Source organism: Drosophila guanche, unplaced genomic scaffold, assembly GCF_900245975.1.
Source record: "Drosophila guanche unplaced genomic scaffold, DGUA_6, whole genome shotgun sequence".
In the NCBI taxonomy this organism is placed as follows: domain Eukaryota; kingdom Metazoa; phylum Arthropoda; class Insecta; order Diptera; family Drosophilidae; genus Drosophila; species Drosophila guanche.
Window position 1 is genome coordinate 3039296 of NW_022995755.1, and position 141373 is coordinate 3180668.

The window sequence follows — 141373 nt, forward strand, 5'->3', positions numbered from 1 at the left end:
CATTTCAATGCACTTTATGGAAAAAAAAGGGTTCTTGAGGCAACTATTAGAACAAAAAAATTTTATTTTAGTGTATTTTAAATTAGAATATTGCGAATTAAATTTGGCAAAGGGGTTTTCTTGCTTCATTGAAGCATTTTTTACTTCTACCATCTACTCAAAGTTCCCTAGTCTGTTGCAGTACTAAAAGGACATACTCCTCTTTGGGTGAGTGTATAAATCGGGCAAGGAATATCCTCAAGTAGAAGCAATCGAGCTATAACTGGAAGCTCCACACAAAACTTTTGCAATTGCACTTTGGCCAACGAAATCGGGCCAAATGATGTGCAATTTCTAGCTGGCTATCCATGGATGTGTGTGTGTGTGTGTGTGTGTGCTCCTTAGTGCGGGCGGGTCGAGGACATTGCCCCAAAATGTATGCAATATAAATAGAATTGAAGCCAAGTTCATAAATGTGTTTGTCGTCTGCTGTCCATGCCCATGCCCATGCCCATGCCATTCCTTTGCTAAGTTTATGAAGCTCTTCTGCTCCCTGTGTGACATTCATTAAGTACAAATAGGAGAGGAAGTTCCACCCTCTGTGGCTGGTTGTGTTACTTAGTCTTCCCTGATTGATTATGTGACTGAATTTTGGGGCAGTCTTAAGGCTGGAGGCTTAAAGAGACTCGCGAGAACAAATTAAATAATCATTTCTCCATTTGCAATTGCTTTAAGGCGAAACTCCAACAATTTGCACAAAAAAAAACTTTATTTACGATCTAGTGTGTGCCTGTGTGCCTGTGTGTGTCCATTGGCCGCCCCATTAGTTTGCTTCCTTCCTTCCTGTCACACACTCCCCGTTTTGGCCATTAACTGGACATCCATTGAATGGACGACTTCCCCCACCACCCTGCCGACCAACTTTACAAATGATAAATGTGGGTGGAACATCCAGCAAGTGGTCTTTGAGCGACAATCAATGGGATTTGGAGTTGTCATCGCCAGTCTAGGCCACGCCCCCCGCCCCACATGCATTCGCCTTTTGCCCATAAACTTTTAAAGGCGAAAAAAAGAGGAGAAGGGAAATTATAATTTTATTATCTTTCGAAAAAGTTATCAAAACGATAGAACCCATAAAACGTTTGGTCCATTGCTGCAAGATATATTTTTAGCTGTGAGCTACTTTTGCATAATCATCTTCCCCAACAGGATATACCATAGCCATACCATACCATGCCATAGCCTTTCTTGCGGCTTTTGTCTTACTTTTATTGCCTTTTGGTTTGGTCAACTCCACAAGAGAACTGCGGTGAGACGTAGTTTGGTTGATTTTATGGCTTATGGCTTATTTCTTATGATTATTGCATATTTATTGCGAACCAGGCTCTGGACTGGACTACGTTCTGGCTTCTTGCTTCGGTGTCTGACGACGGACGGGTGTCGCTTTTTTATGGGCCTCCCCCCCGCCGGACACATGAGATAATTTCTCAATAAAAAATTTAAAATTTTGTATCCGTCTCACACACACACACACACCAGAAACCAGTTTAAATTCGCGATGCCTTGATTGCAGTTAAAGTATTTATAAATATCGCACAATTACGACTATAGAAAGCACACAAAAAACGAGGACAAACATTGATATTTATGTATATGTTTATAAAGAACAGCCGAGAGCGGCACACGAACATATTAATAAGTTTTATAAATAACTCTGTGCTTTTATAAACCAGTCGAAACGTTTAGGAATCGACAATAGAACACCTAGTAATGAATCACCCAAAGGCGGGTTGCTCTAGCATTACTAGTAAGCGAAAAACAGGTGTTCAAAGAGCCTAACGACAGGTGCACTGGCTATAATAAACATCAGATATTTAAATTATGATTTATGATCAATAACTTGAAAACTGTAGAAAATGCTTGCTCTGGCTTCCACACCTTTGAAATATTTATTGCTGAATATACCCCTTTACTCCTTCGAGTAGTGAGTATCAAAAGTCATCAGTTCTTAAGACCAGAATGTGTGGCATACTCGTAAAATTCTGCCACTCAAAATTGCGATACTTTTTTTTTGCTGCGTCTGTCCCCATAAAACCGAAAAAATGCGCAACATTTTCATAGCTTATGGGCTGGGGATCAGGGCTCGGGGATCGGGGATCGGGATCGGCCAGACATTCGGCGGTAATGCCAGACAGCGATACGAGTATGCTTCATCACCACCTCCCCCTGCTACTTGCCACTTTACACTGGCATTCCGGGGCTGTGTTCGTGCACAAATCGTAAAAGTCTAAGCAGAACATAAATTTTACAATACATATATTGTAGATACATCATGCATTTTACAACCCGAAGGGAGGCAGGCAAGTGATGCCTCCGAGACAGTGCGCTGGTGGTGTTAATTAGCACAACAAATTCCGTCGTGGGGCAGGCTGTAAAAACACACACCACAACACTAACCTCACACAATGCAAAACCGCGTGCAAGTACAGCATAATTAATAGCCTCCCGCCACAATTACGATCTAGACAGACCCCAAACGAGGGGCGTCACATTCTATGCCCGAATGAATGATGTTTTTGGGATCTCCTCCTCTGATTTGGCGTTACATTGACGAAGTCACGTCCACATCTCAGGATTTTTTCAAGTAATATCTGAACTATTTGGGTTGCTAGCACATAAATCATTCAGGAATGTAGGGGCATAAAAAGATAATTTGGGCTATGATATTTCAGAAATGTGAGAGCTAATTACTCGAGATCTTTTAAATTTTTAAGCATTATTTAATTGGTACATCAATATAATTGGTATTCTTACTTAATTATGTGAGTTACCTAATTACTATAAACACCAATGTTTAGGGCTATATAGAACGATTACACATGCTGATAAGTCAAGCTCTTTTCAATCACTATTAGAATCCCTCTAAATGTCAAGTAATTATTACCGCACAAAAGCTATAAGATCGCTTTCAAGTATCCGCGATGATATGTGGACATATAACACACCGATTGCGAAAGAGATCCCTTTATTAATCAAAGAAAGTCTCGTATCTCGTATCTCAGAATCTCAGCTTGCAAAGCTGTAAACGAAAATTCGGTTATAAAACTAATTACAAGGGCTAATTGCAGCAAATACTTGGAATGTTCGGTAAGCAATGACATAACACTCCATGGCTCATAAAAAATGTTAACTAATATTTGTATAAACAAAAACAAGTGCAACTGAGTAAAAAGAAAACAAAAAGAAGGCGCGTCCGGTTCCGAGTAGACAGAGTAACGCGAAAAGGGGGGCGTGTTCTCTCGCAGCCGAGTGATTGAATCCGAGTAGAACTTATTACGCAGTGGAGAGAATTGGTTGCATGCAAGTAATAGAGATACTCAAACATACGAACAGAAATGGTATCACGAGTGGGCAGAGAGGCCACTCTGTCGTGAGTGGCAAGGGGGCCCGGCGCAAGGTTAATGCTTATTTATAATCGAATAATATGTAAATGTTAGACTTCTAATGATCTCGTTCTTGTTCTCTCATTCTTGTTCTCGTTTCTTTGATTGAATTTTGATTCCATTCCAGGTTTTGCACGATTCAGACAAAAAAAAATCATATGGAAACTTATATTCGATTTTATTGCTATTTTATGGCGCACCACATTTGTTTACGTTTTTGGTGTATTGTTTTTGCATTCAAATGCACTTTAAACCAAATGAAATGCGCCGCAAAATAGCATATACTCGTACACACCCGGCGTATACTTAATGTTCGGTTAACGAGCGTGAAAATATGGGTGAAAAACACTAATCAAGAGAGAGAGAGAGAGAGAGAGAGCGGAAGAGATAGAGTGCTAGAGCGGGAAGGTGAAACGGTGCACCCTCTCAAGTGGCACATTGATTGCCACCACACGCTTAACAATTTCTATCGTAACTTGTTCTCCCTATCCCTTAATGAATGCCCATTGTTTACTCTATTTTGTATGCCTTTATTATACATATATTTACATCGTATTTGAAGAGCTTACGAACGACCCCCTGCAAATTGTTGAACTGCATTTGTGCACTGGCCAAGTGAGTGACAAACAGGCCGCGGCACAAGCTGAATAATGCGCATTTTGCAGGAACTTTGCAAACTTGAATCTACACGTGCATTTCTGGGCGCTGTGGAGGGGTATGGATGATTGCAGGCAAGGCCATTGATAAGTCCATTGATAGCCGACTAGAATGAGAGCCAAGGTTATGCAAGTGCTAGGTACACCAAGTTTATATGGTATTACATGGAATTTGGGAAAGCCTCTCTGCAAGATAACAGGCATTTTGTCAACATTCTTGTTGTATGTTTTTATTACAAAATGTCTTTCGCTGATTTATTTTTTAAAAATAAGTCTTCCTTGGGATTCCTTTGGAATTTTTCCTTTTAAATAATTCATGGCCTAAATGCCCTAAATTGCATCATCTTTCACTCTTCATTTGCGTTTCCCTCAACTTAATTCCCTCAACTTTTCTCCTTACCAATTTGTCTCAAAATTTTACTCAATCTTGTTTCTTTTTTTGATTTCTTGATGAGCAAAAGTTGTAACTTATTAATATTTCAAACATCCTTCAACACCATCTGATATTTTAGCCTCCACTGCTCTGCATTCCTCACCTATCCCGCACTTTGCCACAAAAATCAGGAAATAAATTCCTATATTTGTGATGCCACCTAAGAAGGCATCCATAAATTACACAAAAAAAAAGCCTGAATAAAAACCATGAAAATGTTGCGGGGCCTCCACAAGAATATTTATAACACGTTGCGGGTCGCTGCCAATTAAAAGATCAAAAAAAAAAACCACAAAAAAAGAAACACAAAAATAAATTGATAAAAGGAGCAGCAGAGGAAAGGAGAAGGGAAATACTTGGCACCGGTTCAATGGCCAAAACGCAGCAGAGAAGGTGGATGGAATGGGATGGATGGGTGGCTGGATGGAAGATGATGAAGACAGGCCAAAACGTGGTGGCCTGGCCACGAGCCACCATTCCACCATACAGAAGAGAAAGAAGCCTTCGAAATACATTCCTCTACTGACGCCACCACCGAGTGGGAAAAAAGTTTAAAATTCCTCAAATGTCATTTGAGTGTTTCGCTCGTTTCGTTCTTTATTATGACGACGAGTACTCCTCGTATGATGATGACCATTCGAAGAGGAAGTACCTTACGCTTAGAAATGCACAGAGGACGGGGGTCAAAAAGGAAGCAAGTGTCAGGTAGAACAGGCAACGTGTTGCATAAATTAGCCATCGTGGGGTCTATAAACATTTTTAAAAGGAATGTCCAGAGACTGGCTGAAACTCTTCCTTTCAATATGCGAAGAAAACGATCTATAAATAGATACCAGAGGATGTATCTGTATGGAAAGAAAATACGAGTGCAGCTGTGTCTGCGTGCTTAGTTCTTTGGAAGTGCTTGCAGAAGATACTAAATATATATTCGCATTCTTCGGTTTTACTTGAAAACTCTGCAACAATTGCAGTTTTGCTTTTCCCAGAAACTCTCTCTGTCCCCCATTTAAGGCGAAGACCAGTTCTACGACGCGGAAATACTCCTAATATTAGTACGAAATTCTTTATCAATTTTTCGATTGTTATTTCCCGCAACGCAGCCCATAAACTCATAATCAAAAACAAAAACAGAAACCCAATGCGGGGACATCTACGGGCAAGCGTCTGGGCCAATTTTAATACTTCCGTGAAACCCTCGAAGACAAACAACCGAAACAATTATAAACGATCATCAACGCATATTAATATAAATAATGAAAATAGTAATTCACAGACCCAAAAATAAAACCCAAACGGGGAAAAAAAGAGCTCCAAAACAATTCTCTGGAAGCGCGCTGTCTGGGCAGAAAAGTTTCGGTTGGGGTATCGGGTTTTTCGGGGGCTACGTCTTCGATTTCGTATTGTCAGCACATTCTTCAAATCTTTTTTTTTTTGGTCAGTCGTACGAGCATTTTTATCACTCGAGGTGCCAAAAGCAAGAGAACGAACCCTCTCGTTCGGGCAATGAAATATCAGCAAAAATGAGTTGCTAAAGAAAACAATCACGTGAATGACGCACTGCAGTCAGCGAAGAAATATGAGTCGATCGAATGATTTTTATGAACGGAAGGAACCCTTGGGGGTTCAGTAGACGAAGAGTTGAATAACACCATGGAAGGCAGAGTAACACGTGATCGATGGTTAATACAGACTGTTGTATGTGTGAAGTTACTTGAAGTTACTTTGCTCTATAAATTAAGATAAAAGACACCCGCAGACCAAGGGACGTTGCTGCATGATTTGCGACACGTATAACCAAAAGGAGAGGAAGTGTACATACAAAAAAATCTAAGCTCCAAAAGCAAAAGACATATGACATTCAGTTCTCCCAAACCAAAAAAAAAACCCCCCATAAAAGTATCTATCAATACACATTTTTGTGATGGACATCCTCTAATTCTTAAATCCACAAACAAAATATACGAAAAGATGGCAGATTGTGCAGGATGTCAATGAACTTATGGCACTTATTGATAACATTGCAAAAAGTATCTATAGTATTAACACACACACACACGCAGACTCTTATAGCTATGTAAGCGAATGTTATCAGTGAAAATAAACCACAAAAAAACCATGAACACGAAGATGTACAACCGAACATGTAGACAGAAATCAAATGATTTTTTTCAGATTTGTGTACAATTTCTAGTTGGAAACAAATATTTAGTTATGGTGGAGTAATCAGGTCATGGGCTTAATATTATTCTGCTAAAGCCCTGATTAAAACTAGCTTCTAATCTTCTTTCTTTCTCTAATCATAATCCTATCACAATATATGGAATAAAACGACTTTGGGAGCAATCTAATATCAAAATGGTTGGCGTACATGAAATGGAATGGGTTTAGAATTGCAATCTATAAAACTTGTATCTACGATTATCTACAAACTGATAGCAAAGACGATTAAGCATCATAAAGCTCCTATCCCACATATCGATTACGTTAATTGACCAACGATAAACCGATAAAACACAATCTACCAGACAAGTGGCTACCATTCCACAATTGCAACTCTGATCCCAATTGAACTGTTTGACGATACTATCATTTTGAATCAAATGAATATGCAAGTGCTAAGGCCTTGAACTATGAAGTGGCCATAAGAGGGTAAGGGTCAAAGTTGAGTGGCTAGCAGGGGCACTGGCACTGCGAACCGGTCTCTGAGTATGAATGAAAAAAATAGTTTATGTTTACTTCGTTCTAGTGTGCCTGCGAGTGAATGTTTTGAATGCATAATAAGTGTTCACTCTACACATGAATGTAAACAAAAGATGCAAGAAACCCAAAGAAAAGAGTAAAATAAGCAATACGTGTAGAAGTCCACAAAAATCAGATGTGCGGAGTAATATATTAGCGAAAAGGAGAGTGAAAGTGTATCGTACAGAGACAGAGCAAAAGTCAAATATGGAATCATTTTTGGACAAAAGGAGATGCATACAACAAGTGGAAATTACATAATATCACCCGTAAATTCAGCAAAAAAAAAAAAACTCAAAGGGAAATAATAAAAATGAAAACAGAGCTACAAACAATATGTAAAGCAAACAAAGACTTTACTGTATTTTACTCTATCCCTCTCTTTTTTCCATTCTCCATTGCTCTTTTCTCCTTTAGACTTTGGCCATGAACTTGACCGTTTGGTACAACGAAATGCGAATGAAATTGTTATTTGAAAGCCAAAAGAGCAAGCTATTATGAGAGTGTATTAAAATACAATAGTACAAAGCAGAAAGCTCTAAAAAAAAAAGAGAAGAAAAACGAGTAAGAAACTGGAAGTGGAAGTGGAAGTGGAAGAGGTAAAAGATAAAACTGAAGACCTGGAAGGCCGCTTAAGTGGAGTAAATGCTGTAATAAAGTGTCCAGAGAAAGTGGAAAAGCCACTTTTTTGGTACTCTAAATATAAGGCAGCGAAATATGAGAGTAACAGATGGAATACAGGTTGAAATCTCATCAAAACTTAAAAAAAACTCATCAAATTGTATGGAAAATACTTTCTTTTTCAATACAAATCCACATCTTTGGCAGAAAAACCGTAGGAAATTCAGAGGAAACTCCTTAATAGATGTCAAATTCTTACCTTCCAGCCGGCACTGCTATTCGAATCGCCTTTATCCTTAAAGTATGGCACATTCTGGACCATCCACTCGTAGATCTGACTGAGAGTCAATCGCTTGTCGGTGGCGGAGCCAATGGCATGCGTGATGAGATCCGCATAGGAAAGATTTCCCCATGCATTGCGACGCGATGAATTCTTTTTGGCTGCATTCGCATTCTGTATAGCCTGCTGTGAGTCTTTAGGAGTAGAAAGAGAAACGTTACACACAGGTACGGAAGACACAGAATACACAGATGCATACCTCCTGCTGCCAATTGCTGATTGCTGGCCTTTGTACTGTCCAATTCGTCAGCCGGCTCCACAAAGTTCTCGGGCCGTGGACAGGGCCATGTGTTGGATCTGGCACGTGTCTGAGGCTCAAAGCCTACATCGCCGGGCAGGTCGCCCACTACTCCGCCCAGCTGGTCCATAGCCAGGCCATTGTCGGTGTGGGACAACGTTGGCCAGTCCTGCGCGAAGCCGTCCATCATGGGGTGGTACCACTGTTCGTTGTGGAGTTGCAGCTTTGCAGCTTTTCAAGCACTCCCAAAAAAAAGACTACGCACACACGCGCAAGGTTTTCGATTCAAGATCTGTTTTTGTTCACTGGAAAGAATAGAAGAAAGAGAAGTGCTTAGATTTAACCTTGAATTTGTGTGTAGTCATTGTATCAATCGTTCTTCATGTAATACTTCATCTTTATGCAACATTATTCTGTGATCGTTTTATCATTTCATTGGGCAATTACATTCTGATTGTTTCCGTGCGGAAAAACGATTACAAAATGATCTCGAGTGCTACCAAATCGTTAAGGTAAGTAATTGACGTTTTGGGTTTTGCCTAGATTTTAAAAAAGTTGAATCTTAATGTGGGATATTCTAATTTACCGGTAACAGCAATGAAAGAAAGAGAGCGACCTTCGAGACTTACGGCTATAATTCATGACAAGGAAATCTATCATGATTAATCGAATCAATATATGTTTTTGGACAAGAAATATGATAGAGAGAACAGTAAATAATGTTAACTCTATTGAATGCAACGACAATTGATAGCCACAAGAATACACTTTTAAAGAGAGTTGTTATGGAGAGAACTAGAGTTAAATGTTAAGAGAGCGTCTTATCAGCAAACACACAAAAGGCACGGAAGAGAGAAGAAACAGCGGGCAAACGGCAATGAGCGATACGATGCGATGATAATGTAGGTTATGATCTTGTTCTCAAAATGCCACAGATATTTTCTATGCATGAATTTCAATATATTCGTACACAAGTACCGAGTGCGTTGTTGTTGTTGTATGCTTTGTTTGAGGCTAGAATGTGGAATGGAAATCAATTAATTTTAATAAAATCTATGAATGCCTTTGAATGACTAAATTTAGCACACACAACCGAATGGAACGGAACGAAGGAGAACGGAGAATAGAAACGATTTCAATTAGTCTCAAAGTCTGGCGACAACTGACAGTTATCAATGTCCGAGCGTATAATTGTTGAATATGTATGTATTTTTCGGTGGGTAATCAAAATAAAAGTAGAAACATGGCTCTCTCTCTCTATCATACTCTCTCTCTCTCTCTCTATGTATATAGTATGTCTGTATGATCTGAAGAGACAATCTGTAGGTGTATGTATGTATATGTACACATTCTCGTAAAAGGTCTATTGACACTGTCTGGAATGGGTGGGCAGACCGGGAGACTGCTGATAAGTTATTGAAGCTTGACGAGCATCGTACGGAACCTTGATAGGGCATGGGGATTCTGTCTGTTGCAATTTTAACCTAAATAAAGTAATACAAATGAAAGGAAGACCATAGCATATTTTGCATTATCAAAAAAGATTAGCTTCAACTAAAAGGTAGCTGCTCTTTACAATTAGACATCATATAACGGTCAAACCTTAGGCGAAAGCTTTGCTCTTACAAACCATTATTATTCCCTTTAAACCGTTCAAACCTAAACCTCTTCTGGCTCTAGCTCTAGCTCAAGTTGTGCTCTTTAAGCAGAAAAGCTCAATGTATTAAAAGAGCACGCACGCACGCACTGCTCTCTTCCACTTTCGCCTCTCTCTCTCTTCGTTGTGATAATGTAAACAAATTGAAAAGTGTGTGTAAAGGCGCGTAACTCAATTAAACACACACACAGGCACTCAATTATACCTCTCTGTATGCGTAAATTCGCATTTTTTATTTCAGTGAACGGCAACACATACATATAAAGAGGGGCAGAGAGGTATGTAGATGTAGAAGTAGGAACGACTAGAGAGCAATAGAAAGAGACGGACAGACGGGCGGTGGGGCCAAAGCATTTGCCTTGAGAATACGGAAGTTCATTCATTCGGGATTTTTTCTTTTACCTAAAAATCATTTGTGGCGGGCGGCCTACCTGAACATCGCGACGCATCAACGAACGATTTTTGTTCTGGGAAATCATCGCTGGCTCGGCTTGGGCCTTAAACTTTAGCATTTGGCGAAAACACATAAAACACTCAGAGTTAAGCCCGTTTCTACATGTATTATCTACATACAGATATGTACTTGTGCTTGTGTGCGTATTTAAATAACGTAATTTTTTAGATAAGGTCGCACGATGTTGTTTTTGTCATTATATAATACCTTTCTGGCGAAAGGTTTATGGCCGCAAATAATGGGGCCCGCCAGGAAAAAAAAACTAAGCAGCAAACCGAATGGGAAACAGAGAAATAAAGAAACATTCCAACAACCTGACCTAAGCCACTACAAACTACAGCTACAACACTACGCAAGTAAAAGCCACAAAAATCAAAGCAGAAATATATTGAGAGGCTGTCAAAAATAGAGATAGAGAGAGAAAGCACATCATAAAACAGCAAAAACAATGATCGAATGGCATATACTCTCTACGCAAAGTTCCAGAGAGTGAGAACGAAAGACGAATAGCCTTTTTGAGCATTGTTTCGGTTCTCGCTTTCGGCACACACGCACCTTCGTGTACCTTCGGGGGGTCGTGTATTTGGATCGCTTTCTCTATGCTTTTTGTTATCACGTTCTCTTAGTGTTTATGCATGGCATAGAAGCTCGTCATAAAAACAACGGAATGCTATTCTTTCCGCGTAAATACATTCCACATGGATTTGAAAATAAGATTTACATATTGATGGGAACATTAAAACCGTTTATACCCTTTTGCTTTAACCGGTAGCAAGTGCGTCGCAGAGTGCGTTTTCCCCATCCAAAAATAACCCATTTGGGGGAGTGTACAGTTCTAATTGCTGCCAACTAATTCAAGTAAATTAAGATGAGCATTTTCTCTTTGCATTTTTGGTCTGTTAAATATAATCTACGAGACGAGTAAATTGTATTTTCGGCCAAGCACAAATTGCGTCGCAAAGACGTCCCTCAAATGCGAATGCTAATACATTGAATAATATGCAATAAGCGTTGATAATATTGTAGAACGTCATTATATGAAACAACACAAAGCCGAATAACAATAACATCAAAACAAAATGTAAGCAAAACAAAGTTTCTTTCGTCTCAGATGGAAAATAGTGGATTGGGGAAGTGGATTTGATTTGCTTTTTGCCGGTGGCCTATGGAATGATGTGAGTAGGGGCGGCACAGGTCTTAAAATCCAATTAAGAGATAGATAAAGATTAAGATTAAGAGATGGAGTTTTCCATACCCTGTTGATTACATCAGGCATCAGGATTAAAGGCAATACATTAAAGGCTGACGCATATTTGCGTAGGTGTTTTCCCATGATCCAATCATAAGAAGATCAATAGCAAGCACCTCTCGAAAAAGCATGTGTGAGATTATGTTAATGATTGCTAATCCATAAACTTATAAACAACCGCTGGGCAGACAGCCATAACCTACTCCGTAAAACGCATATACCATATGTAATCTCTCAAAGATGTTCAGCATCAGATGATTCAGAATAAAAATGTTTGTTTTCCATCCCCCCGCGTGGGTGTGGGTTGAAGAAATTAGCCTTGAAAATAGTCTCATACTAAATACTTATGATCATATGTATTCCTTTTGGTATATTACAAAACATTTGTACGAAAAATGTTATGGGGAAATGTACAAGTATTTGGGGGCAAAGTATTTCAATGTCACGGGCAGCAAAATGTAGGCAAATATCATTTGACAAGCGCCCCATTAGGGAAATGACTCGGGGTTGTCTCTTTTGGTTTTCACATGTCTAGGGAGGTGTGGCAATTGTTATGGTAAATGGGGCACGCAACAAGTTGAAAATTTCTACAACCAATGTATCTCTGTATAGGTGGTAGTACATAATAGATAAAACGGAAGGTAAAAACAGATCTTAAATAATAAAAAAAAAGCCTACAAAAGCAAACTAAATAAAGATGGCAATAATAAAAAAGATATAATGAAAATAAAAACAGAATCCGAATGAGAATGAGAACAAAAGGTACAAAAGAAAAGAAAACGAAAATAAATATAAGACGAAACGAATTGAGGCGAAAGAAAAGAAAAACAACAGAGCAACAAAGAACAAAACAAAAATAAACTGAACACTTGTTACGTAATTCCTTTAATAGTTCTCTCTTTTTGCTCTTCTCTCTTCTGCCTCTCCCACGAACTTTTCTCATTGGTTCCGTTTGATTACCCCACATATATTCTATATGTATTGGTTTCATCCATTTCTCAGGGGAACAGAAATGTGCCGCTATCAGCGCCTACAGTTCTACCAAAAAAAATCTCTTGCCTTTGAGAACATCTGCTCTGGAGACCCGCGAATTGCCCTCTCCGGAGATCAAATGATAAGCCATAAAGTCGTTGGAATCAGGGGCGTAGACAACACATTAAGGGAGTGTTAATGGGGGGGGGGGGGGGGGGGGGAGGTATTATAATCATAATCAATAGAAAGTAGGTCACACAATAATTTCCAGCTAGAAATAGACTTCGAATTAAAAAACACAGCCTAAATCTAGACTAATCCACTGATGCATTTGGAATGTGTTAGAATTATAAAAGGAGAACAAAAAACGATGTTCCTAAAAAATGTAGTGCCCCAAGCAATTATAAGGAAATTTGGAAATGTGTTCATTGGGTTGGTAAAACATATATAAATAATATAATTCTTCCAACAAATGGTGACCCTGAAAAATATTGCCAATGAGCCAGAGCTTGAGGTTAGTTCCACAAAATGACGGACTCTTTTTTCTGACTTATTTAATGTATTATACATAGCATTATATATCCATTTACATGGCAAATCTAACGAAGGAATCAATACTGTAAGGTCACTCACGCGACCCCGCCACAATGGCAGGCCCTGAAGCACATGATGGACCTGACCCTCCCTTGACAGCGCCGCCACTGCTGGCTGCTGCTGTCACTCTGCTTATCATTTTAAGGGGAAACCGAAAGATCACGAACCGGGATCACAAAACTATCTGCCAGATGCGATGCTCTGCCCCTCAAAACCATGTGATTATTTTCGTAGGCATTGGAAACTCTTACTTTACTCGTATGCCTGTCCCCGTACCCAGTCCTCACCTCACCACACATAATACCAGGTTCAGCAATGTGGAAGTAAAAGAGATCTACTCGCCAGCAGCAGCAGCAGCAGCAGCCGCGGCAGCCGTAACCCGTCAAACAGGATTATAAAGCAAAGTAAGTCAACTCTCGAGAGGTCTCCCCAGCCAAAAACTAAAAAAAAGCAAAAGAAAAAAAAATAAAAAGAAACCTAAAACAGAGAAAATAAAGAGCAAAGACTGACAGCTGGTCGATCGGACAGCAGCGGCATCGAAGATACAATACACAGCAACAACTGGTATGGTCTGCACTGATCTGGTCTGGTCGGCCCTCTGCCTAATGAGCCGACGACAACGACATCAATCCCCAGCCCAAGCCCAAGCGCAAAGCCCAAAGCCCAAACCCAAGCACCTCGTGACCCTACAATGTGGGGGATCATAATGATGATCATTATAATGATGATGATAATGATGGCGATGACGAGGCCACATCGAAGTCACTTGTCCGCTATGCTCTCCTCGTCTGTGCGCCTCTGTATATTGCATGTGTGTGTGTGCGGTTTGTCACCCTCCATAAAGCCGGAACGACCTTTGGTTTTTAAGTATTTTAATTATATTCCGAGCAAAAGCTAACCTGCTGATAAAGAACTTGCTTGAAATTGGAATGCATTCTTACACCTTTTTTTGTTGTTGAGAAAATCATATAAAAGACTGGTTTTAAGAGCTTTAAGTTTGAATGAATTTTGAAGTATTTTAAGTGGGTTACAAAGGAATTTAGAGCTTCATCGATTTCTCGAGGAATAAAGACAATCAAAGAGGTTTTCCACTTCATTTTTCGATGGATTTCATGTGTATACTACCGTTGCAATCATTTTTCAAACGATAATCCTTCAATATCTCTGTCTTGCTGTACTCCATTCGCTGTGTGTTTCGAGAGCAGGAGCGAGACAGAGACAGTGCAAGATAAAAGTAAAGATAAATCGGAATATCAGCAGCAATAATGCACATCATATTTTTATGCACATTGTAACTGTTGCTATGGTACGCTTCTTGCCCTCTGTGTCTCGTTTTGTGGTTTGCGCTTATCTCAAATGTTTGTCCCTGTCGCTCGCTCTCTCTCTCGCTTGCTCCTATCTCTGTCCGAAGCTTTACGGCTTTAACCCCTTGACAATCCCAAAACCTAAACCTTGGACAACAAATCTCTTCAGGCGACACTTTCATTCTGTGTCTGTGTATTCTACGGGTGGTTTCTTCTACAATTTTATTGTTTTGTGCATTCTTCGTAGTAGGAAGCGAAGGGGAAAACACGTGTAGAAGGGAAGGAGGGAAATGCTTTCCATAATTTTCTCATTACTTTTCATTCCAGCAGGCAGGCAGTACTCTCCTCTACAGCGACAAGTGCCTGCATTTCCATTGCATTCTGGTTTTTTCTACGATGTTAATATTTAATAATTTATTAAGTCAATTATCGCGGAAGCTTATTCAAATAAAAGCTTATTGAAAGTGCAGTTAGCTAACCGCCCAGAGTCTCTGGCCCCTTTATTTCCCTCTATCTCTCCCGTTCTTCCACCGAACACACACACGTGGAGGCTTGGGAGAGAAACACGCGCTAGGAAAGAGAGCGCTTCAAGGGAGAACGGAGAGCGGGGAGCACGTGTGTGTGCGGCGGCACAAAGGCAATGTGCAATAGTTCACAGTCACCGAAGGAGGAATGCAGCGGCTGCAACAGCAACATCAACAGCAGCAGCAGCGAATGCAAATGTAGGAAGTAGGCAAAAGAGCGCGTGCAATGTTTGTAGAATTCATTAAAATAATTAAAAGAGCAAAACGATTCCGAAACTCAGCAGTCGATCGACGGATTGATGTGTTTGACGGATGGATGGATGGAAAACTTGTGATGTGATCATCCCGCCTTTCCAGTTAATAATATTAATTGATGATGATTTTGAGATAGATTCCGTGGCGCATCTGGTACATGTCGTTATATTGTGGGTTGTACGGATCGGTGGTTATTTCACGCATTTGAGGATAAACTTTAATTAGCTTTGGACTGATTTTGTATTTATTTTCATTGCAAAGTTAAGTGATGCAGAAATGGAGCAAAATTATTTTGGCTTCCAAATTGGAATTTCTAATTTCTAACGTTTAGGTTTCACTCTTCCTTCTATATTCTCGTAAATAGTTCTCCCTACTTTCTTTCATCGCCAACTTTCTCCCATATCCCAATTAAAAAATTGTTCAACAAACTTTAGCACATTTTCTAAACCTTATCAGTGCGGCACGTTCCACCGTTGTGGCCAGCAAACACTCAAGATATGATAACACCCACACAGATCCACTGTGGGCCATCAGCTTCTGTACCTTGGCACCTCAACCGCAGAGATAGATAAAAAAACCTTATCACAAAGAACTCTTTTTGACAGCCAAACTGAGTGGCGTATTCAACCCATTTATTAAAATTAAACCTAATCACATTTCAATGTCAATAATGTGTTCAAAATGTGGTTTAAAAATACAGAAACATGCGAGTATTTACTCGTACTCGTAGCAAAGGAATCGAATCGAAAATCCGGTGGAAATCAGGAGAAATACAAACAGCAAGAGCAAACTCTTATGTACAAGCGACACACGACACTCGGGGCTCTGGGGGGGCTTGAGGGTTTCAGTGTGCTATCAGTGGATGGTGTGTGGCGCTGAATGTTATATTTTTAGAGGCATTATCAGCAATGCTCTAATTAAGATCTCCCCACCAATACCCGCAGGTTCCCCACCCTAAACACTCGACAGTCGAATAAAAGTAACACAGAAACCAAACCAATAAAACACCGCACGAATGCCACAAAATATAAATCGAGCTTGACTTTTCTTTTCATTATTCAAATAAAAGTCACTTTCTTATTGATCTTGATCAAAAACATTTGATTGCATTTAAAAATATTACTGGAAATATTTCTTTGGAGAAAAATTACCGCTAAGCTCATGGGAAATTGGTACGCAACCCTATGGATTGTTTGGAAATTTAAATTTTAAAATGTTCCCCAAGAGTCCCAAAATGGTACAAATTCTTTGAAACAAACTTACTTTAAAAGCTTTTCTTGTATCAATTCTTATTTAAATGTAAAAATACACTTAATTTAATTACAGAGATCTTTCAGATAACTGAGCTCTGTGTAGAATCGTTATTATTGATCTAGTTATAGTTTCAGTTATTTACCGCCAAAAATGTGCCAAATGGCTGTGGAAATTGTTCAGCAAACTGTTGCTCCTTGTTGACTGCGGTATACTTTATAGATATTAGATGTGATAGCTGCTAACGATGTTGATTTATTTATGTTTTTTAGTTTTTGTTAATTGGCACTGTTTTATTTTGTATTTTTGCACTTTTAAAGGGGATTTTATGGGTATATCTCGTTATAGTTGATGATGGTTGTTGTTTTGAGCAAAACTTGTGCTTTCTTTACTTTTTATATAGAATATTATCAGATTTCTACACGTTTTTGATAAGCATAACTTTTTGCTCGGTTTGGGGTTTTTGGGTGTTTTGTTGGGCGGCGGTTTTTGCTTAAGCTGTGTTTACAAAAATATTTAAAAATTAGAATGAAATTCAAGAGAAATAAATGAAAACAACACAAGAGAGCAGCCAAAACACACAATCAAAAAGCACAACAAAGAAGAGAAAAGCACACACACACGCGAAACGATAAGAGAGAGGCTGAAAGAGAAGCACTCTCTGTGTGGATCACGATCACGTCACGTCATCAATTCATGCCAATTGGACGCACACACACATTCTCGCACACATACAACCGTTTAATTGGAATTCGTATGAGAATTCAATGAAAACCGAAAATGTTTAAAGTTCAAATGGGGGGAATAATACAACAAATTTTTAATATAAACACGTTTCAGGTTTACTCCAATTTGCGCACACACACAACCCTACCACCGCCTAAATGGTGTGTGTGTTGAAATTTCAACTGTGTTCCACCAAAGCAAAAAAATATAAAAATCGCATATACCCCGCCATGCGTTTATATAGAAAATACAACAACGTGACTTCTTCGAGACGAAGATCATCCAAGCATCTTGCTTCGTATATACGCCATTTCTCTCTCTCTCTCTCTCTTCCTCACTCCCTCGTTTCTCTTTTGCTTTTATTTCGCTTTACGCTACGCTTTACGGAAAGCGTTCTTTTTACGCTTTAGTTTTTTCGAATTCGGTTTTTATTTTGGTGGGGACACTTTTTCTTTCTTTCACATGTTTTTGGTTGCACACAAAATTCTTTCACTTGTTTCTATTTTCATTTTTGCAAAACGCGTGATCGATCGCTGCTTTTGTGGGGAGGGGGGACACGGTGGGAACTTTGGGTTAAGTAGTGTTTAAATTAACGACCTCGTGGCTTTTAACCGCGCAAGACTACTTCGTTAACGCGCTGCTGCTTCTAGTTGGAAAGTTGGATGCCGACTGTGAACACTGATTCGTCGTTTCAGTCGTTCAATCGTTCATTCGCTTCGTGGCGCAAAAAAGGCGGTCGTTCTGGTGTGTGTGTGTGTGTGTGTGTGCTTGTATTACGTCGTTCGTATAGGAAACGAGGCAAAGCAACAATCGGAAAAGAGCGAGAGAGCGAACAAGCTTTGCTCTCCGCTGTTGGCCGTTCAAGTTCCACATGCTGCTCCAACTTACGTTCCACTGGCACACACAAAAACCGCCTTTTATTTTATTTTTGCCGCTTACTCTTCACGTTTTTTATACAAACGCACACACATGCTAATGTACATGTACACTTATGTGTATATGTGGTGGATATCAAGAAATAAAAGCCATAGTTTACCTATTTAATACATTTGGAATTTAAATTTGATGCCTTTTACACATTATTCAACTAAGGCTGATCAGAGAGTGGCGATTGTCACAGGGGGGCCTATCTAATAGAGGTTGTCGGGCGGGTTTGTGTGGTGTGTGTGTGGATTGTGGATGGGTCAGTGATTGGGTGGGTTGCTTCGTTGGGTGGTTTCGCGTTTGGCATTGCTGATAAGACAACGTAGGCAGCCAGCCGTTATCTCACAACTTCTCTTTATCGCTCTCTCGAGAACACTATCTATAGTGTGCTCTTAGAGCCATTCTCTTCCACTCACTCTTGGCCTCTCTCTCTCTCTTGCACATTCGTTGACTGTCTCGTGATGGAAAATTTCCCGAAATTGCATTCCACTGATAATGCCAGCGCTGCACATTTGTGCAGTTGTCTATATAAGAGGGGATTGCTTATATGAACATACATATATAAAAATGTACATAAATACATATGTAAAATGAATATTTCGTTGATATTTAACAAATTTCCATATACAATTCCGTCCAACCATACTCTCGAATAAACAATATGATACCCAAATATCTATTATGAAAATTAATCTGTGTCAGAGCGTGTGCGTGCCATCAACCTTTCTTTTTTTGGGAACAAGTATTTTTTCCAACAACTGCTCATCTTTCCACCCCCCTCTCCACATCTATGCAGAGTACCAGTTTAAGCCTATTCGCCTAATCCCACCGGCTCACTTGCCCCATGTGAGTGTTTATTGGTGTTTTTTTAATGTGCCTGCCACATAAATTCCGCAACATTACACGGCTAATGAAGTCTAGACGCTGTGGCCGCGGATCCACCACTTTATGGATCGTCTATGGATCGTCGCTGCCCAGTCCAGCGATGAGTCGCCCAGACGTGGTTCAGGTGGATTAGAGACGATTACAAAGTGGACTGCAAATCCAACGCGAAATATGGGAAGCGTTTATGGAAAATTATGGGAAACTGTTGGGGGATTTAATTCGAAAGTGGACCAAAAAACAGACAGAAACACAACCCTAAAATTATATCTTTTAACGAACATTAACTAGACCTTTGGAACATTTCAAAGTCATGCAGTCTGAGGTGCTGCTCAAGCAAAACAAGAAAGTTTTTTCTAAGCCCTAGGGATTTGCATATACTACCCTACCAAACGATAAAGATAAACTCAGATATAGTTATCTCTTGCCAGGTTATAAAGGTTAAGCTTGGTACCACCTTGGTATAGGTAAGTTTCATGGGGGGATAACAGTACATAACAATGCTCAAGACAACGTCTAAAATCGAAATGAATGCCTGTCCCAACTTATTAGAACCAATCGAACAGTGTCTCAATGAACAACCGCCCACTCACATCGCGCCATACACAAGAAATTCCATTCAGATTACACAAACGTCTCAGACATCAATATACTGGACCCCACCACCAAAACCCCTTCAATACTTGACCATAATTTCTGCCATAAACATTAAAGAGAGGCTTCTGTTTTTGGGCCGACGACGAGATACCCTTTATGGTGGATGGGTTGAAGTTTACTTTTCTTTAGCAATAAAAGAGTTCAAAAGTCAAAGAATAAAAAAAAAAGTAAATACTATTATTCTTTATAACGTTTGGCATCGACAACTTTTCTTTCTGGCAGAATCATACACGAATTTAATCCACTATAATCTTGAGATAGTGGATATAAATATTTTTCGAGTATATAAAGCTTTTCATTTGCGTTGGCGCGTGGCGAATTGCAAACTGTCGTCGCCCGTTGGCGGGATACACACTGGACTGGCCCTCCATTCCCCCTTCCCAGTCTGTGTCTCGTAATCACTGCCAAATTTGACAAACTGGACACGCAAGGCATTAGCTTGAGTTTCAAATTGGGCGCCAAAAAACGCCAAGCGAGTGGAGCTTTCAGTCGAAAGTGTGATGTGACGATGCCAGCCAGTGACGTACTCTCTCAGCCACAACCATCGCATTTCTCTTATTGCGCTTGCGCGAAGCTTTTAAGCCGCGAGAAAAAAAGGCGAAAAAGAGCAATCGACGACGTAGTATCGTAGCAATTGACATTAGAAAGATGTTGGAGCCCCCGAGCCCGAACCTAAACGATCCAAAACGAGTGAAACCGAAGCACACAACAGAGTAGACTGGCCTTCAAAAAATTATAATTTCTGTTTTAATGTCTCGACTCGACAGTGTGTTGGTATGCGGCATGTGGGGGGTGGGGCTGGCGTCTCTAGTTGGTGCTAAGTATTGCTGGTGGTCTGATGTTTGGGGCTCCAGTTTGGCCCGCTACGCCTCGCCCGATGTTTGTTTATAGGTTCCGTTCCTGTGTGTGTGTCTTTTATGGAAGTTTGAATATTGTTAGTAACAATTTGTTAGCTCAACAATTTATGGAGAGCATTGTGTGTGTTTTTGCAATGAGAACACGCTTTTTTTTTGGTTCATAATTGATAGCGAAATGGCCGTTAAGCGATGAACAGTGAAAGATTTTTAGCAATAAAATCTTCGAAAAGAAAAAGAAAATCAAAATCTTTTGATTTTCATTCCACTTTCATTCTTTCCGCTTCTTAACATTCTACTGCGAATAATTCCCTATAATCCACTTGATCAACCGTATCTGAAACGGTATTTTTCTGTGCTATTGGAAGGAACACAAGTTCTTGTGACGTTGGAGGCAAGATGATGTCGAATGTTGATGAGCTCCAATCAGGAATTTCAAAAATATATACACACATATAAATATGTGTACATGCATTCAAACAGATGTACACTGGAATGTAAGTGTATGGTTTTATATGTTTATAGTCAGATTGTCAAAAGCGAGCCCCCTGATGTGGCCACACGGAATGCTTCAGACCAAAGGCGTAGTCAGGAAGTCTCTTTAGGGGAAGTATTAAAAAAAAACAGACGGAAAGATGAAGATGATCAAAAGAAAGTAATATAATAACGAAAATTTAACAGAAAATCTAGTAAATTTCTGACGACGAACGCACTCCCGAACTCCACTCAAAGCTTTAAGTTATTCGTAATCACTGTATATCCCCCTTGTGGTACGCTCCTCTCTTGACTCTTGCACACACACTTACATATACACAACACAGATCTCAACACATGGGCATGGGGCACTCACATCGTAGTACTCTTGCATTGGACGCTATTTTCAATAACTGTACCGGTAGCGTGTGGCATTACAAATGCAAAAAAAAAGAAGAAAAAATATATCGCGTAAGCGTTATCTCTAATTTATTGAGATTAAGGCAAACTGATTAATTTAACGACGTAATTGATGCAGTCGCAAAGCGCACGATTCGACCATATCACAGAACTGACGCAACACACACAGACACACACAGATGCACAGATGGTGTTGTACCTGCCAACGGCCCCAATCTCCTCCGGAGAATGGAACGGAGAATATTCCTGATAGAAGTGCGACTTAGATTGGCCGCTCCAGTGACGGGGGAAACTGTGTTGTTGAAAAGTGACTGCTGGCTGTCGATCGGTTTGGGGCGGTTTCTGCGCGGATCGTATCGTATCGGGCCCGTTTAATATGCAAATAAATATGTTGGGGCAGCGAGAGTGGCGCATATGTAAATTTGATGAAGCACTTCCTGAAGTCGAGCCGATCCAAGATATTCACAAGATACAAGAGCGCGATCCACACACTACACGAACAGCGCCCACACGCTTAGCATCCACATTGTAGCCCGCCATTCATTTCGACGGCGACCACGTGGTCGGTTCTCGCCGCCGACTCTCAAGTTCAGGCGAAGCACATAGACAAAGCGCGGAGCGCAATAAATAGGCAAAAACGCGAAAGAGAAACAGCAAACGAAAACAGAAAGAGGAGCAAAGCGTAATAGCATACCACAAAAGAGCGCAAGCAACTAGCAACTATTGTTTACACTGAACGAAAAGAGAGCGACAAATAGGTTCACGCTCCCTCTGTTCAGTTATCGATCCGATCAAAAATTCACTCCGAAATTTATCACATTTTTCGATTCCTCTTTTGGGAAAATCTCTGTCAGTGTAGCATTGCCCTGAGAAATAATTGAGGAAAACCACATGGTACGCGAAAATATTTCGAAGCGTCGACAGCACAAACCAGTTGCCGGCAGGGACGAGACAGAGACAGCGAAAGCAGAGCAAACACAGAGGAAAAATCGGAAACAAATAGAAAACAAATTGGCAAAAAAAGTATACAAAATCAATGACCGGCTCGAACAGCAACACAAAGAATGATCGACTGTAGTCTAAATTCTAATTTAAATTATTTTGCGGATCTCAATTGCTACAATTTTCTCTGCGTTCAAGCTTCAGTAAGAGCCCAGTAATGTAAACAAAACTAAGATTGTCGTTGCAGGGGGTCATGGGGAAGTGAGGCAAAAATTCCAAAGCACTAACTGAAACCAGAGCAAATTTGAGGCCAGGCAAAGGTAGAAATACAAAAAGCCGAAACAGAAACAGAATTAAAAACCTAACCTTACCTAATGTGGGCTATGAAGTGGCACGCAACACACTCACATTTACATGCTCTCTTCTCTCTTTGCTGACACACCCGCCCCCTCACCAACAAACATACCATTCACTAATACTCACGCAGCGGCAGTATGTACGCGAAAACGTGGTACGCGGGCAGCGACGTCAGCGTCGCTCATATTGCGTCGTTCACAAATTCTTACAGTAAAAAAAAATTGGGAATTAAGATGAGGAACGGGGCAAAATGATGAAGAAGGGGGCTGAAAGAGCAGACGAGATGAATGTGGCGAGTGGAGAGGGAAACGTTTTTTTAGATATTGTTTTGGCAAATAAAACGATTTTAGTTTGTGGGAGAGAATTAGCGGATGCTTAGAAATTAAATACCCTACGAAAGATTAAACAGACTGAAGCGTTCAGAGTGACCTCTGTGATTCGATAGTATGTAGGGCCTTTTTTAAGGAGCAACCGAAATAAATAACAAACATACTAATTTCTAACAAAATATCCTTCCCTTCCCCACTGATCTTGCACTTAACTGGCACCGCCACCACTAAGCACAACACAATCCAAAATTCCCTCTCCCTTGGCCACTTGTTGGCTTCTACTACAGCTGTACTTACGTTCCACAAAACGTTCTCTCTCTTTCACCACCACAAACGCACACGCACTCGCTCTCTTCGCGGATAAACTTTCTCTCGTCGAATGATGTCCTTCGTGAACGTCGATTTCTTACGACAAACTTTTCGCAGCCTTCGGTTCGATTGCTCGACTTGATTTTTCACCCAGTCCAAACCCCCCACCCACTGTTCAAACACAGGCTGACTCGCTCGCACCAGAGCGGGATGGCACTTGTGGAAGGACTCGCCTACAGGCAGGTAACGTTAACACGTACCGGAATGCCTGGTCCTTTTCTTGTGACACACTTTCATTGCCGTGCATTCGTGACCCGTTCCACCTGTGGACACTTAACGCCTTGGTTAATATCCCCGCTACCGCACCAAGTGGGTGTGGCCGGGTCGTAGACAGGAGTCTGCGCAAGAGGTCCTCGCCTCCAATAGGTTGGTCCTTAGCTAGTTGTCCGTTTAATTGCCGACTGGCTGCGGGTCCTTGACGAGCCTCCTGGTTGGATGGGAGCAGCCTAGGGAGCGTAGCGTCTCGCACTGCTGTGTGCTGCCCATCCTGTCGCAGGACTCCACCGACGGTTCCTATTGTTCCATCGTTGTCCGTCGGCTATTCGAATGCTCCTTTGATTTGTTTGCCGTCGGGCTTTGTTTGGTGGTTGTTAGGGCTTTCAGCTCTCTCTCCCGCGTCCTTGGATGTAGCTAAATATGTGGCAGGAGACAGGGAGAGAAAGAGCGAGAGAGTGGGATATGGGGGAGGGGAGTGTAAGTGGGTGACAAATGGTAATGGTCCATTACCATATTGTACGCATACATTACACGTGTATATCATAAAAAGGTGCTTACATATTCACATCCATGGGTACACACATTTATCCGTACACATGTTTTATCCGGATTCACCACAGTCCTTGGAGGAATACGAGCAACTCCTCTTCCTTCAGCGTTTCGTCTTTAATTACTTTTGTTATTCAATGGAGACACACAATGATACCCTTACAATGATGTAATGATATGGTTTGGGCGCTGCCATATCAACAAGTTGCCAGCCCCTTACCCCTGACGCCCTATTTTTACCATTCTACTACTGGTCATCCTTATCATTATCATGGTCCACTTCATGCATCCATTAGGAAAATTATGCTCACGAGTATTCGTCCTCGTACTCACACTCGTGTGTGTTTCCCTCAACATTTGACCCACTTAAGTGATTATAAAACCTCTTAATTAAACACTTTGTTCTGCGGTCTCCACGTCTATCCCAGAACTTCCTTTTTCCTTCTCAAAGTTGGTGTTTTTGTGGCCTGTGTTTCAGTCTTCGTGGTGGGTATCATATGTACTATTATTTGCTTTGTGTTATTTATGGAACATCTGTAAGGGGGCTTGTCACTACCCAAGGAACTTTTAGAAGGAAAGAAAACGATGAAGGGAAATCTTATTACTTACATTACTTATTGAAATCAAAGTAAAGAGTAGATTGCTTGAGAGGATTCATCTGTAATCTAACAAACTTCGTAGTACTTAGAATCCTTACGGCTAAGATTGATATCCGACTACCAAAAAGTAATGGCAATTATCAATCAGGGACAATATTCTTATGCTTGGAGATACATTTGTATCCTAATACTCCTGCTATTCAGTAATGAGTAGCTTCGTGTTGCGAAATGCATATTTACATACCCATTTAGAAACATATGTAAGTGGGTCAGAGGGCATGAAAACGATGTCATCGCAAGCGAAGGAGGAGGTTGGTTGAATGCGAAGTGGGTGTACAATGGGTGCCCAGCCTCTTACGTACAAGTGTACGAGTATATAGATATGATACGAGTGTATTTCAGGCTGCTTATCGTTGTTATCAATATGACTTCTTATCACTTGAGCAGGTCGAACAGTTGGGCCTGCTTATGATGGCTTTTATTTGTGGTTACAGTTGAACAAATGAACAGAAGAATGAACAACAGAAGATTCTCACATGAAAGATAGCTGGAATTTTCGTCAAGAACATTTACCCTTTCTTTAAATTGAATAAACTTGTTCTGCTTCTGAGGCTTCACTGTGCAAACAATTTTTGTTTGCACTTTTGATGGCTACATTGAACTTCTGCTCGAAGTTTTGCCATGAATTTTGCTGCCATTGAAAAATTCTTTGTTTCGCTCATTTGCATGATTATCACTGAGAGAGAGATATATACATATGCATGTACATATATGAATGTATGTATGGATGTATGCACTAATAGAGAGTGGGATCAATGATAGACACTGTGGGGGAAGCAATTTTTGGGGCAAGGGGCAAGAATTTGCTTAAGCTTTCGTGTGCACTTGTGTCGGCCTTGCTGATTGCAATTCCACTTCTACGGTATGTGCATATACATACATACATATGTATGTACATCTATACATATTTCTACATATTCCTTTTTCCTTCTCATTTGCTTGTTGCCGGGCAATATGAAAATGCAATTGCAATTGCAATTGCAAACTGCAATTCCTACTCCATAAAGCATGCGGAAATATGAATTGTTTCTTGGGTTTGAGCCTCCAGACTCTCCTCCTTTGTTCCAATTATAGATGCGAGTTGACTTTATAAGACTGTATCTCTCAAGTATGTATGTACATATGTATACTTATAATTATATGTGCCGGTTTGTGTCTGGCGCTTGACTGATATCAGACCGAGGGAGTAGCCACCGTCTGGCGGAATTTCTGAATTGAATTATTCTGATTTCTGCTGCGGCTACTGCTGCTGCCTCGGAGGTACGGAGTAGTAGGTCCAAGCAGCTGATTGCAAGTTCTTGGATGGCAGGCTCAGCCGGAGCATAAATCATTTCATGAATGAAGTTGAATGCACTGGCAACAAGTTGAGGCGACGCGATATCCAACAGTCGGGAAGGCATTCTGAAATTCCTGTCATATCGGAGTAAGCGATATTTATGTGTGTGAACAAGAGTGGGAAGAAAAGAAACATTTTTTGAGATAGTGCTTCGGGGTATACATTAAAGGAATGAAGGAAATATTTCATAATTTATGAGACTTCCATTCCAGAGAGCAACGCTAAACCTGTGGCAAGTATAAATAGATTTACGAATCATTTTGGTAAACATTAAAATAAGTAAATTTGCATTGATTTTATATCATTGATTTTTGATTTATCTTTGAAATCGGGTATACAATTTGTGTATAATAAGTTAAGGTATTGGGTAGAAAGAGTTGCTGACAAATTGTTACAGCAACTAATAAAAATAAAACATATTGTTCCCACATTTTTTCAGCTTTCCTTTAATGACCATCATTAGATCATACCTTCAGGTTCTTTGGAGCCGCTAGAACCCTTTGTAATATGCTAATCTTCTTAGTTTTTTTAGGGTTCCACATCGCTTGTAACATGTTGGGCATTAAGGAAGACATTTATATTGATTAGTTGATTCATAAATTGAAACTATTCATTCCATAATCATAAATTATGCAGCTTTATTCTGTATAATCAAGCGATTAAAATGTAAAACATTTGCATATCAAATGATGATGCCCAGAACTGGGGTCGGTCAAACAGCGGGGGAGTTGTTATAGAATGGAATTGGGGAGGGGATGGGAAATGCGATTGCCCTTTTGCCAAGATTTTGCCAACACAGCTGTCGATGGCTCCAGCAGTGGCTCCAGCGACCTAAAGCCCAGGAACAATTGCCAAGGCAACCAATAGCCACTAAAAGGCTTAGATAATCCATTAGTGCCCCAAAAGGCCAGGCCAAAAGGTATAAAAAGGGCAACAGCCAACAGATTTGCATGTGCCGCAACGAAAAGGAAATGCTCTTTTATAGGAATAGGTTTTTGCTCTCAAGTTCGATTAAAGGCATGAATAAATATATGGTTAATGTTATTTGAAACGTTTAATGAGGTAATCATGTATCAATTTGGATCATGGAATGCATTTTATGATAAAACAATAGCAATGAGGAATTGAAGTATGGTTTCGGGGATCCTTGGGGGAGCCTTAAAGCAATTTTTGAATCTTAGAGTGATTAGTGATTCAGCCAGATATTCATCAGTTCAATACTTTTTCTACAGTGATCTACTACCAACAATCCTTTGAATATCGTAGAACATTAAATACGATTTTTCTTTTATGCCACAAATTCCTAAAACTTGTCACAGAATCTCCGCAGAATCTTCCTTATTCGTCTTTCTGTCAAAGAAGTTCTTCCGCTTTGAAGCAAACTTTGGGTTAAACCCATTCCATCCTCACTTGAAAAGAGTATGCCAAAGAGGAGACAAAAACGTGTCTACATTGCCAGGACGACGACGACGACGACGACGAGAATGTCGAGTAACCCCAAACCCACCTCAATCCCACCCGCTATATCCTGTGCGTGCGGGTGCGTCTGTCTGAGTGTAAGTGTTCATATCTGTGTGTGTGTGTGTGCATGGATGCTCTGGTCGACACAGCAATTTGTACAAGTCAAACCCGTTGGCGCCAAAAGTCTACGGTGCTGCCAATGGCAAAAGGAAAAACCCGAAAACGAAAGATGAAAATCGGCTTAAAAAAGGCGTCCAACCAGCATTGGGCCAAAGAGTGCCAAAGGTGCTGTATGGAGCAGCTCCCCTACACCCCTCTCAATGCCCCTAGAGAGGATAATTTATAACCCGACAAACTTTGCGTACAAAAGTTTTCCTCCCTTTACTACTTTTTTTGTTGTTGTGCTGCGTTGCGATGAAAAGTTTTCCACGTTGCGCGGCGTTGGCGATTTTTAATTCTTGCGCTAAATTGTTTAAAAATGTTCGAGAAGAATTCTGCAAAGCACGGAACTGTGACACCACGCCAGCCCAACCCCAACCTCCTTACACAGGGACGCTTTCTGTCCACCCACTATTGGCTAAGGGATAACTAACAAAAAAGTTTGTGGCATGTTGACCACTTTGTCGTCGGCCTTTGGCTAGTTTTTTCTCGATATCCTGTAGCCTAAGGGGTGTCCGGGTGTGCTGTTTTTGTGAGGATGCATGTGACGGGCAGGGCAGATTTTATAAGTTGGCCTAACAGCTGTCCATCAGCTTGAATTTACATCTAGAACTTGGATGCAAAAAGATGCCATGAAGCGAATTTTCCTTTTATTGAAAGATTGATAAATACTTATTCTAAGACATATTTTTCTATACATTCCATTCATATCTCTCATTTTACACTTACCACACCAAAAATTAACACAATTAAGCAGTATCCTCCAGGCTTAACAACCTCTGGCCGCCTACCCACTCACTGGATTCCTCACTTTGTGAAATTTCCGCTTCAGTGTCGAAGCAATTTGTATTAGAAAACTTTGCTAGAATCGAAAGAGATAGCGACTAACTGTAAGAGAGATAGAAGAGAGGGCAAGAGCGCTTCAAAAGAATTTCAGAGTGCACAAAGTATCTGAAGGCAATAAATTCTTGGTAACGAACATTTTTACCAACTCTGATTTATGCTCAATTAGCAGCCTGGCCCACCCCTTTTCAGCACCCATTGAATGCTACTGCAATTGCAGATGCAGATGCAGATATACAGATACAGATACGTATCCATAAACCTGACAACGCCTTCACACAACATTCATCAAAATTCTTTTGGTGCTTTTGCTGGTTTGACTTTTATGAGATTCCCCCCATGCTCATGCCCATGCCACGGCCTCTGGCTCTGGTTCCTGCGGTCGTAAAACCATTTAAGTTTCTGCCGCCAACGCCTTGGTGGATTTTATGCACGGTTAACCCGATATCTGCCGGGAGTGTGGGGTTTGTGTCTGATCGTAAAACTATACAAGCGCCTGCCCCCTACCACGAAGCGTCATAAAGGCGTCAAAGTCAATTTCTGGTATCCTTCCTTTTGGACCCTTTCATATGCTCTTCGCCTCTTCACGCAATATTTTTTATGACTTAATACGATTTAACAAAGTTTCGCTGTGGGGCAGGAGGCTGAAGAATTTCGTACAGACGAGTATATTATGGGGAAAGATAACTTTTAGAGTTTGCCGCTCGTAAAAATTAATTTAAATTGATTTCTCTGATGAGTCCGAGGCGTGGTTTGGGGCCCGTAATCAGAGCCTGTGGTTCAAGGAACTGGTTAGGGTACTCCATAAATGCAGTGTCGTGTCACGCGATTAGCAATGTGATAATCTGGCCATTAAAATCTTAGATGCAAAGCACTTGATAGAGAACTTGATTGGGTAGTAGGGAGAGATCTTTGGTTTAGACTTTCGGAGAGACTTTCGACGGGAATCAAACTGAAAACTAAAAGATTTCTTCTTAAGCAGCGTGATTGATGAAAAGTTATTACAGTGCTACCATCTTCCATAAGCATTAACATCTTCATTATTGTACGTACCACATGCCACATTAAGATTCTCTCAATTATTTCACTCAATTGCCAGCACTAATTGCATTCTGCGCGAGGTGGAGATGACTTCCATGCTGCCCGATCTCTTATGGCCATAGTTGGCACCTAATTTATTCATTATCTAACCATAAATTATATAAGATCTAGGCAAGCGCAGCTGTTGGAAAGGGGTAGGGAAGGCTGGAAACCAGTTATCATCAACCGAACAGAACAATGGCCAGAGCTTTGTCCCAGTTCTAAAATTAGATAGCAAAATTTCCGCTCATAACTCTCATTCGCACAAAGGCATACAGAAACAGACATTGAACAGCGTGAAGAGCGAAGAGAGATGGAAGAAAGTTTAAGCGGTGCTAGCAGAGAAGTTTAGGCCTAGAGAAGAACGACCAAAAGATTCTCAGAGAGAAAGTGACGAGGTGGCCGAGAGGTTAAGGCGTTGGACTGCTAATCCAATGTGCTCTGCACGCGTGGGTTCGAATCCCATCCTCGTCGATAATCGTTTTTTATTTCATTCTCAACTATTTTTCTTTTACTTTTTAAAAGCTTAACCTATAAGACTTCAGATATGCTTACACTATAGCTAAGTATTTTCTGAAAATTTAATAAAACAATATTTCATATTGGCTCTTTTTAGGGTTTTATTTTTTCATGAGATTCTACAAGATTTTGGTGGATTGATTAGTCAAACATAAATCGTTAAAGTTGACGAGTTATCAAGGAATTCTGCCATGAATATATTTGAAGAATAATCTGTGCAATGCAAATTTTACAATTTCATTTAAATTCATATTTAATATAAATTAAAGCTTTACGCACAAACTTTCCTGATTTCTTTCTACAATTTCTACAAATTCTTAAATTGTTTCACCTGCACTTTTGGCAGCCTTTGTCTCTAGGCAACATTTTTTTCTTCCCTTTTTTTGTGCATTTTTCTGGCCGGAGTCATATATCAATATATATATTTGGCTGCCTGATGTGCGGCTTGGCAGCGGCATAGCCAACGATATGAGCATGAATACGAGTCATCTCCCCAGACATCCAGCTTAACCCAATTGGCCATAAAGCCAAGAGGCAAGTGGCAAAAGCCAGAGCCGCCTGCCACAAAATTCAGGAGCAGCCACACTTTGCCTTGATGAAAGTGGCGCGCGGCTAAAGGAATGGCAACCAAATGTTTCCACAATTGCTGGCCCGCTACTCCACCCAACCCATTCTTCTCCAGTCCACACTTGTGGCCAAAAATCACAAAAAATCCAGCAGAGAGGAAGAGCTGGAAATGGATGGAAAGCCAAGGGAAATGAATTGGATTGAATTGGAATTGTAGGCGATAAAAATAAATCTTTGCGAGTGCGCAACGCGGCGCCGTCAACAGCTGACGTCCTGCAGGATGACAAGAGCGGGGGGTAGCGGAGATTTACTGTGTAGGATGTGTGTGGGTTGGGTGTTCTTTGGTAATGATGAAATTGAAAAGTTATATGTGCAATGGTTGCCCCCCCCAAAGAGCTCTCCAAGCATTGCCATACGTCATACACTGAGCAGTTTTGCTTTTTGCAATTTTTTGCATTGCTAGGGTTATGATATTGTTGGCTTAGATTAGGGGTGGAAAGACGAACTCCCCCTCTCTATACACGCCACATCAAGTCAACTCTGTTCGAGTCACTTCAATATGCAAATGTTGCTCAATCGAGCTTGTCTCTCATTTTTATGCCCCAACCAGCAAGCAGCAGTACAACACAGCACCCCCAGCCCCAGTGCCACTTTAAAGTCTTTCTGGACAGGACCTCATCAAACATTTGGGCCAACAAATATATTCCTCAACTTTCCCATAGTCGGTCATCAAATTTGATGCGTTTTCTATCGCTGGCCATTCTGCAGCAGCGCGGGGGCTTCATAAAACGAATGGCGAAACACACACAAACTTTACGATATGAACAGAACAAATTTTTCATTGAGAAGGAGAGGCCATGATGCCATAAATGGTTTCGGGCTGCTGTCCGCCAAAGTGTCGCTTTGACGATGATGATTCGGGCACATTTTTGGGTGGCAGAATGTCCTGCTTATTCCTCTACTTCTGATGATGATGATGATGAAGGTTGTATTGAAATATCTTGTGTATTGGATTATGCTTAGTGTGGATTGTTTATGGCATGAAACATACTCGCATATGAGGTTTTATTTGGACACTAATGGGTTAACGAAAGGGTTGGAAACTCGCTAGAAATCGTTTAACTTTTGTAGGCTGTCAATTGTTTAGATGATAGATCAGTGCTCTTATACTTTAGCGCATTACTTTTAAAAGAGATATCTGCATGAAATGTCATATGGCATGAAGTGCCATAAATCCATCAAATTTCATGACAATCTTTAATATATTTTCTTATTTGCAGAAACTTTTAGCTTCCCCTGCGTTTCAACAATTTGAAACTCACTTCCCTGCACTGTTTCAGCTTTAATTCACATTGAAACTTCACCTGACTTTGCCTCTGCACCTGCCTCAAGGTCGCTTCAGCCAACAAACAAACAAAAAACCTACCAAATGTAAGGCCATCGCAGACATGGTCTTACATGGGCTTACCACCCACGCAACACACAAAAGAGCCGGCCAGGGGTAGGGTAAAGGTTTGACCGGGTCTCTGGACAACCCATCGAGCGGGTCGGAGTCGGAACGTCCGAGAGCTGATTGAATAATCGCACCATTGCCGCCCTGCCGCTCCATCTCATGTGGGGAGGACCGTGGAACAAATCGTGTCTAATAGACTGATTAATATACAAGATTTCCAGTTTGGCTCAAGTCAAGTCGAGCAGAGCCCGATGGCTCTCAATGCCCTGCCCAGCTCTATGCCCCTTGGCCGCATGCCTCCATGCCCCGTGTGCCCATCTCTTGGCCACATGTAACACGATTCGTGTGGATTAACTCTGCTTCAAATTGATTGATTGTTAAAATGATGTATAGACATTTGAACGTTTTTTTTCCACTGCTCGTTTTTGCCTTCTCGCCTTTGGCTGCTCTCCTCTCTTTCCACTCCCCACCTCCCTGTCTAGCACCCTCTGCATCCAATATTTCGAGCGTCTGGCAGACCTCACTTCTAATTAGTAACACTCTCAGGCGAAAAATTAATATTTGAAGATTATTTTCTCTCTCTCTCTCTCTCTCTTTCTATATATTTTTTTTGTATCTTAGCAAACTTCTTTTGGTTTGGCAAAAATTGTGAGCACATCAAATTGATGGAACGTAACGAATGAACAAGTTTCGGGAGGGTTGGGGATGAATGAGCCATTAGAACGAAACAACCCTTTGGTTTAATGGGAATAAGTAGCACTATTCATAAAAATTATAATAATGTGATATATTAGTCGGATGTCCGGTTGTGTTCATTGATTTACACACTCCCAAGATACCCTAGAAATAGGGAAGGATGAGTGCTGCAGAGAAACAGATAGAGAGAGCAAGGGAGAGGTGGTGAGCTCCATTTAGAAACATTAAACATTACTTCACTGCTAAGCCACACTGGAAGAGGCCGAGCAAGGGAAACAGCATGAGCAATTCATTGCGAAAATCACTGAAAAATGAATCAAATAAACAAAAATGTAACAATGTAAGCAAACCCTTTTTTATTGCACAATAATTTCGTAAAAATCTCTATCCCCAAAGCGAGGTATCCAGCTAGTCGACACTCCTCAACTCAAAAGCTGCCTCCACCAGACAAAGGAAAACTGTTCCGCTGAAAAGTATTGCACTGCTATTTATATTTTATTATCCTTAGCACACATCCCACACTTTTTTTCCAGAGATATATGGGATGTACATTTAGTTCCAACTCTGCCTCACCCTCAACCCCAGTGTCGCCTTCTCTTTCCCACTTGGTACACCTTAAGTGCGCTGTGTGGCATCCGTAGTTTGGTTATAAAAAAGAAATATTACACATTATGCCAAATTGGCGGAGACTGTCAGGCGACAATAATAACGTTTAAACTTAAATGCATGACACAATGGCAGACAGTTTTAGTGTTTGACGGTCTTATAAAGTCTACAAAAGTACTACGCACTGTAAACGTACACCCTCACAGGGCACCCAACCCCACCCCTACCAGCGGATTCGCAAGGGTTATGGTGGTATCACCCATTGATAAGCAGAGCCTGGGATATGTTTATGCACTCTGGCTGCCTCACTCGCAAAACTTCCTCAAAAGCTTATCGCAACTTTTGCTCCAGAGTTTCTGCATACATGGCTTTTGGTGGTTTTTAGCTGGAGTTTGCTTAACGGTGAAATGTGGCAAGTGGCAAAGGGGTAGGGGCTGGGGTACAGAGATCGAAAAGAAATGTGCAAAATAACAGTGAAAAACTTATTGAATGACTTCGGGACAAAGTGGCAACGTAGCTGCATTAAGAGTTGCTTTAGTGGGAGATGAAACAGTGTTGGGCCAGTGTTGGTAAATGTTCGGATTTTCTGGCCATAAATTCAGAAGTTTATGGACAGAGCCATAGACATTAAACCAACTCTGCTGGAAGCATTGCTGATCGACATTGACATTGACATTTACGCTTTACAGCGTTTACAAATTTGTATTATTCCACTTAGAAGTTTTCTTTTGACGTTTGACAACACTTTATGGTGTTGGAAAATTATTTATAGATCATCTTACATGTGGCAACACTGATTTTCGTTGAAAGATGATTTCAAGTGAGTGCAAAACTTTTGTTGAGTGTCCTTTGAGCATTCGCTACAGTAAGGTGAAAACCTCTTAAGATTAACCAATAAAATTACAAATAATATCACTGAAAAACAAGGTCACATAATCATCAGATATGACCACAATTTATTTGATAAAAAATACATCATTTACTTCCTCCCACAACGAAATGTAATTTGTCCCAAAGAAAAAACACAATCTTCTCTCTCCTACTCGAGCCATATATCATTTATGTTTGCCTGTTCACCATTCATAATACCCTCCAGCCACACAACCTTTTGGTAGGCGCTCAATTGTCTACCTAGAGAGTAAGTACCTCTATATCAAGCAGGTCCTGCCCCAAGCCAACCACTCCTAATCTCTTGGAAAAGTAGGTAACTTATGTAAATGTTAAACAGACACTAAAAATGAAACAAGAGCAACCAAAAAAGAATCCGACCTACAGCCCCACACAGCCAAAAACGTATTAAGACCCCAAATCTAAGCAAAGGAATATTAGAAGGCAAAAACCAAAGGAAAGCACGAGCAGAACCCAGGAAAAACTCAGTGAATCGAAAGGTATAAAGGATGTTTGGAGTCGTTTCGTCTAACGACACTAATAAAATATTGAACAGGCCATCGATAACCGAAAGGAGTTTGCTGCGGACGTCAACGAACCTTGGTGAGGGGCGGCAGCAGGAGTCCTGGGTATCCTGGGGAAGGAGAAACGCTTACGTAGATGGCAAAGATGACGATTAAAACAAATTTCCACGACAACCTGGCGCCGTTTAGCCAACGGAAGGAAGCGAAATTGTTAAACGCAAAAGTTGCAAAATGTCAGGAATACATTATGGGGCATGTGGGGAGCAGGAGCTGGAGCAGGAGGCAAACGGAAGCAAAGACTTTACGAGACTCACACACGGACAGAGAGACACTCGAGGAGTGTTTGCACCTTGCTACCATAGAAAAGATCTAAGGGGCTATAGGAGGAGATGAAGGAGCCAAGTTGGCAAGTTGCAGACAAGTTTTAAATGAATGAGCATCGGCTTCCGTTCGATGCGTTCGTAGCTGGCCAATGCCCAGAGCCTGGGATATCCCACATAGATGTACATCTCAGGGTTACAGATGTGTGTGTCCATCCTGTGAAGCATGACAATGGCCAAAAGGATGCTTGCTCGAGTGGCGACCACTTGCCAATTGCGATTATGGTTTATGTTCGGACCCCCCGATAAAGGTCGTCAATGGGTCGCCGCTGGGACACCACACACCATCGACGAATCCCTTTTCGAGGAGCAAGTTTTCCCACTTCGATATCAGTTACTGTTGGAACTTTTTGCTGACCATTCGAGCGCCTTCAATGGCTCAATTATCCTCCACTCTGTCTGTCAGTCTCTCTCTCTCTCTCTGTCGTTGGACAATTTGCGAAGGATAACTCCTCGTGGCGTCACTCAAGCGCACACATACATAAATATACACATAAACACAGTAGATTTGAGCCGAGATTCCGAGTGTTATTAGCGTAATTGAGTTTGCCAGCCAATTATCCATGCAATGGGCCGAAAAGTTGGAACCAAATTTAAAGATTTCCGCACTTTGAGTGCGCACCCTTTTCCGGGTGGGCGTTGGTTTTGTCCTTGAATTGAAATGTTAATGCAATTTCTCGCTCACTGCGGCCGGAGGAGAAATGTGCAACAGTTCTTGAAAATTGCATTTTCTTAATTTATTTGCTATGCAAATTTATTTATTGACTGACGCACCGAATGTCCAGCGTATGGCACAGGCAATGGCATGGCCAGCCATGGCATCACGTTGCAACATGGATATGCAACACACACCGACAGAGAGAGAGGCAGGCAGACAGACAGTCGATTGCATTCTTCATAAAGGGAAATCCCCCAACAACGGCTGGCAAGGGAAAGAGCGATGTGTCATTGAGCGCAAAGGCTGTGTTGTACTTTGGAGGGTGGTCCCGTCATCAGACAATGTAGCCTTTGCATCCTTGGCTTTATTTGGGTTTTGAAATTAGAAACCCAAATCTGGTAATCAATGTGAATGTGTGTGAGTGTTCGATATAAGCCAATCAATGGAAATAATGCATTTTGTGTATGAAGAATGTATGGGAAATGCAGTAAGAAGTCAAGTTAAAGATCAGAGTAATTAAGAGGAAAAAGAACTGGCAAACGGATCACTCCCTCTTTGATCTTTACGGAGTTATAAAGCTTCCTAAGAAGAACTCTCTGAGTTTGTCTAATGGTTGGCCTCACAAGTCCTACAAATATGATTTGTAAACCAATTACATATCAACTTTCATTCTCTTAGAATTGAAGGTTCCAAATTATTGCATAATCCTTCTGTAACATTTGTGCCTCTTGTCATGTCCCATCTTTTTCGCAGACTTTAAGGCACACAAAAAAGTCTCCTCACCCACACTGTCCAACAAATTGGAGGAAAAACAATACAGAACCTAACTGTAAAACAGGAAGTGTAACCACAAAAAAGGGCAACAACCCCCTACCCTACCCCTACCGCAACGAGCAAAAGACAATGCAAGTCAAATTACGTCACGCGACCGAAAAATTGTTCGCCCCATCCCTCTCTCACTCCAAAGCTCACTCCAAGCTCATTCCTGGGTTTCAAGTGCTCTCTACCTTCCCATTCCCCTCGCTCAGCAGCAACTTCTTCTCACACCACTACTTCTGCTCTTACTCGCATCAAGTATTCTCTTCACTCATCACCCCACACTACTTCACCCATCGTTCTTCCTCCTTCTCTCTCTCTCTCTCTGCTGTCCCTGAAAAAAAATTTACTGTGTGAATTTTGGGCTGCAATCCGCACGTGTATGTATGTACATGCGCACCCAAAAGGAAGAAAGAGAGAGAGAGAGAGACAGCGAGAGTGTGGCGAAAGGATATGTGGCATTGGCAACCACAATGCCAACCGAAATTGCCAACTTAATTTATGTTCGACGCTAATTAGCGCCATAATTTAATTTCCAATTGGAAAAACGAAGAGAGCCAAAAAAACGTTGAAGGGTTTTTCCCTGGCAGAAAGGGGCTGACTAAAGCCACTGGGCTTGAAGTGCGAATCGAGAACTGGGCTAGCAATGCAATAGGTACGCAAAAAAAAACATAGAGCCAAATTGGCCACAGCGTGCCTGTTGCTCTCAATTGGAAATACAGTTATCAGATGCACTCTTTACTACAAAAAACACACACAAAAACGGCACTGCACTTGCGGTAAACACAATTTTCGGCTCTCTCTGTCTTGATAGGCTGGAACGGGGTATGACTATTAAAGCATGCATTTTGCGTACAAGCCTGAAATACTTTCAGCATTAACTTGGGAATTATTTTACTATAATAGGAATTACTTGACTATTCTGTCTGTCGGCTAGACTCCACTACTTCTTAACCATTTCCCCCCATTGTCCATTAAGTAGTTCCTCGTATAGTTATCGTGTTTCAAATAAGGGTATCTTTTAGTCGCTATGTATAATCAAAAAGAGCGTTCTGGTGTTCCATGCGCACTGCATGCAAAATGTTGAAATTCGTAGCTGTCAAAATAAGCTCGAATTAAATGCAGCGCACATATGGAGTGTGCCCCAAAAAACACACGACATACACCCCAAAATACATACGCACCCCTCCCTGCACACAAAGCAGCGCCATAGTCCCCCGCTACACGCCACGAAAGCGCTGCCCCCACTGACAAATGATGTTGACCGCCCATGGTCATGGATGCTAATTAATCTTGATTTTCAACGGAACCCCAGGCGAAGGAGTGCAAGCAAGGAGAGAGAGAAGGATAGGAAGAGGGGTAGAGTGAGAGGTTGAGTTAGAGATAGAGCTGGCGAGAACGCTAGGAGTGTATATCCTTACGTCAAAGTGACAATTAAATTAATCATGATGGCAAACGATTATGTCAACAGGACACACTGACACAGACCACCCGCTGTGAAGGCGGAATTGAGGGTCAGTTCAGGATGTACGCGTGCATATGGTAGTCACTGTGTAAGTACGTACACATACGGGGAAAGGAAACCCTCGGCCGGTGCAAGAATCTAATTATATCCGACATCAAACTTATAATTAACATTTTGACCGCAGCACAACATTTTGCAAAAAGCTAAAAAGAAACTGCAGAAAAAGTGGAGAAAAGTAGCAGGAGAAATGGGCAGAAGGCAACAAACACGCTCACACACACACACACACACACTCCACCCGAAGGCATGTGCAAGAGACATTTTTAATTAGTTTTGCGGTTGACACACAAACTAAATTTCAAATTTAAAGAAATTTAAACTTATAGAATAATGCCACAAAATAATATTAAATTTAAAGAGTTTTTCATTGGAATTCAATTAGCATTCTCTTAAATCTGAGAAATTTTCAAGTACTTTTGGTGTTTTCCATCAATCTTTAATGAAACCAAATGCAAAATTCAAATTAAATTTAAAAAAAATTACAATTACACATTTTGATTACTCATCCCTCTCGCCGACTAAATTAGAGTGAATAAAACTTGAACAATGACCATATTTCTTGGAGTTTTATTGCTTTTACTATTCATTTGGATTGTGATTAAGGAACCCTAATATCAAATACAATTTCAAATTCACGCGCCTAAGTACTCCACACAAATTGGCAGTACTCAATGAACCAGCAGTTGGCGAACTTTGAACATAGTTCTTAGCAGTGCTACCAGACCAGGTATGTGGCAACGCCTACGATTTAGACAGGTGCCGCCGCGAGCACTTCATCCCTGTGTAGTTTTCAAGTCGCAAATGGGTAGTTACCATGTAAAATCAAAGCCATTTTTGTTGACTTTTTTTACATAAAACTAATTTTCTCAGCCACAGAGCAGAAAGAAATGTATTAAAATGTCAAAAATTATAGCAAATTAATTTATTTGTCCAATAAAATTATAAAGACAGTGTTGTGAGCTCCAGCTAGCCAGCAATACTTAATCGAATATCAAAATCGAGTAATATCAAAAACAAAACAAATAGCACACATAGTGTAAACGTTTTTTACAGTCAAGTAGTGTGGTACATACATTGGTGGCAGCACGAGGCGGCTCGAGCAGCGTTAATAAAAAAAAGTAAATTTTAAATAAATTTCTAAATAAACCAAAACCAGACAATAGACAACATGACGGAAGCCGAACAGGAGGTGGAGGTGAATGGCACCGAGGCGGACGATGAGGCGCAGGACGAGCTGGACCCAAAACAAAAGAAACAAACGCGTCATGACGACGGCGCCGCGGATCTGGAACGTGTTACGGACTATGCGGAGGAAAAGGAGATCTCTGCAGCAAATATATCCAGTGTGCGTATAACCAGGTGTATATCGTATGCCCAGAGAATCAATCTAAAGGTTTCTTTGATCTGCAGGCGGTGGCACAGTTTGGCAATCAGCGCAACAAAGAGAACGAGCTGCGTGTCGCCAAGGAAAAGGAGCTGCAATTGGTCCAAGTGAAAAAGGAAGACATCGAACTGATTGTACGTATACAGCCGTCCGCCTGGACACAGTTTGGAGTGTGCGTGTGCTCAATTATCTTCTCTTGCAGATGAACGAGCTGCTGGTTAGCAAAGCGCATGCCGAGAAGGTTCTACGGGAGCAGAGAGGCGATGTTGTGGCCGCCCTGGAGGCCATCATCAGCAATTGACGGTGCTACTGGAGTCCGAACCATCTGTGTACCATCTTTTACTTAGCATAACATTGCTTTATTTGTACATTTATAAACCTCTTAGTGAAGAAACAAACGTAAACAAACAATGATTTATAGTTGATTTTTTTTGCTCGTGGTAATGCTTGGATTGGGTGGGGGGAAATCCAGTTGAATTTAAGCACACAAACATAAATATGACATTCAAATGAGTCCCCGCAGTCGTACAACAGCACTCTCTGGCAATATAAACACTTTTTATAATGATTTAGTTGACATTTTATTCAGAGTATCCCACAACACTGAACCCAATGAACGACGATCGATAGGATGCGTGTCCTTAAGAAAAAACCAGTTTACAATTTGTCTATCCAATATGTTCTTTTTTGCATGTATTGTATGTATCATTTGCATTATGTCTAAATATCCGAAATCTAAATAATGAAAAAAGCACACATATCCATGGATTTCAGCCTCCCACTTATAGATACTCGTACTCGTAGATACGTGATGTGACTTAATGGCAGTTGCGTTCGCTTCGCTTCGCTTTGCTTTGCTTTCAAACATGCCGCAGAGGGGGGTGGAGGTGGCTAAATGGTATTGCACTATAATTTATATATTCAACTGCTGGAGGACAACATCTTCTACCATGAACTCTTCCAGTTTTTACCTTCAAGCCATGTAAAAGCTCTATTTGATTGGTCGAGGATGGTAAGGAAAGGAAAGGTGTTTCAGTACACATATAAAAATGATAACAATCAAATGATAAAACAATGAAATTCATTTATAACAACTATAAGCAATGGGTGTGTATGTGGGGGGAGGTGTGGAAAAGTGGGTATACAAACTACAACCAAGGGAAATGGCTTTTGAAAAGGGAAATTTCGTGTAGCATCAACGTTTAACTAGATTATGTGATTAAATACTTTTGCAGATTCTCGCACGAAGGCGTATTGATATTCTGCGCCTTGCGATACAGGTCCCGATCGCCAAACGTACGCGCCTTGGCCAACATAGAGTCACCTGTAAAGGACCAAACATTAGCCATGAGTTCATGGGCAAGTGCCGCCTTGTACTCACGATAATTGCGTTCACGACTGCAAGAGTGCTTGAGATGATTGACAAAGTCCTCCTCAACGGACTCCTCCAGTCGTGCCACTGAGCCCTGATACTCTGAATAGAAATTCTCCTTGACATAGTAAGGAACCTTTAGGCCGTTCGTCTCACGCTTCACCGAGTATTTACTTGGGTAGAAAATGTAGTAAAGATTAGCAAATGTCCATAAGATATAGGATTAGGAGGAGGACCCTCTGGGGTACTTACTGCGAGGGCGTCAAGCTGTACATAGGATCAGAGATAAAGAAGGACGACATCATGGACAGGCCAATGAGCAGCAAGATGGGCAACAAATTAATCAAAGCCGATGAATTATTTCCCTGTAAACACAAACAATTAGACTCTAGATAAGCGGCTGCCTTCCCCATGGCTGGGTTCAAAGGTCACGTCACGTCACGCCACGCCACATACCTCTCGATCCTCACGTTGCTGCCTTTGACGACGTTGCTGGCGCATGTACACATTCTGTTGGGGGAAACCGCCATTGAAGAACATATTGAACAGCTCCTCGGCACTGATGTCGGCCTGGAAGCCGCGCGAGTATCCATATTCATTGTAGTACTGTCCATGTCCATGGTTTCCGCCTCCATTATTATGACTATGTCCACTGCCTGTCTCGTTGATGCCATAAAGATCATAATTCTTGCGTTTCTCCGCATCGGTCAGGACGCCAGCAGCATTGCCGAGTGCCTTGAAGGCCTCCACGGCGCCAGGAGCCTTGTTCTTGTCGGGATGCAATTGTAGGGCCAACTTTTTATAGGCCTTCTTGATCTCCGAATCCGTGGCGGTCTTACTGACGGCCAATACCTCGTAGTAGTCTTTGCATCTGTGCAAAAGGGAATTATGGAAATTAGTACAGAGGCAAATGGCAAAGGGTTTTCGTGGTGGACAAACTTTTTGATCTTGCGCACAGCCTCTAGCTGATCGTTGGAGTAGTCGGGAGCGGTGTTACGCGAATCCGAATTGGTGCGCTTTCTGGGTCCACTGTCCTTCTCATCGGCGGCAGCCGCTGGTCGAGATTTGCCATTGCTGCCGCTGCCAGGTGTGCTCTTCACCCTAGCCAATAGCTCTAAAAAAAGAATATCGATTTAGAATCTATGGGAATATGGAAATAACTACACTGCTTACTCTTTGCATTCTCCGTGGGATAGAGTTTCTCTGCCTTGAGTAGAAACTTTTCTGCCTTGTCGGTTTTGCCCTCGGCCAGGGATTGCACTGCGAGGTCGATGCAGCGCTGTGCTTCGTCTTTGTTGCCCTCCATGTTGGTTGCTGGATGTTGCCTCTTGAACAGGTGATGACTTTATTGGATACTACGTGGTGTTCGACGCGCTGTTTCGTCAGTAAATACTGACTTATCACTGTGTGCGTAGGGCAGCCCGTATGTGTGTATATATATTATATATTTCCGGACTACACACACTTTACACTCATCTGACAGGGCCTGCTACTGGTGATCTACTATCAGTTTAGGCGCTGCTTTATTGTTACTTGCAGCTGCAACTAATATTGCCTATTTACTTCAGGTCTTGCACTAGAATTTAATTGATTTTTACTAGGACAGGATAAATTTTTCACTAGGGCTGCATGAACATTGATGACAGTATCGATACAAGCCGATTCTTTCAGAATTGTGCGATAGATCGACTCTTACGACTATCGTTTCAGAGAAAATTAAGGAATTTTAGATCTAGAAAATGTACTTTAAATGGAAATGGACAAATAATTTGCTAACCAAAAACCCTCAACCAGAGAATCAATTTAAAAAATCAATAAAATTATTTTATATGTTTGCGATACATCGATGGTTGAAACCATTCGATGGTGAAATCATCGGCGGAGCGAACATCGATGGTTTTGCAGCCCTACCCACGAGCACGAATGCGCTGATTCGGCCTTAATTCCGTCATATTTATTTAGTAATATAAAGTAATAGAAAAAGGCAAATGCAATGCTGCATTCGATGAGCTAGCCAAACGGGCTCCAATTACAAGTGAAGTGCAATAAAATTAATTAACGGCAACCAGGCGGTCCCTGCCCCGTGTGCCCCCTATTCACACCGCGTACGCTCTTGTGTGTTCTCTGTGTGTGTGCGTGTGCGTGCGTGTGTGTGGTGTTTGGCCTGGAAAAAGTGAAAGAAGCAATAATTTTTTTCGGCCATATTGTGTGTTGTCATTGCTCGGGTAAAAGTGCATTTTGAATGCAGATGCAACTGTCACACACAGCAAAATATAATACTCGAAATACCCCGATATATCCATTGAGTAAATAGTGTTTGTGTGCGCCCGCCGACTTATGTAAATCGTGGGAAGAATAATACTATTTACATTCACAAAGAGGTGCGTATTTTCTTTGTGTGTGTGTGTGCATGATGGGTGGGGGGTTTGGTTTACTATTTGATTTATTATTAACTCTAAGAAATTAAAACTAGACGGAGACATTTGTGGGGCGGTTACTTTTTGCGGGATATACAGACGGGAACTCCGCCTTTGGCCATCAGGGGTATGCCATATACACCGAACTCGATCTCCCGCTTCTCCTTGCGCATCTCCAGGTTGAAATTTGAGAGCACCTTGGCCACTGCAAGCTTAACATTGACTTTGCCCATGCGAAGACCTACAAAGGAACACAAAATCGCATTAGAATCGTTACAGAAAAGAGGATCTATCAATCAATCTCTTACCAATGCAATGACGCGGACCCTCGCCAAAGGGCAAATAGGCCGCTGGATTAAAGTTCTTATTCTCATCCAAATACCTCTCTGGCTGGTATGCCAATGGATCTGTGAAGTACTCAGCATCGCGATGCATTCCAATCAGGGAAATAATAATGGGTGTGCCCTTTTTGATGACCATTTTGCTATCGGGCACTGTATATTCCTGTGTGCAGACACGATTCAGCAGTGGCAGAGCAGGATATTTGCGTGCAGTCTCTGTAAAGGGAACACAATAATAAAAACACTTTTCCATGCGAAGAACAAACTCTCCCTGCCAAAACTTACCCATTACGCACAGATCCAGATACTTCATGTCCTGTATGGCATCGTAGGTTAGCTTTCCATCGTGCTTCTCCAGCGCACTCCTCACATCCTCCACGGCCTTTGCCATCACCTCTGGATTCTGGGTCAGCTCGTAGATGGTAAATGCCGCCGTTGAGGCTGTCGTCTCATAGCCAGCCACATAGAAAATAAACAGCTGTCCGGCAATATAATCTTTGGAAATGGATTTCAGTCCCTTGCTGTTATTCTCCGCCGACCACATGCCATCATCGCTGCTAATCTGTCCAGTGTTTCGGAGCTGCAACAACAGTTGCAACAGATCGCGTCGCACGATATTTTTCTCCTCCCTAAGATCCACAGTGCGATGGGAGAGTTCTCTCAAGCGTTCAGGTCCCTCCTGAGTCCAACCCAAGCGTACAAAAATCTTCTCCAATCTATAAATGAAAGATTCATGTAATTGAGGAGTTATGTAATTTGCTCAGTTGAGGACTTACCCTGGATACAGGAAGGATGTGGTGCCGCGTAGAATATCCTCAAAACTATTCTGATTGATGGTTTTTGTGATGGCCAGAAATTCGTTGTTGGGATCAGCAAAACTATCCACATCCAGGCCAAAGATTGTCGATGCAATGATATCCACAGCATAACTAAAGGGTTAACAAAGTGCAATTAGATGTAAAAACTATTGGAAAAGGTTTGGAACTCACGTTAACATCAAGGACTTTAGTTCAACCTCCTGGCTACCCTCTTGTGGCAATGTGTTATTCAAATGTGCCACCATCTTATCGCCAATTGCCTCAGCAGTCGGGAACATGGCCTTCAATTTTCCCGATGTAAACGAGGGCGTTAGCTTGGCCCTCAAATTTTTCCAGCTACTGCCTTCCAAGGCAAATATACTGGCCGACATGGGATCGTTCTTCTCATCCACATAGATGCCACGATCATGGAAGCTGGCAAAATCCTTGACCAAAATATTATTCACCAGCTTGGCATCCCTCACCAGCAAGGCAGGACGCAGCGTCAGATACATGCCCATCACGGGCTCCTTTGTGGCAGTGTACATGTCATAGATGGCCATTCCAAAGGATCGTTTGCCCCTCCGCACGGAATCCAAGGCGCCAAAAGGTATGGTGACACCCGCCGAGGGGAAACCCTGGCGATCCCAGTAGCTGAATGTCCATTTGAGGTACACATAAAGCAGTGTGACGGCCGCAACCAGCAAAACTATTCCAATCATTGTCGGACAACAGATTCTCTACGTTTCTCTATGGAAATGATGTTGCTCTCTCGAGTGCTCAAACGATTCTAAACTGCTAGATTCCACTGACGATTTATAGTCTTTGGAACGCGTTTCGTGCTCAGCATTTCACCATTTGTACTTACAGAAAGATTGTGTTATCTCTTCAAATTACACACATATAATCCTAGCGGCTTGGCGAACTGGGAGCAGTATTCCCTGCGGGTATTCGGCTTCATCAGTGTGACACTGCGATTTTCATTAGTTGTGAAAGAAAACAAACAATTTTTCTATCGACAGTCAGGTACAAGTACTGCGACTGACGACGCGCCAATAATGATAATGATATAGAAGCCGGCACTTTAATTGTATAAATAATTATATATTATACACAACAACTTTTAATGTGGGTTCTAATTGTTTGTGCTGAGTGCAAATGCAGCCAAGGGAATACAAATGCAATCTCATTATTATTTATCAATTGGGTTGCTAGTTTTTAGTGCGTAAATAATTTTATAGAATGTTTAGGAGATTCTCAGGAATAGAAAGTCATCGTTTAATAACAAATTTCCTATAATTTCCGTTAATCTATAAAGACGTTCATTGAAATACAGTTAATAATAAAATGTTTCTTTATCAACTTGGAAGTATTACCTACCTTAAGGTATTTGCAGACCCTTCATAATTCTTGGAAAATGTTTGAGATAAAACATTAACGTTAGATTAACGCCAGCTGGGATAATCACAAGAAAAACATAGATACAAAAACCATAAACTCAAATCAGGCCAAAAAGGGATATATTATCTGGGCAAAACATAATCCCCAAAAACCTAAGCAGGTTGTTTACTCGATTCAATTTCTTTGTTAATAAACCTTAAACAGGAATTTGTACGCTTATTTTGTTAGACAAAATTTCATGAAATCTAAACGTATAAAAACCGGTTTCCAAGATGCTAATTAAGAGAATCAATTGAAGATTCTATGCCATACGGAAAGGCAGGCACGTTTTGCACCCATATTTAACCAATAAACGAGTAAGCAAAGATGTGTTTGTTCTATAAACTACGTTTACATAGACCAAGCTATATGAATCTATGGAATCCAAAGAGTATAACGACTCGAAACAACGCTTAGGTCATCAAGTTGATAGGTTACATTGTATTCATGTAAAACAACAGCCACAAAAAAAACCTCTATAAAACTATCATAACTCGAATAAATGCCCTCGAAGCGTAACAATTTTTAAGACACAAATTGATGCAGAGAGACTTTTGTTTAATCAAAATGAATTTATAAAACTCTCAGCTTCCAAGCAAATATATTTATTAAAATACAACGCTCATACATGTGAGTCAGTCATAATTAAACACATACATTATAAACAGATCTGTAACATTTTAGTGTAGAAATTACTTAAGAAGTACACAAAAAATAATTAACTATGTACTCTGCTTCGAATAATACTGAAACAAATCTGAGTGCTTTTTTTATTGGTATTAAAAAATTTTGTGTTTCAGATAATAGTCGTATGATCATTAGTAAACTTTGCTAAACGTATTCTTTACGATAAGCAAAAATTAACCAACATTTTTGACAAGAAAACTCTAAGAAATTGATAAAGTTTGGGTTTGATATACTTCTGCCTAGGAAGTATAAACAAATTGATAAAAGTTTCTTCTTGGGGTGTTACCTATGCATAATAAATTGACCTAGGCTTAAGTGGTGTTTTTTGATGGTTTCCCTTCTTTTATAGGTGGGTGTTTCTGTGTAGATCCCACAACTCTTTGAAACCAAAAACTTTCCGCTTGCCGTTTTGTTGACTTTCGACGTTTATTTGATGGGGCATGCATGTGTGGAATAGGAAGCGCAATTGATGGAAGAAGGGGGCTGGAGAGGGCTTCTTTCTGTCTGTCGTTAAGGTTGTTCACTTGAGAACTTTTGTGCGCCGTCAGAGGTACTCTCGTACTCGCGTTTGTTGTTGCTGTTCAGTGGAATGGATGGCAACGACACTGTCATGACGTTTGGGCATGGGCATGGACTCGCAAGACGTTGAACCGATACCCCATGTATTTTTGTATATATCTTTTTTTTTTAAAACGAGTTCGAGTTTGTTTTGAACAAAATATGTTTTTATTACAGTCGTCTCTCCTCGCAGCTAAGCTGGAATTATTGAGGGACGCTAATAGCTCCTAAAATATCACAAAATAAGGTGAGTTTTTTGTCTGTCGTTATATCTATATATCATTTCATACAAATCATAATAATTAAATATTAATCAGCGTTCCTCTTGTTATTGGACTTTAATCAGGCATTAAATGATATCCATTGAACTTTTTGTTGCCCGCAAAAGCATTAGCTCTCCCTTCCTCTTTTTGCCAGTTCCACTCTCTCTCTGCTATTGTTTTGCCTCTTGATAAGCTTCTGTTGTGTCGGGTGTTCTCTTGCAAAAAATAGCCTTGATAAGGGCCTTGAACAGCCGCCATCAAACATCTCTCTCAAGCCGCTTCGCTCTCTAAAAATGCTGCCCACCAAAAAGCTTGCTCTCAGTACAAAAGCTCTTTCTCTGCGCGCAAAGTCAAAACCCAAAGAAAGACAATCAAATGCAAAATCAGAAGACGAAAGCTTTTCAGTGCTTTTTTTCTCTCCCGCTGAACGCAAAAATGAGCTCTATCGCTCTCGCGGCACATTGAGAATTGAGAATGTTTTCTTGGTCGGGCGGGTGAATCAAAAATTGTACGGCAAGCTAAAACAGCTGGTGTGCTTTTTTCGTGTCGTCCGCGACTCCGTACCACACAAAACCCCCCATACATTTACGTCGTCGGCCTAGTGTGTGTTGCTAACTAATTTTCCATAAAAAACCTATTCGAAACGGTAATGAGTACTCCAAAAGGTACACAGAATTATTAGCGTGACCCCCTAGGCGCGTGTGTCTCTCTCCGCAGAGTGTGACTTTAATTGTAGTGGATATTACTTGGGGAAAATGTGTATTAAATCTTGAAGACAAAAAGTGTGCGATAAAAAAGAGCTTTAACCGGAGGTTTAACCCACAAAAACAACGACAGCCAGCTTCCTCGAATCTAACGCCCTTCAAAATCGTTTAAGCCACAAAACCAACCAGAGACCAGTTTCTCCATACACATATCATAACTTTAGTTAGCAGTCGGCTTTTTACTCACGGATTTTCTTATAAAATCAACCCGGTAAATGCTCTCTCTCCCTCCCTATCTATCTAGCCTCCCATTCTCCCTCTCCTGTTCTCTGTCTATCTTTCTGGTTATATCTGTTTCTGCATTTTTCACTCTATCGCGCTTTCTGGTCGTCGCTGACGCAAATCACATGTTCATGTGGTCGTTCGAATTTGATTAAATTTATACACAATTAATTTTTGTTTGCCCAGTATATGAGAGCTTTTGCTTTTAGCGTTGCCAGACATCGCGTTCACATAGCATTGACATTCTACAAAGGCAGAAAGAGACCGCATCAACGAAAGAGAGAGGGCGAAGAGCGGCGGCAAGCGCTACACATGTTTTGTGAAAAAGCTCTCCCATCCACATCCATGCAATTAAAAACATGTGCTGTGTCCACTCTGTCTGTCCACTATTTTTGTTTATTGTTTATAAATGAGAGAGGCTACTCTCTCTCTTGCTGGTTTTGTTTCCCTCTCTTTCACACTGCACTGGAGGTCAGTCTCTGCCGCAGCAAAACACCCACAGCAAATGCCGGCGTTGCGCTGTCAACTGCGCGAGTTTTTAGCTTTGCTAAAAGCTTATTTTGTGTGTGTGTTTTTTTCTTATTTTCTTGTGTGCTGTATGTGTGTATATAGAAGTCCATATGTGTGCGTACGTGTGGAAACGAGTGATATAGGAAGAACCTTGTATTTATACATACAATATGCTCGTGAGGCTATGGAATGGAATGGCATTTAGTAGGTTGTAGTTTTTGTTGTTGCTGCTCTACAGCTCTTGTTGTAGTTTCTCAATTCCGTTAAAGCTGCTGTCCCACCGCCCTTCCCCCTGCTCTCCGCCGATATTCGCTTTCTGTTATCACAGAGTTTATTTCTTTGGGGTGTCTGTACATGACATTTTAAATCATCTTAGAACTTCGTTTCAAGTGCTTCATAAACGATGTTTTAGATGCATCAAAGCGTATCTCGTGGATATTTCGTAGTAAAAGGTTTCATTTTGGAACCAGTTATAACAAACTTCTACGTTCTACTGCTTATTGTAGCCTTTTCATGGTCAAGCAAGCCAAATTGCTGATTGAAACGTTTTAAAATCAATTCCTCAACTTTTATTGGATTGGATAAAAACACCGTTTATAGTGGTATCGACACAACTGCTTGCCTAACGGCTTCGTTTATTGGTCTTATTCCGTTTACTGATTAAAGCAGTGGATGTTGTCAAACTGCTTTCCCAGATTCTTGCTGATACTTCCTTCTAATTGGAAAACTGCTTCTCTTGAACGAATGGTAAACAACTGCTTGTTACATAAACATATCCCACATTCAAGCAGTAGAAGAAATCAAGCCGTTCCCTCAATTCCATTTAAAATGTTTTCCCAATTATTTTCCTACAAGATTCAGCTGCTTCCTCCTCCCTCCCCTTCTTCTAGTTCTGATTCTACTTCTTTGCGTCTTGGGCGTCAATGCTGACCTCCAAAGCTTTTTTTTTGCACTGATTTATTTTGCCGGCTCGCAGCAGCTGCGGAAGCGCCACCAGATTTCTACTTTTGCATCATCTGTGCCGTTCCTCTTGTACTTCTTTGCTCCTCTTTAGTTCCTCTTTTGCTTTTCTCTTTTTTTATTTTTCTGTTTTTCATTCTTGTGTTTTCTTTTTATTGATTTCATTAACTATTTAGCCCCGAATGCTGTGGATTCTTTTTTAATGCCGGGCCATGTGCAAATGTCTAGAAAGAGATGCAGGCAGGGGTTCACACAGCGTGTACGAGAGAGGTCTAGACTGAAGGAGAGAGCGAGATGGAGCTTAAAGCACTCTTTGTTTAATTTTTGCTTATCAGAAAACAAAAAAAAAAACAAAATAATTCTGCTTCTGCTGATAACTGGAATCGTTTTTGGTGCTGTGTGTGTTCCAGTATCTTTTGTTGTTGTTGCTTCGTGAATTTATTTTTATTTTGATTTGGCATTGAACATTGTACGCTCGGTTTTTTCACCCTTCCTCTTTGATGTATGAGTGCCGTGCATGATAATGTGCGTTGGTGTTGGTTATACCCTCAAAGAGGAGGGTATTATGGGACAGTTTTGCTTATAAATATGGCCTTGTCCACATGTCAGCGTGATCGTTTGTTTGTTCTCAATCATAGAAGTCTGTCATTTTGAAGATAACTCAATGAAATTTTGGACATATTCTTATTACGTGAATAGGTAGGGCATATCAGAAATACAGTAATATTTGTTTAATTAAACTCCGAAAAATTAGGTTCCAAATCTATTCTAGTAAAAAACCATTCTCCCAAAATAGTCCAATGAAACTTTGAAAAATCGAAATTTTCACAACCCTATCGTATATCTTTCCCGAATATAATGTTTGTGTAAGGGTATCCGAAGCTTCGACCTTCGCAGACAGCCTTTCATTGACTTTTTGATTATTTCGCGTTCAAATATCACGTATTTTAAAGGGGAGTACGTACGAGTAAGGAACCTGGTCATTATATGGTCACACACGTACGCTTCACAATTGAAATGTGATAAAATTTATGTGATTTTCTTCTTGTTCTTTGGATTCTTTATGTTTCTCTGGGGGAAGTAATTTTACCCCTCATTTCCCAACTGATTTATTTCGTTGTTGTTGTCGTTGATGCTGGAATACCATTATAATCAAAACTAATTTCTTTGTTTAGGCATAAAATGCAAAGAACTTGAAAAGATTCTCTAAATAAATGTCAAAAAACTTTAAAAATTTATAAAACAACATTTTGTGCAAACAACCAATAAATATCAAAGCCAAAAAGTTTTGATCTGTGATTTTGTGTGCGAAAATTGTTTGTGGAAAAAGCAATCAAAGTGGATACGCTGGCGCTACCTCACGGAGGGCTTTCTCATGTTAGAATGGCCTTAGCCAGGTAAGAACCAGTCTCTTAACATGTCTAATTTGCATTGGGAATATTCATTCAATCTTTGATATTTTAAGGACGGTGTGTTTTCAGATAAGATTTTTGTTTTATAAGCGCTTATCACATCGAAGATAATGCAAATCTTTAGTAATGATATTGCAATAAAAAAAATAAAATAAAACGTGATGTGCTGCGAGTATATTTAGATGCAGTATATGTATCTATGACACATCTAAGAAAACCAGCAGTAACCTCTAAAAGATCACAGATATCATTTAGCTCTAGTTTGTTATAATCCTCCAATATTTCCTCTACATCCAATGTAAAATCGAACATAAAGTTTGATGATCTTGGGACAGACATCAATTAGTTTTTTTGCTGCCCCGGCCCCCACGCGTCATGCCAAAAGCAACAACAACAGTCAATGTCGTCATTAAAAGTGATTACCGTTAAGCTATGAAAATATACAACGATAGGAATCGGTTGAGGTTGCGACGTCGTCGGGGTGAAAACAATCAAATGAGTGCAACATTTGATGCATGCATGTATCCGTGTGTGCGTGTCTGTGTGTGTGCACATTAAATTTCAGGGGCAATGCCGTGCCTAGATGTAATTACCGTTATACTCAAGTGCAAAAAGTGCATATGGGAGATAAATATCGGTTGACCCCCTGCTACCCCCGCTCTCACTCTCTGGCCCATCAAATGATTGTCGTTTTCATTAAAGTAAAATGAAATTTAAAAGCAAAAGAAAAGCAGAGAAAACGATTAAGAAAGAGTAAGGTACGGATACCCTGGAAGAGGCGATGATGTTAAGCATGGTTCATTCGTTCAGGTTTCGATTAACATATTTGCATCGATCAGATATGGGATACACAATAATCAGATTATTGCTTTACTGGTTTGCTAAAATTCAAAATACCTCTTTCTGTATAGGGTATCAATAACTTATTGCAATTGGCGTAATTGTAATTACAAACTTTTTGCCGCAAGCCTTTAATGATAGCAGGGAGATGTGGAAACAACAGGGAAGTGCTAATGGAGAGAGAGCGGGAATTGACTGAAGGGACAGCAGGTCAAATGGAGAGAGGCAATGTGTGGGTGAGAGGAGTACAAAGAGTGGAGATTAATAGAAAGGTAGAGTGTGATGGATACAGACGTTGGGTGAAGGTAGAGAGTGGAGAATGGTGTGGATTTTTTGTTGTTGTAGTGTTGACCCCTCTGCTGCTGCTGATGTTGCGCTTCACTTTCACAGATTTCGAAAATGTCTTTTGCATTGAAACTCGATTTCAACTATTTGTAGAGAGAAAGTAGACTCCGCACGATATTCACACTTCACTCAAAATGAAGATCAACGGACAATGCTCTCCACCTTCTCGAAGATATTGTTCTGCCGCTTAAAGACAGGTGTCTGCTGATAAGTAAGCATTCTAACCTTCCCTTGCAGAATGAGATCAATGAGAGCACTCTCATACTTGCGCATGCCTCACCTCGTTTTAATACACTTTGGGCATGCAGGCAAAGCCTCGTGCTAATTCATTTTAATTCGTTTGACCGAAGGTGAATCGCCGAGCGACGAATGTAACAGAGAGGGAGCGCGCGTGTATGTAAGTGGGGGGAAAATAGCGATGGCTTTGAACTATGAGCTTGTTGGGCCTGAGAGAGGGGAGATGTGAGCGAAGGGCTTGGCGTACACATGTGCACATTTTTGCGACAGTAATCTGCAGCAATGTTATGTGTTGTTGTTGTTTCTTTTTCTTCTCTCTTGCTCTTTATTTTGCTTTGTGCATGAGCACGTTATATTAAAAAGGAGGTAAGATAGTCTTGCTCTTTGGGTGGCCTAATCTCACGTGTCTCAATATAGGCGAAAGAGAGCAAGAGCAGGCCCCCACCTCTCTTTCCTCACTGCCGCCTCACCCCTGATGTGTTTGTATGAGGAAGTGTAGGCAAGCAATTTTTTTCTATTTTATGCGAAGGTGTTTTCATTTCCACTTTGTTCCGCCGTCGCCTGCCGCCTTTGTTGCTGTTGTTGCCAAGGCATTTGTAATTACAATTACACGTATGTATGTTCGCTGTGCGTGTGTGTGTGTATGCTTATTTGTTGTAATCATGGGTTACAACAGCATTTTGCTATTGTAAAATGTACAAAATACGACGTACGAGCAAATGCTGCTGCGGCTGCTGTTTCAATTTGTGCCTGCAATAAGGTCGCGTCCGTCGTTTTGCTCTATGATTTTTTGCGTAATTATAGTTGATAAAATATTTTCAATGCTAACAAAAACCTTTTTGTAAAAGCCATGACAAGAGGTCATGTGGCTGATGTTACTGGCGGGGGAGGTCGTAACGGAAAAATTGGATTGTTATCACAGATACGGAAATGAAAGCTTAATGAAAAGTACAGTTGCTTGGGATATAAACCCTCTTTTCCCCATTGTGATCATTGGCTCTAGTTGAAATTTGAGTCACTTTTTTCGGCAAGGTTTCCTTCACCAGAGCCAAAAATTTTCTTAACAACACTCACACAAATCCCCTTCAAATATATTTATGATATCCCAATATCAGTTTTTGACACCTGCCATATGCCGGCCTCTCTCTGGCATCAAGGTTCTTTGACACCAAACGATGGATGTCCCTGCTGTCAGTTAGTGGAACCTGTTGAAGAGAGAAAGCGGGAGAGAGACGGAGCTTTTAAGGTCTCTCTCCCATTGTCATAGTCCCACAGAGTGGGTGGAGTGGTGCGGGATTGAATATGGAAATCAATATGGTCAATAAGAGTGATGGTTTTCCTCCTAATAAACCAATCCATAAATTCTACACGAGTGTAATGAATGGGGGTGGGGATGTGGTGCCTGCGTACCGTGTAAGACCCTCAAACCTTGTCATTTTGACGTTGATAGGTAGATAAAGGGGAATAATGGGGGGATTGGAGGGTGAGTGTCCACACTGTGATAGAGGTAAGGTTAGAGAACATACAACCCAAAAAACAGCAGAAACATACTCGTTCTATATTTATATCGATGACATGATTTTATTTCAATGTTCATGCCACACAAAACTCACGATTCCCGCACTCGATAACAATGACACACAATTCACGAGTGTGTGTTGCCACACAGACGTTTGTGTGTGTGGGGGGTAGGTGGAGGTTGCCAACCACCCGCAATGGAATACAACTACAATCATTGACCCTCAGTCGATGTCCATGCCTTCCAATCTGTCCCCTCTGATATGCGTGTGTGGGGCGTGAAATTTATTGATTCAAAATATGTCAAATGTACGGCTCTCTGGCCTAATTGCTGTGGCACACCAAGGGAACTATTTTGTGTGGATTGAGTGCTGGGGTTGAGTAGAAATCCTTCTGAAGTGGGTACGGATTAGGGACGGGCTTTTGAGAGAGTCTTTGGAGGTTCTCACTCGTAGTTTAGAAGAATATGAAAAATATGGAAAACAATTTTGTAACGATCCTCATTAACTATTTATCCTAGTGAAAGAATCTTAAGAAATCGCAAAGTCTCAAAGATATATTTCTCCTTACTAAATCCAAAATCACGAAAGCTCATATGGTCTTTCATCACTTTTCCAATTCCACCATTACAAATCACTCTCTCAATCCTAATCTCAATTACCGTTAATCACGTTTTCCCCCTCACTCTCTATCTCTCTTGAGATGCAGAGAGCAGCAAACAGCATTCAAACATTTAACAAACAGAAATGTTTACAACAAAATAAAACAACAATAAAACAATGAAAAAGCCAAAAGGAGGTGGAGGCTAAAAGCAATACAACACACAATGCAGCAGAGCGCTGCAGCAGAGCAGAGAGCTGAGCGACCAGCTGACAAGCGACAAAAATTCAACGCCAACGTCCAAAGCCAGCAGCAGCGCGCGTTGCGTTGGCGTGCTTACATACAAAAGCAATGCTTCTGCTGCCGCTTTAGCCTCGTTACAGCGCGTCAGCCGCGCCCTCGTAAATGGCAGCAGAAGCAGAAGGCAGCGCAGTCGCCCTCCATGTGGCCACAACAGAAAATCTCTTAACACCCGAATTCGTCACCAAACGTTGGACACTTACAACAGCAGAGGAAAGCAGAGGCAGTCAAGGCAGAGAGAGAGAGAGAGAGAGAGAGGCCAAAAAGCTGACGTCAACGTCTGCGTTGGCGGGGGCAGCAGCGTGTACTACTTTTGTTTTCATTGAAAACGTTTGCTGTAATATGTTTGTGGTATGTTCGCCGTCGCAAGTCGCAGTCGCTGCCTCTGTTGCAGTCGCAGTCTCTGCTGCTCACATGGTCACTGAGCTTTGGGCTTCGCTGCTTCTGACACCATGTGCTCGCTAGCTAGCAAGCGAGCTGGCTCTGCCTCAGCCGCCACCCTCTCTCTCGCATTGTGGGTCTCTGCCTCTCTCTCCCTCTCAGTTTCTGCTGCCTCCCCACTGCCGGCCTCTGCTGACTTCACTGCCTGGCGTTGCCTCGCTCATTTGTTTTGGGTCGTATTGACCTTCTTAAAAAGTAGGTAACCTCATTTCTCATTTATCGTGTACAACTTACATGCTGCCTCCTCTGCCGTTACCTCGGTCGCTGTTGATGTCTCTGCTGCTGCCCCTCTGTCTCTGCCAGCTGAGGGTTGCTGCGTTGCGTTGTGGTGTGGTGTAAGATCATGTTGTTGGCAGTGGGTGGTTGAGTGGGTGGGAGGAGGGGGGCTTGTCTAAGCTGTCACTCAAAGAAATCGCATTGCACGCACTGAGAACGCCTTAATTGTTTTGGCCAAGATTCTTTGATTTGTAAATGTAAAATTTATTAACGTTTCTGTGGGGATACTCTCTCTTAAAGGGCACTTTCCTGAAACGGATTAGATCAATCCAAATCCAACTGATTAATTCAGCCTTTTTATTCGCAAATAGCCAGTCACGGGTTAAGGCGTCAATTGAGAATACAAAAAAAGCATTTGCTTAAAGAGAAAACCCTGAAGAGAGTGACTTTGAGCTTTTGAGGAAGTCGTCTTCCTCATTCTCGCACACACACACACGAAGGGCATTCATTGCCAGCGCAACGTGTCTCTCTATCTCTCTCTCTCCCTCTCTTTCTGGCACTCAATTGATCGCTTCCTTGTGTCTCTCATGCGCTGACGTCACAAGGCAGCGGGTGGCAATACGACATGTAATTGAGTCCGGAAAATTGAGCAAGGTTTCCTTTTTGGGGCCCGAAGGCTGAAACATACATAATTTGAAATATAATTTGTGTTGCACTTATGCTTGAGAGAATCTCTCATTGAGAGAAGCATTGAACGTTCAACGTTTTGTGCGCTCAGTTGAACAGAGTAGTGAGATGAGCGACGGAGGGCGGGAGAGTGGAGCGTGGAGCGTGGAGCGTAGCGTACCGGAGCGCGGAGGTTGTCGCCGTCGTCGTCGTCACCGTCAGAGTCTCGTTTACTATTGACACCATTAATGCTGCCCCGAATGTAGGTCAATTGCGCGCTAATTGCCCCGCACTCGCCTTCTGCCGCCGGGGTCGACTCAATGCTGCCTGCTGCTGCTGCTACTGCTACTGCTGTTGCCAGTCAGTCGCTGTTTCTGCTGTCGCTCTGCCACTGTTGCTGTTGCCCCTAGTGATTGACGCCGACTTCGACAGCAGCCGCTTGACCTTTTAGGCCTCAGGAGCAGCTGTAACTGAAGCTGAAACAGCAAAGAAATTGCTTATATTACGCGTACTCCGTGTGAGACAACTACAAAATAAAGCTCTGCTTTGGGAGGGATTACTGTTGGATGCTCTTGGATGCCCTACAAAATACCAGAATGTGGCCAGGTAGCGAGAGAATAACAGAACTATTTCCATTTTTATCGTTATATCTGTAAAAACTGTCGAAAAGAAGTTAGAGAAAATCCAAGAAAACTTTTAGGAGCTTCCTTAGTCATTCCATAAATCATATTTTTTATGGATGGCCTTTTACTCTGAAACAATGCCTCAAAAAAATACAATTCTGATGAATATACACGTTGCATCCCCAAGAACTCCCAAACTTCAAGAGTATCAACATCTTCGCTTTGCCTTCCTTTTCTTTTTTAGGGGCACACTTTTATGTGGCACTCATCAGCCCCCGAAAACTCTGACCTAGTTTTTGCATTTTTTGGGCAACTCAAAACTTTTCGTTGTTCGCATTTGTTGCTGGGTTCTCTTTTGTATTTTTTGCATATTTTATGATTTAATCAAAGGAAATTATACACGCATATAGAGCAGAGGAGCGCCGCAGTGCCACAGAGTCACATAGAGAGAGAGAGAGAGAGAGAGAGAGCATCCAATCCCATCATCAGGGTGTGCCATGGGGAAAGAAATGGAGAATCATACGAGTGGCAACAGCGGAGGCAGAGAGACTCGACCCATGGGGCAATAAAACTGAAACTTGACCCAATTCTGATGCCTACGCTGCTGTCTGCTCTCTGGAGGGCCTGGGAAATGGTGCTTGCTGCTCATCCGACAGATAGATAAAACCCTGAAACGTGTATTATAATGATATACAATCACCCCCCTCTGTAGGTAAAAGGCGGAGAAAAATATACAAATTGAAGGGGTTATAAATCGATCGATCTATGAGCTAATTGAATGCTTGGGACACAGCATTGGATTCGGAATGGAAATCGTTTGAAATAGCAAATAAAACAATCATTTTGTTGGGTAATCCCAAAGAATGTTTTCCATGCAATACCATAAATGTAAATATTGTTGTAATTTCCATTCAAATGTGTTCATATTTATGGAAATCCAGCAGAAAAACTATGAAAATTATGAAATTTTGATTTGAAATCTTGAAAGATTTATGTAAATTTTCAAATTTTTCATTGGAAAATTTAAGAGAAAATAATACTTTATGTTGGGAGTAAATGGTTTTCTGTTCTGTTTTCTCTGATATTGTTCCAAATGAAATTCGTGTAAATCTTGTAAAATCGACTTAACTGAAATGCTAACATAATTTAATCTCATTTTGTTTTTTCTGTATCCAAATCTTTAAACGTTGCCTCCTCCCTGAAGAGTGTTGTTCCTCCTCTCTCTTTTGAAACCACTTGTTTGGCTTCTTTATAATTTCACATTTTGCACACTGCAATTATTTTGTACTCAGTTGAATTGCAACAGATGTTTGCCAGTCCACACCCCAACCTCTCTCTCTCTCTCTCTCTCTTTCTGTCTTCCCTTTGATTAATGCATTCAATCCCCTGATGGGAGACCCCTCTTTAGCCTTGCGCCTCGAATGGTGCTTCTATTTCATTATTACTATTATTAGTCGTTGTTTTTTTTTGCACCACTCGCCCAGTCATTTGCCTGTTGCTAGCCAGTGGCTTGCTCTCCCATTCTCTCTGTTGTGCCCTTTCCCAAGCTGTTTTGCCGTTTTCTCTCTCTTTCTCTTGGGCAGTCTGGATTGCTTGTAAAAGGGTGTACACACACATTCTTAGACAAACAAAAATTATTAATAAATAACAGAATTGCTAAAAACAAACGAAACAAGCTAAAAATAAAATATTATTTTAATTTATAATTTATTTAAGTAATTGTTTTTACATAATATTAGTGGTGAAATTCATATGTTGTTAATGTTTTAAATGACAGTTCGTCAGAGTTTTACCTTATGCGTCATGCAGCAGCGCCCCTCTGTCATGTTTTCTTTAGCTTTGATTTCTGAAGAGTAACCAAGTTTCGTTTCTTTTTAAATGTTCTACTTTGTCATCTGGTTTCTGCTTTATTTCCCCTGCCTGTGGGTTGGAGGTATTCCCTTTCCATTGGCGGCCAGACCAGAGACAGATCCCAGACCAGAAACCTCAAACTCGAGAGTACAATAATGAGCGTAGAGCCCAACTACTGACCGAGACTGAACCCAAAACGAACTGAAAGCGGAATCGAGAAACCAGCTACGGTTCTAGCCTTGTGATTGTTGTTGTTTTTGTTGTTGTTGTTGGTACCTTTAACCTTTGGGTAAATGGAAGCAGCGACGCTCTGAGACATATCCTTGAAAGTATCTATCCGCCGAGGGTCATCAACTACTGCGACTGAGGCTGCTGCTGCTGCTGTTGCTGTAGCTACTGCTTTTTCATGGTCAAAATAAAGCTCTGGATTACAAAAAAAAGGAGGGAGAACTATAATAAAATATATGAAGGAAAAGGGAGATGCAGTACTTGCCAGAGAAATCGTTGGGTGTGTCATTGAGAGCCGCGACACGTGCATCTAATGGACGAGGGAGCAAACACCTACAATTATCATTAATTGCCTTTTTAGTTGGTTGAAATATCGATTTGAGCATTTGCATGTTGTATGCTTTCATGTTTTTCATAATCAATATGTAACCTCTATATAGTGCGATGTATCTGATAGATAGAGACCGCAGCACACGCACATCCCCCTCTCAAAAGAGAGAGAGAGAGAGAGAGAGAAAAAAGCTACAGTTTCAGGTCAGGGTTTCCACAAAAGTACACACACGCAGCCAAAACTCAAAGCCAACTGCCCCAACCAGACCATAATTATCTGACAATGAGATTGCTGACGGACGGACCCCGGAATGGACCCTGAAAGAAGCGGCGGTCAGAGGGGACTGTGGGGGGCACAAAAAAAAGTAAACTGCATTAATGAAAAACTGGGTTATAATTGAAATCAATGAACAAACGACAGGCCACAGAGCAACAGTTCGTAAATCCAGATCCCAAAAGTGGAATTTCAACATAAACAATGCATAAATCCAAAAGATACTTGCAACAGAGGCAGCGGTGGGATCCACGAGAGCCCTACAAAAGTCAAACGATTTATGACGAGTGCCACCACGGTGGAAAGTCGGACTCCCGAAGGGCACAGTGGTACGAAAAGCTTTCGTAATTGATGGAATTTCATGAAATTTAACATTTGAATTGGAAAATAAATGAAAGGAAATCAATGAAATTGTACTAAAGATTGCTTTAAATTAATAGAAGAATTATTAAGAATATTAAACTCTCCCAATATTGAATTCCCATAAATTATACCTACTAATGTCATTTATGTCCCACTGTAGACTGTAGAGTGACTCTTTGCCCCGAGTGTTTCTCTATCTCTCTCCTTTGGGCGTTTCATTCCATTCCGTTTCGTTACGGCACGCTTAACCGCTTAACAAATTGAATTCAAGTGGCGGACGGTGGCGGCGGCATCATAAGAAAGGCAGAGACAAGCCAGCAAAAGAAGCGACAAAGAAGAAGCAGAACAAGAGATATATGTAAAAGAAGAAGAAGTAACCGCAAGAGAAGAAGTAGCAGCAGCAGCAGCAGCAGCAGCAGCACCACCACAAGAAGAAACCGCAAAAGAGAAGAAGTAGAAAAGGCAGGGAAGCCTTCAAACAGCTTTCGTGCGTGACAAAAATGATGACAAAACTTGTCCATCCATCCGGTCCCCGTCCCCCGTGCCCCTGCCTTGATGCACATATTTTTTTTGTAGAGCAATGGATGGCATTTTCCGTTTCGTTTTATTGTCATCGTTTCTGCTTCCTCAAGATTTGCATGGCGAGTGCTGTTTCGATTCCATTTCATGGCGTTTCTGTTTCGTTTCACAGTTTTATGCTTCTGGTTGACCATGGAAGCGGCAGCGGCAGCGGCGATCGAGAGTCAAAGAGACAGACATGGACATGCTCTTAAAGCTCTTTTAATCATCATCTCTCTTTCGCTTGTAATTTGTATCTTTAAGATACGCGAAAACGACTACTGCCTGCTGCATCTTTCTACATATCTTCCACAAAAACAATTTATGATGTAGCCCAAGAGTTAAGTCGCTCGAAAGGCGTGTCCCCACCCCAGTCCATTGTCTGTCCCTCGATTCTTGTGTGTGTCTTGTGTGTGTTTCCGCTTCGTGTCCAAAAGTATCTCAAGAGCAGTAACTACCTCCGCTGCTGCTGTTGCTGCTGCGGTTGAGGCTACCTGTCTGCTGTCGTATCTGTATCTTTTGTATCTGTCTGTGTGAATGTATCTGCTGGCTACTTAATGTCGACTCAACTTGTATGGCCGCTGACCGCTTCCTTGTCTCTCGCTCTCCCCCGAGGTTGAATCTCTCTCTCTAACTCTCTGCGTTTTTAATATGTTTAATCCGACAACCTCTTCTCTCTCAACTGCCTTTTATTGTTGCTAATCGCTTGTATTATATCGCATTTCGTCTACCTGCTGGCCATATCTTCAACTTTGATCTAGTATTCATCATTTTTCCAAAGAGGAGGGAAACCATGACACGGCCTAAACCCTCAACACTAATTACTTGACCTCTTCCCTCTACGCCTTTTTTTCTGTGTGGTCTGGTTTTTAATTTGTATAATAAATCAGTTCTCATTTGAGAGTTCTCCTACTTTTTCTTCCCGCTCTTCGCTTCTTTTAGCGGAAAAGCGTGAAAATTATGCCATCTGTAATCTGTGAAACGCTTTCACCCAAGTAACTCTTGTCGCTTGTCGAGAATTTAACACTTTGTTGGCCACGCAGCGTAATTTGATAGTTGTTAGAAAGTATTTTACTTTTGTATTTGACTTTTCTGCCTGTAAGCAAAGATCCCAGGCCCAGATGATGTTGCGAGATTATTTTGGATTACCAAAAATATGAGAGATAGACGTTAAAAAGGGGAAGGGTTTTTGTTGAATTGAGTTAATTTTTCACAGATTTGACTACAAAAAGGCATTGAAAATCTCTAATTGGTGTTGGTAAATACGAAACATGGTCTGAAAATTGTGTGACAGTGCTGGAAATCGGTCGGGGAAATGCATATATTTGTTCAGTGTGGGTAAACAGATTCAAGACAAAAAACTGATGAGTTAATGTTTAAAAATGATCTAAAATAAGTTTAAATCAATCCTAATCACGAGCCCACCATAAACGAGTGTTGGAGAAACCCTAAATTGTAACAAATTTCTCAATTCCTCACCCACTTTCCATCTTTTTGCCATTCAACATACAATTAAGCTGTTAAATCTTAGCCATTCACCCCATGGCGCTTTCCCAAGGCACCACTCACGCCCACTCGAATGAAAAGCCATGGCAAGAGAGGGGGGAAACCCATCTGGGGAAAATGCAACAGCTAATCTGTAGAGTAAAAGTTAACTTTTGTTCGAAGAAAATCAAATGCGAATGCAACAAAACAGCAACGGCAGCGGCATCCCATGGCCATTGAAACCCATTTAACTTCCTGTTTATCTATAAGATACTTTTACAAATGAGCAGCAGCAGCAGCAGCAGCAGCAGTGAGCAGCATCGGGGCATCGACGAATGAATGCAGCTGCCATGCACACATATAATTAACTGCACAGAGCGTTTCGTGGATGCATTGGATACATTTGAAAGCGAGGCAACGATGTGAAATTGAAATTGAAATTGGTCCTTTTCACTCTTCAAAATGAAAACATCCGAAAGAGAGCAGAGAGCCCCAGTGATCAGTGGGGAGAGTGAGAGTGCGAGATGATGATGTGCCTCGAGAGTATCTTTCACTCAAATGAAAGTAAAGGAAAGTAGTGCTGCGGGTGGGCGCCCGCAGAGGCGGAGTCAGAGTCAGCGTCGAAATGCCAGCAAAATGAAATCAAATTTCGCTTTCAAACAGCACAAAATAGAAAAGCAATTTAAAAGTGGAATAAATATAAGTCATAAGTGTTGGAAGTAGAATTTATGCCAATTTCAATGGATAAGGGACTCAAAAGGGATTTACTGGCTATCATTAAAGGGTATCATCTAGACACTAGAGATAATGACTTATTTATTTACATTTTTTTCATTATTTCTACATCTTTAACTGCCTCTCTTGCTCTCTCGTACATTCACTCTTTCTCTCATTTGCTGTCTCGCTTTGGTTAAATGAAAGCTTGACGCTGGACCGACGACAGCTGCCGCAACAGCAGCGGGGCAGCCTCGATAACAGCAGCGGCAACAGCCACAACAACAACAACAACGGCAGACGATTTCAAGGTGGCAACTGTCATTCACTTGGCGGCCAGCAGCAGCAACAACTGCTGTAAGCTTCAGCTTCAGCTTCAGTCTCAAAATTCAACTTCAGCTGCCGTTGGTGCTGCTGCTGCGGCGTCCTCCTCCAGCTCTTTGGCATTGACTTGACACCTTGCCAGCAGCTAAATTTATGAAGTGAGAGTCGCCCCAGAGTCAGTCGCAATGGAAGTGGAAGTCGATGAGACGGAGTCACATTCGAAGTCGGACTCCGGCAGTGGAAGCCGCCGAGCCAAGACGCCGCTGCAATGCATTACTTTCTCTTCCTGTTTCGGCGTTAAATGAATGGAAATCATAAAACTTCACTCCAAAGCGAAATCCAACTTGAAAAACTATTAAGCGGCGGCCCAGCTAATGTGGGTGCAGATCATTGCTGCAACTGCAATCTGTGGCAGACAGAATGTGTGTGTGGACTCCACTGAACAAAGACAATAACAAATGACAGTTGTCGCTCTTTCGATGACAGTTGTACTCTAACAGAAGGGTGTAACGATTTTGGGATGAAGGTTGTGAAGAAAATGTTCCACTTGTTTCAGTGTTCCACTGTTCGCTGTTTCCCATAAGCGAAAGGATAACACAGAAATTTCGAACGGAAGTTTGAATTTTGTCTGGAATATTATCTAATAATATTTTCCAATGCTATAATCCGTAGATTTCGAAGAGTATCTAGAGATTTACTTAACCGTAAATAGTTTTTATTGTTGGTGTACGCTGCTTGTCTGTCAGCCAATTCTCATCTCAATTGCTGCCACAGATTTGACGTTTTTGCTCTGTATCTTTGTGTCTTTTGTTGCTGCTGTCTGGTGTCTGCAGTTTGTTTAAAAGTTGGAAAAAAAGTGGACAGCGCCAACACCCACGCTCAATGGGGGCAAAAGCGGAAGGGAATGGCGTCTAGACTTTGGATGGAGCAAACAAAAATGGGAGTGGAAGATTGTTTTATGGATGTAGATATATAGAGACTTTTGGATGATAATGGATTATGTATGGGAGATGAAAGATCTAAGATTAAACAGTAAGATATTTTTGAGGTATACAATATTTATTGTAACAAATATTTATTCCCATTTCCTTCCATAAACCTTCTTAAATATTCCAAATATTAAAACGTAAATTTATCTTTTGGTTTTGGATTGCCATTTCATGTATCCCATCCACACAATCGCTGGGATCTCTGAGGTTCACTGAACTTTTTCTGACTCACACGCAAAATGTTGTTTCGCTTTGGTTTCTCTAGATTTATTTTTCGTCGGTTTTTCTTGGTTTTTGAGTGTGTTTGTTGCTGCACAAAATTTGCATTTTGTACAATTATTTGTCGTCGTTAGTTTATTGCACAATTGGACAACAAGTCGAAATGAGTTTAACCGTAAAGTGTGGCTGACTGTCTGTCTGTTGATTGTCTCTGTGTTTGTGCAATGCTTAGCAGGCAGATACGGCGTTACAGTGGGATGGAAAATTAGTTTTTCGTAAGAAGAAAAGCAATTGCCGGTGAATACAGACTCCCTAGATACAAACAATCCAACCATTACTTCAAAGCCACTCTGGGAGATGGCATCATAACATGATTTCGGTTCCTTAAGACGCAGGAAAGGTACCCAAACCCACCCCTGTTGCTACTCAGCCACTCTGGGATAGGGCGTATCTTAAGTATCTTAAGCTCTTCCCTGCAAATGAGAACTGTTAATAGTCTTTGTACTCCTTCGATTAGTAGGATCTTTATATTTCTTTATGAATTCCCTGTCCCGGATAACCTTCTCCCCTCTTAAACCATAAAATATCCAATGCTTAAGCAATTCCCACTCAATGTCTGTTCGATAAATTTGCATTTGCCACTGTGCCACAATATGTTAAAGTCTTTGGGGTGCCCTCCGTCTCCCCCCTACACACCACAGTTCGGTGCGGAGTCGAGACTCCACGATGCAGTGCACCTCCCTTGCTTCTCTCTGGTGTGGCATTCTTGATAAGTTAAGCTTTATGGTTGCGCTAGTTCATTAAATTTATTTTACAGACACACGGGTCGGGTCTCTGCCTCTGCCTCTGCCTCTCTCCGGCCCCGTGTCCCCTGCAGCAGCAGCAGCAACAATGTGTCCCTCCTTTTGCCGCACCTAAAGACTCAGCTTTTTGTTGTTTTTGAACGGGAACGGGAGCGGAAGAAAGAGAGCAACCAGAAGCACAGACACAATCCTGTGCTCCCTCTCGAAAACTCTCTTTCATTCTCGCTCTCTCTCTCTCTCTCTTTCTCTCCCTGCATCTGTTTGTGGCATGAAACATCTCTCACAGTAGTCGTCTTGTGGCTGGGGCATAGTGTGGCAAAGTAGTAAATTTAATGTCAGTTGCATTTAAATTGAAACTTGAGTGCCGCCCCTCTGCTTGAAGGTTCTCTCTCTCTCTTCATCTCTGCATCGCTTCTTCTCCGTCCCTTCTCTGGTTCGTATTTTGCCGTCTCCACTTCGTACCGCAAGCCAAATACTTCGTTTGTGGCTCTTGTCGAGTTTGAGTTAATTTCAGAGTGGTACCGCCTTTTCCGCACACATTTACGTTGCAAGTACAGTGCGTTTCACTGCTAAAAGAACAGCTAATGGTAATCTTTTATTGCTAAGACACGCTGCGAGAGGGAGAGAAGTTTGTCCTGCTTAAGAAATTAACTTTTAACCCCAAAATCAATCAACTCTCGATAAGTTATCACTTGCCTACGATTACTATTTCTTATACCTCATTTAAGTTCTGCCTTAAAGCTGCGCAACGCACTGTTTTGTGGGGCTGTAGCTATGTATCTCTCGCCTCTGGCATTGCAATGCAGAAAGAACGGAACATGCAGGGACACAACAGCAGAAGGATGAATATGAAGAGTGTAGAAAGATGGCAGAAAGATGGGGAGTGCAGATGGAGTTGGAGGATTGCCCCTGATTGAATCCCCTTAACCATTCCCCTGCGTTCGTTCTGTTGCTGCTGCTGCCCAATCCCTTTTTATGGCTTTCCCCCCCTCTCTCACTGTCTCTGTCTGTCTCTCTTTCTGTCTGTCTGTCTGTCTGCATACCCTACTCCTCCTCTCATAAAATTTAAAGTTGAGCAACGAGTAAAAGTTGGACCCTTGACTCCGGGACTCATCGGCGTCGTCGTCGTCGTCGTCGTCGCTCTGTTGCTGTTGTATTACTTTAACGCGCTCCACTGAAAGATACAAATTGTTATGCAAAATGGTGAAAAGTTTCATTCGGATACGGTACATGGTACAAGCGACAATACGACTGACTGACTGACTGACTGACTTATTCTCTGGTTTTTTGTTGTTCTGCTACACTATACACGGGATGGGTATTATGATTTTGAGCAGCGGTTGGAAGAACAGATCCTTCTTGATCATATTTAGCATTTATTTAGCATTTTTAAGCAACCTAAAACCTAATTTCCAAACCCAAGCTGCATCTACGAGAGTATTTCTACCTTCGCTCTACGCATTTTCCTCTGTGTTTTATCTCAATGTTGTTCCCGTTGAGAAAACAAAAATAAAAGCAACACATTTTTGCTGTAAAATTTGTTGTTTTGTTTGATTTATTTTCATTTTATGTTGATCTGCTTCTTGCAGCCGTCGCAGCGTCGATGTCTGCGCTTTTATTTAATTTTGCTTCCTTCAACAAAATGTTCATTGTGCAACTTCAATTGGTGGTGCTTCATGGTGGTGCTCCTCACTGTGTTGTTGGCCCTCGCTTTCAGCGGACTTGTCATCCCAGCTACGGAGATCTTTCCCTTCTTTTGTGGACACTGTGGACACAGAGGCAGAGAGGCAGGCAGGCGGGCGATGAAGAAAAGACAATGCACAATGCGATCTTTATCAGAGGCAAAAAGCCTGGCAAAACCGTTGAGAGACGAAACTCATTGTACAATATGTTATTTATGTTGTTTAATATTCCCTTACATGTCACGGTCCTCCCTCTCCCTCTCCCTCTCTCTCACTCTGTGTAGCGTAAACCTCCTGAACCTTTATTAATCGGTTGTAAACCTTTAACTCTTGTCGTTTCAGGTATGTTTATCATCCGATGACATTTATGTTGACAATTGGCGAGGGTCTCTTGTGTCTTGTCTCTGGTGTGTGTGTAAGTAAATGGGGTTAAGCAGATCTCAGATTTGATCTATGAGTGATGGGTGGTAAGGGGGTGTCTACATAACCAAAATGTACAGTTGTGTTATGGGAGGAATGCGAATGGGAGGAGAAAGGGGTTTTAATGGATACATTGGTAGGTTCACAAACTCAATTTAAGGCTCCATCTCGTGTCTTTTTTGGGACCCTTCTTTAGCCCAAAAATATCGATTTAAACCTAAAATTATGTAAATTTGGCAGCTACATGAAATGAAATCCGCCGCAAAAAAAGTTCTTAACCATCTCTCTCGCTCTCTCCGGTTTTTTCGCGCAAACTTATTCAAAATGAATGGCCATCAGGCAAGGGAGAGAGACAGAGAGCCCGCGGGGCCATTGAAACACAAAACGCCCTAAACCTTGAGTTTGGCTTCGAGTCGATGGCACGTTTAATGCCCCCGAAAAAACAGTCGAGTCGAGTCGAGTCGAGTCGAGACACCTATGTATATAAAAGACTTCTAACGTCTATAATTACTAAGCAAATACACGCACAAATGCATGAAAGATACGCGAAAGATACATACAGATACAGTCACGAATGAGCGAACGTTCGGTCAATAGCCAGTCAGTCCGAAGAGCTTGTTAATTATGCCCCGTCCTCTAACCAACGAAATTATGACAAATTTATGTGGCCAAGAATAAGTTTTTGGAGTACGATCGAAGGAGAGAAGTTCAAATAGTCCGCCCATTCGAATAAACAAAAAACCGAACCAAAAAACAAAATAAATGAAAGAAAAAAAAACACTACCCATAGTAACATGAAGAGGGGCCTCAGCCCCACACAGCCAAGCAAAAAAAAGAAAGAGACGCGCGAGACACATTCTACGGCAAACATTGCCCCAAAACTGAAATAAAATCGTGAGCCATTTGAAACTTATGACGGGACCGAACAAGGGGGTTCATGGTCAAAACAACCTGAGTTCGTTAAAACAATAAAAAAAAAGCATAGAGAGGAGGGAGGTGGAGAGAGAAGCACAAAATAACAGAAAATCTGGCAATAAAAAAAGGCGCAGAATGCGAAAAACAAATGAACAAAATTTGTGTGTACTCGCGGGAATAAAATAAAAAGAAAAGGGTAAAGAAAATGTTGGGGGGGTAGAATTCGAATAAGAGAAGATTCGATCGAGGAAATACTCTTACCAGATTCCAGAGACGAGTATTATCATTTATTTTGGTGAGATTTTATTTTGAGACTGCTGTTCGCACTTGATTTAGATCCCTAGGCAAATGTCCCAAAAGTCGAAGGAGACATGTGAAACCACTCCTTCAATTCATCGATCTGCTGTACAAATTTCCCCTAGCCGAACGTACACTTGAAAAACTGTCTAAACTGTCTAACTAAAAACTCTTTAAAAGGGTAGCGCCGAAAGAACTCAAGCATGTTTGAATGATTTTTAGCTGTCAATATTTATGGCCAGCAAACAATATTCTAATGGTTCTCTGTCTCTGTATCCCTGTATCCAACTCCCCGGGGAAGTATCTTGTAGTTTGAGCAAAACTTTTTGCATGTATCTCTGAAGTGCTCTCTCTATGTCTCTCTGTCTCCCTGTCCATCGGATGTCAGCCCCGTGTCTTTCCATAAATTATGCTCTCTATGGGTGCTGGGACTGGGGTTCTTCGCTGGACTGTTCGGCTGCTTGAATATGTGTACTACAACTTCTAGTTTTGTTGTTGCTCGTTGTGCCTCCGCCTCTGCTTCGGCTGCTCTTCCGTTTGAAGCGTGTGCACACCTTGAAAATAACTTCCAAGGTTGCCTCTGCAACCTCTGCGTCCGATGAGAATGATTGCCACTGCTGTCGCTGTCTTGCTGTCTTTATCTATCTCCTTAGCTTTTTGCACGATTTCATTGTATGCCCCGTGCCATGCCTTCACACTCGAGGCACTAGGGTTCTGTGGTTCCCATCATTGGCCTGCCCTGCCCTGCCCTGCCCTTTTGCGGATGGGACCGTCCACGAGTATGAGTACTTGTCTTCTTGTCCAACTTGTTCTTCGTTCAACCCGTTCATCAGCCAAGTTCTGGTCTGGAATTAGCTTTGTTTTTTGCTGTTTAGCCTTTAGCTAAAGCGGTGGTTGGCCGCCGCTTGCTTGCTTGTTCTGTGACGTCAGAAATGTTTAGCCGGTTCCGGTTCTGGAATTAATTTCCAATGAAAATCAATGCTAATCAAAAAAGGGAAGCCATAAAAAGTGATTCAATGAAGGGAAGTTTATTAGATGCTTAAAGACGCCCAAGAACTAGTCTTGGGAGTGTAAATTAATTAAATAAATGTTTGAAAAAAGGATATAAACAAGATATTTAAGTTTCAATAGTTTCCTTTTTTTGTGCTTTGGTTTTTTTTGGCTAGTCTCCGAGTTATTTTGTGACTGTCTCACGTACTGCGAAATGTGAGCATTTTAATGATCTAAATTATGGTTACTTTATTGCGTTATTAATAACATTTTGATTGCATCACGTAGGCACGCAACGTACGGCAAAAGAGCTCAGCTCTTCCCCAAAAATCCGATCCTCTGCTTTTGGTGCTGTCAACACGCGCTTCTTGGTGGCTCCGCTCACGTTTCACATACATATTTTTGGTTTATTTTTTTCTCCACGTAAATGGAAATGGCATGGAAATGGGTGCAAGGTGTGTGCGTGTGGTGCGAGGAGGAAGAGCAACCACTGGGGTCTGAGGAGTCTCTGTGTCTCTCTGTCTCCTCCTTGGATTGGATTCCATAAACCCGCGAAGGGCATTGTAAGTTTCATTTTGCAGCTGGTAGAAATCGTGCTTCAAGCGTCCAGCCTTGGGTTTGTCTTCTCCACTTACCCCTGCCGCCGCCCTTTCGTGTGGCACCCCCCCCCCCACCTCCTCCCCCTACCCCCTAATTTTGTTCACTCTTTTTTGTTGTTGGTGTCTTATCAATGTTTTTCGAGTGCCGTTTTTCAGTTAATTTTCCGTTTCTGTTATTGAATTTTTACAACTGCCCCAAAGTGGGTCAAAGATACAGATACAAAACCGAGACTCTTTTGCCTCTGCCTCTGCCTCTGCCTCTGCCGGCGTCGCAGTCAACGTCATTGTCGGCATCGTCGTCACATAATAAAGAGAGCGGCTCTGGCGGCGTCGTCTACGGTAATTTAATGTTCATTAATGTCTGGGGCATAATTTTTGGGTACTTCTTCGTTTGCGTGCAACGTGCCACGAAGAAGATGAGGAATGTGCCAACAGCCAGAGAGAGGAGCTCGGCGTCGATCGCTTCATCCTTCGAACAGAGATCCCATAAGCGGCAGGCAGGCAGGCAGGCAGGCAGCAGCTGCCGAAAACTGCGAAACGACTCTCCTTCGTATTTAAATGGTCTTATTTTGCATTCAGTTTTAAGTTTTAATTTTTAACTGCAGAAAAAAAAAACTTTTCTGAATTAGGGACTGTCTGATTTCATAAGTTTAATGTTGCCCATAAACGATCGGAATATGCAGATGAAAGTGAAAGAGACTTTGAGGAGCAGCTGCCCTGGCACGCAGATTGCTTATTTAGGTCCTGTGAGCATTCATTTGAGCTGCGGAGATATTCGTAAATTTTAAAATTTGTAAGCAGTTCCATCGATTGTATGCATTTTTCAACCATTCCTATTTGCCAGCTGGTCATCTCTTTTCAACCTTGAATATTGTTTGGCTCTTTCTTGGCATTTTTCTTTCAACCTCAAGCTGTCTGTCGTCTGTCTCGTCATTTCCCTTGTCAGCTTCTTTCAACCTTATTTGTCGCGTGTCTACTTAGTTGGACTGTCTCTGGACATTGCTAACATTGCTAAGAGTGTATCTAAAAGACAATTTAAAGCCATGTTTGTGTATAAAAAACCGAATTCTATAAAGGTTTGAAGGGTTTAAGTGCTGTTAGAAGATTTAATCCTATCAAAACTATTCTGTGTCATCGTTTGAAATTACTTTATACTCAATGTTAATGGCTGTTAAAACAAATACTCATTTCAAATTCGAAGAACAAATACTTGAAATCCCTGAAATTTCTTCGACCTACAGTAGAGAAATGTTTGTTTTCTTTTGATTTAACTTTCAAGTTGAGTTACACTAAGTAGCGGGTGTTCAGACACCTTGTGGCAGTCAAGTTGGCGCCGCTCTTACACGGTTATTTAAGTGTTAAGCACTCGACCACGCCCACCGCCTACCGCCTACCGCCTACTGCCTGCAACCATTATCTTTCTGTAGATCCACTCAAGCGGAAACCGCGGCTAATCTGTGTGTCGTGTCGTGTCGTGTGTGTGTGGCGGAGTGTTGCAAGCGCCACAACCAAACCATAGATTAGGGTCTGAAGGGTAGATACAACACCTTTAGTACTTGACTCCGTGGCAGCTGCAGGGCTGCAAGAGAAATGATTGAATTCAATTGCCTTGATTGACTGCTTGATTGATTGTTTAGTCTTGAGGGTAGACACTTTTGGTCTTGGTCTTGGGGGGTGTGTGGATTTTGGCTCTAATTGAATTATAATAATAGCAGGAGCAGCGTAATTGTTCAGATCTATTCCCTGAGGATGCTCCGGGAATTTCTGACAGCTACTTGCAACATTTCTTACTCTATACTTTAATCCCCCCTTGAAATTCCCCTGTTTCCTGCACTCAAAATATCCTCAAATGTTCATCAATTACAGGAGCATTCTCTGTGGCCCGCACTACAATTTCACCTTACAAAACGGAAATGAAGCAACATCATCCCATAAAGTGTGGCAGTGTAGTCCTGCCGGATTAGTTTTGGGCCAAAAGGGGGCGGGAGATACCCCTAAGGGGATGAAAGAGTGGTTGTAGGGGGTGCAAAATCAATATTGTTTGCCATTTTGCGGGAATGGTCGAAGAGCCAAGCAGCGATAAGCTGACACACAGAAGAAAAGTGCCAGGAAAACGAAGATTTCAGCTTCTGGCTGCATTCAATTTAATATCGGAAAAGCTCTGGCTCCCTTGGTCTGGCATGTGTCATGCAGTTTGGGTATCGTTGAAATACTTTTTATCTCTTTATTTTCAGTGTACGTTTTATGTTTTTGGCTTTTTTGGGTACAAAGAAAGCGTCTGGCGGTTGATAGGCAGCCGGCGGCGATATTGTTTCAGCTCCGTAAACTATTACATAAAAAATTGAAAGCCAAATGAGACAAAGAGACAAATAGCGGAAGGAGAATGTGGATAGAGAGAGAGAGAGAGCGAGAGAGGGAGAGAGAAAGGTGAAGAGGGCAGGTAGCTGGAGAGTGCGGCCTGTGGCTGTGGTAACGAGAAATTTGCTCAAAGGAGAAATCATTAGAGACCAAGTGGGAGACGAGAGAGAAAATGACAGTGTGAGAAAAAGGCGGACAGAGACAGAGAGAGACAAATGGCAGGAGTTACAGATATACAGCAGGAAGGCACGAAGTTGGAGCATAAAAGTTATGTGAAAAGAAAAGAAAAAGCCAGCCAGCTATCCTCGGGTATCCTTGAACATGCAACGAGTCTCTCTCTTTCACAGTGTGGCTAAGCAGTTAAGGGTATTTTTATTATATTCCACCTTTCGTTCTTCCACGGCTTAAACTTTTTTATAGAGGCACAAGTTTTTTTTTTTATTTGCTTTTTTTATATTTTGCTACCACAAGCCAAACTTCAATAGAAAACCACCATACCCTCCTCTTCTAAGTGTATAACAAACTGCAAATTGCTGATAGCTGGAAAGCAGAGACCCATAGAGAGAGTGAGAGAGAGAGAGTGGAATAGTGGGATGCATAGATAAAAGGAGACAAAAGGCAAGTGAATGGTTGCTGCTTTACAGCAATGAAAGGAGGAGGTGCTGCTGCTGCTGCTGCAATGGAGAAAAATTGTCGTGAGGAGAGTGAAGGGGTCGAGCCGGGCCGGGCCGGGCCATGCCATGCCGTGTCTATCGTTATGCGGTGATATATTCAGGCGATATCACCAGTAATCCCCCAGACCCCGAAGCTCAATTGAAGCTCGAGTTATGTTTATGACTGCTGCTTTCCATTTTCCATGCCTCGCTCCATCTCTCTCTTTGGGAAAATGCAAATTTGTGCAACGATGCGTTTTGCCAGCATTTAAAACTCGCGCGTGAAAGTCTCCGGAGCCAAGTTAATAATAGTTTTGGGCTCAACTCCTGTCACTTGTGGATGTTGTTGCCAGTTGATGATCCTTATTAATGATGATGATGAATGCTGTTGGTGGCTATAAGAGTATATATATTCGTATATGCGAATGAGGAAGGAAAGTATTTGATGAATTGTTTGAAAATGGAAGAAATTAGGAGATTCAACTGGTAGAGAAGAGAGAAGACCCTTGCGAGCAGACACTTTTCCGTATCAAACTAAGGCCAATAGGTTATTCTGGCAGTAAATCTCTCTCCATCTCTTTTACAGTGTGGCTTAGCGGTTAAAGAATGAGCCCTCAGGCAACTTGAACCCTTGCCATTTGTAAGTTTCCCTTAAAAAACTTAATATTTATCAAAATATGCTTCAAAAAATGCCCGAACTTTTGCACATTTCCCTTTTTCCCCTTTCACAAAACCAAAAGAATTTCTATAACCAATCGAATCGCGAATGCTTGCTTTCATACGATTTTCACATGATTTTCGTCACACTTTTCTCAACTGATTTTCTCTTCAGCTTTTAACGTAGCTTCGCTGTTGGCTGTTGGCTGTTGTTGTGGTTGATTTTTCAGTGAGTTGCTTTTGCAATTGTTGCCAAGCAGAAATCATTTCCAAAGGCCATTCAACGGTTCGGATCGGCAGCACTAAATTGTTGGCTTTTGCGCTGCTGTTGCGGCCATTGGCGTGAAATTTGTGTGAATAACTCGAAGCGAAACAGAAAGCAACAACAAAAGCAACGACAGCTTTTCACTCTGACAACCCAAAAAAACTAAACTAAAAACTAAAAACTATGCCTATGAGCAGGGGGTCGGTCTGTGCTTCTCTGGCCGTGAAACAGGCGGCAGAGGTAGGCACATGGCACCACATTCGGGCCTTCAACCGGTGGCGCTTTGTGATCTGCGATGCGTCCTCCATTTGGTGGAGATTATGCGTGAGTATTTATTGTTTCAACTCGAATTGTTTGAATGTTTGGATTTGTGTGTGCCCGAAACGAGGCACAAATGAGGGAAAACTTTAAAGAAAATAAAGCCATACGCAGATGCTCTTTTGCTTCTGATATTTTGTGGGAAATTCAACAGTTTCATTGGGATTTATTCGTTGAAAGCAAACATTCAGCCAGTGAGTGTTACAGCAACTTATAAATGTATATTACCCTCATTTCCCCCAAAGAGTATAACAAATTGTGGGCCTAACAAGCGCTCATTGCCAGACAGTCAGCCATCCAACCAGTAGAGGAAGCACCCATCAGAGAGGCCCAGATTCAGAGCCACAGATGAGACCCTCAAATACGTTTAAAGTAAATCCAAAACTTTCGATGGCTTTGGGCAAACACACTCGTGTGTGCGTCAGATCCAATGTGTGGAAGCCAACAAAAATAAGGCCACAAAAAATGTTCATGGATGCCCTAAAAGTCGCACATGACATAAAGGCAACACCAAAAACCCTAGACACCAAAAGATAAACGACAAATGGACAGCTATGGGCCAACGCCTAGGCCCGTCTTTTGTGTCTTTCTCTCTCACTCTCTATACACAGAGATCTCTAGAGAGAGAAAGACTGGGGGTGCCCTGTCAACTTTTGAAACGGTTGTCCAATGTCCGAATGTCTGGTTTTGGTTGATTTATGATTTGGGATTAATATCACATCTCTCGAATGTATTTCTTTATCATTTTTCGTTGTACCTTTTGACGAGCATTTTAATTTTTGGAGGGGTTCATGTAGATTTCTAAATGGATTTCAACTTTGGGCTAATTTCACTTTGGCATTTCGTTGTCGTCGTCACAAAATGATTTCATATTTTATTTACTTTTACGGCACAAAATGATTTCTTTTTGTGGCTTGTGTTTCGCTTGAACGAGCGATTATTGATGGATACTTTGTAGAGAGGTTCTTAAGTTTTATCGACCTAAACTCTTTGTGTGTGGCTCTAACGTAGAGTGTGGCTGAGATTCTGGGAATTGAAACGATTTTTGAAACGGTTTTAATGAATCATTAAGGTCTTCAGATTATGATCTCGTCTAACATCATTTTATGATGATGCTCTCAAATGTTCACTCAAAGCAGGAGTCAATCCCATGAGCAACTCATAAATCATCAAGTCCTATAAGAAATTAAAGATTTTGTTTGAATAAAGTGCTACCTAAAATATATTTTCTAGGGCTTGCGTTTGACATGGACTGGTAAAGTTCCTTCAATAATTTATGGACTATAATAAATCATTATTTAGGCTTTATTTAATGTACCTAATTTATGAATACTTTGTTTTCATTTTATGATTACTTTGCATAATCTTAAATCTTCCTCTTAGAATTACATTTCCCTGCCTTACATCAAGTAAAATCCCAAAGCATTCAATTAATTTCAATTTTTCTGCTCTTTTATTTCATTACAGGTATTTACACACGGTAATTAGTGCCGCATTGGGTGCCATAAAAGGGCCTTCCCTTCAAAAACCATATAGTATTTTATCGCCCTGATCTCGTTTGTCCAAGGATCCCATTATCGTAAACAAAAAAACGTTACCCAAGCGCGTGAGTAATTATAATTTATTTAAATCGATTACGACGAGATGGTTTCGAGATGGTGCTCCAGACAAAAGGGAAACTCGATCGATTCGTATTGATGCGATCTCCATTCGCGGTCTGGGTCTGGGTTTGGGTCTGGGTCTTCTCTCTCTCTCTCTCTCTCTCTCTCTCTCTCTCTCTCTCTGGTGACCTATTTCGGAAAGCCCAGCGCAATTATTCATTTATAACGACACAAAAAATGTCTGAATAAAAAGAGAAGAGAAGGGGAAGGGAAGGGAAGCGATAAGCAAACCAGTTGAAACGATCCATCGATGCGTGTGCCCCAAATATCTAGATTTATTCCACTCAAAAGGGTTGATCTCAGCTCAAAGCTGAGGGGGGGGCAAGCAGTCGATCATCTGAAGTTCTGAAGGGGGAATTAGTGGGTGAGAGCGCTTCTGATGGAAGCTTGAAGAGAAGGTGTTAATGATTGTTAAATTCTATTAATAGATTGGGTACACGAATAGGAGTTGTTAAGCCACACTAAAAGAGGTAGAGACAGATAATTACTTTCTTAACTAAACGGCAGAACATTTGGTGTAGTCTTTTCCTTTATTTTGGCTCTTTCCATCACAGATCTTAAGCGATTCTTGCCGTCATTCTATACGCTTCCTATCTCAGAAATATGCGCTTATATTTTACGTTAACAATCGCATAATCACCAAACAAAATGCTTGTGGATTTCAGCACCCAAATAAATAAAAACACACCGCAAATCATCTGCTGCCCCATTAGCCAGTACTTGGCGCTTAACCAGAAAAGAAGAGCAAGCAGTCAAGCAAGGGCACAACGGTTGGAGTCAGAGCCCAGGGCCAGCGTAGATGGATATCCACTACTGGCCCGCTCTGTGCTCCATCTCCATCTCGTCTGAACATTAGGTAATCCTCATTTCGGTTGAAATCCACCAGAAATTGGGTCAAAATTTTCACCTGAAAACTTTTTTTTTTTTGCCTCTAATTTGACAGACGCCAGCGACCGCATTTTGGTGGCATTTTCTGTTTCCTTCTCTCTGTCTCTGTCTCTGTCTCGACTTCATCTCCTTCCTCATCTGCTGTCTGGCTGTGCTTCTGTTTCTCCTTCGCCTGCTACCCTCTGCGGCCTCCCTTGCGTCTTCTTCTTTGGCTTTATTACTACGTTTAAGCTCTCGCGCTTACAATTTTAATTGCGGATGCGCACACTTTCGTTTTCGTTTCGTTTCGTTTCGTTTGGTTGCTGTCTCTCGCTGTCTGTGTCTCTCCAGTTTTGTTGTTGCTATCTCTCTCTGATGATGTTGTTGTTGTCTTGGTTTTATGCTGTGGCTGGGTGTCCCCACGCAATAAGTGAGGCCTACGGAAAGCCGGCGCTTTTATTTGCGGCTTTCCAAAAAAAGAAGTTCCGAAAGGAAAGCTATGCTTCAGGGTCGAAATATTTTCTACCCCGTGAAGCACGCGATCTATCCTTAGCAGCAGGATCTGTTCAATTTTTCACCCAGATATGTATCTTCTTCAGAGACACTGAGGTGCTTCAATATTTTATTCATTCTGGCTGCAAAGATGGAGGTTTAAACGCTTATCGGGTAGGCGGTGCTACCATATCTACAAACCCCTAATACCCTCGAAAAAGAGTATAAATGTAAGACCAAAAAACTAAAAAAAAATACATTCAAAGGTACATATAACCGCAGCTTACAGTTTCACTTGAGGGAAATCGCACCTTACCTCTCCGTTTTCTCCCTTCTCCTTCCCCTACGCCCTCTGATCACGACTTACCTCACCTCTGGGTATGACATAACCCAACTTTTGCTGCTGCTGCTGCTGCTGCTGCTGCTGCGACTGCGCTGCTCCTCGGCGACTGCTGCTCTGTGGAAAGTTAAACACAAAAATTTGTTTGTCGTTCGCTTTGAAAATTTTGCAACTTGGAAAGTTGCTTTTGTTGCTGTTGTGTTTCTGGGGCAGCAAATTGAATTTCACATTAGTGTTGCACTTGCAATTATCCCCCCCAAAACAAAAATCGAGAGGAAAAACTACAGGAAAATTGTGCAATGCGGCCGCGCATTTAGAAAGTATCATATGGGTACCGGCCCCGCCCCCGAAGCAGCAGCAGCGCAAGACTTTCATTTGAATAGGCCTAGACCGACTGCTAACAAAACAAACACACAATAAATTGAGATACATTTCGGAAAAGTATCTCCTGATTGTGTATATCACGTCACGTCTCTCCTTCTCTCTCTCTCTCTCTCTCTCTTGCTGACCTGGCTAATGGTGGATAATAATAATAATCACTTAATTTGAACGCTAATTTGTGGCTCTTCTGCCACTGCTACTTTTTATTTCACTCGGAGTCGGTCTCCCCATTCACTTAATGACTTTCTTTACCCGAAAAAAAAAACAACAAAACACAAAAAACGATTGGAGATCACCACGGGATGGAAGGTTGTGATCTGCTTTTTCTCTAAAGAGGTTTTCCCCCGGAGAAACGTCGTCTCAGGGAAAATTATGCAAAAACAATGAAGAAAGCAATAACGCTTGGAAGTCGAAGGTTTAGATACTCTTTTACATAAATTTGGGTTGGAAAATGTAGAAAAAACGATCAATTTCATGGAAGATCTGAGTTAGATCTGGAAGTTAGAGTTAATTGATTATAATGCCAAGTGGTTATAGTAGCTGATTGGGGCTTTTTACTGTCATTAGGATTGGAAATGATGCATAGTTATAATACCTTCTGTAAGAGCATTAACAATGAGTAGTACCCTCTTTGCCTTGACGATGCTTTGCTCTGCTTTTGGCCACTTCTTGACTGAGCTTTCGAATGCAAATCGTCTCTCTCTGTTCATTTGAACAATTTCATTTGGGGTTTTTGAAAGTTCCAGGGAGGGAAATTTATGTGCCGGCCACAGAGAGCTACAACAACAAAAACAAACAAAAAAAGCGAAACGAAACGAAACGGGGCAAACCGAACCAAAAACAAAAAGTTCCCGAGGGTCTGGTAACAATGCGGGCAATTCGTTATGAGTGGGTGGAAGGGGGAGTGAGTGGGTGTTATACGGAGAGTGGGGGAGAGAGAAGGATATGATATGGTCTAATGGGGGACTGACATAGGGACGGAGGTTAACCCCAAAGTAAGTGCCAAGTGTGGGGGCGATAGACGGAGAAGGGTCCCCCGTCCGCTATCCGTCTGTCCCCATGACATTTCGACACGAACATTCGTGTTTCTGAACTATTGTTCACCATTTGATTTGTTGCTTGTTGTTGCTATTGCTGTTTCTACTATGGTAAATGCTATTTTAAGATGCATATTCGGGAGGGAGAGAGAGAGAGAGCGAGAGAGACGGAGAGAAATAAATTCATTTTAATAGAGTTTTCACCTTTCGAATTGGGTTTTATAACTTGTGTTTTGGGTCGCTTGATTGGTCGGGTCGATGCAGGCAAGTCACTTACATGCTTTCGATTGATGTCATTTGATAGGTCAACAGGCAGTCGATTGCCGTATAACAGTTATATAACATGCGGTTTGTGGTTTAGTTTGATTATGTTTACTATGAGTTTTTTGTGTTATTTTAAATTGTTTTTAAATTTATTTTGTAATTGTAATATTTTGTATAACAGAGGAAAAATTGTTTTTTTTAGGTGTTTTATGAGTTTGGCTGTAGAAATGTTCATTTGTCTTTACTTGTGCTATATTGAAGTATAACAGTCTGTATACCAGTTTGTATAACAGTTCTATTCAGGGTATACCAGTTTTTAATAATGTTCAAAATTCATTAAGAACTGCAAATTTACCATAAATATCATTAAGTCGTGACAGCTTGCATCTGTATGTATGTACATATGTATAACACTTTCCTTGCGTATTGCATGTTTCGATGCGTATAACACTTCCTAATGTCCGCTTGTGCAATTTATTCAAATTGGCACCCTTTTGGCACTTTTCACCGCTCATGTATAACAGTTTGCTGACATATTAATCTCCAGCTAAGCTTCAAAGCGAATTCGGATTTGAATCCGCCCCCCACTCGAGATTCCCATTAACGCCCCACCCGCTGTCGCACTGTTTCTCTTTTTCTGATACCCCTCCCCCTCGCCCATACACATTACAAATGGAATTTCCATTCGCTTTGCCAATCAATTCCAATCTGTGTATCGGTGTGTCCCCCCACAGGGCTACGAATGCCGGAACTATCCGGTGGCCTAAAAAACAAATTCATGCACTTTTTCCATCCATCCTCGTCGGTGTGTGTGTTTTTTTTTTTGGGCCGATTTCACTCGCGGATTCGTAACACCCAAAAACGAGAGGAGAAGAAGAGCTGCAGCAGCAGCAGCAACAGCGAAAGAAAGACTTTAAATTTATATTTAAAACAAAAAGAGACAGAAAATATCGCTGAAACCACCCGCGATTTGTTTGGTATCCAAATCTCACCCGCGCTATCACACACGACGATGGCGAAGACGCCGATGACGCTGAGGGCCCCACACTGTTGCCATCAACTCTCTTTTTCTGCCGCTGCCCGATTATCTACACCTTTCACCTTTCACGCCAACAACAACAGAAACAACAGCAACAGCAGCAACAACCCTGGCCCGGCGATGCTCAACCTTTGTTGTAGTTTCTTCTCTCAAAAGCCGGCACAAACATTAAATTTGCTTGGCTTTTGGGGCAGCCTTTCTAATTTCAATTGTCTTTTATTTGTGCAATTGTTGTGCAATCGAATTAATTGTTGAACTCCCCTCTACAGATGCGGGAGTAACCCTAACAAGGGCGGGGATAGACCTAACAAAAGCATATGTAGAGACCATAGCCCTTTTATAAATTCCAATGATGGATAACTCCAACATGGAGAGAGATAAAGGCATCGCACTCTGACTGTCAGGCATGCCTACAGTGTGGGCCCTATGTACAAAGACTAACTGTAAATGCATCTCCTTCTCGTACACACATCCCATCCTGCTCTCTTCTCTCCACTCTTTTCTCCATTCGCTACTGCTGCTGTTTATTTTTCTTATTCTTAGAGTGACATTTTACAACAAAAAATGCAGCTTCGCCCGCCAAAAACCCCGCAGCCAAAACTCTACCCAAAATTGTATTACATAAACGCTTCGAGGGATTTCCACATACCAGCAACAAAAACAACAACGACACACATAAAGAAAAAAAATTAGTTTCACCTCTTTTTCATGGCTTGAGATTTAAAAAGCGCAGCAAATTATAAAATAAGCAAAACCAAACGAAAAACAAACAAAAAAACTCCAAAGAAGAAAGGCAAGATTTTCGGGGGAAACACGAAGATTTAGATACCTATTGATGTGGGAGATTTTTTATTAAAAAAACGAAACAAAATTGAATTGATATTTTATTATAGAAATTATAAATATTACGGTCCCTGGAAGCTTATGCTGTTGTCTTTAGTTCTCAATAAAATTGGTGTAGAATTTTGGTTATTTTTTATACATTTTTTTACCACAATTACCAACAGCTACCCTTTCGAGAATAACTTTAAATCAAAAGTACTCTCAAGCTTTTGCTTGAGTCGCTCATGCCCTCTGCCTATCCAGGGTATTTCAGAAATAACAACTTTTATCTCAGTGCGAGAGGCGCGAGAATCGCCCACAGTCGTCGAGTCGATGCTGCCGCTGCAGCTGCAGCTTGCAATCGCTTTTTTTCTTCGGCTAACTGTTTTGCTGTGTGTTTTTTTGGCAACACCAAAAATTGAAACCAAAAGAAACCCAAATAAACGGCAAAGAAAGAGACCAATAAAAAATGAACGGCAAATGACAAAACGTAGTCGACGCAGACGTCGTTGCCGTTGCCGACGTTCGCTGGGGATATTACATAACAAGCGCGACGCGTTTTTTGTGCAAGCCTCAACGGCGGCAGCAGCAGTAGCAGCAGCAGCAGCGTCGTCATATGGCCCCAAAAAGGGGGCACGACAGCAGCAGCAGAGACAGCGGCAGCAGACAACAAACGTAATAAGCGGCAAACACGAATGAGAGAGACACAAACGCAAACACAACACAAAACTTTGGCTTAGTTTGAGCGAGCGAAACGGAACGTAGATCGAACCGAACAGCCGAAGAGTTCCGAGCCGCTGCAAAGAAACGATCGAAAGAGCGAAACACCTTTTCGGGTGGTGGTGGTAATGGAGAGGGTTTCTTTCGGCTTTCTTTTTCCCAACTGTAGCTTCACCCCCCCCCCCCCCCCCTTGCCATTCTTCTCCTACTATCTCTCTTTTTCTCTCTGGCCCACAAACTGTAACTTGCATCTCTTCTACTCTTTTTTTTTGGGACTGTCCTAATTTCGCTTAATTACACATACAACAATAAATGCAACAAGCAAGGAATTAATACATTTGGAAAGACGAAGTTTCAGATACGCTTAAACAGCCAAATAGTTCCCATATTGTTTCTTCTACTATATTTTATCCTGTACTACGAGTAATAGGGATCCGATCTACGATGGAAAACATAGATCTTTTATGATTATTTTATTTATTTTTATTTAATTTTCAATCTATAGAATAAATATCTCCAAAACATGTTTTTGGATTGCATTCGATTCTGGGTGATTGTTTTCAGAAACTTTGAAACATCAAAATTCATGATGTTCCTTCTCCGCGTACCAAAATTCCCCTTCAATTTGTAACCGCCTTCGAAAAGAGTATAATCAGAGCGAACTTTTGCAGATATTGTGCGTAACGACGGGCGGCGTCCGCTGGCTGGCGTCTTCTTTCACCATATCCTCCCCAACCACCTCGTCAGCTTGCTCATCTTCTCTCAGACACCATTTTAATGTTCCATCTGTCTGCTCCAAACCTTTTCTTCACATTTGTATTTTTTTTTATGTAATTCGCTTTATTTTTTGTGGGTCTTTGCGTTTAAATGTTTGTCCGTCGCCGTCGCGCACACAGTTTTCACTCTTTCATTTCGAAAATTTACGTTTATTTACAATTTGTCTTCATTTAGGGCGACGCTCAGACGCAGACACCAGCAGTTTTATTTCTTATTATTATTATTTCTTACCACTTTTGAGGGCCAACTCTTTCCGCGTATTGGATTGGGGCCCATTGTAATGTTAACTCTCTTAACTGGGCCTTGACGCGCCAGTCGCGTTGCCTCGTTTCTTTTTTTTTTTCAGTTTTTACTGTGTGCCGTTGAGTTGTTCTTGGCTAAATATGATTAACAGCTGATTTGAAAGTTTTGTATTTTTTGGGGCCAGTGGCAGTGTTGGAAAGCCATGCGATAATTTAGATTACTGAAAGGGGAAATTTTAAGGAGTCCAAAGATGTGGCAGTGGTAAACTTTTAATTCCGATCGATAAAATTGTTTTCCTGCTAATAATATCTCAGGGCTCCTCTTCTTTATTTTTTACTAATATTACAAATGCTATTATTTTTCCCGTTCGATAATTATTTCTTTGTGTTACTCGTTTCTTCACAAATCACATAAATATTTCGTATGCATTAATCATCTTTTCCTTATCGTTTGGGAAGCTTATTTTATCGATAGCAATATTCTCTCACCTTGAGCACATTTTTGGCGAGATATTTTGGAATCATTAATTATTGTTAAATCTATTATCAATACACATGCCAAAGTCGGCTTTTGAGCGCTTCAATGCAATTTTTAATCTTTCCTTCTTGCCATTAGACGGAATTTCGCGTATACGAAAGAGACAGCCTTGAAATGATAAGAAAGTGATAACCTAATGGATTGGCATTTCTTATAGACAGACTTTTGGCAGACATAAAAACATTAATGAATGGAAATTTCTTGTGGAACGTCAGTATTAATGAACAGATAATATTGTGAAGAGCTTATCGGGGCTTATCGTTTTGTTTCACTAATCAGAATTTTATCTATCTGCTGATCACTTTCCTGTGAAACACTTAGAACATGTCCCATAAATGTTTCCCATTAGTCGAATTGCCACAAGAAAACCACACAATTCTTCTTTCCCATGAAAAGAAAAGAAACATTTCCATCTAATTACAAAGAAGTCCTCCACTTAATGGCTTTCGAAAATCACTTAACAACCGCCACCCAAGACGATGGCAGCCGCCCAGCCCACTCCACCCCACCCCACCCCACCCCACACTTTACCAGCCATAAAATCCAACCTGTGGCTAATTTTAAAGACTAATTACAACCTAAAGCCCTCGTAATAATAAAGATAATAATAATAAAAAAAGAAAAACAAAAGGGAAATTAATTACCCGCCGCCTGAATCCACAAACAACAAAAAGTATCCCAGCGACACAGTGGCAGACCGACAAGTGTCAAAGGTCAGAAGAGAGGCGCTCTGAAGAGGGAAAAAAAAGAACTTCTGGATGGGGCGAAAAGGGAAAACCTTGGACTTGATCTGTAGGGAAAGCAATTAAAAACAGAGGAGCAATAGCAACAGCAATAAAAATCCATAAAAAGACAAAAAGGCCAAAAAGTAAATTAAAACGGGAGTTGGACAAACAAAACGATTCTACTTGTTGGTATCTTTTTGGTTCTTGCCTCTTGGCTCTGACTCGGTTCTTGGTTCTTGGCTCTTGGCTCTCGGCTCTCGGACCCTGGGCCCTGTCTCTGAGGCCTGCCTTGTGCCTGTCCAAGCAAGACGTATCCGGACAGTCAACGATATGGCTATGGGGTATGGCTCTGGGCCCACCAACGCTGCTTGATATTCGTGTGTGGCTCGCTGTCGTCATCAGAGACCGCCGTCGTCCGGACGGTCCGGTCCTGAGGCCGAGGCCGCCACTGGCTCACATGTTTGTTCCTCTGTTTGTCTCAGTGTTTATGTGTGGAGTATCTGTGTGTGTTTAGGCACTGCGTCTGCGCTTAATACACCCAAATACACACTCGTCAGAGCATAAGCCAATGATGTTTGCCCACAGCCATAACCCGAAACCACTTTGGTGGCATTTTTTTGTTGTGTCTTGTATTTAAATTATTAAAAACAAAAAAAAAACCACCCAGAAAAACGTATTTAATCGAGAAGGAGAGGTAAAAACGGAGTTCCCCATCCTAAGCAAAGGCTCTGCAGGAGTTTTTGTATTTGAATTTTGAAGTCTCGACAGATATGATACGGTGATATACAGTAAAGACTACCTGGGGCATCTATAAGACATCAACGCGAGTGTCGAAGTTTCATATAAAAGATCTTCCATTGATCTGTTTTAAGTCATGGATTAATAAAACATTGTTTGTACGTCGTGCAGCAGTGCCCCTCGGTCAATTCCCACATGAATGAAACCTTTTCTTCAACTAATTAATTTTCCTATGCGGCGAGTGTCTACTGTAAGCAGCGGAGAGACCACACACAAAGCCCAAGAGATGCGCACACGCACTTCAAATTAGCCTAGGACGCAGATACAAAGATACATGAGCCACACATGCAGATACAGATACAAAGACAGATCACAGGGCAGGCAGGAGAACAGGGAAACCACACATGCAGATACCCTCAATCCACAATCCACACCTGAAAGCAGAAGCAGCTCTTTGTGTGTGTTCTCTCTCGCTCTCTCTCTCTCTCTCTCTCTCCGCTATCCATCAGACATCCATCCATCAGACAAAAGAGCAACTAAGCAGCGGAAAAGCCAAAAGATTGAATTATATGGCATTTAAAGTTGTTGTAATTGTTAGAGAATTGTTTGAGCTGTAGAAAAAAAAAGAACCCAAAGAGAACTCCAAAGATCTTTCAGAGTGAAGAAAGGGGTTGTACGTAAGAGAATGAGAATGAGAACGAGAACAAGAAGTACCATACATGAGGGACCGCACCACAGCAGACCACACACGATGGCTGGCTGGATGGATGGATGGATGGATGGATGGATGGCTGGTTCGTTGATCTACAGGTGCTAAGGTTTCCTCTGGTGGTCTTTTGCCTATTCGGATGGCACCTTTTCAGCGTTTAATGAGCGTAAACAAACTCCGTGGGATGCAATTCCCCGATTCAGGAGTGGAGAGCCTTCATCCTCTACTGCAAACTACTAAGACTTCTCCTTGTGGTTTTGGCCAGCGGGATGTGGTGTGGTAGATCCATCAAGACGCTGCCATTTTGCAGTTGGCAGTTCACAAAACCCAAAGACAATTTCATAATTTACCTTCCACACAGCGCACAGAGGAGTCACAAAGGCAGGGAGGGAGGGGGTTTGAATGTTTTGACATTTTTGTTTGAGTCCCGCAGATAAGATCTTGACAAAATCCCATCCTGGGTGTTCTTCTCCTTTGAATGATGATCGCTTTGTGTCGCTCTCTGTTGGCCTTCTCCTGCCTCGCTGCCTTTTCTGACTCTTTTGTGTGGATGGATCTTTGTGTATTGATGAAACGATTGAGAGACTGAACGGATAAGCCCACAGCTTGACAAATTGTTTGCACAGAGACAATTTTGCACACTTAACAAATTGTTCAAAGATCTCAGAATTCGATTTTGACAAACAGGAAATGCATTTCAAATAATTTTGTTGATTGTTTGTTGCTAACTGAAAGGGCAGAGGGAGAGCTTCTCTATCTCTATCTTTTCTCAGTCATCTGTTGCTCTCGGTGGCTATTGTATAATCGAAACCACAAGCCAAATACCAAATAAAAATTCAACCCAAGGCCAAGTGAAACTTTTCTTCTACCCCCCCGTACCAATAAAAGCCAGGCCAAAATGGGTTTGGTTTCTCACCAAATACGACACCGAATCGACTGGAAATTGTAAATCATTTTATGATTTATCTGTGAACTAGTTTCCAATGGGCGCGAGTTACAAAACATCAAATAGAAACGGAAGGCAGTACTGAAGCTGGAAGCAAAACCAATGAGATCCAATCGCTCCGACTTTGTTTTATTTGAACCGAAACCTCATGTAACTTGAAATCTATTTGGGTTATCTTGGGGATTGTATAAGAACTAATATTATATTTGAAGACTAAAGGCGAGTAATTGTACCTCCATCTGAGTCCTTAGATACCTTAAATCCCACGTACAAAAATGAGCTTCTTAACACATTAATTCCGTGTCGTAAGCGGCAATAAGAAAGCATAGAAAGGAGCGTAAAAGAGTGTAAAAGAGGCACCAGAAAGCCAAAGCCAATCGCCGTCAAAGCGCAGATTTCTTGCTTGAAATGCGGAAAGCTGTGTGCTCCAATCATTCATTTGTTACATGAGCAACAGACACAAGAGAGTAAGAAAAAAAAGAAAGAGTAAAAAAAAAGATTGTGAAAATGTGAAATGTAAATTTCTCGACAAAAAACCAACCCGAAAACCGAACCGAAAAACGCCAATTGCTGCAAAGTGATTACGAAAAGTCGATCTCTCCCTCTCTATCTCTCTCTCTCTCTCTCTCTCTCTCTGTGTGTCTGTGTCTAGGGTACGCTCTCCCTCTGTGGCTTTCTCACTCACTCTCTCTCTCTCGCACTCTCTTTGAAAGTTTCACCTGGGGCATGAGTGCGGAAGTGATCCCACAGCAGCGCCAGCAGCAGCAGCAGCAGCAGCAGCAGCAGCAGCAGCAGCCAACGTATCTGTATCTTACAACTCCATTTCGATTTTAACGGATGCAATGTCAGCGTCTCGTAACTGGTTAATCTATTAGCTACGATCTCTTGAGCTCACGGGGTAGGGTTGAGGGAGATCTCTGCCTACTTTTGAAGGCAATCACAAATCTCCAAATCAATTAACACTTTCGATGCGTTCCCCTGCCCACGCAAAACGCTTACGCTGGCAGCGCAGTCAGCGGGCGCACAGCCTCCAGTTTTGATTGCTTTGAGATCAATTTTTGTCATCTGAGGTGCTTGCAATGTTGCACAGTGACACAAAAGGTGAACAAAATAATTGTGGTGGTGGCCAAAGTTGGTAGCAGGAAACAGTCGAACATTTTATAATCTAATTCTCTTACTTATTACATTACGTTTTATGCTCACTGTTAGTGCACTTGCGTCATCTGTTTTATAGTTTTTATAATCTTCGGTTTGACCTCAATTCAAACTTTTCGCCAAGTCCCAAATTCAAATGGCACTTGAACCACTGTGCCATGTGGCGGCGCCTGCCTCGATTGTGAAAATTGGGTTATTGTCAGCAAGCAGCAAACCATTCAAGCGGCAGGCAGGCATTTTTATTAAAACTTTTTGTTTTATTTATGGAAATTAGTGTCAAGTAAATCATGTGCATGAACGTATTGGCACACACAGAAACACAAAACAGCAACAAAAGCGAGAAACGAAAAGCGAAAACCTGCAATCTATGAGCAGTATTATATCAGCATATGGGAAAGCGTTAAATGAAATTTCTATTTCATTGAAAATCGATTGATGATGAGTGGCTGGCAGCAGCGGGAGAGAAAAGCCAGAGGAGAAGTAGAGGCTCGGGTCAGCAGGCGCCATGAGGTTGTGAAAGTTACAATGAAATGGAAACTACAACTCATTGAAGATTCAATGACTAAGTGAAAAAGGTGAACCAGTTGCTATTCGTAGATGCTTCCGCAAAAAACCATTGATTAAACTATAAGGAAGTTTTAATAGACGCCTCCAGCTGGCCCAAAAGGTCACTGAACGTCCGTTTTGTACAACATTCAAAAAAGATGAGCCTCAGCCACACACTCAAAGTTCGAATACGAATACGAATACGAATACATCCCCTCTTTATATGGCAGTGTGTGTGGGGGCGTTGATAACTTTGAAATTGATCGTTTGATGTTTCAACATACATACAAATGATTCAATTATGTTTAACGAACTGATTTGCCTTGGAATTTCTGTGACTGGACCATGAACATTTGACAGAAACCTTTGTTAGAGTCGCATTATTCTTGGTTGGCAACAGGCATCGAGGTGAAACTACTGTACCCTCGTTTAGGTTGAAAATAGATTGCTGAAATATAATTAAATATTTCAGAAAATGTTGTAGATTTTTTGCGAAAATAGAGACCAAGAAGAGCCTTCCATGTGCGCTGAAACGCAAACCAAACGAGTGGCAATCTTTTAAGGGTTTCTTATGGAAGTAATTCCCATAAAAAACTACCAATCTCTATGGTATTACCTTGTGGACAGCTCAATTATGCCAGAGATTTCACAAGTTTTCGAAGCCACTTCACTCCGCCTACCCCCCACTGTTGGGGTGGGGTGTTTGCACCATTTGTGAGTGTGCAAGGGGTTCACATAACTCAACTTTCAACACCTTCAGAGCGTCGGCCACAACATCAAAGGGCGGGGTATTACTGTCAAATTTTCACACATTCTAGCAAAATGCCACATTGAGACCAGAGGCTTGGACTTGGCATGGACGAAGTAGTGGACGTGGACCGACTGAAACCATCTAACTAATGAGCAGGCAAACAGATGAACGGACAGACGGATGGATGGATGGCCACACGTGTGGATTGGTTATGGGTGATTGTTGCGAGAAGTCGGACGGAGGCTGCAACTAATGCGAGACATTTTCAGTGTTCGTGTGTGGCCATTACCCAAAAGGACACACACGAAGCCCTTTTGGCCTTATGCTAATTTGCAGGCCATAAATGAGACGAATGCTGCCGCCGAGTGGCAGAGTGGTGTGCAAGTAGTTGCAGATGCACATGCAGTGTATCTGGAACTGCGTCTGCGTCTGTATCTGTAGTTGTGGTAAGTGGAACTGCTACTGCTGCTGCGACGAGCCATGAAGTGGCAGCACAGTGGCGGGGGGCCCAAAGCAGTGCCAGAGCTACATGTGTTGCCAGTACCACCGACAACGCCCCATTTGGGTACACACACAAGCACATCAAGAAAGTGACAAAAGAGAAGGATAAAGTGGAGTGGTTCGACCATGAAATACCCTTTGCACGCAGAAGGCCAAATTGAGATGATTTAATCCCACACTGCAGGGTATCAAAATTGTCACCAGAGGATGGCCAAAAGCTTATGTGTTCCAATGTCAATCGTTCCAGCAAAGAGAATCTCTTGTGTGGGTGGGCGATAACTGTAATTCAAAGAGATTGGAACTGAAGGGAAGGACGCCCGCCGCGGTCCCATTGAAGAGAGCAAAGAAGAAGAAGGGGCAGCGAGCGCAAGAGAGGAATAGAGAAAGATAGTGATAGCAGCAGAGAAGAGCCAACCGCCGTCTATGTGTGTGTCCAAGCGATTACGGTTTATCGGCCACGCCAAGGACCGGCTAGCGGCCTCCATTTTGTGCCTTCAATCCTGTGACCACACACACACGCACGCATACATGTGCGTACACACGCGCAATAATTTATCAGCTGGCCCTCAAAACTTAAGATACATTCTCTCTCTCTCTGTTGCTCACTCACGCACAAACGCACTCACACACGTTTGGCTCTCTGCACTTGCGCTCAATTTTCAGTGTCGTTTTGTCGGTTGCTTCCTTTTCCATACGAATACATACAACTACAACGACCTCACACAGAGCAGAGCGTCGCATCGCGCTCTCTCCCTCTAACGAAAGTGTAGGTGTGCTCTGCTCTGCTCACCTCCCCACCCCCTCCACGCGCTGCGTTGCGTTACATGAGGTGAAACGAAATGAAAACTGAAACGCTGCGGGCGGCGCTGCCGGCGTCGACAACAAAGCAGAGCAGTAGCTGTCCCACAAAAAGAGAGCGTCACGCTCTCTCTCTCTCTCTCTCTGTCTTGCTCAGCCGTCGACTTTTTCCAATTCATTGGCAACATGCTGCAGAGCTCAGACTTGAAACGCAAAAATGAGTCGAAAAGGCATATTGAGCGATTGCGGTAGATTTCACGAAGCATGCGCTGAAATATCTGGGCTCCGTTTGCCTGTTGTTCATACCTTTTCTTTCTCTCAGCAACATTTTTAGGCACCTGCAACATTCGAAGGCGGGGCGGGCTTATTTGAAACGGCCTTGCGAACACGAACACGACTGAACATGTCCAAAGTTATACTCCGTTATTCGAACCGAGAGGTTGCAGCCCGCAGCCCCAACTTGGCCAACTTTTGCACTGCACGGTTGCTGCGCGCGCGTCGTCCAATAAGTTAATACAAAAAACAATTTAAGTACAAAAGTTTATAAATTTTAACGTAATATTAACTGTGGGATCCCTCTGCCGGTCGTAACTTTTCTCTCCTCCGCCCTGTTTTCGAGTGTCGTTCGCCCACCAACCAACCAAACCAACCAAAAAAGATACGAGATACAACCGAAAATCCCAAAGCACACACTCGAAAAATTATACAAAATACAAGAAAAAAAAAGTAAGGCATGTGGAGCAATGTGTGGCACAAAGATTTGTTGAAATGAAAAAGAATTGAAACGAAAATTGAGTAATTTTGTAACCCAAAAAAAAAAAACAAAATCGAAAATCCATACAAGTTGGTGTACTATACATGTGTGTGTGCGTGTGAGTGTGTTGATAAGATAAAGATATATCCATAAAGAAAGAGATAAAAGATTGAATTGGAATTGTTAGAATTGAGAGTAAAATGTTTGAGCCCTATGTGAAAATCAAGAAAAAGCGAAATGTCCATCAAATTTATCAACAAAGCGACGAGAATTTAGAACGAGAACGGGAACGGGACCAACAGGAGCCGCAGGAGTCGCTGGAGGATAGTAGTGATAATTGTTGCTGCCTGGAGGAGGTGCCCCCATTAGCAGTGGGCGAGGGCGCCACTGTGGCAACAACAGCAATAGCAACAGCAACAGCAACAGGAGGAGCCAGCAGCAGTAGCAGTGGAAACTGCAGCCGATTGCAGCAATTGATTTCGACGCCGCCAGTATTATTGCGTAGATCTTCGCTGTCGCCGCCGCACCACCATCACCCACAAGGGGGCAACTCTCCTTTGCACCAGCTTCCACCACAAGCTGTAAGCACACCACCGCCCACACCACCCACACCTCCGCACCACAGGCAGCAGCAGCAGCAGCAGCCACAGCAACATCTAGCTGCTGCGCCTTCAGTTTTGCAACAGCATTTGGGTCACCTGAATTTCGAAAGTGGAGCAACTGCAGCAGCAGCAGCAGCAGCAGCAGCGGTAGCACAAGCGGCAGCAGTGGGAGCTGGAACCAGTAGAAGTGGATCGGCAACACTGGCACAACATTTGGCAACACCCAGCAGCATATTGCAGGCGGCATACAGCAGTGGCAGCCACAACTTGCAAAATATATTGACGCGCTCACAAAGTTCCTCCACCTCCACCTCCACCTCCACCTCCTCCTCCACCTCCACCTCGTCGTCCGCACACGTTGCAAGCACCACCCCTGCCGCTGCATCTGCCTCATCGTCGTCCAGTTCCTCAAACAATAACAATTGCAGCAGCGCCTGTGCGGGGAATACCCATTACAACGGTGGCAGCAACAGTAGCAGCAATCACCACAGCAACAGCATCATTGCCAGCCGTTTGTTTGGGGCAGCATCATCCTCCTCTTCTTCTGCATCGTCCAGTCCCTCCTCCTCCTCCTCCTCGTCTTCGTCTTCGTCATCCCACCTGCCGTCATCGTCGCCGCATCATCTGCATAGCCATCATTCCGCGCTGACCAACTCCATCACGAATCGCATCAATCAGAGTATAAGGCGGCATCTCAATCAGCAGCAGCATCATCCCATCAGCGCCTCCTCCTCCTCATCCTCCTCCTCCTCCTCCTCAAGTGGCACGTCGTCTCGTTTGGCGCATTATCAGACGCAACAATCGCCGATACACCAGCAACAGCAGCACCAGCAGCAGCAACAGCAGCAGCAGCATTATAATTGCGCTCATCCTGGACAACAGCAGCAACATCATCATCATCATCATCAGAGTAGCAGCAGCAACCATCAGCAACACCACCAACACCAACACCAACACCACAGCAACAATCAACAGCAACAACCACAACAATCTCCTCTGTGCCTAGTATTATTAGTTAAATGCCCCAATTCTAAGGAATTTTGTAACGCAGCCGCCGCAAATTTCTGTGATAAAAGGTAAGGGATACCTCCAAAAATGGAACATACTCTATTGTTCTTATGTGTGTGGCATGTGGCATGTGGCATGAGTACAGCAGCCAAAACGAATGCTTAAATGCCATCAATTGACATTTTGTGCAGTAATCTTATGTGAATTATTTACACCTCTAAGTGGTGATGGCAAAAGCTAATGGAATTCAACCAGAAAAGTGGCAAAAGCCAATGGAGGTCGAATCAATCGATACTCGAATTCATAACAAAAAGATTATGAGAAGATTGATTGGAACCTTAAACCTAAAACCTTAACAAAAACTGGTTCTAATCATACAATACTCTACCAAAGTTTGGCGAAAGTTCATTTATAAACCAATAAACCTACATTAAGCTAGACGAAACGCAACACCTACCATCAGATATTTTTATGACTTCACTAACTAAACGATCTGGGGCATAGCAACAAGTAAAAAGTACTAAATTATGGCACATTTTACTCCGCTTATGAAGGACTTCCCTAGGGCAAACAATCATTAGCAGCAGTTCGAATGGCGAATGCTCTTGAGATGTGCTTCGCTCGTGGGGGGGTTGGGGCAATGACTATGACCCACTTCCTTGGTACATATTCAGGCAGCTAGGACCTGCCCTGAGCCACATTTTGCATACACTCGTAGTCAGTCGGAAGCCCATTGTCACATCCTTGAATTACTGGAAACCACACAACAAACAAACCACTGAACAAACAAAACTTTTCATTGGTACTATTTTTTGTGTGTACTTATATTATATTTGATGACTTGTACGTTTTTTGCCTGTAGCTCAGACCTCGATGGATGGTTTTAAGACCTCGTTGGATGGGGTGTTTTATATTTGTATGTACATAGGGCTGACCTTACTTTTGCGTAAGTAATTGGTTTCCTCAATGATGAAACTTGATGATGATTTGCCTACCGATTCTCTATTGATTGGTGGTGGCACGTGGGTCACTGATCACCCCCGAACCTAAACCTTCTGCCCTCTTTCTGTCTTTCTGTCTCTCTGTCTCTCTGGGTTTCTCATTTTCCCCTGCCCTGAAAATGTCGTAATATTGCATGGGCGTATAAACACAAAACTTAAGTAATTAAGTTCTCTCTCACTCTATCGCACACTGTGCATCCCCTTCCTCATCCGTATATCTGTTTCTGCCACCCCTTAGCATACTTTTCGTTGAGCTTTCACACACACACACACGCATACAGGGGAAAAGCTGACCCCAAAAGGCGTTCGCCTAACCTCAAAAAAAAAGTATAACAATTTGGTAAACAACAAAGAAAATGTTTGTGTTTTATGCTGATGCGTTTTGTTTACCGTTTCATCCATTGAGTGGCACTCAATTTTCGGCTAATTAATGGGCGTGGAGAGCAGCAGCTGTTTTTCTCTGTCATTAAAGAAATGAGCAAAGAAAGGTAAAAAGAAGAAATAGAGAGAGAGAGAGAGTCGAACAGATAATGGTGTGAGATTGTGTTGCACTGCAGAATTGAGACCATGGCTATGGCTGCTGCTGAGAGAGGAAGAGAGAGCGAGAGGGCAGACCTCTTTCTTAATTCTTTTGACCATGTGCCACAAAATTGTTAATGTTCTTTCGCCCCTTCACCCATTTTGTTGCACTTGTTGCTCGTGGCCTTTGCTGGAGTGAATTTCTCTGTGGTAATCAAGAATAAAAAACGTTTCTTTGTGCCGCCTCTGAGTCATTGATGTGGCTGGAATTGGGAGGGGGGCTATCTTTATCAGTGCCTTGGCCCCGCATTGACGTCTGCGAATCTACACACGCACACACACACACACACACAGGGTGGGTGCAATGACAGCAGACAGGCTGTACAGGGTGTCTGCGCTGTCATTCTGTCTCGCTCTGCGGTTTTTGGGGGACCAAACGGGAAGTCTGCTTCACTGCATTTTTGCTGCTGCTGCTGCTGCTGCTGCTGTGAAAGGGCTCTGGCGGCTGGCAGTCGCCTTGGCAACATTATGCAATGACCTCTTTCAGCTTCCGCTCTCCGCACCACTCTCCACGCTGCTCCATCAATCCATCATAACTCCCTTTGAAAGCTGAATTTACTCGGATACAAATGATAGTTACTGGGGGGGAAAGAAATGAAAGTCTTTACACCTAGATTTGAAGCATTTTACAGCAGATTTAACCCCTAAATATACAAGTTCAAAGCAGTCAAAAGAATTTATGCAGAATTTCCCGTAAATGTTGATTTTTAATCAAATTATTAACTCTTTCACTTATTTTCTGATATTTGTGCGGTGGCTGCAATGCAACTTTCCCATTTTTTTTGTGACTGGCGCCTGCCACGGCTGCCACGGCTGCTGTCGTCTCCCATTTATTTTATATAAATTATTGAAAACTTTCAAAAGTTAAGGCGAAATTTAATTCATTAACATAGTTGCTGTCCGCATTTGTTAGTGCTGCTTTAGCATGCGGATCTGATGATAAAATGTGGCACGTACAATTTGCAATGATTTGGTTTTGATTAATATACTCACTAAAAGGGTGCCATAGCTTTGCCAAGATATTTTCTTTCATATGACAAATAGTTTTATATATTCATGTGTTTTTATAGATAGGCAAACATTTAATTATATTCCCCTCATTCAGATCCGACAACCATTTCTTGTAGCAATAAAATACAATCTACAAAGGGGTTTATCTATGGCCTCCATAACAGATTCAGGAGGAGTTTTCACTTTGCTTTAACACAGCACAACATTTCACCCAATAATCGTAAAACGAAAAATCTGAGTCGCTCTCTCACTCAACCCACATTTTATTTAGAACAAATCTCTTCGAAATCGGGCGGAAAGCAAACAAGAATTTCTAAGCCAATAAAAGAGAGCGAGCGAGAGAGATAGAGAGAGAGAGAGGGCGACTGGGGTAGAGGGAGAAGACGGACAGTCGTCTTTAAGCCAAATACAGATCACGAAGACGCATTGCGCCTAAAGAAAAAGTAGTAGAAATCCAAAGAGCAACAGCGAAGCGAAGAAAAAAAAAAAGAAAGCACGACAAAAACAAAATGTGAAAACGCATGAAAGCCAATTTCTTGCCATCTCCCTCTCACACGCCGCTCTCTTCAGTGCCGCTCAATTTGTTTAGAAAGTGCAGAGAAAGAGGTAAAAGCGGCAAAATGCAAACAAGAAAGCTCCGTCCGTCGTCCGAGGCGTCGGGTGTTCGGGCAAAAGTTTGCCCCAAAAAATGTTTCAATGGTGAAAATTGGGCACACATGGCAAATGTTGCTTATTAATTTATTGATTTCATCATGATGATGATCATGGCGAATGACTATAATGATGTTTGTCAGCAAACTTGTTATACAACAACAACCACAACAAAGAAAACACCAAGAGCCACGCGCTACAACTCCAACCAAAGAGAGACTCAGCAAAAGAGACAGAGAAAGAAAGAGTTGCACACAGAGAGCACACAGCTCAACGACGTCATCAAACAAGTTTGACTCGCTTTACGATTACATAAAAGTGTTGCTCTCGTTTCGAACTTCGGAGCGGCTTCGTGTTTGCTTGCGATCGGGTGAAAACGTTCGCTGCCCACCTACGCGCTTGCGCACAGTCCGCGCCATACAAATAAGCACAAAGCAGCGCAGCGCAGTGGCGTCGTCGCCGACGTCGTGATGTTGCTCATTTTTTATGCTGCCTGTAATTTTTACGTAATCGAAATATGTTTTCCCCTCATTATTATTTGCGGTTAAAAAATGGTCAACTTTCATTTATGCTGCAATGCCCCCCGCCGAACAGAGCCAAACCGAACCAAAAGAAAGGTGTCGAACAAATGTTGCAAGCCACGCCCACGGCCTACTTTCGGGCACACACAAAGTGTGACAAAGGCCTCGTCTTCAGTTGATTAGCATTTATAAAAAAACAAACAGAAAAAAGTAAGCCACGCCAGTTATGTAAAAATTAACAGCATATTCGTATTATGCGTGGAAAATAGGACGCCGCGATGACCATTGTCACATGCTGATGATGAGATCTGTTGCAATTAATTGGTATTTTATAAGGTCAGAAAGGGGTTAAAGATTTGAAGTTTTATAGGTACAAAGGTCTCCCATAGTTGGTTTCTGTTACGGCAATTCACTAAAATCATCAAATCTAATAGGCACATGTCCATCCTTGCTAAGGTCCCTATATTAGAGCTTTCTCTGTAACCAAAAAGGCTTTAATGCATGTGACCATTTAGGGTCATAATCCAACTCCCTAAGGGAAGGGGAGCTTTCCGTCTAACAAAGTGTTCCCTGCAATCAAGGATCATTTAAGAGGTTAATGTATGGAAACATAATTTCCCAAACTTTCAATGGTTTTCATTAGTGCAAACAATCGAATAGGCCCAAACAAGGTAAAAACAGCAAAAACATTGAAACAGAAGGCAAATTTCACTCCACTTACATGATTTCGTACGCTTGCTTTATATAACAACAAAAGCAACAAAAGCTCAGCAAAGGGGGTAGAGGCGGCTCGGCGGCTGCAGAAGCGACGACGCTGTTGACTTTCACGAAAACTGCAGGCAAAACTGCATATGCGAGAGGGAGACAGCGTAAAGGAGAGGGAGCTTTCTCTCCCTCTGCAAAAAACGCAATGCGGATCGTGGAACGTGGATTTCGAGGGGCTGGGTAGGGGAGGGCAAAAGGCAAATGGACGGACGATCGGCGTCAGTGAAAGACCCCAAAACGAAATCCAAAGAAAACGAAGCAAAACAACAAATGGAGAAAAAACAAAAGCGATACAAAAAATGTTGAGCGTGGGAGTTTTGAAAATTAATATGCGTCAAACTCTTGACGACACACCATAGAAGGGGCGTGAGGTGGAGTGTAGGGAGAGTTGTAGAGAAATTGCATGCGTTGACTTTTCTCTATCTGTCTCTGTATCTGTCTCTTTCTTTTATTTTCTTCGGGTGGGTGGGTGTCATCGTTGCTGCTGCATTTGTAGCGGAAGTGAAGTTGTCGGTTGTTGTTCGTTGTTTGGGGAGCAAACGAACCGAACGTGTTGGATGGAAAGAGAGTTTCTCTTTTGAAATCATTTTCATTGGCATGAAAGTTCACATTATTTAAATTAAATTGCCAACTGGCGACGCTTCTTCCTCTTGTCACGCGGTGCCTCTCTTCCCCTCTCAAGAAAAGATGAGATTTTTTTGAGTCGAGGCATTGGATACCCTTTGATGGTGCATTGAATTATTAATAAACTGAAATTCGGAGAAGTGATCAACAGTATAAAGCCAATAATAACAATATTATTCCCCGTAGGGGTTCCAAAAAGGTGCCACTGAATTGGCTTTTATCTCTCCAGAGTACTGCAAACTCTTCAGCAATCACACAATACCCTCCTTTTCTTAGGGTATAAAATATGTGTCTTTGCATTTACAATATGTAAAAAGAAAAGCGTTTCCTTTTGCTCGCCTCACTCAGCGAGCGACAGCAGAAAAGCGTTTTTCACTCCGCTCCATTCATTTGTTGTTGCTTTGGTGGTTGGTTTGGTGTTTGGGCGGCGAGTGAAAGGAGGCATTTGTTGTTGTTGGTGAAAACTTTTGTGGCAGCCGCCATGCAAGTGAAAATTCATGCGATAATTTGTTGTAAAGCAAAAAAAAATTGAACAATTTTCACAATTTTTGTTGTATTGCCTTTTGCCTTTTGTTGTCGACATTCGTTCACTGCGATTGTTGTTGTAGTTTTTATCAAATTTCATTTAAATGCTAATGAAAAGTTGCCGGAAGTGTGGAAAGCGCCAAAGCGAGTCGCTCAAATTATATAACTTTTCCACTTTTCTTTTTTTTTGGCGGAAAGATTTTGGTGAAAAGTTGTGAGCCACACACTCTCACTCTGTCTCTGTCTCCTCTGCCCGTTTGGGGGCAGCTGCTGGCAAATCAATTTCACCTTCTCCGTCTTCCCCCCTTTCCTTTCTTAATCTTCTTCCTCCTTTCGCTTAAGCCGATTTATGAGATTTCGTTAACGCGTGCTGCCCTGCCCCTGCTGGGCCGGTTCTTCATTTGTCATAAATTCACTCTGCTTTTTCGTTCTCTCTTCATCTTCTCTCCTTTGTGGGAGAGCAGCCCACACAAAGGCAGCGAAGCGAAAGAGAGGAAGGATCGCCCAGGGTGATCCCAGTCTCCCCGTCCCTTCCTCGTGTCTGTGTCCATGTCCAAGTACATTCTATGCGTCGCAGCTGTCTGATGTTTGAACAGGCGCGTCCTCCCGCATTAGGCTGGTACCTAACTACAGTGCGGGGCAGCCTATATTGTTGATATTGGGAAGGGTCAGTATTTGTGGCTTTGCTTTGGACCATGGCTAATGGATTTCGGCAGCTAAGCAAGCAGCGCTAATGGCATGACTGGGGGAAATTAAATGGAAAGGAATTTGCATTCAAAGGTGCGCGTGTGTTTGCTAAACAAATTTCATTATAACCACATTTAGAGTCAAAATTTAAATTTCTCTTTTCAATTTAAAGATGATATGAATTATATATAGAGCTTACCAAGCGTAATACAATTTGTATTAAGTATGTATATTCTTAAAGTCCCTGAAGGTCCACCCTAATCCACAATACAGTGCCTCATCGCCACGCAGAACTTTACCTTTCTCCTGCTGCTACTGTCGTCAGCTCATTAAGCTTCGGCTTCTTGAGCTTAACCTTCTTACGAGCAAACCCCCTACCCCTCCCAGCACATTGTGTCATTTGCCTTGTGGCGCCATATCCAAATGATTTCCAATGTCATAACGAAACTCATTTTTTTCGGCTCTTGGGCCCTTGAGAGAGCGAGAGTCGAGGCAATGGCTTAAGAGAGGGAGAAGAAGCAGCTTAAGGTAATGGCTGAGTGTGTGTGTGTGTGTATGCGTGTCTCAATGCCAAATCAATGTCATTAACATTAAAGCACACTCACTAAAAATTGAACAAAGCGCCCCCTGCCTGCCTGCCTGACTGCCAGCGAGTGCTAAACAGTGTAGTTGCGCTGCCTGCGTCGGCTGCTCTGCTGACTGATGACTGCTCTGTCGGCAGTTGGTTTTACGGTTTGTTCACCTTGACGAAATGCGCGTCAACCTTTTGCTCTGGCTGTATGACAGCTCACACATGCAAACGCACACAGTGAGTGAAGCAGAGGCCCATTGAAGGTCCTTCCCAGCTGGATTTGCTGATGACCATCAAAATCGCCAGCACAGCAGCCTGCTGCCAGCACAAGGTATACGATGGAGAAGGTACCGTAAATAAATGGTACACTACAAGCGGGCTAACCTTCCATTGAATGTGCAGTGTGCGTTGGCACCTTGAAAAATCTCAGCCTTGCGGGAGAGCAGAACACAGGGGCTATTATTGTTGATGCTGGTGGCGCAGCCTTGTACAGATTTTCCGAGTTTTCCTCCGCTTAATTGTACCAAAAGTTCTGTTGCCGCGGTTGCCGCCGCGTCCGCTGCTGCATCTGCGCCTGCTTGCAACTCCGACACAAACGAGACGAATGTGTTTTGTTATAGTGTGGCAGATCTTCCTCTACCTTTATGTATGCATCTCTCCCTCTCCTGAGCATCACCTTCACCCTATGCATCGCTGACCCATTGTTTGTCAATTTTCCACTCTTGGCTACAATTCTGGCTGTTCTGTTGGCCCTTTGTTTGCTGTCATCTGCAGAGCCTCTTCTTTGCCTGTTTTGTGTCCTTAGACACGGATTTCCTTTCCGTTCCTTTAGATTTTCGAGGTCCATCGGGCCATCAGTTTTCTTTTGCTGCTCCTGCGCAACGGTTGTGTTTTTCTTCGCCTTGTGATATTCCAGCCTGCCGTTTTTGATCTGTTTCCCAGTTCCCAGTCAAAGCCCATCGAACTTTGAAAGCTTACAAAGCTTCATTCTTACTGTGATCTGCATATACTGCCATCTCGCTTCGTTCCACACACATTCCAGCTGCCTCCCTCGCACGCCCACTCTCTCATACGCTGACTAAAGTGCGGAATAACGGTTAACGTTTGAGATTCCTTCGTTCCGCAATTATGATTCCACGCTGTCGCTGCTGCACTTTTTGGCGCATTTCATTTTGTGTTGTCCTCGCGTTTGTGTCGTCTTAATCGTGTTTTTTTAACTGAAAATAACCCAACAGCACTTGAGTTTATTCTTGTTCATTTGTCGTTAACCTGTAATCTGTCTCGCTGATTTTGTTCCGTGTTTTGTGTGCGTGTATTTTAAACGGGCGGCAAGCTGGAGAACTCCCTGCTGTTGAAGCTGCTCAATCTACTCGCGAGGCACTCGACTTCTGACTCCAATTTTGTCAAAGTTGAATTCGAGCGCAGTATCATGGATTTAATACATGAGCCAAGGTGAAACCAACCTCACAAAATTATTAGTTTAACTTGAAAATTCTTCTGATCTCTCTTTCGCTGTCTCCTTTCATCTCTTTCTTCAACTGACGGAAGCCTATCACTCCATTAGATTTCTCCGTTTACCCTCTTATCTTCTGCTTCGCCTCTGATTTTACAAGAGCCTTGGATAACCCTATAACTCAGTTACTTCTTCAGACTCAATGAATGTCATAAAACACGAGTTACATAAAATTGTAATCCATTATGTATCTCATATACCTTTCCAAGACCCGTCTCTCCCAGTTCCTCGGTACCTTACTTATTCTCCCACAAAATAATGGAATACAGTTTTTATACAACCAAAACAAAATGGTTTCCAAGCTCTATATATCTTGAAGAAAATTGTCATTCGACAAAAAACATGTACAGAAGTTATCTACTAATTTTAACAAAACATATTTATTATATCTAATCATCTTTTTTTATGCATTTTTTACAGATTGCCGGTGAACGAATGTCAGGCAAGCCAAACAGCTAGAGTCACCTCGAACCTGCACGCATCCAGTAGCACGATGGCGGTCAGCCGTGTACCCTCGCCGCCCTTGCCGGAAGTTAATACGCCAGTTGCCGAGAACTGGTGTTATACGCAGGTAAATTCAACTCCCAGTCCCTAACCTCATCCTCATCCTCAGCCTCCCTCCCTTTCTGATGATAATCCCACAGAAGGGATTACATTTCCTTCCCTATGCACACAAATGTCCGTCTGAGCATTCCACTTCGTGTGGATTTTTGCATTCCTATGGATTTGCCGATCGAATTTCACAATTTTTCGTGTAAACCGAATACATTTTGTTGTAAGGCGGTAAATGCATTTCCGTTTGGGATACAGGTGTGTGGATTGATGTTGTCGGGTGAATCCATTGAAGTTGGGGGAAGAAATTGGAGATGGTCTCCCAGGAAGGGAAGATTAAACTGAAAGTTGTACTAACACTAGCTCCATCCTCTTCTTATATTTCCAGGTTAAAGTGGTTAAATTTAGTTATATGTGGACCATAAATAACTTTAGTTTTTGTCGGGAAGAGATGGGTGAGGTACTCAAATCGTCCACATTCTCAGCCGGTGCTAATGACAAACTGAAATGGTAAGCAGATTAAACATTTTAAATATATTCAGACAGATATCTAAAATTTCTGTGTCTCTTCCAGGTGTTTACGGGTTAATCCAAAGGGTCTCGATGAGGAGAGCAAGGATTACTTATCGTTATATTTACTATTAGTTTCGTGTAATAAATCAGAAGTCAGAGCCAAGTTCAAATTTTCCATTCTGAATGCGAAACGTGAGGAGACCAAAGCCATGGAATCCCAAAGGTAAATCCATCAATCTTCATCATCCCCGAGGATCTTTACTAATCAATCAATCCCATTTTGGTTTACCTTTGTAGAGCTTACCGTTTTGTGCAGGGCAAAGATTGGGGCTTCAAGAAATTCATTAGACGCGACTTCCTGCTGGACGAGGCCAACGGCCTGCTGCCGGAGGACAAGCTAACGATCTTCTGTGAGGTTAGCGTAGTCGCTGACAGTGTTAACATCTCCGGACAATCCAATATTGTGCAGTTCAAAGTGCCCGAGTGCAAGCTCTCCGAGGATCTTGGCAATCTCTTTGACAATGAGAAATTCAGCGATGTGACGCTCTCAGTGGGCGGTCGAGAGTTTCAGGCGCACAAAGCCATACTGGCAGGTAAGCACAAATCATCCTTAAACCGATCATTTGAATCATCTTAACAAAAATATTTTAATTTTAATATTTCTAGCGCGCAGCGATGTCTTTGCGGCCATGTTTGAGCATGAAATGGAGGAGCGTAAGTTGAATCGTGTCGCCATAACCGATGTGGATCATGAGGTTCTTAAAGAAATGCTGCGATTCATATACACGGGCAAGGCGCCCAATTTAGAAAAAATGGCTGATGATCTCCTAGCGGCTGCTGATAAGGTAAGAGAATCCTCAAAATTGCCGCTTTTAAGATTGTGTGTTTAATCGGAACTTTCTATTTTGATTACAGTATGCACTCGAAAAGCTGAAAGTGATGTGCGAGGAGGCGCTGTGCGTCAATCTCTCTGTTGAAACAGCAGCCGAAACATTAATATTAGCTGATCTCCATAGTGCGGATCAATTGAAAGCACAAACGATAGATTTCATAAATACGTAAGTGTTTTAGCAATAGTTTTCCCTTTGGTTATGCTTTACTTACCTTTTACCTCTTTCGTACAGTCATGCCACCGATGTGATGGAAACCTCTGGATGGCAAAATATGATCACAACACATTCACATTTGATAGCGGAGGCATTTCGTGCACTCGCAACACAACAAATCCCACCAATTGGACCACCAAGGAAACGCGTGAAAATGAGCTGAAACCACACTTCAACAACAACAACTACAACTACAACAACAACAAAAACCCCTAAAGAAACACCAACAACACCAATAACAACCTACAAAAATCAAAGCAATATACTATTTGAAATTTACCATAAATGCAATCATTTGTTCGATCGTTTGGCAGCTAACCTCAAGAGAACAACATGCCGCAGAACAACAGCAACATATACAACAATTACACCAACAACAATCAATTATTTCAACAACAAAAACAACAGGCAGAATAATATTATGAAAATGGAAATGGAGTTAGAGTTAGAGTTGAAGAAAGATGAAAGAAAGATGGCAATGAGCAGGAGCAGGAGCGGGCAGTACCGTATATTGTTTCGATTTTTGAGTAATTTAATTCATTTTTTAACATAATAAACTTGATTTTAAATGTATTTTTATTTTAATTTTGTTGATTTATGATTATGATCTTATGCTTAAAATGTTTACGAGTAATAATTATCCATTAATTGTACGTTTAAGTCCAACAAACAAATGAAACAAACAACAAAAATTACTAAGTAAAATAAAGAAAAAGAGAGCAGAAACACGAACAGAAAGTTGAAAATATAATAAAACCTATAATATAAAATAAAGTAAAAGAGTAAGAGGAGCGATAACAAAAATCCATCAAAAATGAAATAATAAAAAAAAAAACGTAAAAGCAAACAGAAAATGCAATGAGAGAAAAACGCAACTATTATTATTATTCTAATTGTAACGAATTATGATTACCGATTACAAAGCGTACACTTTGATTGTGATGTATATTCGATGCGAGAGAGAGAGTATGAATATGAATATGAATATGATTATGACAAGGATGAGGATGAGTATGACTAATGTTGAGTGACGAATAACGAATAACATGTAATGATGAGTATGTAATTGAGTAATGCATAATGATACGGATATGATAATGAAGTTGATTTATACTATATTGTGTGTATATGTAACTCGGAAACAATTTTCTCCATTCATTCAAGGTTTTATTTCACCTCTTATTGTATCCCCACTCTCCTGCTTTGGTGGAAGAGTGTGGACTCTTGGCAAGTCATGGTATTCCTACTATTAGATGCCAGATCAGGCAGTGAGCGTTTACCATGTGAAAATGTCTATCAAAAGAGCTGCTCTTTTCCTCATTGCAATACAAAATATCATGCCCCTAATGCTACCACCGCTGTAACACCCTTTTACACCCCACCAACATTCTCTGTTCGGATCCCTGGAAGAAACCAGAACCATGTTCACACTTTCTTTGCATGTTTTTCCTCTTTTTATAAATCTTTGTTTGAAGTAATTTAAACAGAGCCACTTTTATCTTTTCGTTTAAGCGCAAATGTAATTAATTTGTTGTACAAAACTCTTAATACAAAAAAAAAACAAAAAACTATCATAAAATAAAAGCGAAACGTAGCAATTTGTGTATAGTAAGCAGATAAAAACCACAAACAAAAAAATAAAATCGCATCAATTCATTCATTTTGTGGCATTCCCAGGGAATGTGATTTGGGATTGAGGTGGAGGAAGGCAACAATAGCTCCTCCCCTTAGTAACTCTTTACCAAGAACAAGACCGAACGAATAAAGTGACAGACAGTAAAGTAAACGTGATAACAACTTATCTAAACTAAAGTAAACTTTAAAATAATTGAGACATTTTTATATGCTAACATGAAAATCGTAAGAACACAAGAGAACTCCTGGGTTCCTGGGAGTGTGTCAAATTCAGGTATTCAGGAAAGAACAACAACAACAACAAGAACAAATAATAATGATAGTGAAAAATGCAAATGCAAATGCTTTCCATTCAATATCGTACTTCCGTTGCATTACCCGAAAATGTATATAGAAAAAAAACTCCTAGCCTTAGTCGTCGCATCAATTCCATTTTGTTTCGACTGCACAAGAATGCTTTAAATCCGTGTATGTGCCGTGTGAGTGTATAATATTAGCTAAAGAATAGGAATTCCTGAAAGTGCATCTATATGTTTGCTTTGTCTTATGTTTCACTTTGTCGCAAGCTCGATTGAGAGTGTTGGCCATGGCAGGCAACAATTTGTACCCACACTGAAAAACATTTCAATGCTTTGAGGAAATTCAGGTACGGGGTACGGAAACAGCGGGTAGATCTGTTTGGAAATACAAAATCAAAACTTATGATCTTAAATATATAGAATACACCGTATTTAGCAATGCAACAAAAAAAAACAAAAAGAAAAAGCGGACACCAAGAGAATCAGATACAACTTTTATGCATGCGCCAATCTAAATGTGTAGGAAACCCGAGTGAGAGGGGAGGAGCTCATCGTAAATCTAATTGAAATCTACCATAAAGTAAAGTAAAGTAACTTCGAAATGGGCAATACAAGTGAAAGCAACACACGACATTTTTAAAAAGCAAAATTGTAATTGTATTTAACAATATTAGATAATAAATTAATATGTTCTAAAATGATGCGATGGCCTATTCCTACTTCTTCTCCTGCTCATCGAGGAACTGTTGCAGCAGGGCTCCATCGATGGGAATGTTTAGCTGCTCGGAGCCATCCACGCTGCGCTTCGACTTGACCAACTTGTGGTCCAGGAACTCGGTAAGCTGTGCGCGCAATGCCAGATCCGAGCTAACCAAGAAGGACTCGCGACAACTTGAGTACAGATCCTTGAAGGGCATACCCTGGTACTGGGCATTGCCCTTGTTCTTCAGCTGGTACTTGACAATCAGCATGTAAATGCCGCGCGAGTTGGTCGTCAGCGAGCAGAAGACACTGCGCATCGAGGACAGAGCCAGCTCGCCAGAGTTCTGCACCAGCAGGGAGTTCTCGAAGGCCGTCTCGTCCGTGTAGGGCAACATGGTGGTGCAGTCCCACCACGAGAAATTAAAGTTGCTCAGCTTCCCCTGGTCCCACACTGCAGAATGAAAGGGAAACTATTAGAAGACAGCTGTTAGGGAGCAGGAAGTGCTTGTGTACTCACACAGTGGTGTGTTGATGTGGTCTATGGAAGCCAACATATGGATGTTGGGCACACGCGCCAGGCGTGACAATATGGCCTGAGCCTTCACATTCCGTAACATGGCACCGTCCAGGTTGTGCACGATCAGAAAGAGATGCGTCTCTGGTATCAGGGCGAACTCCTCCTCTATCATGTCTACAGCTTCGTGTGGATTTGTCGGGCTGATGCCGGCGTCCAGAATTTCACTGGTGATGCTGTCCAACATGTCCTTGATCGTGAGACTGGGAAAGAAGCCGTTCACAACCAGCACCGTCTGGCGGGCAAGTACCTCGTGGTGAAACGACTGCAGCAGCTGGCGCTTGGAGCCGAGCCCGTAGAGCAGAATATTGAATCCCTCGTTTAGAATGCACATCCATTTGGGAAAGTACGAGCGATACTCCTCCATGATGGCATTGATGGCAGTCTCGTGCTCTGCCGACACTTTCATTTCGGAGAGCAGGCTGAACAGACGATCGGCGGCCAGGCGAGGATTCTTCAGCCGATCCAGAGTGTGGTCTGAGGTGAGAATCTTGCTGCTGGCATGCGAATGGAAGTAGCCTTCGCTCTCTGGCACAAACTCATTCGATTTTTTGGCCCGCGCCGACTGGCGGAGGCGAGCCGCTGAAGGAGTCTTGGGCAGAACGGGCACCACGATGGCGCGGCGTGTCTTGCAGGGTGTCTTGGGCTCATCGTCGGCGGCATCGTTGTCCGAGGAGTGGCCGTCGCTGCTGCTGCTACTGCTGCTAGACGACGACTCTTCGCCACTGGGCCGATAGTCGCTCTCGTCTCCAGAGAAATCCTCATCGGAGTCGGCCACAATCTTGGCAATCTCTGAAAGAGAATCGTTTTAAGTGAGTGTCAACAGGTTGGATCAGGCGAGTACTCACGATTCTTGACACGGCTGCGCACATGGGACGGCGTCTTTGTCTGCTCTGTGGGCTTTTTTCGCTTGGTGTCGGGCGTCTTGACGCCCAAGCAAGGCGTCTTTGGCGTCTTGGGTGTGGCACTGAGTGCCGCCAGAGCCATGGCATCCCGCTTCTTGGGCGTGTTGAACCCAAACAGACTGGCACCGGCCACATTGTACTCTGACTGGATGAGGTTCAGGTCCGGCCTGATGGGCCTCTCATCGATTTCCGCCACACCCTCGCCAACCTCCTCCACCTCTTCCCCGTTGCTCTCCTCCTCGCTACACTCCACATAGTTGACAACAATGTGCTCGTGCTCGTGGTCCTGCCGCCGGCCCTTGGTCTTTTCCTGATATGCCTGATACTTTTTGGTGGGACTGGGCTTTCGTGCGGAGCGTCGAGTGCCTGGCTGTGATCGCTCCTCTTCGGATCCCCCTGCATCAGCCAGATCGATCAGCGCCGTGTCCATGTCCACGACAGATTCATCATCCGAGATGTTTATGGTCTCCGCGGATTTCGGATTTCTCGATTTCTTTTGCTTCTTGGGTGTTCTGTACTCGCCATGATTAGTGGCGCTCATTGTAAAATTATAACAAACTTCTACAATATCAAAACGAAATTGTGAATTCTTGATCAAAATAAAAACAGCGCAGAAGAAGCGGGAAACCATCGATGACAACATCGATAGTATCGATTTGGAGCAGTGCCCGTCACAATTTCATCCCTGTGTAGTTGTCATGTAGCGAAATTCTTCAGATTGTGTTATTTAATTTCTCTATATTTTGTATTGAGAATATTGTAAATCTCGGCATCGTTTAAAATGTAAATATTTATTTCAAACAATTATATACCTAAAAATGTCAGAGCGTGTTGCATGATCATTTTGTGTGTGTTAGTATTGGCCGCTGGCGCCACGCATTAACCGTTAGGTCCGCCATGTTGATTTTGCATTCCCTTTCGCCTTCTTTCATTCCTATGTACACACATATTAAATTTTTTTTGCGTAGCGTGGCTCTGGAATTTTTCGTTTAGTGATTTGTAATTGTAACAATGAGTGCCGTTGCTGCTGATAAGTTTTGTGCAGTCTGCGGCGACTCCGCTGCATTGATGTGCGAGCGTTGCATGGAGCCGTATTGCAACAGAAATTGTCAAGCCGCGGATTGGCGCCGCCACAAATACTCGTGCATCCCAATGCCGTAAGTGGAGTTGCAGAATTTATTGTTTTCCACACTTTCATGTGCGTTCCTCTTTCAGTGTGTTGGTGCCAAATATAAATGCGCAGTGCTTAGAGGAGCAGCAAGTTTCTGCGAAACCACTGGTTTCCAAGCCAAATCATGGGGCTATTCCCAAATCGAATCCGAAGCCGATCAATAAGGAAGTGAATACCGTCGACCCGGTATCTGCATCGAGTCCAGTCAAGAGCGTTGGAACACCAACAGGTGTGAGCCCTGAGCAACTGTCTTCTGTCTGGCGTGAGACATTTTTGCCGCCGCTAAACGATTTCTCCGAGTGCCGCGTGACGCACATGAAATCAGATGGCGTCATCTGGGTAGTGGATGTGTCCAATGTTGAGCTCATGGAGCAATTCAACGAGGGCATGCAGCGTGTCAAGTCAATGCTTCAGCTAGCCAAATGTGTCAAGGAGGACTCGCTGGTTGTGGTTCAAGGCGAAAAAAACATCCAACGTGGACATGTGATCTCTGTGGACTCGCAGTCGAAGACTGCAATGATCCGTCTGATCGATCATGGGTCTGTGGTCGATTTACCTTTGCTGGAAGTCTACGATCCGCTGCCGCGCATGGCAGATATCAAAGCATTTGCGATCCAGGTGAAGCTGCTGTCGAACACGGGCGTGCAGAGCAACAATCATCTGACGTTGCGCTTCCTGGGCCCCAAAACACAGGAGGGCTTCTATCCGGTTCAGCTGAAGCCCAAGATGACAATTCCGCTAAATTTTCCGATTAAGATGCTGCAGATGAACTCGGAAGTGACTGTGGTCACGATCCTTGAAGGTTGTCTGCATCGCGATGAGCAGCCAATTGCCCTGCTCCAAATATCTACGATTGTGCAGATTAACGCCGCCATGAGTGAGAAACTGGACGGAAAGCCAAGCCAGCAGCAGCCGATCTCTGTCCCTCTGCCATTAGATACGTGCACAACCGTATTCTTGGCCACTCGCACCAACCAGGGCTACCGACGCGCTTTTCTGCTGGACGTAATCGATGCTCCGCCCACGCGCACTTATCTGGTGTATGAGATGGATGAGGGTCGCATCTCCATCACCACGGACGTGCGTCGCATTCCCAGCGAGCTGCTCGGTCATCCCATTCAGACATTTGCCATGAAGCTGAACAACGAAGGGCAACAGGTGCCGCTGAAGGAACTGCTGGAGAGCTGTGGTCCCGATTTAACAGTCAAACTTCGTTTGGAGAGCATTCAAGGGCAGGAAAAGGTGCGCAGGGTTGGTGCCGCCTTGCTGTCCAAAGGCAAGCAGATGGCCGAAGTGGAGCTGAATACGTTCATGGGAGAGGTGTCCACCATGGGCCACAAGTACTGGCGTGAGGCGATAGAGAACGGCACGTTGGTTCGCATAACTCACATTGTCGACTACAAGGAATTCTTCATCAGCTCCATTGAGACCATGTTTTATGCAAACCTTTTCAAGCGCATGGAGAAGAAGTGCAGACCCTTCGGTCCCTCGGATCAGATTCTGATTGGCAGCATTGTTCTAGTGGCAAGCCCCAAGCTGGGACACTTCCGTGGCACGGTAAGCATATTGACATGACCCCAACTCGCACAAATTACATGAAAAATACATTATAAACCCATCTTTACAGATCTGTGGTATTGAAAACGACTTATTTAGTGTCCACAACATTGACACTGGCGCAACGTACCTGGTGGAGAGACAGTTCCTGCGCATGTCTTGTCGCTTCCTGGAAAACATGCCCGTGAGCCTGTCGCGCGTCCAACTAAAGTCAGTGTGCGATATTCCTGAATGTGCAGTGATCCCAAAAAATGCAGGCTGTGAACTGATGAAGGAGCTCTTGGCTGAGAACGTCGAATTTCGTGTCGAATTCGTTGGGTCAAGCACTCAATTGGTGGACTTGCATTTTGGATCGGGCGAGGCGACTTCGCTGGCCCTACGAATTCTGCCGCTGATGTTTACGCCCGTTTCGTTTACAACGCAGGAAGTAGCTGCTGCTAAACCAGCTGCAGTGGCAGTTCCTGCTTCAGTGGCAGCTCCTGCACCAGCGAAAGTTTCTGCTCCTGCAAAAGTTCCTGCTCCGGCAGTTGTACCAAAAGAACTCACGGTCAAGACGCGTCCAGCTGCTTCAGAGATGTCAAATGAACTTATTCCACCCTTGCCGCTGTCGCCCCCAGCTTCCCCCATTATCGAGACTAAAGAGCCCCAACAACAATTCCAACGACACTTTTACAAGGATGTGCCCAAAATTCTTATTCCACTGGGCGAACGGATCGACGCGTTCCTGCTGAATGCATCGGAATTATCCAAAAGTGGTTATATCACCGCCTGTCACTTTAAAAACGATGACGAGTCGATGTACCTTCAGGATTTGTTTAGTTTAATTAATAGCGAAGGCAAGTCGTCGCACCCAAACATTAAAAGCTATATCCCATGGTAGGTCCCAGGCTAGTCCATAAAGCCAACATGTAATCCAATTTTCCATCCAATCTTCTTGCACAGTGTTGGAGAAATGTGCCTGTCCATGTTCAGCGAGGACAATAGCTGGTATCGTGCCGTCTGCGAGGAGATAATCGGCGATAAGGCTCGAGTTTTATACTGTGACTTTGGCAACTGGGAGATCGTTTCCTTTAAAAACCTTAAGCCCATCAGCTCTCGTCTTGTGCAGGCCATCATTGCCACCAAATGTTACGTAGAGGGTACGTAATCGGGTATTACACGATTAACCTTCATTGCTAACTCTATTCTGTTGCTTTCAGGTTACGAAAAGTCGCAGAAATTCAGTCAATGGGAGGAGCATATTAAGACGAACTTGCACGTTTTGTGTCGTGTCAAGGAGGGCCCCGACTCTAATTCGCGTACCATTACCATCCCCGATCTAGAGAAACTTGTGACACAAAAAACTTAACTCATTGTCGAGTTTTACATTAAGACAACAAGAATCGCGTTCCTTCATTATAATCTCCTAGTAATAAGAGTATTTCCGTACACCCAAAGTGTACGGATCGAGTTTTTTTTGGAAAACATTCGTTTATTTTGTTTTGTTTCTCGACTTGGCAGGTCCTGCGTAGACGATCGTTTAAGAACATACATAAATAAATAAATATTTCGATATAGTATAAATACATATTCACTGGTAAACATTCCACAACATTTATCTCTCAACTATTGGAGATTCAATTACAACACTTATAATGGGAGATTACAACTGCATCCGACAGCATTCATTGTTCGGCCAGCTTGGCGAGGAGCACCTCCATCGCATCAACGTTGCGTACGGCGATGATGCCAGTAGCATTTCGCTTCCAATCGGATTCAGAGTTCTGCATCAGGTACTTGAGGGCCACTGGCTTCTGCTCCGACACGCTCGCACCAAAGTCGAAGACATCACCGCCCAGAGCGCGTAGAATCGCCTGCGGTGCACAGGTATCCCACTTGAACGTGGATCCCTTACTGAGAAGATACACTTCCACCTCACGGGTGATGACTTTCAGGGCCTTGTGCCCGGCCCCTGCGGAGAATGCAAACTCATAGCCCAGATCGAGTAATCGCTGAAGTATGTCCGACTGCTCAGAGCTGGAAAAGATGGCAAGCTGACGGTGCTCGTCTCGCGCCTCAAAGTGACAGTTGTGGGCCTGCAGACTCGGCAGGCAGATGCCCCAAAACATCGACGAGCTGTACACGTGCTCCTCCAGCTTTTTGCCAAAGGGCTGGGCAACGACTCCCATCACGGGAATGCCCGTGTCACGTTCATAGACGCCAATCAAAACGGTTACACAGTCCAGGCCGGTGGAGGTGATGCCGGGAAAGTTGGTGAACATCGTATCGCCCGAGATGTACTCTGCAGTGGCGTCTGCAAAAAACAAATCATTAACAACTGCCATGGGCTTACATGTCCATCTACTCACGTACCAATTGGATCAATCCATATGCCCAGATTGGCATAGTCTAGCTCCTCGGGAAGCTCTGGAATCTCGCCCAGCGTGTTGCTCTCAAAGTTGACTACGCGATGCACTTCGCCGGCCAGTGCGCTTGCTGCACCCTCATGTCCACTGAGTACCGCCTCCAGGCATGCGGTGGTGTCCGCTTCACATGCCCCCACAGCAACGGTGACACTCTCTTCCAGCTTATTGGTAAAGTTTGGCGATTCCTCGCCGAGAATGGCGTCCTGCATCTGGGGAAAGACCGCGCCCACCTCGTGTTTGATGGTCTCCTGGATGAGCACATCGGCCAGCGTTTTGAAATCGTGCTCGAACCGCTCGTTGGCCTCTCCTTCCGACTTTTCCTGGACGAGCAGCGCCAGCAGCTGTTCATTCACCCGGCATGTCCTGGCAATATTCGCCGCCTTTTCCGCACAGTTAATCAGCACCCGCAAGAGGTTTGCCTTGTCCTCCGAGCCCATGGTCCAGTCTGCTTGCCAATTAATTAATTTAATTTAATTAACTACATTTTTTGTATGGCTTCCATATGTATGGACTCGTGTTACAGTTCTGCTTGCTTCATATTTGTTCCTATTCCATACAATCAGCAGTTAATTCGTAATTGAAATTGAATTCCTCTTGCTGGGGCTGCTCTCTGTTAAAATTAGTGCACAATGCCTGCTATTGTTGCTATTTAGTTGGTCAGAGGTTGCACTTAAGGTTTTTCATTCGCGAAGAAGCTCTACAAAAAAACACATCACACATCTGCCTCTTTGGGAAACTTTGGAAAGCTTTGAAACAGCTGAGCTGAAAAAGCTTGTCCTTTTTTACCTACTTGCCATACCTTGCGGTCACATGCCAAAGAGAGGATTAGGTATATGTATATGTTTTTACACGGTAACTACAGCTACATCTACATTTTGTGGTTGACTAGTTTCGCCGTATTTTGCCATTGGCGTAGTGGTGCAAAACGCGTCTTTAAAAATACTGGAAAATGGTCAAAAATTCTAAGCAAAATATTAAAAAATGCAAGGTGTGTGAGCTAAACAAGGTTGTCTGAAATCAAATTCCTCAATTTTTATACTGGGTTGATTATTACAAGCTAGTTAGGAACGGTCAAGTCAATTACAAAAAATACTTTTTATGGCTTTTTCCGCGCACCTTTTGGTGGCTTCCTTTTAGTGCTGTGAAGCGGGAACAAAACGGAAACCCTGCAACACCACAAACACGGTCACACATAGAGATGAAACTCAGTGGGTAGATAAGATATCGATATATGGCGGTTATTTTTGTAATTTTCAAAAATGGACCAAGGTTCCCTAATCTATGAATGATTCAATTATTAATGTTAAATCACGTGCACCTTTAAAAACGAATTGAAGAGCTCCATTTATCAGGATGCCCCGATGCCTCTGCAGCTGAAGGGAAAGGGTTGGGCAGCAACTTTCACATCTTCATTGAAACAATTTTAATTGGCAATTAAAAATTACGCACTCACCGCCCCTTTGGGCCTTGCTCAGCAGCCCAGCCCAGCCCAGCCCAGTCCAGCCCAGTCCAGCCATGAATCATGCTCAGCCCAAGGAGCTGCCCGTTCCCTTCCCTTTGAGGGCTTTGTTTCAGCTGCGGCTGCTGCATAATTTGCACCCGATCTTATCAGCGAGCACTGCTAATGATTCGCATTAATGATGCTGCATACATGGCCCGCTTTTATGCTCTCCCCATTCCTGTGGCATCGCTGTACCGATCTCTGGGTTCTGTGTTCTGTGTTCTCTGCTCTTTTTGGGTCTTACGCACTTTGGCATCTTATGAAATGGGAGCATCCATCAGTGAGCTACCACTGACTGCCCCAGCACTTGGCTGCATTTGCATATAAATTGCTGCTAATGTCGCGCTATCAAAGTGACTGCATCAGTGCGGCATTCCTGCCATGCCTGGGCCAGTCCTGGAGGACCAGGCCCTCAGGCCCTGTACCGCTTGTGCTTGGCTTGGCTTATGCTAATTTGTTGCCAGGCCCTTGCCCTGGCCATTGATGTTTGGATAACGTTGACTTGATGACTTTGCATAATTTAGGCACAGAGAGCGCAGCAGAGACCTCAACTGCAGCTACATTTTGGCTGCTTTGGGTTAATTTTTCACTCAACCACGTTTGCCTTTTTAATGTGTTAATATTCGCGGGGAAAACAAGGCACAGCACAATGTTTTGCTGGTTTTCCTGCTCAGCCTCAGCCTCAGCCTCAGCCCCAGCCTCGACGTTTGACGTTTCAATTTGGCCCGTTGCGTGATCCTTAGCCGCACAATTTCTCAAACTTGCGGGCATTTATCAACAGCTCAGGCAAAGGCATTTGTCATCATGCCCACGGCCAGATCATCCCCGGCTCAGGCTCAATGCTGGTATGCAAAATTTGATTTGCTTGGTCCCTGGCTTGGTCTCCCTTTGTTGCTCATTAGCAAAACTCCAAAGCTCTCTCTCTCTCTGCCGCTGCCTTTTAACAGCCTTTTAATTAATCGCCCGAGTTGAACAAATTCTTAATGAGTCTTTAATTAATCGCCAAAACGAAACACACTCGACTCGACTGCCATTGAATTATTTAAATATTTTATTGTGACTTGGTTGCTGTCTCTGTCTCCCTGTCTCTCTGTCTCCCTGTCTGTGGCTCCACCCATGAGGCGTCTGAAACGAGTTTTGACGCTTCCCAAAAACTGTTTGCTTGATTATTTGACTGTTTTTTTGAATACAAAATGCCACAGCAAGCCCCCCACAAGTAACTGTCTCTATGCTGGCTGTGTTTCAGAGCTTCATTAAGAGTTTGTCCAGCTTTGTTCGCCCAATTTTCCAATTTTTTAAGCTGTCGTTGGGGATGAATGATGAACGCAGCTCGGCAGCCCAGAGCCCAGTGCAGTGGGGCGTATACTTATTGTGGGCCACTTGTCCCAGCGCCCACTCAGCCGCCAATTCTGTGCTCTCCAGCCATCTTCGATTTGTGTGCTGAGGCCTGCAGCAGAAACTGGATTGGGTCGTTGTGTTCATTTATGCGCTTCAAGGTGTTTGCCTTTTTACGCTTATTGGCAGCTCGCTCACCTCCCAGTTTATTCCCTTGAGCAACGGAAGGGGCACTGGTGTTGCTGCATATTTGCATTGCTAGTTAATTGTTTGCATTTCGGCGAGCAAGCGTAGGGTGTGGCTGGCACATGACCAATTATGGCAGCACCCAAGGCCAAATGCTGATCGATGGCAGAGTTCGTGCTCAGGCATTAATCTGTCCTCAAATGTTGCAGTGATGCACAGAAGCCAATAATCTGCCACCGATTGAACACCCACCATTCACACTCATCAATTTCAATGCAAAAGCCAAATTCTGCTCTGCTGTAAGCTATCCTGGCTGTGTCCCTGTCCCATTGTGGTCGTGTTTGAGCCAAGCGGAAGCGCAAGGAACATGCAGGCAGTCGGCAGTCGGCAGTCGGCAGTCGGCAGTCGTCCATAATGCAGCTACAAATACAAATCCGTGGCCCTGTTGGTTATAAATTGTATGCATTTTGCGCATAGTTTGCCATTTTGCCACTTTAACATTATTGTTATGATGATAAGCGAGCCACAGCGAGCGAGGGTCCAGGTCCAGGCCATGCTGGGTCTGCAGCTACAGCCCAGGGATGTTGCACCATCCTGCCTGCGCCTTCGCCTTTGTCCGGCTGTTTGCTGTTTGCTGATCTTCAATGCGATCTCTGCAGCTTGTTTGGCTTTCCTCTGTATTTAAAATCATTTCATTTTCTGGGGGCCAGAGTGTGAATATAATTTAAGGTGCCTCTGCCTGTGTCTGCTGTGTGTCCCTGCCGCAGAGAGATTATTTACGATGCTTGATTGGTTTTCAAGTGATCATAAAGTAAGCGATCGTCGTGTACTCTCAGCCAATTGCGGCGCTGTCCGTTGGCATTGAGTCGGCCCCGCACTGGCGTTAATATGTAGATTTCGGAGGCGTAGATTTATGTCCAGTGGGAGTGGGAGTAGAAGATGAAGTTAAATGTGGGAGTAGGAGCACCAGGAGGCTGCCCTTTGCCTGGACCCTGCTGGCGTAGATAGCTTCATCTGGGGCTGTGCACTCTGTGGCTAGATCCTGCTCGAACTCCCACAAGTGGCCTTCAACATTTGAGCATTTAATTGACATTGATGCTTGCCCCACTGGACAAGTCTGAGAACGCGCCTCGCGTCTGGCATGCTCTCCGGCATACCAAGTGCAGTGCAGCGAATTATTAATTTTCATATGGGAGTCGGGAGCGGAGGAGCTGCTGTCAGCTGGACATGAGGAAGACGTACAAAATAAATTCTGTGCAGACAGTCAGCAGACAATGCGCATCGAATGGGTGTGTGGGTTGGGGTTTCTGTTTCTTGGATTATTTTGGGATTGCGTTTCTGGCGCTCATCATTCAGAGTGTGGGGTCTATTGGGGGCCTATACAAATGTTGCTGGTGATTGAAATCAACGCCAACTCCCCCTGCCAGCCGAGAGCTTTGTCTGTTCTTTGGGCTTTCTTGGGGCTGTTGTCGTCGGGCTGTGTTTTGTTTTCGCTGCTTTAAATGAACGTTATTAAGGAGATGTTTATCGCTGAGTGATTTATTCATTAAAACAACATTTATTAGCCAGCCAAGCCAGCCATGGTGTGGTGTGTTCATGCGTGTGTGTGCGTGCACATTCACATTCACATTCATATTCACATTCACATTCGTTTGCTGGCCCGCTTTTGGACGTCGCCTCATTTGTGCGGCATTAAAATGCGAAAGCGTGTTTGTTCCTGGAAAACTGCACACCGCACACCGCACCCCAGCCAATCACCCTCCACTCTCCACTCTCCACTCTCCACACACTTCTTATCAGAATTGCGGGTGTGGTGGACTCTGCCAGGTGAGACATGACATGGCATGGCATGGCATGGCGTGGCGTGGCATGCGGCTTTGTTTTATGAACTTGCACATTTCCACCGTTTTAATCACTTAATTAGAGAGTCTCTTAATTGACTTGGACTTGGGGCAAGGTGCAGCACAGTTCGTGGCTTAAGTCTTTTGTTCCCCGAAGAAGTTGCGGCAGGACACAGCCAGCCGTGGAAAGCTTTAGCTTTTCCAGCTATTTGTGGGTTATCATTGCCCTCCCAGGCGGCTGCTGGACCTGTTCTTGGCTCAACCCATTCATTAGTCCCATTCCTGCGCCAAACCTGTCGCTGAGCCTCAGCTGGATTTGATGGTCGATTTTCTGCAATTTGATTGCATGCCCCACAGCCAGGACACACCCCTTGACTGTGTCCGTTTCCCATGTGCAGACATTTCAATTAGCATTTTGGCTAAGCATCACGTAAATATCAATCAAATCAGGCACAACTCGGGACTGGGACTGGCGTAGTCGTAACATAAATACTTGTTAGTCGCCATGACAGTCGCTTCCAGCTGTAAGTGCTCGTCGTTTGTTAGCCAAACCAAGCACTAATCCACCTCATGGCCTCAACCTGAACCTCAACCATGGTTATGCATCATCAAACTGCTCTGTGGGCACGGGAGAGCTGCCTTCTGGTGGTGTCATAAGGAAGCGTCTAAATGATTCATAATTTATGCCTCTCGTCCATTCCCACTCCCAAATGCATTCAATCGTTTCGTTACTTCATTTCTCCAGCTTAACGCATTGGCTTGTGCCTTCTCCACTCACTGCCTGCCCGTGCCTCTCCTGCTCCTTCTTATTGTAATGCATTTTGGGCTGGCAAAGTGCGTGCCTGTGCCTGTGCCTGTGCCTGTCGTTTGTCTGCTGCGTTGATAGTTGAAAAAATTACTTACAAATTACATGCGTAGCTTATGCCCCCGTGCCGCTGTGGCTGTGACTGTGGCAGGGACTGCGGCTGTGTCAGGTATTAGTGCTGTGTCTCGTGGCTGGCTCGCAGCGATCACCAGCCCCAAGCAGAGAGTAGCTTTGGGTTGTAAATATCCAACACCTTGCTGCTGCAAGTGTTTCCTGGCACTGTTCGTCTCTGTTTAATTTCCCATCATTATGCCAAGTGCCAAGAGCCAAGAGCTCATTAGCATATAAAATATGGTTGTAATTACGCCTGGTAAATAATGCAATTTTGCAAATTTTATAGGCCATGTTTGTGCTAAATTAAAATTATTATAATTGAGTTAAGGTGGGCAAGGAAAGGGCTCGCAGTGGCGCAGGACAGGGCTCGCTGGCTTAGTGGAATTTCGCATGGTTTTAAAATGCAACGCGGAACATGGCCATAAAGTGTAGCTGCGTTTAGCTTAAACAAGTCGACAATTTAAAAAGCCAATTTGCGCATAATACGTAGAACGTGAGCGAAAATTTAAAAGCAAACAGGCAAACAGGCAAAGGAAGGGGAAGGTTGCGTGTTGCGCTCGTCTGTGTGTGTGTCCGAGCAAATTTCCACGCCAATGACCATTAATGCAAATGTTGTTTGCTCATTACGAAATCATTGACCGACCGCCCGCCCACATATACTCACTCAGTCATGCTACTGGCCATACGACGACCCAGTTCGGTTTGCAATTCGAATTCAAATTTCAAATTCATCCTAATCGATAGCAACAGCCCACATGCAACCTTGCAAGCATTTCACACAATCACTATTGACGATCTGGCAGCTCTGGCAGCTAGCAACCTCATTTTTGGAGTCTTTCGTCCACTTGCTGGCGAAATAAAAGCGAACGACCTTACTTGTAGAACCTTTCGTCCAAAAAGAGCACAACCTCATTTTTGGAATCTTTCATCCACGTGCTATCAAAATAAAGAGTACACCTTATTTTTTGACTATTTCGTGCATTTGCTGGCGAAAAAAAGCGAACAACTCATTTTTGGAATCTTTCGTCCACTTGCTGGCGTAAATTAAGCAAAGAAACCTCAGTTTTGGAATCTTTCGTTGACTTTCTGCCGTAAATTAAGTGAACAACCTCATTTTTTGAATCTTTCATCCACGTGCTATCAAAATATAGAGTACACCTTATTTTTTGACTATTTCGTGCATTTGCTGGCGAAAAAAAGCGAACAACTCATTTTTGTAATCTTTCGTCGACTTGCTGGCGGAAATTAAGCAAACAACCTTATTTTTGGAATCTTTCGTTCACTTTCCGGCGTAAATTAAGCTGACAACCTCATTTTTGGAATCTTTCGTCCACAACGCGTGCGCCGACATTTGTTTGTGTTTTCATTGAAAAGTAACAAAATGGGAAACCGAAGGCAATTGAATACATCTACGTTCAACGATGGAGACTTCGTCTTCGCTAAAATGCGAGGATTTCGCGCATGGCCCGGTCGCATTGTAAACCGTATTGGCACTGAATACAACGTGTACTTCTATGGCACGTGGGATCATGCAAAGGTGTCAGAGAATCAAATTTTTGACTTTGCAACACACTCGAGGCGGTACGGAAGAGTGAATAATGATCGTGACTCCAAGGCCGTCCGTTCGTTCAAAGCTGCCATGCTGGAGATTCAGCTTGCCATGTCTGAGCCCGATATGGATATTAGTTACTTCAATACTGTGGGTCAGCTATCGGAGGAGGGTGTAAACCCAGAGGATGCTGACACTGAATCCAGCGTCCTGGACTCCGACTCGGATTCGGACAATGGACAACTTCCATCCGAGCTTCACATAGTCGGTGACAGCGACGCCGACTACGAGCCGGAGACGGAGACGGACGCGAAAGAGAACAACTCTCCAAATTCAAACTAACCTCAAATTTTGTTTTCTTTTTCTTTTTGTGTATCTGCTGTCGCAATCAACATTAATTTCAAAAACTCTAAATATGTTCGATTATCAAAGAGGCAAGCCTTAAATAAAAAGAAATTCATGTGAGTGTCTTCTCGTGCTGATTAAGGAGGCGCGGGCGTGTCTCTGGCCATAATGGCCGCTGCGTGATCTTCTCCCTGCTGACCCACACACATATGTGCATATGCCAACCCCCCCGGTCGCTAATCGAAGCCCACTTTGGGGGCACGTTTTCGCATTAAATGCTGCACCATCAGCATGGCCAAGCCAACCCCTGGACCTAGCCTCCCCAGGGGCGTGTGCTTGCAGCCTGCGCCCGCAGGATAGTTTAGCTAAATGCCATCGTAAAAGAGCGTCGGCCAGCCAGCAAGGAGCGGCGCACATGCACATTCCCACCCTACTTTCGGTGATGGCCTCTGGTTTAATTGGACAACGGGAACAGCAGCAGACGGGACACCGCTTCGATTAACAAATTATCGCCACCGCAGTAAAGGAATCGTTGCAGGTTCCGCATCCGTAAGGCATTCTCCAGGTACTCACTCGTATTTAGGTTAACAAGAGGGCTGCTGCATCACTGGGGATGCTCCCGGTCATGGGGATCCTGCCTGCGATGACCGCAAATCAGATTCAGTGCGCCGGCAATGAGATTTCCCCACCGCATCAATTTGTTTTAATGCCAAAAATGCTTTTGCATTACTCCAACAGATTGCGGCAGCTGCCGGAATCGAAGGAGGAGGAGTTTGCAGATCTGCGAGATCTCTTGGTGGCTCCAGCATCCTTCACCCGACAGCTGTCGTTGTCCTGTGTTCCTCTGCGGTCAGCCGGTGCCAGATTGTTAAGGAGTTTAGTCAGATAGTCAGATGCATATGCATGCTGGCTGTGGACGGGTGTGGAATCCATCTGATTCCTGGTTACCCCAACCCACCCCTGGACCCCCCCTGTCCATTGCAGTAAAATGTCAAATTAATGTTACAACATGTCCAACAACTTTTGACGGCATTTGACAATGTTGAGTGGAAATTCCTGCAGGTGACGCAATTTCCCTGTAATTTGTTTGGCCGCACGTACGTGGCATGGGCATGGGGCATGGACATGGGGCATGGACTTCGACTTCAACTCCAACTCCAACTCCAACTTCGATTCCATGCAGCAGTGTCAGCGCGATTGTGCCTGCCCAGCATTAACAAAAAAAAAAACAAAACGAAACAAAACAAAACCACTACGAATTGCGCCAAGGGACCTGCCAACTGTTTCGACTTCTAGCTGATTGTGTGTGTGCTGGGGCTGGCCTGGCTGCCGTGTGGTTGGCTGGGGACTGGCCCCGTTCGGTGTGGCAAGGTGTCAATGTGTGGGCATGTCGCACACGTGTGCTGCTTGCCTCTTGCCCTAGGGCCATAAATTTACTTAGTTTATTTGCTGCTACGCTGCCACTGCTCCTGCCACAGAGCAGACAATGCGGGGACGCGAGGCCCAGTTCAACGGAAATTTGTGAAGGAAATCAAATTAAAATTTTGCTAATTTATCAGTCGCTCCAAAATCGTGAGCCCCAGGTCCGTTGTCCAGTGTCCAGAGGGGAAGGGATTGGGGCAGAGTTTGGTGCGAAATTGTTGCATTTTATCGAAACGACTTCATCGGGGTGTCTGCGTCCCGCTTCGAGGCCCGAAACAAAGGCATTCTAATTAAAATTCCCAAGTGTCAAAAATATTATTTATATCTTTGCCAGAAGTAAGTGCATCAATCAAATGTTTGTGCACAACCAGCAATTAATTGGTTGGTCATCCGCAGGGTAGGATTGCCGGAGCAGAGGCTCTGGAAGGCTCTGTTAAAATCAAATTGCCGCATCGTTAACACCCCAGGGAAAGTCGATTGGATTTAGGAATTGGCAGGGCATAGGAATTGGGTTTGGCCGGGTTAATCGATGACTGATTGTCCAAATGGAAAGTTACACCAGGCAGCAAGCCACACAGGGAACACAGCGAAGAGATGTGCCAGAACTTGGCTTCACTTCGGAGGTGGAACAACACTCTCCCTTGCCTTTGTTGCCTAGGGTATGCTCTCTATTAAAACGATTATGATAGGCCCAATCCACCCCTGTATTCGGTAGCCCTTCGAGGGAGCACATGTTATTATTTGTTTTTGATGAAGTGGTTGATTACAATCGACCCTCCCCAGCCATTTACAGCCACCCCTTGTCGTTGGAAGTTCGAACCCCCCGCCAGGGACGATGCCCAAAGTGGAAGAGCCATCAATATTTTATGTTTATGGCCATGCGCTCTTGTGGGTCAGCAGGTGAAAATCTAGCTGGTCTCTCCTCGAATGTATGCATAATTGGCTGATGTCGAACACGACAAATGCACGCTCCAAGTATGCCGAAGAAGACATCATCGAATCAAATTGAATATGCAAAGCATCAACGCGCAGTGATTTTTATTTGCCACAGTGGGTGGGCATTCTCAATGGGAACACACCGCAGCACTAATGGAAACTTGCGTAGCTATTTAATTGATTTGTGCCAAATGTTTTATGGATTTTTAAAGCCAGGCCCGACGAACACAGGGCTGAATAAATGGAATCGTTTGTTCGGCAGCCAGCCAGCCGGGCAGGCCCACTTCCAACAGCCATCGGAGTGAGTCGGAGACCCCCGGCTGATGAGCGGGCCTAATTATGGAACAACCGAAATGGCAAATTAGCATAAAATTTAGCAGCATTAAAAATTATACTTTATTATGCTCCAATCCCGCGTGTGTGTGCTCCTTTTTATTGTTGCTCTGTGACTAAATTGATTAATGAGCCAATTTAATAGTTTCGTCTGCTTATGGAGGTTTTTTTATGACACTTCAAAAATTATGACGAGCATTTCCAGCCCGTTGGGCGGGCACATGTTGCACAATTTGTATTTAGCCTTCCTTCCCATTTTGGGCCCACAGTGAAAGTGCTTGTACCGCTCGATAGCTCTTAAAATTTGGCCATAAACCCCGTTTTTAGGGCTGGGCGGATTAGACGCTGGACGGGTTATGGTCCGGCGTTGAGGTGTTGGCGGCACAGTTCTTTCACGAACTTTGCTATTGGGCGATTGTGTGGGTGGACCTTTATTTATTTTTTGGCACTTTTAATGCGTCCATTAAAGGTAGCTCTTGATTTATCTGCTTGAGATGCTAATGGGATGGATAACATATGGTTTTTATTGATGAGTTAGGGCGTAGCAAGAGCTTGGGGATATGGACAATTGTTAGATCACATTTGTTTTCCTTGCTTTGGCTTTTTTAAGCGCCGATTTAAGCAAACAGCAAAAAAATACGAGGCATATGTTCATCATCAGCTGATTAAGAGACAGTGTGACCATTCAAAACAAATCGGTCCAGGGCTGCATAATGCATGCAGTCACATGGAAGGCTTTTTGCTGCCGTCAAATTGCAATTGCAATACATTCTATATTTGTACAAATCTACTAAGGATACAAAGGGAAAACTTTGTCAGATTGGAACTTACATGCGATTGAAAGTCTCTTTCTAGTTGTGTATTGTCAGCATGTCGGGGGATCAGGGCGATGCGCCCACTTGCAAAATGGAGAAACTCCAGCTAACTGATGACTTGGAGGAGAGCGAGTTCTTTCGGACCTACTCCCGCCTGGAGACGCACTTGGATCTGCTGAAGGACTCGGCGCGCACCATGGCCTATAAGGATGCCATACAACAGAATCGAGAGCTCTTCGAGGGCAAAGTCGTGCTGGATGTGGGCTGCGGCATGGGAATTCTGTCGATCTTTGCGGCCAAGGCCGGGGCTAGCAAGGTGATTGGCGTGGAGAACGCGGACATTGCAGCACTGGCCATGCAGATAGTGAAGGAGAATGGAAAGGAGAACGTGGTGAACGTCGTCAAGGGACTGATTGAGGAGGTGGAGCTGCCCGATGGCATTCAGCAGGTGGACATAATTGTCTCCGACTGGATGGGGTGAGTAACCCAAGCCAGGAAGCACTCTCCCCACTCAATTCTCTCATCATTAGGTCCTCCTTGTACGTGGAGGGCATGCTGCATTCGGTGCTGTTCGCCCGTGACAAGTGGCTGCGCCCTGGAGGCCTGGTGCTGCCCAATGTGGGCAATCTGTGGATTGCTGGTGCCTGTGATCCGCATCGGTCTCTCAACAATGGCTTCTGGAACAACGTCGAGGGCTTCGACATGAGCAGCGTCAAGTATGCGGTGGCCCATGAGGCTGTCGTGGACTGCGTGGCCTCCCAGAATGTGCTCACGAACTCGTTTCTCGTGCACTCGACTCTATTGGAGCGGGCCCCAAATGAACCGATCAAGTTTCGCACGGTCTTTGCGCTGGAGGTCCTGCGCACCGGAATAATCCACTCGATGATTCTGTACTTTGACGTGGGATTCTTTGTGGGCCAGACAGAGAAGCCAGTGACTCTCTCCACCTCGCCCCAGTCGCCCTGGACACACTGGGAGCAGACCGTCCTGCATTTGGACAAGCCCGTCTATGTACAGGCCAACGAACGGATCACCGGCGGAATCGGGATGTTTCCCAGCGCACACAACAGTCGCTGCATGAACTTCGAGCTGCGCGTTCGCTCGAAGGAAGCTCAGGGCCTGGTTTCGCATTTCAAGTACTTTACCTCTTCGCAGAAGCTGTAGCTCCTCGCAGAAGCTGTAGCTGGTGGGCATCGCAACAGGCGGTGACTCAAATGCCATCAACAGATATTTGCCTTATTCGCGTCGATCATTAAATGCGCTGAACAGAAATGATAACTGCCATAAAATGGGTCGTTAAACGCGGTTCGAGAAGTGCCCCGGGCACGGCAATCAATCGCTTCGACGCTTAGAAAGTGGACAACCGAAATGTTAACGACTTTCCTAACAAATTAATTTCAAAGCCAGAGTAGCAGAGCTTAGATCCAGCTCGGGCCAGAGGAGAAGCGCGTTCGGGAATGTGAAAATGCCTGCGACTGCTCTTCTCCCCTAATTAATTGATGGGACGTCGTATAAATTTGTGAAAGCCAACGCCGTGAGCCCCACAATGAACGCCTTTTATGCGTTTATAACTCTATTTACTATTTTAGCCATTTACATTGTTGTCTCCCGTCTCGGTCTCCGTCTCCGTCTCCGTCTGCGGCACACACACAAATTCTGTGTCGATTTCGTGTAGGGGTCGAGAGGCTACAGAAAATCTCTTGTCAGCTCGTTTTGTGTTTGTGCATGGCTGGTCTTTGTTAATGGCAGTTCTTAAAAAGCCATAAAACTGCTTTATACGTTCATGAAATTAATATGCACACCATTATTGGACATGATTATAAAATATTGGTTATCTAGCGCACACAAAAGCGCCACAAATGAGGCAACGTCCAACGAGCGATCTTTGATTTCGGGCCAAGCACTTGTTCCAGCCATCCAGCTCCCTGCGGCGCACATTAACAAAATTCTAAACAACAGCCGCAGCCAGAACGCAGGCAGCGTAGGCCCAACAAACATCTCAATTTGTATTGCTTCCCGCTTCACCCCCATCCGCGCTTACTTGTTCTCCTGCATCTTGTTGTCTGGGTATCGAATTGCTGGCATTTGTCAACGGAGCGGGACACTGCGCAACGAGCCATCTATAAATTAGAGACTCGTTAGACAGCTTAACCCCGAAGCCCATGGGGCTAGTCCTGCCAGAGCCTGCTTGTTGATAAGGTCCCACACTTTTCTCATGACAAATTAAGTTATTGCCCCACTCGCAAGGCGATAAGCAGTGGCCATGATGTGGGGGCAGGACAGGACAGGGCATGCCATGTTTTCTATCATTTTCCAGCTCATATTTCAGACTGAAATATTTCCATCAATGAAGCATTGACTCAAACGTCAGATAATCTCTACTCTCTATTCGTCAGTCAACGTGTAACAACTTACATAAACTTACTCCAATTTGTGAACAAAACAAATATATTTTTTCAAGCACACATCTTCAAGGGGTTCAAGATGAAGTACAACGTTCAGCCGGTCGTGGATTTTGACCTTTTGGAGCTGGCCGAGATTGAAATGGGCATTGCACATTTTCCGATGGAGATCGACGACGAGGTTTTTATTTTAAATGAGGAACTTTTGGATGAGGAGGCTTATTCTGATGTGCACTCAGAGGACAATAATGGCCGCGGAATGGAGGAGCAGTCGGATGATATAGCGGACATGGTGATGGATGAAAAGACTTCAGACGCTTTCGGCAAGTTTATTAAGAGCAACTTGGAGCTATTCAAAGACAAGGTAAGTTGTTGTTAAGTTCTTGGACATATTTCAATGACCAATCGTTACACTCGCTAGATTATCCTGGACGTTGGCTGCTGCTGTGGTGTCCTCAGCCAGCACTGCATCCTGGCTGGGGCTGCGATGGTCATTGCCACGGGCAATCAAAATGCTGCCGGATATGTATTGGCACTGGCCCGCGACCATGGAGTCGAAGATGTGTTTTTTCCAGTCAAAGGCGACATTTCCGAGATCGAGTTGCCTTTGCAGGTGCAACATGTGGACGTCATAGTCTCGGAGTGGACAGGGTTCGTGCAGCGTTGGACTAATCAATCGTTTAAATCACTGATTTTTGGTTCTTTACAGCGGCTCGGAATTTGTGGGCTCGCGGCTCCAGGATGTTATCTATGCCCGCGACAAGTGGCTCGTAAAGGGCGGCCTAATATTTCCGAATGTCGGACAGCTGTTCATTACTGGTCTTTATGACAATCCCATTACTTGCACGGAAGATTATCAGGCAGCAGAAGTAGAAGACAGTGAGGACCATTCCACACCGTCGTCTGATTCCGATTCAGAGGAGGCAAACGTTGGGCAGAGCCCACAGATCAGGGAATACTATGTGGGCCCGGTGGATGTGGTCACCCAAAAGTACCTCCTGAAGACAGTCGATCTCCAGACGCTCCCGTCTGCTGAGGCATGTATCTCAAGTGAATTCAAATTGCGAATGCTGGATGAAGGCCCATTCGTGGCTCTTTCGCTGCACTCGGACATCTGCGTGTCGCTGCCCAACCGGAAGCTAAAGCGACTGTTCTCCACCGGGCCCACACACCCCGAGACCTATCTGCTTCAGACGGTTCTGGTGCTGCAAAGCGCTCATTTTGTTACCAGGGAGACTCAACTGAAAGGTATTTTGAGCCTTCGCCGCATTCCAGATGACGGCATAGAGTACTCCCTGCGCTTACGGGCGGTTAAATTGGAAACAGATTTGCAGGCCACGATAGATAAACTGTCATGGCAAGACGATTTGTACTTGGAAATCCTTGAATCCTTGCCATTATTGTTCAGCGAAAAGCGCATGATAGATTCACTCTTAGATGAGACTGATTTGAATGTAGGAATTGAATCCTTGGCACTATTGTTCAGCGAACAAAATTCAGAAGTAAATGTGGACCAAGACACCGACTCTGTGGCAGAGGCAGGGTCATACGTTTGTTAGATACACAGTTTTGTTTAACAAATAAAAGGGATACGTTGCGGCACTGTTCATGCTGATGCTGGTTGATGTATTCATGGCAACGTTTTGGGGGCAGTTCGTCTGAAAGGCCAACACGTCGATTGTTGTTGTTGAGGGGCTGAGGGGAGTCCATCGACATGGACTGTGGGGACTGAGCGATCGTTGGACGATCAAAATTTATGGCCGTGCTGCATCAATTAGGGCGGCGGCGATCCGACGACTGCTAACCGTTGCTACTCAAAGACAATGGGCCCAAGTGTGGATCTCTTTTTGTTCGACTTTTGCTGCTTCTGCTGCTGCTGCTGCTGCTGATCGGTGTTTAGCTTTGACGTTGCTACATCGATTTAAAATGATGTCGCGCATAATTCACCGATCGAGGAAAGAGGAACGAGGATCGAGGATCGACGACCACGCTCTGCCAGACTGTGCGTCGTGATTTGGCTCTGGGGTCGGTCGATCGGTCTGCCCTCGTTTACAGTAAGAGTTCTTTTGTTCTGATCTCATAACTGATCGCTGATCGCACTCGGTTAGCTATAAGGAGCACTGGCCTCGGCCCTCGGCCCTCGGCTAATGTCAGTCGCTTTTCCTTTATATCTTCCCCCCTTCATCTTCTCTTCTCTCGATCACATGCTTAAGTGACATTTCGTCTGCTGAAGCTGTAGATGGATGTGGATCTGGATGTGGATGTGGATATGGGTCTGCTTTTGCGTCTGCATCGAATGCCGAGCCCAAGTCTGGGTCCGTGATGGATTAGCATCGTTTTGCCGTGAGGATAATGTGTCGTCTGCAATGATTTTCGTTGACATGTGTTTCTCTTTTTGTGTTTCGGCTTTCATTTCGGGGTCCAGTTTCTTGGAAATAATTATGCTACTTTTGTGCAGAAATAACAGCATTTTTGTACAAATTGCATAAAAATTTAAATTGCCCCAGCAGCAAAGATGAGCGAATTTTCGGTTTTTTTGTGTGTTTCTGTTTCCGCGGATTGCAGGACGACGCAGAAAATTGCTTAATAATGAAATGCCAATGGATTAAGCGCAATTTGTGCGGCATTCGGACGGTCGACCCTCTGATTGTCCCCCTGGAACTTTATCTTTATCTTTATCGTGTTTTTTTTTTACCAACCACAATCATCATCATCATTATAATCATCATTATCACGGAGGAGAACGACGTTCAACACGTTCGATTTTTCTGCAGTTTATTTTACACCTAACGAGGCCGTGAGGCCTGTCTCTCTCTTTCTCTCTGGTCGTCCCTTTCACACGTCAGGGCCTCGAAGCGTTTTCATTAAATTCGCTTAATAGCGCAATATAATTTAAACAAGTAGTAACATAAAATAAAACTCACAGCCACGCACTGAAAGGCATAAAGAAGAAGCAAATTACTCCAGAGAACCAAACACAGAAGAGAACAGAACCGAACCGAACCGCAGACATCGACAACGCATTCGAAATTCGAATATGAACAAACACTCCTGGCATGCAGCAGCATGGTGTGGCATGGAGGGAGATAAGGCAGAAGGAGGTCCTACTCAGTGGTCCCTCAGTTCCAGTTCCAGTTACCGATGCCGAGTCCCAGTTATGGCGCATGGGCGAGACCGCTCCACTGCCCAGTGCAATAAGTTCGCTTAACGAGGGTTTAATTTATGATTTGTTATGTTTCCGGTTCATGTTCTTGTTGCCAGCAAAATTATTGGCCATAAAGCTAAGGTGTGGATTATAGTTGCTGGCAGTAGTAGCAGCCAGCCAGTCAGCCAGTCAGGCCAAGTCAATGAGAAAGAGAAGGGAGAGAAGGCTGATGAGGTCACCCTTGGGTAGGGCATATGCTGTGCTCGGGGTCACCATTTTAAGAGTTCATCAATTGCATCTTTATCCTTTTCCCCAACTGGATCCTGCACTTGTTTCCTCCACTCATTTGCCTCTGTGCTCGCCAACTCCTTTGGACAGTTTTGTCTGTGGCCCACTAATAGTCCTTAATCCTTTCACGCTCACTGTGCATTTTGCAGGCGCTGCATCGTTGCGTTGAAAATCGATTTGTATTTTTATTTCCTACCATTTTTTGTTCGTGGCTGTTGCGTTGGGCTGCGCCTGCGCAACCAACTCGTCCCATGGATAACAACGGATAAGGGAATAAGCAAAGACAAGCCAAGACACCAGCCAGGAGGTGGACTAGCCCCGCGAAACGTGAACAGGAGGGGAGCGGACTGGAAGGTCCAAGCAACGCCAACGAGTATCTGGTGGAACATAAATTACGCGACTAACAAGCAGCGCCCCGTGCAGCTACAAAAAATACGAAAAAAAAAAACATCTTGCGGAGGGGTCGAGGAACACTTCATACTTGGGAACAAACCTGGGGGACTAACGTATTGGGCCAGAGTCAGAGTCAGAGTCAGAGTCAGGCAATGGGCATGGGTCTTACCAAAGTGAGTTGCACAAAATTATAAATGAAAGCGGGTGTTGGACACTGTTCGTTCTCTCGCAGCATCATCCACATCCACATCCCATTCCATTGCAAATCCCATTCTCAAACCTCCAGCCATATCCAGGTACCACATCCACGTCCACGATTAGGTGCTGCAATTTGGCTGGGGCTGTCTGTGATTGAGACCGAGGCAGTGCTCGAAACGAAGTTAAAAATCAAATTAGCGAATGTGTTGAAAATTAAAAACAAATTCACGGATAAATTGCATCTGCCAGATACGCAATTATTATGAGGGCAGGCCCAGGGTTGGGCCAAGGAGAGAGAGAGAGAGAGAGCGAGAGGGGACCGCGTGCAGAGGATAAGACGTGGCTAACTTATGGACTGAGAGACAGCCAGACCCACTGCTCTGGACATGGCTTGGTTCTGGATTCTGGATTCTGGATGCTCGACTCTGGTACGGTGGCTGTGTGCGCGGAGTATCTTGTGTATGTGTGTGCCTGTACCTGTACCTGTATCTGCAGCTGTATTTGTGTGTGCCCTCGAGGTGTTGCAATTTGACGTTTTTTACGCGAGTTTTTATTCCATGAAATCCGCATGAATTTCATGAGGCTGCAGCAGCCTCAGACGCAGCTTCAGCATCGCACGCAGTGCAAATACTTGGCCCTAAATGGCTCTCTCTCTCTCACTCTCTCACTCTCTTGACTCTTTTTTCGTTGTTGTTGTCTGTGTTGGCCACGGCGAAAAACACGTCGAATTAACACGCTCTAAGGGGCAGCTGGATGAGTGCTTGTGGTTGAGATGTGGCAATGGGGTATGTGGCATGGACACTGTAGACTGTGGACTGTGCCTCATCAGCCAGGCTTTTTTGTACATTTAAATGTTGGCAAATTAGCTGAAATTTCTTCTCGCAATTTGCATGTGTGTGTGTGTGTGTGTGTGATATATAATTATACTCGTAGTAGTCGCATTTTTTTTGGCGAGGGTAGGCTCCTGGCAGCCCAAAAAGCCGCTCAGCTGGCGCCGTGTCTGCGGCGATTCTCTGGCAAATAAATCGCGCTGCTGTTGAACTTTTTATCTCTGCCTGCAGGGAGACGACCACGACGACGATGAGAGCCTGGACAGAAAAAGGACAGGGACAGGGACAGGGACAGGGCTGGCAATGGCACTGCTGCTGCTGCTGCTGCCACGGAGCTGCCAGAGATGGAAGTCGGCCACGCCCCTTGTTGTCCTGTGTGTGTGCTCTGGGAGCTCTGGGGCCTTGGCAACTCGCAACTTGGAGTCGAGTTCGGTGCCGTAAAAAAAGGGCGCAAATTTTATGAGCGCATCGTTTAACAAATGAATTTACAACCGTGCAACGCCCAAATGTCTGGCGTTCAAATTCAAATTCCTTGCAACGAAACGAAACGAAATCTTGGCCCAGCTCCCAGAACCACAACCGCAACCAGAACCACAACGAGTGTCCGAGTCAGAACCTGAGCGGAGGATAACTTACGTGGCACACGGAGGCGTATGCTGCATATATGCACACCCAGGCAAACAAAACACAAAACCCAAAACCCAAAACCTATAGAGGAGCATGAATTATGTCTGGCATTTGGCCAAGTGATTTAAAACAAATACGCGAGGCAGGGACACAACCAGGCCGAGACGGAGCGTCATCATCATCATCATCATCATCAGGAGTATCATTGGTGTAGCATTACGAAATCTTGGAAATGGCAATGGCAATGGGAATGGCATTGGGACTGGGACTGGGACAGGGAATGGTGATCGTCGTCTGGCTGGCTGGCCAAGAGTTATATTAACGCTTTCATTAGCCCAGTTTTCGCCTCGCTGGCCGCCCTTTTATCAAGTGCCTCCACTTTGTCGCTCATAAATCGAGATCATTGGCAATTGCCAGAGCGCGTTGCTCCACTCGTTAAGTGCAGTTTAATGAGCTCTCTGGGCTCTCCAGTTGCACCTTGTTGTCCTCCACGGCGTGCCTGCCGAGGGGCCTGGTCAGCGTTTACAATTTGGTAATTGTCTCTGGCCTGTCAATAAGTTTTTATGGCCAACCAACCCATAAAGGGAAAGCTTCGAGTCTCTGCTGCAGTATCAGTTTCGGTTCGAGTCTCTCAGTTTAAAATTTAAGTTTCAGTTTTTGGCTACTCGTCAATTACCGACACGATCACAAACTGCCCGAAGAGACGAAGCTGGTAATTTGTGAACTTAATGTCGGGGATGCAAATACCAAAGGGAAGCATTCGATCGATCGAACGAGCGACTGATCGATCATGTCAAGGATATGCACACTTCCTGCGGTCCGCAAAACAATTTTTCGACAAACTTCTTAGATGACGACACGACACGACACGACACGACACGACTACACCTCAAAACCCATCATGGAATTTCACACTTGGGCCTAAACCATATGTAAATAGCCCAGAGCGGTCAGGTCAGGCCAGAGAATGGCGATCCTCGGCATTGTCCTCGAGTCCCGACTGTGGCTCAGCTGCCGCACAAAGAGCGCTCCTGTCCGGTCCTTCTGTGCTGGCGAGTGGCACTTCAGGCCGCTCATTGTTTGCCTAATAAATGACTGGCCATTGTCGGGGGGTATAAATGTCAAAAGGTTGCCTCTCTTGACACCCCAGCAACGGCTCGAGAACTAGCACAATGAAGCGGACTCGGGCATGTCAGTTTTTCGCAAATGTGTCAGAGCAACCCCGTGGCCGAGTACACACGATGATCATTTATGTGTCATTAAGACATCCACTGAGCGGGACAGAACAGGACAGAGAGTCAGGGCGAAATTAAGGCGATCCAATGTCGATCGAGGAGCAGCAGCTGTCAGCTAGGAACTGGACTGGATCGTGGATGGTGGATGGTGGATGGTGGACCGTAGTGGGCGCAGCTTGAGATCGCCATTTGGTCGGCTAATGGGGCCGCCAGGTTGCCGCCCATATATCCAGCACATCCAGCGACTGACGGATCGGCATGCAAGGCACATGCATGATGAAGTTGTTGCACTGATCACCGCTCAAACGATCGAGCAACGAGCATCGACGGGGGTCGGGGGGCCAGTCAATTTGTTGCAACTTGCCGGACGCGTTTGTCAATTAAAATCAAATTCATTTCATGCTAGAGCAAATGTTTGAGCGAAGCTGGCAGAGCATGGCGGTGCATGGGAGCATTATGGGAATCGTACGGGGATTTGGTACGGGTATCATTAACCACTTAGGCGCTAGTGCAATAACTTTTAATCAACCAATAAATTTTGAGCGATTTATCAAAAAATAAGCACGGAGCAACAGGAAGAAGGAAGAGGCAGTGCCGGGCAGGCCAGGACGCTGAAAATGTTGTTGGCCAAATTGCCTCTAATAACCGCAATCGATCGTTACTTTTTTGTGGTTATTAATACGGATGCGTGTCTGGAGTTGCGAGCTGTAGTCCAAGTGGATCTGCGATCTGCGATCTGCAACGGCTTCTCAGGTAGTTCACAAGTAACTGCAAATTGCTGCCGTCGATAAAACTCAAATTGGTTGGAGCTCACCCCACATCCACCATTCGCGATCGTCTCGATGCGGCAATCGATCGTTGAATTTGCCTAATGGCGACGGCCACTCAACACAAACACCGATCGTAGCCGGTACCCACGATCGATCCTCAATCCCGGTTCCAGTCTGCAGTCTGCGTCTGCGTCTGCATCTGCATCTGAGCCGTCGATGGCTGCCCTGATTGACAGAGACCGATCCGATCCGATCCGATCCGAAGCGATCCTCGACTGGCTGGGCCTCTCCTCGATCGCGATGTTTACGCGTGCATTTAGCATGTTGTAAAAGTCTGATGGCGTCCATTATAATCAATTGGCCGGGCTCGTAAAATTAAATGATCCCGCAGGAGAATTAAGCGCCAATTACGCGCTGCCCAAGAAAATAAGAGAAGCAAACTGTACGAAGAAGATCATACATAAATACATACATAAATATGTATGTACGTACATATTTTGTATGTTGGCCTGGCCATTGACGCTGCAGAGTCTCAAATTTGGGACGCGATCGGACAGACGCACAACCAGAAACCAGAAGAGGGGAAAAAATCGTTGGCTCCGACTTAATTGCAGCATTTAACTTGTCTTATTGATCATAATAACTCCATAATGGCGGAACATGTGCGTACAATATAATAATCAGGCGGGTATCGAGTGAAAATTGCAAACGGGAAATGCTCCCCGCCAGCCACCAAAGGAAACATGGGACGACAGGCAGAGACGAGCATGTGGCCCGCGAAGAGCACAGAACTGCCAGAGGAAAGTGGAGCATCGGTGGAGCACCCAGTCTACCGCAATGGTAGTGTGAAAGCAAACATGCAGTAAAATTAAACCCTTCTTGGCAGAGAACTGATCAACTCGTAATGGGAAATGAGCTCCAAATTTCAACTCAATCAGCTTAATGGGCTGACAACTTTGTAGCCTGCATGGATCACTGAAGGAGTCAGATCATTTGGGAAGACCATGGCAATGATTTGAGCAGGTGCTTTTGCTGTTGCCAAAACGATTTCAATAAAACGATCAGCTTCGAGCGAAATGAAAGTCTGTCCAGCTGCTTAAAAGTGCTTAAAACCCGAAAGGGGGAAGTGCACAGATTTAAGCTTAATCCATCCTGATTTTCAGTGCAGCTCATTATAGATGACTGATGTTTATGTAAGCATCAGGTGTGTGTGTATGTTGACAGGAAGTCTGTCAGTGACGAGGAATGCTGTGACGCTCCACTTGGGTACATTCGCTCGAAGAGAGCATTTGGCATTCGAGTTGCAGTCAATGATGCACTATAAGGGACGTAAATATGTATTTCTTTATGTATTTATGTACACAAGTCGCAGACCAATTGCTGATAATAATTTACATGGAATTTACATATGTATTTCTCTCTCACTCCCTTTTGTTTGTGACATTTACACTCGCAATCGAATTCCATTTTTATTGCAAACACAATTGCACGCTGCTCCCTCTGCATTTTTGGCAGCCACACAAAACATTATAAATTAAGTCATTTAACATAATTTCGCTACCAGAGTGCGACCGATTGTATAATGGGGGAATGAGGAATGGAATGGAATTGGGAACAGCAGCAGCGGCAGCGGCAGCGACAGCAGCAGCAGCAGCAGCAACAGCTGCTAAACGAGGGGACACAACGCATGTGCCAAATGCAAAACGTATAAAGAGGAACACACACACACACACACACACACACATATGGCTGGACAATGGATCGTGTGGGTGCAATCAGCAGCAGAAATGGTTACGGCAGAGGGGGGAGAGGTTAATTTACAGCCCGCTGACATAGCGTTGGCCAGAAGGAGAGTCCACGAGGAGCAACTGAATAGCGCAACTAATTTTGAAAAGGCAGGCAAACAAAAACGTGCAATAAACGATGTCCACTTAGCCGAACAATGGCATGAAAGGAGATCGGGAACAGGGGGAGGCGTGGCAGAGTACATTCTCCGACGTATGTGCATCCCGGTGAAGATTGAGATATCCCAATAAAACCCGGCTTCCTTTAATTAATGAAAATGCAATGACTCGAAGGTGTCGCTGTTGCCCATCGTCTTATCCGTGTCGAGAGATCGAGAAGCGAGCAGACCCTCGCCTGGCAGATGTTGCGACTCTCTCAGTGAGTGGAAGAGAGAGAGAGAGAGAGGGGGAAGTAGATGGTTGACAAATTTATAACAAATATTCACGCGTGCTTTGGCAGGCAGTCCTTTGTCCAATTATTGTCTTACAATTGCCACCGAAGGATCTGTCTGCTGTGCTCCTTTGATTTCGCCTGAAGTGGCTGCTGGCACCTCCCTGGCTCTCCCTTTGTGCGCTTCCCCTGAAAAGGCAATCGAACGGAATGGATTGTAATGGGATGGCGGTTTGGCACATTTTGTGCCGAGTCAACAATAAACCATAAGAGCACAAAGCCAGAAAAAAATAATGGAATAGTCGTACTCGCACAATAAATGGGAAAACAGAAGAACAATTAAAATGAAATTTTCAAATTTAATGCCTCTGGCATTGTGCTGCACATTGTACGCCGAAGGCCCTCGAGGGTGCGCTTCTACGGAATTTAAAGCGTCAAATCCACTCAGTCACAACAAGCCGATAGAAAACAATCAGCCAGTGTCGATCCGGGCAGCAAAGGACCGCAAAAGTGAACAACATTGTTCCGAAAATTGATTTGCACGCCTTGGCCATCGACCGACTGGAGACGGAGACCAAGCGAATGAGGCAAAAAAAAAATATTTAAAAAATGGCCAAGTAAATGCTGCTTAAAGTGCCGGCCAAAGCGTTAATTTCATTTGCATGGCCATGCATTTTGGCCCCAGCTCAACTGGTTTGCCCATGGATAGCCCGTGGACACCCCTTTGAGCTGCTCCCCCGTGCCTACAGCCTGCTATCTGCTGGAAATTCAGCGAAATCTCGCGATAAAATGCATAACAACTTCATTCACAGCGGGCGATGCCATAAAAGTGTTTTAAATCGTGTTAATAATTTTGTGCAGCATTTTGCCTTCAACTCCAAAAACTTCGAATTGAGAAAAGTCCTGCTGTGCCTGGCACGTCATCCACATCCATTCAGCTCCACTCCGTTCGTATTCCCCATTGCATGCATGTATGGCACTCACTTGGCTCTGTCTGCCAGATATTTGTGTGCACTTTTTGTCTCTCCGATTTGGTTTTTTTTGGTTGTGGGGTGCCTGAGGGCCTGCTGGCCGATGCCTTGGCGTGGCCTATTCACACCTGCAGCCCAAAAATAAATTGCGCCTGCTGAAATGTGTCTGCAGGCTGCTCGATCGCCATCACGTGATCGATGCAATTAATTATAATTTGTCGTTAATACACAGACCCAAAAACAGCACCAAAGATGGGGCCCTCAATTGAGTGCAGAGCGGGGTGCGTGATGGGTCACTCATCGGGTATATCATCGGAATATGCATATTTGAATGAGTTTTTATGCTCCAGTGGGGCTGGGTGCGGACATCTTGATGGACAATAATTTGACTCGTTGAAAAATAATCATCATTTAAGGTTTGTATATGAAATGTAAGTGAAATCAAAGAGCTCTTAATAAATCTTTAGATTATCTTCATGTATCCTTTCATATTAATTTGTTTGTCTGTGAAACTATATCTTTATCTTCATAGAAATATAACCATCTCCCGCAAAACCTGTCTATCCCTTCATACATTTACAAATCTCTCCATCTAGCCACTCACACACCCAGCAATTCATCTTCAGCTTTTCGCCAGCAACAATTTGCTTAAATTTGAGCTGCAACTGCCGTTTGCCATGCTGCCAGAGATCCCAAAATCCATAGATGGCAATAAAAAGTGCAATAACTTGGGCTTTCCATGGGGGCTTTGAATTGGGTTGTCCGTCGCACCCTGCCACAGTGCGCTGTGTGCACAGCCCGATAAATATTTCACATAATGAATGCCCGAGTTTGGGCCGGCTCTGGGACTTGCCTAGGAATATTTATGTGGCCATAATGTGATAATAAGCATGCGCTGATATCCTGCGGAATTATGCTCCACAGCACAGGCTGGCAGGAGGGGGTTGTGGTGGCCAGGTTCAAATGTTAAGGCGCTTTTCGTGTTCCAGCTCAATTGCTCAATTATTAGGTGCGGACTGCGGCAAGTAGGGTGGCTGGAACGGGGCAGAACTCGAAAATTATATGGCTGGCATTAGGCGAGTGAAATAAAAGTCCATTACAAATGAAATCAACAACTCATTGCTCATCGGCTCAGGGGCGGCTCAGGAGGCTTCAGCTTCAGCATCAGCGCCAGAGTTACCAAAAGAGGCAACACTATCATCAGGATCCCCCTCCACACACCGATCGGATATCCCCACAGCTCCACAGACTCCGCTCTCTCTCTCTCTCTCTCTTGCTCTGTGCAGCTCTATCGATAAGCAGCAATTTCTCGATTCTCGATTCTCGATTCTCGAAGTGAACCCCATTAAAATATGATAAATTGCGTCGATTCAGTGCAGTTGATTTTAACAAGACAATTTAACAAGCGTAATTTAATATTTGACAGAGCGGCTGAACGGCTGAACGGCTGAACGGCTGAGCAGCGGTCCGCTCTCTCGCTCTAACCGCAGCGGCAACAAAATGGAAAAACGACCATGAAAATGATGTAAAGTCGATGGGTTGTTACTGAAAATGTATCTCACCCTGGGGAACACTTATATAGATGCCAACCGAAAAATTGCCCGGGTCGGACTTCAAGTGAGGCGCTGACTTCATCCGTTAATCTCGGTCGTTGTCGTTGTCGTTGTCGTTGTCGGTGGTGCCTGGTTTCTGGTGGTGGATGGGATTGGGAATGGGAAGGGGAACCCCGAACCACAAGGAAAACGCGCTCTTCCTGGGGTGGGTTGGCACTCGGTCGGTCGGGGGTTGATGTTAAACATTATAAATTAAATGGGTCGCCAGCGATAAGGTAATTGGGGTGAAATGTGAACATGGGAATGTGGTTGACTTCGAGTGTTCCAGTTCGAGTGTTCGAGAATGACTTCCAGGATGAGTTAGGATGTGATGGAGCTGTGGGAACCGCTCTAATCATTTGATTTATATGCTTATTGCATGACTTATTTACGTGTACCATCGGCAACTCGATTAACCAAATTAAGCAATTATGGCACAGAAAAAGAATCTCTGAAAGATCAAGCGTTCATCAGTCTACGAGATTGATCAATTTATGGCCGAGAGAGAGAGACCAAATTGAATGTTTATTTATAGACTTAATTACGGGCTTCGGGCTTCGGGCTTCAGGCATCAGGCATCAGGCTCTGGCTGCTTGGCTAATTAACCTGATCCACATAAAGCCAAATGGCCATCGGCTGTGGCGGCGGCAGTCGGGGCCTGGGGGCTGGCATGGAAAAAGGCTAAAACGAAACCCAAAACTAATTGGCCACAAATCGAGATTGACTTTAATTAATTAACCCAGAGCGGAGTTAGTCCGAGGCATTTGATTGAGTTGTGTAAATAAATCTTATTGGAGACGTTTGTCGTGAAACCCGAGCGGAGAGGGAAGGCCACTCCAGTCAGCGATTTCAGCTGGTTTGCATCATTCTCTTATATTATGTATATGGTATATATGTATTTATGTATGTACATTTAATTAAATCCCAAAAAGCCAATCAACAAACAAATCACTCGAAACAATGTCCGCAATTAGCCAGAGATCTCCAAATACTTGAGCAGAGAGTTGAGAGGAGAGAGAGAGCTCGAGAAACCGCAGCAGCCATTTCTCTGTCTAGACGCGAGACCCCACACCATGAGAAAGCACTTCAAAACGTTGACAGATAAAAGTTCAGCGAACTCCCCAAAACACTCGTGAATGCTGTTCAAATTACCAACCAATGGGCAGACTCTGCTTAATGGCCGCCATATCAGGCAATTATTTTCAAATTGTCTCGTTAGTTTTTGAGTCAGCTTCATGGCTCGGCAGCAATTACAATTGCCCGCGAGATACGCGTATATACTCTCTATAAATGTCTGTGTACGTGGTGGCATAGAGAGAGTTACGCTTCAACACACACGCACTCACCGAATATAGAACATTTCCACAGAATTTCCGCCAGTGCACTGCTGTGCAGTGCCTCAGGGGCCACAGGAAGTGCGCACTTAAGTAGACTTTGAATAGTTTCTAATTAACGGCGACAAACGGCGTAACGGGGTTGACTGATGGGCTAACTGACTGACTGACCAACCGGCAAAGTGTGCAATACGCACTAAAGGCAGTTAATGGCTCTCCGCAAAGGGGTTGGACTCGATCATGGGAAGACGATGAAATGAAAGATTTCAGCTGCAAAACAGGCTGGGAAATTTTCACTGAAAGGAGCGCAGAGAGTTTGTCATGGGAGGAAAACGTGGACAACCAGTATGTATCTCTGAGATCTCTTGAATCTAAGAGTCACCAATAATTACGCTACTCAGAAACATAATTAAAGACCCACTTTCCATAGATCTCTTCCCTCCCCACACAACCCAACCCAACTGATCTCACTCAACTTGTAATAATACCAAAATATACAACACTTATTAGTCAGTGAAATGGTTCCATAAAAATAAAAGAAAATCCCTCGTGTCGTATGCAAATTGCTGCTGGAATTTCTGTGTGTGTGTTGGGAAACCGTTTTCTAGCTGGGTGGCTCTCTCGGCGAGACTCTCTTCGAGTCTTTGTTGCCCCATAAAAGTGCCTCACACGACGGCTGCTGTAAGCTGCCAACTGCCACCTGCCACCTGGAGGAAATTCTTTAAAAAGCCATTATCGGAGCTTAACTATTTGATACATTTTCCAACCAGAAATGAATAGGCTACTGTTGGCAGCGGAATCTGCATTCGAATTGAAGTGGAATGGAGTGGATATGGCCGGGTATTGGGCCCATAAATTTCGGCTGCTTAATGAAAGTGTTAGAAATGGGCTGACTTATCAGTGACTGTGGCAAGGGGAGGGGACACACACACACTACACGGACAGGAGTTTAATAATAACGAACCCGAAAACCAATTCCGACAGCCAGCAGCAGGTTGGGGCCTTTGGCTGCTGGCCGGCGGCCGCTCGTCATAAGCTAAGCATTTGATTTATAGCGAAATTATAACGCATTAAAATCAAAATATATATCACGCCAAAGCCGCGACTCGACCCAGTCTTCTGGCGGGACTATGACTGGAAGACTCTGGCTCTGGCTCTGGCTCAGGCT

The 141373-nt window shown here is 43.3% G+C and overlaps 11 protein-coding genes and 1 non-coding gene across 18 annotated transcripts in view; 7 read left to right on the forward strand and 5 right to left on the reverse strand.

The window, feature by feature from the left end:
- The window catches only part of LOC117589515 (forkhead box protein O), a 36508-nt gene extending 14682 nt beyond the window's left edge, over positions 1-21826 (reverse strand). For 2 of the 3 annotated variants that reach the window (XM_034281503.1, XM_034281501.1), the window contains exons 1-4: positions 18033-18158; positions 16855-17207; positions 8411-8754; positions 8131-8345 (exon numbers count right to left, since the gene is read on the reverse strand). In XM_034281503.1, the coding sequence (XP_034137394.1) occupies positions 8131-8345; positions 8411-8639 (444 nt within the window). In that variant the 5' untranslated portion in view covers positions 8640-8754; positions 16855-17207; positions 18033-18158. Of the gene's footprint in view, positions 1-8130; positions 8346-8410; positions 8755-16854; positions 17208-18032; positions 18159-21807 lie in introns of those variants that run through there. The other variant, XM_034281502.1, reaches the window with a different exon arrangement.
- Positions 21827-30338: 8512 nt separating this feature from the next.
- On the forward strand, positions 30339-30420 carry Trnas-gcu. The gene has a single exon. It is a non-coding gene; the product is annotated as a tRNA-Ser (tRNA).
- Positions 30421-39624: 9204 nt separating this feature from the next.
- On the forward strand, positions 39625-40382 carry LOC117589684 (huntingtin-interacting protein K). Its single transcript, XM_034281840.1, has 3 exons — positions 39625-39923; positions 39989-40096; positions 40165-40382. Exons 1-3 carry the CDS (start codon positions 39747-39749, stop codon positions 40261-40263), a joined length of 384 nt encoding a protein of 127 aa, XP_034137731.1. The 5' UTR covers positions 39625-39746; the 3' UTR covers positions 40264-40382.
- Positions 40383-40524: 142 nt separating this feature from the next.
- Positions 40525-42976, reverse strand: LOC117589683 (dnaJ homolog subfamily B member 12). Of its 2 annotated transcripts, XM_034281837.1 has the most exons (7): positions 42508-42976; positions 42274-42448; positions 41791-42205; positions 41587-41699; positions 41344-41507; positions 41190-41286; positions 40525-40953 (listed from the first exon to the last, which is right to left on the reverse strand). In XM_034281837.1, exons 1-7 carry the CDS (start codon positions 42638-42640, stop codon positions 40908-40910), a joined length of 1143 nt encoding a protein of 380 aa, XP_034137728.1. In that variant the 5' UTR covers positions 42641-42976; the 3' UTR covers positions 40525-40907. The 2 variants fall into 2 exon arrangements, with proteins under 2 accessions (XP_034137728.1, XP_034137730.1); XM_034281839.1 differs by having other exon boundaries at positions 40525-41286; positions 42508-42640.
- Positions 42977-43759: 783 nt separating this feature from the next.
- On the reverse strand, positions 43760-45684 carry LOC117589906 (probable cytochrome P450 6d5). Its single transcript, XM_034282178.1, has 5 exons — positions 45082-45684; positions 44869-45021; positions 44378-44808; positions 44060-44308; positions 43760-43992 (listed from the first exon to the last, which is right to left on the reverse strand). Exons 1-5 carry the CDS (start codon positions 45609-45611, stop codon positions 43829-43831), a joined length of 1527 nt encoding a protein of 508 aa, XP_034138069.1. The 5' UTR covers positions 45612-45684; the 3' UTR covers positions 43760-43828.
- A 5884-nt stretch (positions 45685-51568) lies between these two features.
- On the forward strand, positions 51569-104388 carry LOC117589904 (protein roadkill). Of its 3 annotated transcripts, none has more exons than XM_034282175.1 (8): positions 51569-51690; positions 102065-102215; positions 102585-102706; positions 102771-102932; positions 103007-103302; positions 103376-103554; positions 103625-103767; positions 103834-104388. In XM_034282175.1, the coding sequence occupies exons 1-8, from the start codon at positions 51677-51679 to the stop codon at positions 103976-103978; spliced, it is 1212 nt and encodes a 403-aa protein (XP_034138066.1). In that variant the 5' UTR covers positions 51569-51676; the 3' UTR covers positions 103979-104388. The 3 variants fall into 3 exon arrangements, with proteins under 3 accessions (XP_034138066.1, XP_034138064.1, XP_034138065.1); XM_034282173.1 differs by lacking the exon at positions 51569-51690 and adding an exon at positions 91691-93264; XM_034282174.1 differs by lacking the exon at positions 51569-51690 and adding an exon at positions 101293-101583.
- A 2025-nt stretch (positions 104389-106413) lies between these two features.
- Positions 106414-108574, reverse strand: LOC117589905 (origin recognition complex subunit 2). Its single transcript, XM_034282177.1, has 3 exons — positions 107874-108574; positions 106969-107817; positions 106414-106902 (listed from the first exon to the last, which is right to left on the reverse strand). Exons 1-3 carry the CDS (start codon positions 108571-108573, stop codon positions 106466-106468), a joined length of 1986 nt encoding a protein of 661 aa, XP_034138068.1. The 5' UTR covers position 108574; the 3' UTR covers positions 106414-106465.
- A 170-nt stretch (positions 108575-108744) lies between these two features.
- On the forward strand, positions 108745-112227 carry LOC117589665. 2 transcript variants are annotated; one of them, XM_034281802.1, is made up of 6 exons: positions 108745-108782; positions 108899-109087; positions 109146-110658; positions 110729-111534; positions 111601-111797; positions 111858-112227. In XM_034281802.1, exons 2-6 carry the CDS (start codon positions 108942-108944, stop codon positions 112004-112006), a joined length of 2811 nt encoding a protein of 936 aa, XP_034137693.1. In that variant the 5' UTR covers positions 108745-108782; positions 108899-108941; the 3' UTR covers positions 112007-112227. The 2 variants fall into 2 exon arrangements, with proteins under 2 accessions (XP_034137693.1, XP_034137694.1); XM_034281803.1 differs by lacking the exon at positions 108745-108782 and having other exon boundaries at positions 108872-109087.
- A 7-nt stretch (positions 112228-112234) lies between these two features.
- On the reverse strand, positions 112235-113759 carry LOC117589666 (inositol polyphosphate 1-phosphatase). Its single transcript, XM_034281805.1, has 2 exons — positions 113011-113759; positions 112235-112951 (listed from the first exon to the last, which is right to left on the reverse strand). Exons 1-2 carry the CDS (start codon positions 113498-113500, stop codon positions 112323-112325), a joined length of 1119 nt encoding a protein of 372 aa, XP_034137696.1. The 5' UTR covers positions 113501-113759; the 3' UTR covers positions 112235-112322.
- A 5965-nt stretch (positions 113760-119724) lies between these two features.
- On the forward strand, positions 119725-120859 carry LOC117589647 (hepatoma-derived growth factor-related protein 3). The gene has a single exon (XM_034281779.1). It carries the CDS (start codon positions 120227-120229, stop codon positions 120734-120736), a length of 510 nt encoding a protein of 169 aa, XP_034137670.1. The 5' UTR covers positions 119725-120226; the 3' UTR covers positions 120737-120859.
- A 3394-nt stretch (positions 120860-124253) lies between these two features.
- Positions 124254-125433, forward strand: LOC117589793 (protein arginine N-methyltransferase 1). The gene is made up of 2 exons (XM_034281993.1): positions 124254-124722; positions 124776-125433. The coding sequence occupies exons 1-2, from the start codon at positions 124301-124303 to the stop codon at positions 125407-125409; spliced, it is 1056 nt and encodes a 351-aa protein (XP_034137884.1). The 5' UTR covers positions 124254-124300; the 3' UTR covers positions 125410-125433.
- Positions 125434-126622: 1189 nt separating this feature from the next.
- Positions 126623-128254, forward strand: LOC117589791 (probable protein arginine N-methyltransferase 1.2). Its single transcript, XM_034281992.1, has 3 exons — positions 126623-127011; positions 127069-127298; positions 127357-128254. Exons 1-3 carry the CDS (start codon positions 126730-126732, stop codon positions 128204-128206), a joined length of 1362 nt encoding a protein of 453 aa, XP_034137883.1. The 5' UTR covers positions 126623-126729; the 3' UTR covers positions 128207-128254.
- Positions 128255-141373: the final 13119 nt, after the last annotated feature.

Bases quoted from the DNA above. Each gene is read 5' to 3' on its own strand.
- LOC117589684 (XM_034281840.1), top strand. From the start codon at position 39,747: ATGACGGAAGCCGAACAGGAGGTGGAGGTGAATGGCACCGAGGCGGAC. The intron at 39,924-39,988 runs GTGCGTATAACC...TTTGATCTGCAG, and splicing joins CTGCAGCAAATATATCCAGT to GCGGTGGCACAGTTTGGCAA. The intron at 40,097-40,164 runs GTACGTATACAG...CTTCTCTTGCAG, and splicing joins AGGAAGACATCGAACTGATT to ATGAACGAGCTGCTGGTTAG.
- LOC117589906 (XM_034282178.1), bottom strand. From the start codon at position 45,611: ATGATTGGAATAGTTTTGCTGGTTGCGGCCGTCACACTGCTTTATGTG. The intron at 44,309-44,377 runs GTAAGTTTTGGC...TTCCCTTTACAG, and splicing joins TCTGGATCTGTGCGTAATGG to AGACTGCACGCAAATATCCT. The intron at 43,993-44,059 runs GTAAGAGATTGA...GTTCCTTTGTAG, and splicing joins GGGTCCGCGTCATTGCATTG to GTCTTCGCATGGGCAAAGTC.
- LOC117589683 (XM_034281837.1), bottom strand. From the start codon at position 42,640: ATGGAGGGCAACAAAGACGAAGCACAGCGCTGCATCGACCTCGCAGTG. The intron at 42,449-42,507 runs GTAAGCAGTGTA...TTCTTTTTTTAG, and splicing joins TCCCACGGAGAATGCAAAGA to AGCTATTGGCTAGGGTGAAG. The intron at 41,700-41,790 runs GTATGTGGCGTG...TTGTGTTTACAG, and splicing joins AGCAACGTGAGGATCGAGAG to GGAAATAATTCATCGGCTTT.
- LOC117589665 (XM_034281802.1), top strand. From the start codon at position 108,942: ATGAGTGCCGTTGCTGCTGATAAGTTTTGTGCAGTCTGCGGCGACTCC. The intron at 111,535-111,600 runs GTAGGTCCCAGG...CTTCTTGCACAG, and splicing joins ATTAAAAGCTATATCCCATG to TGTTGGAGAAATGTGCCTGT. The intron at 111,798-111,857 runs GTACGTAATCGG...TGTTGCTTTCAG, and splicing joins CACCAAATGTTACGTAGAGG to GTTACGAAAAGTCGCAGAAA.
- LOC117589793 (XM_034281993.1), top strand. From the start codon at position 124,301: ATGTCGGGGGATCAGGGCGATGCGCCCACTTGCAAAATGGAGAAACTC. The intron at 124,723-124,775 runs GTGAGTAACCCA...TCTCATCATTAG, and splicing joins ATTGTCTCCGACTGGATGGG to GTCCTCCTTGTACGTGGAGG.
- LOC117589647 (XM_034281779.1), top strand. From the start codon at position 120,227: ATGGGAAACCGAAGGCAATTGAATACATCTACGTTCAACGATGGAGAC.
- LOC117589791 (XM_034281992.1), top strand. From the start codon at position 126,730: ATGAAGTACAACGTTCAGCCGGTCGTGGATTTTGACCTTTTGGAGCTG. The intron at 127,012-127,068 runs GTAAGTTGTTGT...TACACTCGCTAG, and splicing joins TGGAGCTATTCAAAGACAAG to ATTATCCTGGACGTTGGCTG. The intron at 127,299-127,356 runs GTTCGTGCAGCG...GGTTCTTTACAG, and splicing joins ATAGTCTCGGAGTGGACAGG to CGGCTCGGAATTTGTGGGCT.
- LOC117589904 (XM_034282173.1), top strand. From the start codon at position 91,787: ATGTTTGAGCCCTATGTGAAAATCAAGAAAAAGCGAAATGTCCATCAA. The intron at 102,707-102,770 runs GTAAGCAGATTA...TGTCTCTTCCAG, and splicing joins GCTAATGACAAACTGAAATG to GTGTTTACGGGTTAATCCAA. The intron at 103,303-103,375 runs GTAAGCACAAAT...TAATATTTCTAG, and splicing joins GCACAAAGCCATACTGGCAG to CGCGCAGCGATGTCTTTGCG.
- LOC117589905 (XM_034282177.1), bottom strand. From the start codon at position 108,573: ATGTTGTCATCGATGGTTTCCCGCTTCTTCTGCGCTGTTTTTATTTTG. The intron at 107,818-107,873 runs GTGAGTACTCGC...ATTCTCTTTCAG, and splicing joins GCGCAGCCGTGTCAAGAATC to AGATTGCCAAGATTGTGGCC. The intron at 106,903-106,968 runs GTGAGTACACAA...TTCATTCTGCAG, and splicing joins CCACATCAACACACCACTGT to TGTGGGACCAGGGGAAGCTG.
- LOC117589666 (XM_034281805.1), bottom strand. From the start codon at position 113,500: ATGGGCTCGGAGGACAAGGCAAACCTCTTGCGGGTGCTGATTAACTGT. The intron at 112,952-113,010 runs GTACGTGAGTAG...TGTTTTTTGCAG, and splicing joins CATATGGATTGATCCAATTG to ACGCCACTGCAGAGTACATC.